The following is a 133,731-nucleotide window of genomic DNA, read 5'->3' on the forward strand; positions in this document are numbered from 1 at the left end:
AAGAAATCTATGAAAGCATAATAAGCATAATAAGCAGACTCTGAAAGACAGAAAGTCCTGGATAGATGTTCTACAGATGCTACGAGACCACAGATACCAGCCCAGACTACTATAACCAGCAAAACTGTCAATCACAATAGATGGAGAAAGTAGGACATTGCACGATAAAACCAAAGGTAAGCAGTATCCAGTTCTTCAGAAGGTACTTCAAGGAAAACTCCAACCAAAAGAGGTAGCCACACCCGAGGAAACATAAGGAATAAATAATCCCATACCAGCAAATCAAAAGAGGAGAAATACACACACACACACCCACACACACACACACACACCACTACAACAACAAAATAACAGGAATCAGCAAACACAGTTCATGGGTATCTCCCAATATCAAAGGTCTCAATCCCCCCCCCCCAAAAAAAAGATACAGACTAACAGAATGAATACAAAACCAGGATCCATCCTTCTGCTGCATCCAAGAAACACACCTTAACATCAAGGCTAGACGGCACTCAGGGTAAAGGGTTGGGAAAAGATATTACAAGCAAATGAATGAAACAAGCTGGTGATGCCATTTTAATATCTGACAAAATAGACTTCAAACCAAAAGTGATCAGAAGAGAATGGGAAGGCCACTCCATACTCATCAAAGGAAAAATCTACCAAGGGGACATGGCAATTCTTTACATCTGTGCACCAGGCGCAAGGGAACTGAAGTTTGTAAAAGAAACACTTCAACAGCTTAGATCACATATTGACCCCCACACACTGGCCGTGGGAGACTTCACTACCCAGCTCTTGCCAATAGACAGGTCATCCAGACAAAAGCTAAACAGCAAAATGTTGGAGCTCATTGAGGTTATAAATCAAATGGCTCTAACATATTTAAAGATCATTTCACCTAAACACAAAAGAACATACCTTCTTCTCAGAACCTCATGGAACTTTCTCCAAAGCTGATCACACACTCGGACACAAAGGAAGTCTCAACAGATACAAGGAAATTGAAATATCCTGCATCCTAGCTGACCACCACATAGTAAAACTCAATATCAACAACAGAAACAATGGAAAACTTACAAACTCATGGAAACTAAAAAACTCTCTACTCAGCAACAACAAAAGAAAGGGGTCAAGACAGAAATTAAAGACTTTCTAGAACTGAATGAAAATGAATATGCAATGTACCTGCATTTATGGGACAAAATGAAGGCTGGTCTAAGATGCAAACTCACAGCACTAAGAACCTACATTTCAAAAATTGGAGAGATCTTACTTAACTAGCAACTTATACAGCACACCTGAATGCTCTAGAAGAAAAAGAAAAAGATCACACTTAAAAGTGTAGACAGCAAGAAATAATCAAATTCAAGACTAAAATCAATAAAATAGAAACAAAAATAAAAACAATAAAAATGACCAAAGAAACAAGAGTAGGTTTATAGCTGTTTTTTATTTGTTGGTTGGTTTTTTTGTTTGTTTGTTTGTTTTTTCTCTTTGCTCTTTAGATGGGTGCCACCACCCACCTCCCAAATAATCACATGGAAACTTATTCTTCCTTATGAATGGCTAGCCATAGCTTTTCTCACTTATAGCCAGCTTTTCTTAAATTATTCTTATGCCCCTAGGCTTTTACCTTTTTCTATTCTATATACTTTTCTTTACTTCTTCCTCTGTGGCTTGCTGTGTAGCTGGGTGACTGACCCCTGATGTCCTCTCTCCTTTCTTTCCCATTTCTCAACACTCTCTTCCAACAATTCTTCTTTTATTTATTCTCTCTGCCTGCCTGCCCAGCCTGCCCTTTCTCCTGCCTAGTTATTGGCCCTTCAGCTCTTTATTTAACCAATCAGGTGTTTTAGGTAGGTAAATTAACTCAGCTTCACAGAGTTAGCCAAATGCAACACAAAAGAATACAGCACATCTTTGCATCATTAAACTCATTAATTGCCTGTGGAAGTGTGAACTGCTACAAACTCTGTGGAACTCTGGTTCCTCAGGAAGATGGGAATCCATCTACAGCAAGATCCAGCTCTACTTCTCTTGGGCTTTATTTGTAACAGCCAGAAACTGGAAACAACCTAGATGTCCCTCAACAGAAGAAGAGATAAAAAAAAAATGTGGTACATGTATACAATGGTGTATACTCAGCTGTTAGAAAACAAAATGAGGGACTGGAGAGACAGTTTGGCAATTAAAAGCACTGACTGCCCAATTCCCAGCACCTACATGGGAGCTTATAACTGTAACTCCAGACCTGATGCCCTCACACAGGCATGTATGCAGGCAAAACACCAATGTACATGAAATAAAACTGAAACAAATTATATAAAAAAGAAAACAAAATGAAATCATAAAAATTGCAGGTAAATGGGTGGAACAAAAAAAAAAATCATCCCGAGTGAGGTAATCCAGACACAGAAAGGTAAATATGGTATGTATTTGCTTATATATGGATATTAAGTCAATGATAACCAAACTATAATCCATATAAACACAAAGGTTATGTATAGAGTATGGAACTAAGTGGAATAGATAGACCTAGGAATGGGAAATAGATATGGATAGATGGAGAGATAGAACTGAGAGGATCAAGAGGGAAAGGAAAAGGAAGAGGGGAAACAAGGTAGGGAATATGGGGAGATACAGCTAAAATTAAGGGACATTTAAGGGGTAATATGGAAACCTAATACAGTAGACACTTCCTAATGTGTGTGTGTGTGTGTGTGTGTGTGTGTGTGTGTTAAGGTTATTTATATAAAATCATGAAATAATGAGGGAGACAGAGCCCCAACTGGACATCTCCTGTCACCAAATGAAGGTTCCAGTACCAACACTGGGTTACATCTAATTGAATTGATGGCCAAAAGGGTCCCATTGGAGCCCCCAAACAACCCAGGCTGTTGTCAAGACCATAGGTTGCTTACCACAACTGATGGTAAAGTCCTATTGCTGAAGACAATACCTATACAACTCATTGAACATGGTGAAGTCGAGCTGGTGCTTATGTAAAACTTTCACCCCTACATACTAGTGTCTTTGGCACAGGAAGGTTCTCTGCATGCTACCAGAGGAAAAACGTAAACACCAACCTGCTGTGGGACAATGCTCTTGCACACTGTAAAGGTTTGTCACTTGTATTGGTTTAATAAAATGCTGATTGGTCAGTAGTCAGGCAAGAAGTATAGGCAAGGAACCAAACTAGGAGAATTCTGGGAAGAGGAAAGGCAGAGACCCAGTCACCAGCCAGATGCAGAGGAAGCAAGATAAAAATGCCTTACTGTTGCTAAACATAAATAAGAATTATGGGTTAATTTAAGTTGTAAGAGCTAGTTAGTAATAAACCTGAGCAATTGGCCAAACAGTTTATAATTAACATAAGCCTCTGTGTGTTTACTTGGGACCGAAGGGCTGTGGGACGAAGCGTGACTAAAACTTCTGTCTATACCAACCCAGTCATAAACCCTTTGATCTACAATGGTGTCTTGCTTGTGAGCTATGCTAACACAAAAGTGACATAAAGCTTATGGGAATAACCAATCAATACCTGATTTAACTTAAGACACACTTCATGAGATGAAATCCACACCCAACATTGCTTGGGTGACCAAGAACCTGAGACTATTTAGCTCAGGGATCTAGGATAAAACCAAATGCTACTGTTCTGAACAAATAAAACAAAATAAACACAAAACAACAAAAACTAAAGCCATAGCCAGACATACAGAGAGTGAAAGACATCAGAACAGGGATTTCTCCATCAAACTTCTTTCCTCAGGGAAGGACTCAGGAAACCCGTGGAAGAGAAGGTAGAAAGAGTTCAAAAGCCAGAAGGCAGGAAGGACACCAAAAAAAAAAAAAAAGGCCCTCTAAACCAACATGATTGAGGTACGTATAAACTCACAGACAAAAGTATTTGTTACTCTAACACAAGCTTAGAGGGCTGTTTTCACATGTATTATTCTGAGACCCTTTCCAAATGGCCCTCTTTTAAAACATACAGGGTTTTCTGGAGCCTGGCAGGTCCTGCGCTGGACAACAAAGGCAAATATGACCCTCAGCAACCATGGAGGACCATGAGGAGCACCTCTAGGTGCCAACCAAGTAAATTCTCTGTTGTTTTTAAATCAATAACTCAAGTAAAATTTTATCCTTCTCCAAGATCTCTGGTACAGTTTGACAGCTGAGAGGTTTTGTTGTTTAAAAGGACACCCTTACCAAACAAAGTTCAGTAAAATGCAAATGCAAGTTATTAAAAATGTATAACTGCAAGTTCTAAAGGTGTGAGGACAAATACAAGTTCTCAAATTTCTCTCTCACGCCACCTTTCGTAGTCTTAAAGATACTTTTCATTATGCGAAAATACCTGTCACCGTCATTCTGATATAAATACGCTGCTGTTTAAAAACTTAGGTCTTCACAAACCCAAATAATTCTTGTGAGTTCCAGGGAGCTGAATTAAAAGATCCATCAGGAATCGCCAGTGACAAAGCCGCGTCCAGTTCCCCGCTCTAGAAGAGCTGACACAGCTGGTCACCCAAGAGAGTGACTCCGGCTGTACTCAACGAACTATTTTTTAACAAGTGAGTCTGGGGGAGAGTTGGGAGGCCGGAGGAAGTAGCCATGTTTTACGACAGTGGCTCTCAGTCCATGGTCCTCGGACCAGGAGTAGCAATATCCTGTGTGATGAAAGTCTCAGGCTCTGCCCTGCCCTGTACCAGAAAAGCTGGGGGTGGGGCAGCACCCTGGTGTTCAGTAGGTGTGGCTGGTGAATTGCAGGAAAAGTACGCAGTCCAGCAGTGCTGGCCACAAGACTCATGACCCTTCCCAAGTCACGTAGACACACACGCTTTTCCTAAGAATGCTGTTTGTCATAGGTAGCCCCAGGTAAGGAAGAGCTTCCAGTCTTTCTCTGTCAACTGGCTTCTCCCTGCCCCTACCCCCCAGGCCACATTATCTTGCATATGAGCCATTATCTTTTTTCAAAGATTACATATTTCAATAAATATGCTACATCGTGTTAATCCACAGTGACTTCATACACAATTACAAAAAAATCTTTTTCTAAAATAAAATTATTTTCTGGGGGAAAAAAATTGTCATCCTTAAGGAACTTGGCACATATTTAGACGGAGCGCAAACAGAACGGGGTCCCTGGCTACAGTGTAAGGGAGAGAGGGCTGAGAGGGGAGGAGGAGTGGGAAGAGAGGGAGATGATGCTAATGTACCATCTAGAAAAGATTGCTCCTTTTCTTGCTTAATTTTATATAGCAACCCTGTTTTGCAGTGTGCGATCTAGGGTAAGGGTGAGTTAACTGACCCTAGATCACTTCCGTGGGTGGCAGATAAATACTTATCAATTCAGAATTCAAAGGCTCTAGATGGGTCTAGGGTACCAGGGGGCAGAAAAGAGCCTCCAAGAGGCAAGACTAAAGGAGATCCTCCTTTAGAGGATCCAACAGCAGGGTGGCACACCTCAAACATCAACCATCCCCATCTAGATTGATGTAGGAGCCACACTTCCAGTGATAAAGAAGAGATGGATGCTCCCACAGAGTCCAGAGAAGCAGGGACCAAACGCACATGGTAAGGGTCTTTGGGCAGTGGCCATGTACCAAGACCACATAGAGATTTCCATTCATCCAGCCAGGGTAGCACTTTCGGTGTGCACCCGAACAACATTGGTTTAACCTGCTGTGGATACAGAGCAGAAGGTTTTTGTGGTTTAGGAGGCTTAAATGTTTTTAAAAAGCTCGTTGGCACCTTTCTTAACCCATCATTAACGAAGTTCCAGAAGCCTCTACCAGACCATAGGTACAAGCTCATCCAACGAAGACACAGCTTCCCTCTCCTCCACCAGAGCCCATCTGGGGCCCTGGGTGGAGACTGGGCAAACCAGCCCTTCCCGGAAGGAAGCTGAGGGGGTACAGTGGTGCTGGTGGGGAGAAATTCCTAAAGCAACACCCAAATTTATCTCTAATTGCCCTTATATGGAAAAACTGAGCCAAAATCTAACCGACAGGAGTAAGTAAGTGCCAGGCAAGAAAGTCTTGTTTTCCATAGCTTCAGGGCAAAGGCCACCAAGTGGGGAGGGAGGGAAGGAGGGAGGGAGGGAGACAGGGAGGGAGGGGGGAAGGAGGGGGAAGGGATGCTCACAGGAAGGCAAGCGGACGGGACTGACAGGGAAGGCACAAAAACACAGTAAAAGCATGTCTCATTTATCTGCCACTTCCAAGGCCTAAATCAAGAAATTGTACAAAGACTGATGGTGGTGGTGCAGGCATGGAATCCCAGCACTTCAGAGGCAGAAGCAGAAAGACCTTAAGTTCAGGGCCAGCCTGGGCTACCAAGCAAATCTGAAGCCAGCTTGAGCTACATGGCAAGCGTCAATATCCAAAAAGAAGGAAAAAACCTGAAGTTACAAGGAAATATATGGACGCATATAAATATAGTGAATATATATAGATACACACACACACATGCAATATATGGTAATAATTTGTCACAGATTTAGAGAAATCAGAGTAAAGGGGAAGGGTAGATTGCAGTGAAGCATCTGTATCAGGCAAAAGGATAAGGGACCCCGGTTGGAATTTTAAGCCAAGTACCTCACATCTGTCCCCCATTATGGGGTAACAGTGAAAACTCAGCCATGTGGATGTTAAATTTACCTAGAAGCAAAGACGCTAATTATCGGCAAAGCACTTAGAGTAATGACAGCCCACACTGGCCAGTTCTCCAGAATCCTTGTGAAGCAACCACACCACATTCCTGCAGTACACACTACAGAGAGAAACCAGGGGATACGATCCCACCCAAGGCCCTGGTCCACATGGACAGATCCCATAAGACAGAAACGCTTCCCTTTCCTTGAAAGCACAGTGTGTTTGTAATTTCTGAACATGAGAGTCAAGTCTCGCATCCGTTTCTCCCTTCTTCCCTCCCTCCCTTTAATTTTTTTTTTTTTCGGGCGTTTCTCTGTGTAATAGCTCTGGCTGTCCTGGAACTTGCTTTGTAGACCAGCCTGGCCTCAAACTCACTGAGATCCACCTGCTTCTGCCTCCCAAGTGCTGGGATTAAAGGCGAGTACCAACATCGCCAGGCTCTCCTCCATTTCATCTTTAAAAAACTGTTTGGAGGGGTTGGGAAGATGGCTCAGTAGTAAGGATATTTGCTGCCAAAACTGATGACCTGAGTCCTGAGTTCAATCCCTATGACCCAGATGATGGAAGCAAAGAACCAGCTCCTGAATGTCATTCCCTAACCCCTACATTCTATCCCCGCCACTCCAACACACACACACACGTACACTCACATATACAGATAGATACAAACTCACACACATACACACAGACATAGAGACACACACTCACACACAGACAAATACACACACATACTCATATACAGACACTAAATTTTTTTAATGTAATTTTAAGACTTAAACTGTTAGGAGTCTTGAAATCAAAATTGGAATTTAAATACAGTATACGTCTTTATACTCTTATCAGGGATCTGCAAACTTAATAAAAATCATTTCTTCATTTTAAAAACAATCCCCTAGTGACATACAATGATTTATTGGTTTATTTATTGCTTGTATCTATGTTTCTCAATTATCACTTGTTTTAAAGTGTAACACCCACAGAGACCAAGATTCTGCCTCAACACATAAGGGTACAGTTTCCAAAGTATCTCCTAGTCATTTTTCATATCTACATTTAGACAGTATTAGATTATCATATTTATCTCATAATTTTGTTGTTTTATTTGGTATTTTTTGCTGGCACTCTTTGGTTTTTTTGGTTTTTGTTTTTTTTTATTCAGTGCTATAGATCCAACCAAGGACTTCACTAACAAGTGTCAGGCAAGCAGGCCAGCACTGAGCCACAAAATAGACCTTTACTTACCGAGACTACAGCCAAAAGTTAACAGTTACTTTATCAAAATAAACACGAAGGCTGGGGAAAACCATGAGTCGGAAGGTCCAGGTAGAGGTATAGACATAGGTACAGAGTCCCTCTGAGTAGGATTGGCTTAATATTATGATAAGCAAACGCAGCAACCTTTTGGCAAGAATGTCACTCAGCTGCGACCTTCCTTTCCTGAGGGTATGGATTGAAGGATTGGAGCCAGGGGTTCCTGTAACTGGACCCACAGGGAACGGGAGATGCCTTAAAAGCAGGCTGAGCAGCTGGGTGCCTTGCAGCTCTCCATGCTATAGAGCACATGTGCTGTGTGCCTGGGGCCCTGTAGCTTCTACAAGCATGTGGGCCTGCAGCAAGAGCCATGTGACTAAGTATGACAACAGGCTATCTCTGCTCAGGTAAACATGACTGAAGGTTTCATATAAATGCTTGTGTTTTTCTCATACACCTCATTTCTTGCTGAACACACCGCTCTGGGATTCAGCTCCCGGTACCTGGGTCTGTGTGCTTCTCTTCCTGAATCTTCTGACTCATGGCTCCCCCCCCCCCCCACCTCGCGTTTATTTTGCTGACTACTAATCATAAGCTTTTGGCTGAGGAAAGCCCAGGATGAAAGTGCAAGTTCCTACCTGCTGCAAACAGGGCCCGCGGAGCTAAGCAGGGCATCTTTCTCCAGCCGTCTTCTGATGTTAGCCAATCACTAACTTAGTAATCTGGGGACTTAGCCGTCCTTCCAGGCACCACGTTGCTCAACATTTAAAGATCACATCCAGAAGAATAAGTGTGAGCCAGCCCTGGGCATTAATCAAAAACAAAATACTTTGACTTTAACAAGACATTAGGCATCTACTAAATCAGGGTTAGTCTTGGTGACTCGCGACAGTGACTTCACATCGTGAAGAGATGAGATGTGGAGGAAGGGCCTCTGGCCTTAGTCTGGGAGCTCAAAGAAATTACCTGGGACAGAAGCATCTTTCAAGCCACTCCTAGGATGCGTGTGACCTTCAGCCTCATGACCTCACACCAGACCACTATCCCACAGGCGTGGTCCTGCTCCACAACTGGATAGACGGAAAACCCAGATACTTAAACTACACAAGGAGTGGTCACTGCCGACTCAGCTTCTGCAACTGAGTTTTTTGGCCAAGGAGTGGATCCCAAATCAGAAACGTGTCAGTAGAATCTAAGTCTAACCAATTCTGAGTGTGTGTGTGGGCGTGTGTGAGTGTGTGTGTGTGTGCGTGAGTGTGTGTGAGTGTGTGTGAGAGTGTGTGTGAGTGTGTGTGAGTGTGTGTGAGTGTGTGAGTGTGTGTGAGTGTGTGTGAGTGTGTGTGAGTATGTGTGTGAGAGAGTGTGTGAGTGTGTGTGTGAGTGTGTGTGTGAGTGTGTGTGTGAGTGTGTGAGTGTGTGTGTGAGTGTGTGTGAGTGTGTGTGAGAGTGTGTGAGTGTGTGTGAGAGTGTGTGTGTGAGAGTGTGTGTGAGAGTGTGTGAGTGTGTGTGTGTGAGTGTGTGTGTGGTGTGTGTGAGAGTGTGAGTGTGTGTGAGAGTGTGTGTGTGGTGTGTGAGTGTGTGTGAGTGTGTGTGTGAGTGTGTGTGTGTGAGTGTGTGTGAGTGTGTGTGAGAGTGTGTGTGAGTGTGTGAGTGTGTGTGAGAGTGTGTGTGTGAGTGTGTGTGAGAGTGTGAGTGTGTGTGAGTGTGTGTGAGAGTGTGTGAGTGTGTGTGAGTGTGTGTGAGTGTGTGTGAGAGTGTGTGAGTGTGTGTGAGAGTGTGTGTGAGTGTGTGAGTGTGAGTGTGGGTGTGTGTGTGTGAGTGAGAGTGTGTGAGTGTGTGAGTGTGTGTGAGTGTGTGTGTGTCACACACACAGTATCTGTTCATATGTGTTCATGTGGGGTTCACACGAATTCATGTGCACGTGGAGGCTGGAGACTGAGGCCAGGTGTCTCCTTCAGCTGCTCAGCATCTCATCAATATTTTTAAATGTATTGCAGTTATTAATTCATTTTGAGGGGAGATCTTCCAGTTAGCATCTCTACTGCTATAATAAGCACTGACCAAGAGCAACCTGGGGTGGGGCTATTTTATTTCACCTCACAGTCCATCACAAAGGGAAGCCACTGCAGGAATTCAAGCGGGAACCTGGAGGCAGGAACTGAAGCACAGACCCTGGATGGAGGTGCTTGCTAGCTTCCTTTTCCTGACTTAATCAGTTCCCTCTCTTAGACAATCCTGGCCTACTTGCCTAGGAAGAGCACCACCCCTTGGGCTGGGTTCCCACACATCAACTAGCCATCAAGAAAATGCCCCACAGACATGGCCACAGGTCAATGCGAGCTGGGCGATCCTTGGGTCGAGGTTCTTCCCAGGTGGACTCTATTTGAGTCAAGTTGACAAAACTAACCAGTACAGCTGTTCCAGTGCGGGATGCATGTCACCACATGCGTGTGGAGGTCTGGGGGTTTGTGAGAGTCAGTAATCTCCTACCATCATGTGGGGTCCATGGGTGGAACTGAGGTAGGCAGGCATAGCAGTAAGTGCTGGGCATCTGGTCAACCCTCTACTTTACTTTCTGAGATAGAGTCTCTCATGGGCCTGGAGACAGCCAGTTCACCTGGCCAGCAAACTCCAGGAATCCTCCTGCTTCCGCCGCTCCCAGCCCTGGGATTACAAGTGTATAGCCCAGCATTTATTTTGTACATAGGTGCTGGGGACTAAATTCAGGTCTTGTCAACTGAGTCACTTCCCCAGCTCTGGATGTTTTGTTTGTTTTTTGTTTTTTGTTTATTTGCTTGCTTGCTTCATTGTTGTTGTCGCTTTTAATACATTCAAAGGCCCGTTGTTTCTCATCACCTTTAGGGTACTTACAATAAGAATTATCTTAGGGGGCTGGAGAGATGGCTCAGTGGTTAAGAGCACTGGCTGCTCTTCCAGAGGTCCTGAGTTCAATTCCCAGCAACCACGTGGTGGCTCACAACCATCTGTAATGAGATCTGGCGCCCTCTTCTGGCATGTGGGCATACATGGAGGCAGAATGTTGTATACATAAGAAATAAATAAATCTTTAAAAAAAAAAAGAATTATCTTAGGAAAACATTCTATGTTACAGGAGCCACGTATTTAGACATAATTCTCTAATGGAAACACGCTGTGGCTTTCTGTAATAAATACACCAGGTTTTGCAATCCTGAATCCCTCTTCAAATGCTTGTGGGAAATTAGTTATTTACTGAATCCCATGGTGAATTTGGGGCGGGGGAAGACTTCCATCTTATAATTCGAATGATCACACTCTACACATCTGGATCAGAATCTAAAATGCTAGCTTATCAAATTTTAATAGAACCTCTCAAACAAACCCAAAACGCAAATCTCACAGTGGGTGTTACCTCTTCTGTCATCTCATCTCAGGCACTACAGAAAGTCCACTGCAGGTGTGGTCAATGGGTTCTGTGGCTTCCCCATAAAGCTGACCTCTGCAGCTGGAGATGTTGCAGGCAGCTGCTGAATGACAAGCTTCTTCCTTCGTTTGCTGAACCTGAGTCAGAGAAGTGTGCAATGACACACACTTCGTATCATTCCGATGCCAAATGTCCAAAGTATAAAAATATTGCAACAGGCCACTCACAAGCCAGGCAGCGGTCCAGTCATTAGCTCACGCTGCGTCAGTGACCTTGTGCTTTGGTTAGGGCTGTGCAGCTTGAAAGGTTCCCTGTGGAGCTTAAAATAAGCAGCCTCTCCTCTCCCAGCCTCATGCCCCTAGAGGGCTTGCTAGCTCAAGCTGACAGAGAAGAGAATTTGCTAGCTCCAGCTGACAGAGTAGAGAATTCGCTAGCTCCAGCTGTTGGAGTAGAGAACTTGCTAGCTCAAGCTGACAGGGAGGTTCAGGAACCTGGACCATTCCACCAGGCTGAAGAGTAAAACAAGTTGGAGAGAAGGCTGCTCTCATCTGTGTAGGTGATGGGGTAGAGGAACCGGGACAGCAAAGGAAGGGTCTTCAGAAAGCCCACGCCATGCAAACACACTCGCCCACCATGGCATCACTACCTCCAAGCCGTAAGGACGGAGGAAGCTTTTCTCCATTTTATATTTTTTCCCCTCTGAATTTTAAGGGAAGAAATTATAAAACGGAGAGCCCTCGTGTCCCAGGAGACATGTACGCGTAAGCTGGACGGAGCATTACCCCCCGAATCCCAGGCAACAATTTCACCCTGGCAGGGAAATGGACTAAGTGACTTAATGGATATTTTCCATCTCTAATTTCCATGATTAAAAGAAAGAGGTTGAGAGGGGTACATGTGGAGCCTATTGTGAGTTTGCCAATGAATCCTAATTTAGATCAAAGAGAGTCCATGAGACACCGAACCATAAACACCCTAGTGTGTGTTACTTCAAGGAAGTTGTTAGCGTGTTCCCGATGGCTATTATGTGATACAGTTGCGCTCCGTGGCCTGGACCCTTTAATTACTAATACAGGAGAAAATCCCATACAAGAGCGAGGAATGTAAATGAGACCTCTGCTCTTTTGAACCTTTTATGCATTTGCCAAATTAGAGTTTGCCGTGGACTTTGGTTTTCCCTGATCGCCGTTGGTAGTGATCATTTGGCTCATGGGATTAAACCTGACTTTCTAAAAAAACTATTTCCGATCAGTGTGCGGATTTCAGACCTTTATGTGTGCTTTGCGCTGAGACAGGGATCATCAGAACCAGATTGGGAAGAACTTTGAAGTTTTCAAAGGTAGGGAAGAAATCGTCTCCCATTCTCGTCTTCCCTTCACCGCTCAAGTACAGGTTGCTGGAGGCGGGCGCCAGAGAGAGCCGCCTGCAGAGTCCAGGGGCACGCTATGGTACCGTGCTCGTTCGAGCTCCTGGCTTCCGGGAGGAGTCTGGATCGGTAGGTGTGACCGCACTGTTGTTCACACTGGGTCCTCAAGCAGCATTTCAAAGCGAGAACAAGCACGCATGTCAACTCGAACAGCATGAGCGTAACGACGCTGCCTTAGGGTTCCGCTGCCCGCCACCTTTGGGAAGAAAAAAGAAATGTCAACAGATTTGCACACGCATTGAGCGATGAATGTAGGACCAAGCTCTGCATCGATGCAAAGATGCTTATAAGCTGCGTGAGTCCTGAGGATGTTCGCCATTAAGTGAGCCAGGCTATGCCCAATCCTGCATCTTGCTCAATAATGCAAAGGTCTTTGCCAGCTGTCTCCTGCTACAGAGAGATTATAATAATAAAATCATTGCTAATGAGTAAACGAAGTAAAGGCTAATTCCCTGGTAGGTCATACTGGTGCTCTTCTCCTGAGGATGTCACTGTTCTCAATGAGGCAGAGAACACAGGGGAGGGCACTGGATTGTGCACAAACAGGGATGCCTAAAATCAAACACCAACACAGCATATGTCGGCATTTAAAGTCCCATCAAAGAAACATCCAACTTTTCAGCTGTAACCCAAATGTAAATTTTCCTTACCCTGTCAATTAGCAGATTACAAAGCTTCTGTAGCAGAGAGGCCATTCCGCTGGCAGAGCCCAAGTATTTGGAATGGGTCCAGGTCAGACAGATGGTGTGGAAAAGGGGGTGCCATGAAACACTCCCTGTCTGCAGAGTTGACGGCTCCTCCAGGCAGCAAGTGCAACCTCCGAGGGGCTGAACCACAAGGTGAGACCTGCGCCAGCCTGCACAGCAGAAGAAGCTCGTGGGTGTCTCCATGCACAAACCAGATGTAGGAGGCACAATAGTCTGGCATTGGGGAAGCATTTAAAGAAGGAATTGGGCAAGACAACTGATTGGAAGTCATGCACCTAGAGTCTCCTCGGTGAGAGCAAAAAGCAGGGTCACTGTCTCCCCCAGGTTTAACGTGATTGTTTAAATTAGGAGAATAGAGAACGTGGGCTGTGTCTGGGACGCCGACTCTACCGCGCACAGTAAACTGATGTGGTCATGGGAAGCACCGAGGATGTTTGCTATACTACCTCTACATGACATCTCTCCATGGTTCACTCCCACCTGACACCAACCCAGCTACCCAAAGAGATTTAATTCAGGAATTGATGGTTAGTAAAGTTTTTATACATCTTAATAGCCCCCTGCTGACTTAGAACATTCATCTTATAATGGAAACACTAATGGACACATCTTTGATTAAAAACAAAACAACAACAGAAACCCTTAAATTCCCTTTCACTGAGACCCGAAAGGCAAAACAAAGTTGTATTAATTTTAGAATATTTTTACATAAATAAAAGTGTCTCGATTTTGCCTCACACCGTTAGACAGTTTAGTCCACAAGGGCAGGGGAATCAAGGTGGAGCCTGTAGCATGGCTGGTCACAGCAAAGGAGATCGGGAATGAGAAGGCAAAGCCAGAGCCAAAGGAATACATAACTGTCCCATAGAACCCTAGTGGCTAACTCTATCTAGGGAGCTCTGTCTCCTGAGTCCTAACCATCCCAAAACAGCATCCCAGCTGGGAAAAGGCATTCAAAAACTAATGTGTGGGGGGGACGTTTCCAATCCAAACCGTAACATCTCTGAACTGGTAACAACTCCGTTTGTGAGTGCCAACAAGGCGCCAGGCACTTGACCTGTGCCTGCTCACTTAATCATTCGAAGACCCCCAAAGATGGGATGATTCTCATTATTTTAAAGGCAAGGCATTAAAGACGTAAGAAAGGAGCCGAACCACATTCTGACAATCACTCCATTGGTCTTCCCTTTCTAGGGCTCTGACTTACCAGCCTGCTTCATTTAAATTCCACTTCAATATCCCCAAGGAGAAAGGTAGCTATTGGTTCCAAGTTCTAAGTCAAACTCTGTCTTCAGATAAAAATGTGCCACTCAGGGGTGGGCAGAGCCCCTGGCCCGGTGCTAAGACTCAGTGGTGTTCCTTCGTTACTCCTGCCACAGCTTCGGGCCCTGGCTAGTGGAACATGACTGACTATGGAGGGGACTGTGTCCATACAGCAGAAGCTCAGGCTATAGGAAGTACTTCTGGGGCACTTCTACAGGACAGGAAACGGGGTTCCACCAGCTAAGTAACCATGTGAGAGACAGGCAGACAAAAAGGGTGGTCCTGGGGCTTTGGATTTTCCTGGTGTCCTTCCCTCACTCAACTCGGTTTCTTTTCTTCTGTGCTTTCCTTTCCTGGCCCACCCAGCCACCTCTCCAGCAGCCTGCAACTATCCTGAGCTAGCCTAGAGACTCCGAGACCATTATCCTAGCCGGAAGTTAAGAACTTTCTTCAGTTACTTGCAGCAGCCATGGGCTGTGACATCACACAGAGCCTGCTGCTAGTTTGTTTGGCATGGAACCTCGATGTCCTGCTGTGGACAACAGCACCAATTAGACACTGGAGACCTGGCATAGCACTTGATGCTATAGGGTTTTCAAACCCAGACAAGGGTGACCTGTCACACCTGGGGAGGAATTTTAGAACTAGAACCACTGCTCTCAGTTCTGATTGACCAATAAAAAAGGCTAATCAGGAAATTAAAACAAAATTAACTTGATCATCGGGGGCGTGGTGGCCCTTACTGACTGACACAGCACGCAGGAGGCAGGGGCAGGTAGAGCTCTATGACTTCCAGGCTAGCCAAAGCTACATAGTAAGATCCTGTCTTTGAGACAGAAAAACAAAAAAAAAAAAAAAAAAAAAACTACTTCTGATACACAGTTCCCAGTAGAGAAACAAAAGTAACACAAGACAATCAAGGTCTCCCAAAAAAATATATCAATAGATAGATAGCCAGACAGACAGACACAATGACGAACATACCAAGAAAGAAATCTGAGAAATGATCTCATTCACAATACCATTAAAATTTTATAGATAAACGATCTTGAAATAAATCTGTGTTACTTGGGCTCTCTAAAGAAACAGAACTGATAGAATGAGTAGTCAAAAGGATTTATTAGGTTGACTTACCGGATGTGGTCCTGGTAGCCCAATAGTGACTGTCTCCCACGGGAAAGGCCAAGCATCCAGTAATTATTCAATCCAGGTTGGATGTCTCAGCAGTGCCAATGGCCTGAAGACCACCTTGAGAGCTTCTGGTCTTCGGTTGGCATGGGAATTCTGAAGAACTTGGTTCTGATGCTGGATAGGTTCTAACAGGATATGTGACTTTGCCAGCAAGACTGGGGTAAACTGGCAAAGTCATTTCCTTCTTCTGTTTCTTCTGGTCTGGGCAGCCACCGGAAGGCGCCGCCCGCAGTGAGGGTAGGTCTTCCTGCTTCACATAATCGGATGAAGGAAACGACTTGTCCATGCGAGCACCCAGTAGCTGTGTTTTACTTGATTCCAGATGTATCCAAATTGACAAGCAAGATTAACCATCGCAAAAATCTAAGCAAAGAAGAGAAAGACTTCTATAATGAAAATTTTTAAGGCACTGAAGAAAAACACTAAATAAGATATCAGATGAAAAGAACTCCCATATTCATGGATTGATATGATTGATATGATTGGTATGATTGTGAAAATGACCAAAAGTAATCTTTAGATTCAACACAATCTTCATCAAAAGATCCAGGATAGCCAAAACAGTCCTGAATCATAAACAATAAAAGAAACACTGCTAGAGGTTTTACATTCCAGATTTCAAATTATACTAGAGAAATACAGTAATAAAAACAAACATACTGGCCGGACAGTGGTGGCGCACGCCTTTCATCCCAGCACTTAGGAGGCAGAGGCAAATGGATCTCTGTGAGTTTGAGGCTTCTCAAAAGAAGCAATGCAAACGGACAAGAAATATTTCTTTTACTATTCAATATCTTTAGTCACTAGGAAAATGCAAATTAAAGCTACTTTTGAGATTGCGATTTCATCTTACCCTGTCAGAATAACTAATACAAAAAAAAAAAAAAAAGGTTGGGGATTTAGCAACTGGTAGAACACTTGCCTAGCAAACCACAAGGCTCTGGGTTCCATCCTCAGCTCCGGGGGGAGGGGAGACAACAAATGTTGAAAAAGGGGGTACATTTTTGATGGAAGTGAAAATATTATAGAAATCAATGTGGAAGTAACTCAAAAGGTTAAAAATAGATCTACCGTATGATACAGCGATACCGCTTCTTGGACATATTCCCAAAGGAGTCTACATCCTACTGCAGACATATTTGCTCATCCATGTTCACTGATGCTTTGTTTGTAATACCCAGGACATGGAAACGCTAGATGTCTATCACTGGATGAATGGGCAATGAAAATACAGTACAGAATATTAGTCAATGTTGAGGAAAATAAAATTATTAAATTTGTGAGTAATTGGATGGAGCTAGCAAAAATCGTTCTGAGTGAGCTAAGACAGACCTGGAAAGACACACATCTCTTTCTCTCTTATATGTGGATGCCGTCTTCATATCTTTAGATATGGGTGTTTACATTGGAGTACTAATCAATGTCAGCTGCCTCCAGAGAATACTGCACACTCTCGGTCAAGAAGAAAGCTCAGCATTGAAGCAGCACTCACTCCTTTGCAGGATGCAGGTGCTAAAGGCAGAGGGATTTTTAATTTAAAGCGTCCCAAAATGTCTGCTTTGGGTTAAGGTGTCTCCCAATGGCCCAATGCCGGCATGCTTCCTTGGAAGGACAACACATTAGCAGCCTGTCTTGGCCAATATTCTACTAATGTGAAGAGTCACCATGACCAAGGCCACTCTTATAAAGAGAAGGTTTAATTGGGAGCTTGCTTACAATTTCAGAGGGTTAGAGCATCATCATCATCATGGTGGAAAGCAGACAGGCATGGTGCTGGGGCAATAGTGGAGAATTTTATATCCTGATCCAAAGGCAGAAAGCAGAGAAACACTGGGCCTGACTGGGGTTTTAAAACCTCATAGCCCACTTCCAACAAGGCCACACCTCCTACTCCTTCTAATCCTTCTCAAACAGTTCCACTGCCTGGTGACTAAGCATTCAAATACACTACTCCATGGGGACCATTCCCATTCAAACCACCACAATGCTTTTCCTCAATCATACGACAAATATTTATTGAAAGCTTTTTGTACCAAAACAGGCTGAGGAGGCAGTGCTAAGCAAAATAGACATGCTAGCTTCCCTAGTATGGGATTACCTCTATCCAACAAACTTTTTTCCTCACAGGGTCCCTCTAATATCCCAGAATGATCTTGTACTCTGTCACACCATGTTGGCCTTGAACTTAGTCTCAGCTCCCAGAGTGGGTCACCTAGCTCTTTATCGTCAGTAACTTCCCCCACTTCTTCGGGAAGTACCTGTGGACCCCCGTCTGGTTTCACTGGACACTGTTCTATTTCCTGCAACGTTCTGTCTGCCCCTAACACTTTTCACTGAAAAGGAATTCCTGGTTCCCAGGATTTCAGTGGTGCACTGTTATTTTACACATCTCAAAATTGGTGTCATTCTCATGTGAGATGTAAGGGACTATATAAAATAATCCTCACAGCATTTTCATTCTTTTTTTTTAAATACTTATTTATTTATTATGTATACAATATTCTGCCTGTGTGTATGCCTGCAGGCCAGAAGAGGGCACCAGACCTCATTACAGATGGTTGTGAGCCAATATGTGGTTGCCGGGAATTGAACTCAGGACCTTTGGAAGAGCAGGCAATGCTCTTAACCACTGAGCCATCTCTCCAGCCCAGCATTTTCATTCTTAAACACTACTGAAAGCAAGGAAAGATGGGATTCGGTGGACAAAATCAGGGGGAAAAATATAAGTTTGGTATGATGGTGCACTCTTATAATCTCAGTACTGGGGAGAGGGATTGCAGCAGGTTGAAGCCAGCTCGGGGTAGAGATGGGGAGAGGAAAGAGATTATTGAGAGGGGTGGGAGAGAGGCAGAGAGAGGCAGAGAGAGAGAGAGAGAGAGAGAGAGAGAGAGAAAGAGAGAGAGAGAACACAAGTTATGTCTCTATCATTCATGAATTTGGTCTATGTCACTATAATCCACTAAAATAGCCCTGCTTTGTTAATGAAACACTTCTCAGGAACTTCCCATAAGAAGCTTTAGAAGGGATCAAGATAGCAGATAATGAGAAAAGCTACTGGCTACTTTTGGTCATTTTCACAATCATACCAATCATATCAATCATATCAATCCATGAATATGGGAGTTCTTTTCATCTGATATCTTATTTAGTGTTTTTCTTCAGTGCCTTAAAAATTTTCATTATAGAAGTCTTTCTCTTCTTTGCTTAGATTTTTGCGATGGTTAATCTTGCTTGTCAAGACTCCGCCTTGGCTTCACTGTGGAGATCTCTAAGATGCTCATCTTCATCAGCTATCCAGTCTTCTGTCAAAGACCCAGTCTCTCCCTGCCACCAGACCAACCAACAGTCCCGATTCTAGCCTCATGGCTCACCATGTACCTTCCTGTGTCTTCCTGAACGTTGCTGGATGACTAGGTAGGAATGATTTTGGTAAGTGGATCCCATGAATTAAGACCAGTGACGGACTAAGCCCCATGTTTAAACTTTGAAACGAAAACCAGGCCTGTAAATCATAGTGAAAGATACAAAACCATAGTGAAACCAGAGGGAGAAAAACCAACCAACCTGCCCAAGAAAACCTTCAGACGCCTCGTTTCTCTCAGAAGTATGGAGGTTTGGATGAAATCGCAGCATTTTTTAATTCAGAAACTTTTCTACATCCCCGACATAGTCCTGTCCTCAGGTTTCCATCCCCACTAGCCTTCTGTGGTGTCCTGATGTTTATTATCTCGAGCCGCACACAAAGGAAACAATGTTTCCAGGGCAGAGAATCAGCTGCTATGGAGTGACTAACCACAAAGGCCGTTTGTGTGTCTCCAAAGAGACTCGGATTCCACAAGACACAGGAAAAGTTACTGAGTACAGACGTTTCATACCCTCCCGTTTCACAAAACAATTCAAAAGAAGGTAGGGAAGTCACCAATTCCTAATGAGCAGAAACATACAGAGACGTATCACTGGGGGCTGAAGTTAGTGGCTCCTTCAGAGAAACTGCTTCCTCTCTATTTCTTCCTCAACAGTCAGTACTTTTAATACCTGTTGATAGTATCTTTTAATACCTGAGAACTACTTACATTATTTTGAAGCATTAAAAAAAAGAATTAGTAGGTATTTATAACAAAAAGTGTAGATATTGATGTTGTAATTACATCATCATAAGGAGTATTGTAAAAGACAGCTTGCCTAAAAACATGGAGGAAATGGTTTGGGGAAATTGTCAGGGACTTACTTAGCAATTTGGTAGTTGGAAAATAATTTGGGCAGCAAGCAATGTGGTCTTACCCAAACCATAGCGAAAATGTAATTAAAAGGGGAATGGAAACTATTGTGGGCTTCACAAGGGAAAGAAAATGTGGGTAAGGGCCTCTCCTAACTGTAACCTTCTCCTGTTACAAATGTCAGCAGAGAGGAGCATGGATACAAAGAGCGGGACAGGAAGACAGATCTGTCCAGACTCCTCCGACAACCTGAGATGTGACCCTGAAGATGGGATGAGTCTAGAACAGGGCTGATAAGTAGAGACACCTTATCCCATTTGATAAAAGCTGAATATGCAAGTATCAAAGAAAAGAAACCCGCCACTAACATAAAGAGACAGACTACTGTTCAAACAAACTATGGGTCCGTCACTGGAGATCTAGACAACATGCTGGTGAAATCTAATTCATTATCACTTATTCTACTCAGAATTTTTTACTTCATAAAGCTCAAATTTTACTTAAGACTTGGTCTTGAAAAAAATTAAGATTAAGTGTAACTTGGCTGTATTTAATTAACAGCATCAGTGTTATTATCAAGACAAGTTTTTGTTTCACCTCTAAGGTCAAACTCACCACGGGAAATTAGCCGAGGCAACATGAACACGTGAGAATCACAAGGGTCATAGCTGCCTTCATGCAAGCCAAGAGCCAGAGACATGGATGGGCATCACCCCTCCCAGTCCAGCTGAGCAAGTCAAGGAGCGAACTGCCTAGGTAGATACACAGGAATGGTCTTTGCTGTATGCTCAGCCTGGCACTTGTAATCAACTCCTGGTGTTCCCCGGGATGAGAACTGAGACTGGATCCATTCTCTAGCCAATCAGCAGATCTCTGCTCTACGAGGCACAGCTGATCTTTCCAAAAGACATCCTGCTAGCTGGAGCTACCATTCTCCTGATGGAAAGAGAAGTGGTTCACACAGGAAGAATCCAACGCAGGCACAAGCAGGTGCAGGGCCAAAACGCACATCTAGGAATCCAGAAAAATATTTTTTTCTTTTCAAATCAAGGGCACAGCAGATCCAGCAATTCTACTCCTAAGTATATATGCAAGAGCTTGAAACAGGAATCCAAGTAAATACTTGTACACAAATATACGTAGCAGCCACACTCACGAGGACAAAAAGGTGGAGCCAACCTGAATGTCTATCAATTAGTGAATCGATAAACAAGATTTGTTATCATTTGAATACCAAACACCTCCGCAGGCTCAGGTTTTGGATGCTCAGTCTTCAGTTGGTAGCACTGCTCTGGAGGCTGTGGCGATCTTAGGAATAGCAGCTTAGCTAGCAGTAAGTCACTGGGGTAGTGCCACAGCAGAGCACCTGAGCCGGACACCCTTCACGTGGTTTGTGGTTTAGTGAAGAGGCCACTGCTGACATCAGCGTTTTCAATGGACTATGGAGCAGAAACCAAAACGTAGAGGGGATTGTGAAGGCTGAGAGAAGTGGAGAGTGCAGGTAATTCCTCCAAAAGTGGGTTGTGAAGCCAAACCTCACCTAGCTGCCTGCTGGTAGGGCAACAGGAACCTGAGACAGCAGAAAGGGTCTTAAAAAAAAAAAAAATAAAAAGCACCTTGCTGCTGCTGCTGCTTTATAAGAGTTCAGTGATGGGCTTCACAGCGGCTCTTCCGCAGCCTCGCTCTACCACAGCCTGGCTCTACCACCTTAGGGAAACCATGATCCTGTCCATTTCTGCCTGCTCTTCATGACAAATCAAGTGAGGAATTTTAAATTGCAGACTGCGTTGCTAAGCTCTCAGAGTTGTGGGGAAAGCCTCAAGAACAAGAATGATCACAATGGGTCAGAAACCAAAAGGCCAGCTTCAAGTCATGTAGTCATGTTAAGACCTCCCGACAGCAGCAAGGCGCCTCCTGTGGCAACTCTTCACATCTAGGTTGTCAAGAGATCTAGCAGTAACAGGATTTGAGATTCAGGCTACCCAGCAGTCAGTCCACACAGCACATTCTACACCACTGGCCTTCTCCGTGCCAGTGTGGTGACTCTTCTATCTCTGCCCACCACACCCCCATCCTAAGCTTCAATTCCAGAACACACAAAATGTCTCAGAAACCCTTACCTTTGTCTTCTTTCAGAAAAGAACTCACCCCACATCTGCTGTATCTCCACAGGCTGGTTCTCCTTCCCCCTGTGATTTGTGGCTCCGTTGCAGCTTTGCAGTTTATAACTTCCCTCTCAGGGTTGACTCACTGACATCCAAGGAAGAGTAGTTTAGATTCTGGTAAACTCCAGAAGCAATTTTTTTGGCACTGTTTTTCTTTCTGAATTTGGCCTATCAAGTAACCCTCAAGTTCAACACGAGAGTGTAAACAAGGAAGGCTCTCTGTTCTGTGTGGATGTCATAAAGGCTGTCCTCGTGACCTGTGGCAAGCTTAGGCTCTCCCGTGTTTGGGGGTAGACCTTCCAGATGCCACATCTGTAGGCAGTTAGCAGGGTTATGCTGTAACTCTTAAAAATTAGCCTTCTCTTAATTTTTTAAATAAAGAGACTGTACTGTTATAATGAAACAAGCACATGACACAAGAGAAACCAAACAGAACTTGTTTAAAGCCAGAAAGGTAATTGTAGTCATGTCATTAGCCTCTACCCAGAACACGCAGAAATCATGTAAGTTATCATTTCATCCTAAGTGTATGTGTATGTGTATGAATGTATGCTATGTATGTATTATGTATGTATATAATATGCTCTCAAATGTCAGTTGAAGGACAGATGTGATCAGCCCTACAAATTTTATGACTATGTATGGTACGGGAGCTACTTGTTTAGAACTAAGCCAGAAAACATTGTTCGTAATTCCCTATTTCGCCTAAGCCAAGTCCACCCCATAGCAGTGTAATCCATCCCAGAGGATCAGTAAGGTCACATAGAGGAACTAAGCAGATGGTAGCCTACCAAGGAACCCCTGATGCAGACCTGTTTATTACATGCTTACTTTTTAAGATGGCAATCCTGTTACCCTTTCTATGGATGAGAATGCTTTAATGTCTGTAGAGTAGCATGGACTTGAGGAGACTGAAAGTGGGAAGTTGGGAGGAGACACACATTTCCTTCAGCACCCATTTTTAAAAGTTGTGTGTATTTTGCCTACATTTATGTAGGTTCACCATATGTGGCAATGCAGCAAGAAGGCTGTAACAATAATGTGGGAGGTCCTTCCGTGTATGTGTTGCTTAGTGGTTAATGAATAAAGCTGCTTTGGCCTATGGCAAGGCAAAATATAGCCAGGCTGAAACAGATAGAGTAGGCAGAGTCAAAGAGATGCCATGTAGCTGCCTAAGGAACCTTGCCAGTAGGCCACAGCCTCGTGGTGATATAGATAGAAATGGGTTAATTTAAGATGTAAGAGCTAGCTAGGAATACGCTAGTCATTAGCCAAACAGTGTGGTAATTAATAGAGTTTCTGTGTGATAACTCAGGTCTGGGCGGCCAGTCTCTGCCTACAAAACAGGGTGCCAATCCCCTTGATCCTGCCAATTACATTGTTGTGAGCAGTTATGTGAAATCTGGGAATCAGTCCTCTGCAAGAACAGCAGTGCTCTTAACATATCTTTCCCCTAGCACATTCACACACACGGGGGTGGGGGGAGGTGGGGAGGGTGTTTACATCAAATAGACAGTTAACAAACATTTTATTTGAAAGTAAGTCACCCAGCTTTAGTATTTTTAAGGGCTAAAGATGTAGCTCAGTGGTAAAATACTTGTATAGTACACTCAAGGTTCTAAGTTTGATAATTTAAATGCCACAAAATATGAAAATTTTGTTTTAAAACAGGGTCTCATTGTCTAGCCCTTGTCCTTGAACTCAGATCTGCCTGCCTCTTGGGGGCTGGGGTTAAAGGCATGTCACAATCAGCCTGAAATACTTTTAAAATACATATACTGTGGTTTGTTTTATAAACTCAAAAATGTCTTTTAAAAAAACTCATGAAAAAAATAAAAAAACTCATGAATGAGCCGGGTGGTGGTGGAGCACACCTTTAATCCCAGCACTCGGGAGGCAGAGGCAGGCGGATCTTTGTGAGTTCGAGTCCTGCCTGGTCTACAAGAGCTAGTTCCAGGACAGGATCCAAAGCTACAGAGAAACCCTGTGTTGAAAAACCAAATAAAATAAAATAAAAAACCTCATGAATGTTAAAAGGAAATTGCTTTATGGGTGATAGAATAATTTCACCTTATTTTTTTCTATTTGTTCAGTACAAGTGTTTCCCCAATAGCAAAGCTCACCAATCAGCTCCTAACCGCTAAAACTTTTCTGTTCTTGTCTCCACTCTTCCCACACTCTCAAATGGCCAGTCTTTTTACCCACTCAACTACTCAGCAAGTAGGCGGTTCTGCAGCCTAAGGCCAGCAGTGTGTGATGTTCAGCCTCTCTCTAGTGTCTGTCTCCTTGGCAGGTCTCCCAGCCTTAAGCTCCTTTTCCCGGGTTTAGTCCTCAGCTTATCAGTGCCTGAAAACTCTGGACCTGGATGAAGTTTATTTTTTCCTGAGGACTCATGCATTTTTCCCCAAACACTTTACAAATGCAACAAATACATATGTAAATGATTTTACATATAAGTAAGAACAAGGCAAGAGACCAATCAATCTTTTCAACCTTAATAAAGGTGAACCACTAACATCAAATTCTGTTTCCAGGATGTCAACTGGTTTCCTGCTGTCACACAAGACTACTTATTTATAGCTCACTAGTCTATTTACACTAAAAATATTTACTAACCTCATAAAATTAAACTGTAGTTTATAGAATGCCAATCTTTAAAACCAAAATTTCAAAATTCTAATCCAAATATTAAATGCAATGAAACAAAAACTTACGAAATTTGACAGTTCTAGGATCTAATCTATAACAAGAATCTGAAAGAAATGCCTATTGCAGTTATTTTTCCCACAAAATACCATTTATTAATTTTTACATTATTTTTGTTTTTTTTTATTTATTTATTTTTGGTTTTTTGAGACAGAGTTTCTCTGTGGTTTTGGAGCCTGTCCTGGAACTAGCTCTTGTAGACCAGGCTGGTCTCGAACTCACAGAGATCCGCCTGCCTCTGCCTCCCGAGTGCTGGGATTAAAGGCGTGCACCACCACCGCCCGGCCCCATTATTTTTGTTTTAAAGTGGGTTGCTTGGTTTGGGGGGAGGGCTTATAAAAGCATACGCTCTTCCCAAGCAAAATTAAATACGTAATACAAGGATAGCTGCTACTATTTTCTTCTTATATAAAACGTCTATGTTTTTGCTGTTGAGTTTTTTTTTTTTTTTTTTGGTTTTTCGAGACAGGGTTTCCCTGTGGTTTTGGAGCCTGTCCTGGAACTAGCTCTTGTAGACCAGGCTGGTCTCGAACTCACAGAGATCCGCCTGCCTCTGCCTCCCGAGTGCTGGGATTAAAGGCGTGCGCCACCACCGCCCGGCTGCTGTTGAGTTTTAAATGATCATAATAAAGGTTAGGTAACAACCTAAGATGCTGCCAAAACACACACACAAACACACACTAGTCACAGATGAAGCAAGTCAAATGGACTAGGAGGCTAGAGGTGGTTCAGCACTTAAGAGCACTGGCTGCTTTCCCAGAGGACCCAGGTTTGATGAGCAGCACCCACACCTTGGCCAACAACCAACCCAGGGGATCCAACACCCTCTTCTGGCCTCCTTGAGCACCAGGTACATGCGATACAGAAATAACATGCAGACAAAATTCCCACACACATAAAACAAAAATAGTATTAAAAAAGAAAAAACCGTTTTTCCAGAACCTATAAAATGGCTCAGCAGGCAAAGTGCTTTCCACAAAATCCTAACAGCCTGATCTTGACCTCTTCATCTCTAGATAGACAACCATTATGATTTTTTAAAAATTCTGCAAGATCCCCGGCAACAAAATGTTGCCGGGGCAGAAATGTTGTAGAAATGTTGTAGAAATGCAGCAGAAATATTGTAGTTCCCCAAATGGTGGTAGCGGGCCTGTGGCAGCAGGCAGCGGGCTCTAGGAGCAGCCATTCCCAGGCAGAGAGACAGATGGCAGATGGGCAGGAGACAGGGACATGAACAAGACACATTGTACAGAATAGAATTGGATATTTGTTAGTTGAATTATGGAATGGGAAGGAAAGAGGGGAGAAGGGGAAGAGTGGAGGGGGGGATAAAGAAGAGGACAGAGCAAGAGAGTGAAGGGGGGGGACAGAGAAGTGGGGAGAGAGGCAGAAGCGGAGCTGCCTCTCCAAGAGGAAGACAGAAAAGAGATCAAGCTCAGGCCAGAAGCTGAAGATCAGCCTGCCTCAGCAGATGGGGGAGTGGGCACGGCTTGTTTCCCAAAGTGACAAACAATCATAACACCAACTCCACAGTGCTGTCCTCTGAGCTCTACTGTAGCACAAACCAAGTATGGTGGAAGTGATGTGTAATCCCAGCACATGGGAGGCAGAGGGAAGAGCAGCTCACCTCCAGCTACAACCTCAAGGGAAGCCTGAGCTAAATGAGGCTGTCTCAAAAAATAAAAACGCTTACTAGGATTTCCTGATGGACAATACTGGTTAAGAACTATCTATTCCTTTTTATTATTGCATGCACACAATTGTGGCAGCATGTATGTGGTAGGCAGGGAACGGTTTGTGGAGTTGGTTCTCCCTCAACCTCTACAAGGCTTCCAAGCCGAGAATTGAACTCAGATTGCCCCACTTGTGTGACAAGCACCTTTTATGTACAGAGTCATCTCTGGTCCCAAGAATTATTTTCTATAAAACGTCTCATCTAACATGCTTCCAGCTTACCTAACAAGTGACTTTAATTAAAGCACTTTCACTATTCTGAGGCCAAAGTTATAAGGTAGCTGACGTTGTGGTGTGTATACCTCCATTTGAAGCATTGAGTGGTATCTTCGAGGTACAGTAGACATCCAGCTCAGTAGATGTACAATAGTAATTACTTGTATATCAATACAATGTGCAGTAACTCTAGTTATTAAAAAAACTGGACAAACTATTAAAACATCTACAGAGAAATATTCTTGTCCAGTGATAGATTTTTTTTAACTACAGAACTTGGCTTCAGAGCAATGCCTCAAATACTGTTTTTAAAACATCTAATATTCAAATATAAAAACAATAATACAATCACTACATTGGAAGTCAAATATTTTCACCTGTTAAATAAAATATTTAAAGTCCACAAAGACTTTAAGACCATTAACACCTTTCTTCAGTGCATTTAGTCTAAATATGCTTGGGAATTTCTACATTAAAATGTTTTGAAACTGTCAATCTTCAATTACTTAAAAACGTCTTGGTGCTAGGGTAATTAAGTCTACATAAGCATGAGGACTCAAGTCTGAGCCCATAAAACCCACAAGAAAAATCCCAGGTGTGGTGGTCCCCAACCAGGGAGGTAGGAAAATCCCTGCCCCACAAGGTTAACTGACCAGTCAGCCTAACCTAACTGGGAGCCCTGAGGCGTAACCTCCCTACACCCCCAATCCTCCCCTCCACACACACACAACCCACCTTTTGATTCAGTGTATGTTTGGTTCTGCAAGCAACCTCTACTTATAATCTTAATGAAAACTATTCTAAAAAATTATTTCAAATTCTTATCCTCAATCTCAAAGTATTGATTTCCAATAAATTCAAAGTAACAGTTCCCTTTTAACATCCTAGGTTTAAGCTTTATTTAGAAAAACTGCCCACGATTACTGTGTGCGCCTAGAGTTGACCAACACACGCACTAAAAATTACAAGTAACAATGTTAGGTTGGGCCTGGATAACAGCTGATGGAAACCTCATCAATAATGTCCACACACAGAAAGAAACAGCCCGCTGTCTTCTCGCACTCCTACCTCCCTTCCTGTATAGCCATCCCAGGCACAATACTCAAAACCTTTAGAATAGCTCTTGCCTGCCATGAATACCACAGCTTGTCTATGTTACCATTTGCAGGAATACCTAAGTAAATTCACAACTCTCATAAATCAAAATACTTTGCAGTGCTTTGTAAAGGGAAGTAGTTTGCAAAATGGCGTTGATAAGTGATAAAAATCAATATGAGCTAAGAAGTTACTTTTTCCAGTTATATTTAATAAATTCATTTTAAGTGAAAAATTAAATTGCCAGCACCTCTTTTTAAGTAAATATATTTGTGTACAATCCCAGCGTCTGAAATCAAGAATCTTAAAATAAGAGGCCAAAATTAAAGATAAGTCAGACTTTCTTATCCATACCACTGCAGTATTTTAAATCCATCGGACTACAACAAACTCAAAAGAAAAAAAATAGTGTTTTATTAACTACCACACTGTTATAATACACTTTAAACGTACAATAAGGTAGCCTTTCAGTCTGAGGTGGTCTTAAGATAACAAATGAACAGAATCCAACTTCTTGAAATAGGTGAACTGCTGCAGCTATAGGTACATTTAGGAAAATTGTAGCGCTCTTACAAGACCAGCAATGTAATTTTATTTTGTACATTTTTAATTGAAAATATAAACAATAATTAAAAAATAAAAAGAAAATACAGCATAATAAAAAACATACATTTCTCAATTAAATGTATTGGATACATATAAATTTTATGGAAAGAAGCAAAAAAAGGAAAATGGTTGATATTTAAGTGCAGACTATCTAGACAAAAAAAATTAAAAAAATATCATAAAGCTTCTAGTTTCTATGACTAATATCCATATGGTTGGAGTATCGTCACTGTGGAAGTGATTTTGTTATGTTTGCATATGTTATACTTTATTGGTAATTTACACAATGGCTTTTAAGGCCCTGGCAGACATGTTTTTTTGGAAACAAGATTGGATTTAAAAAAGAAAGAAAACAATCACTGCTAAGACGCAATACACCTTATTATTATTGTTTTTGTTCTTTTTTTGGTCCTCCAAACTTCAGGAAAAGGGGTAATTCACTAGAACATTTTCTTACCACCCAAATGCTTCAACCTACACATTTTAAACTTTTTAAAAACATCGGTTATATTGCCCAACTTCATTATTGAAAGAATATTAACAAGACATTATTTTGGCAAATTAAATCTTAAACATGGCTTTTCAACAGGATTTAAAAGGTGACTATCCCTAAAGGTCCATGTTAAAATGTAGTTTTCAAAATCTTACAAGAGTAATGCTTAAAATATTGTACAGTTAACCTAATTAAAATAATTAGCTTCAAAATGACAAATTGATAAGCTAAGTAAAGCCTACACTATGTAACATTTGCTTGGAAACTTGATTTGTCAGTTATGCATAATAAAAATTCCAGTCATCAAGAAAATTACAAAAATTTATCATAACATGATTTCTTTCACCCATCAACTTTTTTTTATCTTACAATAGATAAATACCAACAGTTTCTCATTTTTACACTAAACCACACAGGATTGATGCATTTGGTTAGACTACCATTCGCATTGTTAAATTCAATTTTCTCTTTATATAACTTGGTAAAATTTCATTTCTTCTAGATTCCAAAAGTACCTACAAAACCCATGCAATTTTACCATTTTAATATACTATGGAATATCATACAAAGTAAGGCATTTCAGTGTCATGTATAACCAAGTTACTGTCAATCCAAAAATTTTTGCACATCAATAAAAAGATATCTAAGAACTTAAGAACAATATTCTTCTCACTACTGTATAAAAATAACCACAATGAATAAGTATTTGTGTAATATTTACTCCATTGTCTCATTTCCAGAAACTGTGACAAGCTGCAAAGGTATTTCAGTGTTGGTAAGGATGTCCTGATTGCTGGTGGCAGAAGTGTTGACAGTTCCTATCCCTGAAACAGCCCCCTGTTGAATATTTGCAAGGATAAGTGTTGTTCCTCCTGCAGTAATCAAGGCATCATCCCTCCCAGCTTCCACAGATGCTAGCACTGTACTGCTAGAATGAATAACTTTTTTATTTTGATGTGTTTTAATATGTTTGGCAAGGTGGTCACTTCTCATAAAACGTTTTGAACATTCTGGACAAACAAACTTCTTTTCACCTGTGAAGAAAAATGAAACTGCTTATTTTTAAATTCACTTTTACAATTAACGATGGTCTCTCCTGAAACAGAAGATCTAGAAGAGCTGTATTAGTCTCATCAGCTGCCCCCCGGTAAGACTTCCCCTATGGTGATAACTCTGCCCAAATATTTGGCATCCTTTCCCCTCTGAAACAGGGTTTCTCTGTGTAGCCCTGACTGTCCTGAAACTCACGATGTAGATCAGGCTGTCTTCAACTTGGAGATCTGCCTGCCACTGAGTGCTGGAATAAACACATGCACCAAGACTACCCAACACTATTCAAAGCTCAAGGTACTACCTTATGAATTCATGTTCCCTCTTTAATCCATGCCCTTGGGTGAACAAATAACCCACATGTATTTGATCATATTTTTTCTTCTCCATATACATTATTCGTTTTCACAACCTACTGAGGATAAATTCCACCGGGGAAAATTCTATTGGGGGCCATCTTAGGATCTACATTCCGATCACTCAATGTTATTATATCTACAACTTTCTCTCTTAACTGTAATAGAAAGTCCTGCCACTCATGTTAGTTTCAAAAAGGTTAATCACATTTTTTATCTTTGTAATAACAAGGAACAGAACTAAAAGCAGAGAATCTTATGTGCATATATACTGCCTCATACTCCAATGTTATCTTCTGACATTCAAAGCCAAATTAAGAGTTGTGAAGCAGAGACAACTTATTTGCTTAACCTAATAGAAAAACTGCAAGTAGTCCTAGTGTATCAGACTTCAAAACTCATGTTGTTCATTTGACCACGCTTCCTTCTACACATCACCTTAGAGTATCAGTTCTCAATTCTTCAACACTACACACAGAATGATGAACACTTTGATTATTTAATTTTGGCAGAAAATTACATTACGTTAGACTTCAGTCTGAGTCTGACCTATACCCATCTCATACAATCACCATATATTATGTAAAAAAAAGAAAAAATTAACAAATACCTCAATAAAATGCCTTTCCCTCACCTCAGATACTCAAACAGAAAAGATAAAATATCAGAATTTCAAAATGATATTGCTAGCATAACAATAAGAGAAACAGCAGCTAATTTTAAATATGTGACCAGAATAAACAGTAAAATGTGGTTTAAGACATTCAACAGTCAATGAAAGCTAACTCAGTATATACAACATAAAAGCCATTCCTCAAGAAAATCTATACTGGCTAGTTCTTTAGACTTGAAATTAGTATTACTGAGGGCTGATTTTTGATCTAATTAATCAATTTAAAGATCTGATAAGTAAGTCATGCTGAAAAAATGTCTAGCAGCTATAGACTACAATTCATTTTGTCTGTTAAAACCAACTATATAGATTAGGGAGACAGCTCAATGTATTTTGAGTATACACATGGGCTCAATCCCTAACAGAAAGGGAGGGAGGAAGGCAAGGGGAAAAACATAAAGGTATTAGTAACCTGTGTGTGTTCTTCTGTGCCTTTGTAATTCATCACTTCGTGTAAATCTTTTGCCACAGAACATCCAGTTACAAATAAAAGGACGCTCTCCAGAATGCCAACGTAGATGCGCTCTCAAATGTGAGGTTTTCCCATAGACTTTACCACATCCTGGTATATGACAAATGTGTTGTTTCTTCTTCCCAAGGTTGGTACCTCTAAAAAACACACAGAATAATGTACATTTATATCAAAACATTGAAAACCACTTATATCATCATATAGCTTCTTGAGTTTCAAAGAGAAGATATTATCACCAAGAGAACAATCAGAAACCAAAACCATTTTAAATCTATTTAAATAGAAATTTATGTATTTTAAACAACAAATTTAATGTATTAATTTTATTCAATAATTGTCTGAATATAACTATATTCAATAATGATGTAACTAAAAGAACACTTCATACACAAAGAATGCACAATAATCTAAACTATCCCATCAGAATCATTCGCAAATACAGAACCAATTCAATTAACAGTACAGGAAACTAGTTTTATTCAAAGTCATAATGTAAGATAATTTTTGTAATTTCTTATCCAAAGAATACTGTACAGAAATTCATCACATACAATTAGAAGGCAGATAGAGAGCTGAAGCAGTTTTAGATTAACATGATTTAAGTGCTCCAATGGTCACACCTAACATACACTGACTTGAAATCCAGTTTTAAGAAAATCTAGCTAAAGCTATGTTCTTAACTCTCCTGGTATCTCACACAAAAACTACAAATCAAAAAAATTATCTTTACTGTTAAAATTCTCCCCCCATAAACCAATGCAGCCACCCCAAATTATTCACAGAAATATAACAAATTACCATTTTTTCCACGGTTCAGAATTTTACAATAGAATTAAGTATTTGATACAAAGGACAGTTGGGGAGTCGTGCTTAGATGAGTGAACAGAGGCATCTTAGTCTAAGCAAGAAGAAACCTTTTTGAATCCAGAAACGGTATCTCAATAGCATTAAGCATAAACATTTCTTGACAAAAACTAATTAGGATTGTTACTGAATATATTTTTAAAGCATGACTTTTTGGACATAATTATCAAAACACTGTATAAACTTTACAATGTTTCTCTAAGATTTAAAAAAAAAAGGCACCTTTAACCCCTTCCCAACTCCCCTCCTCCCTCAAACTCAATCTAAGTGTAGCCTGTAAACCTCCACAACTACTAAATCCTCCTGTATACAATCTACCTATCGTTTCTCAAATTTCCCCCACATTTATATTTTAATGTACTCACACTCAGTAGCATGTGAAATTGCCATAGGACAAACAGTGCTAAACGGTGCAGTGCTGGCTGTTAGATGCCATAGGTGTTCTGAACAGGGAGACATCAATGTGGGCTCCAGTAGTTAGAGAAGGCTTCGTGGAGGAGGTGGGTAGGATTTAGATAGAAAGGAGGGAAGGCATTCCAGGCAGAGGAATAGCATAAGTAAAGACAAGGAGGAATCATGCTGTTGTCTCAAGGGCAAGGATGTCATAATCTAACACATTCTAGTTCCTGCTCCAGTCCACCCCCAATTTCTAAATCTCTTTAAAGAGCTGAGTTGAGAAAAAAACAGGTTTTTCCTGGCTTATTTTCAATGTCCAAGTCTTGTTTCCATTTAATTTAGCTTTTTAAAATTTCTTTATTCTTAAATAGATCTAAGAGAAAGAAACAGTGTCTTCACTGGTATTAATGTTGCGTTCACCATAGCAATTTCACAGGAAACCCAACTCAGTTCACTCATGACTTCACACTCCTTTGTTAAGGCTGCCACTTTGGTGAACTACTGTGATTTTATAAACTCAACAGTGTGATTTGACAAATTTAGCAAAACTCAGCCTGTGAGTACCAACAAAATACAAGACTAAACAAATGAACAGCAACAAACACAGGTTCTCAGAAGACTGAGAAAAAATGGTAGGGAAAGGTTTTTTTTTTTCCTGTTGAATTATAAAGCAAATGAAAAAAATAGTCATTAAATATGGGATATGCATCTAAGAAAAAATATCTAGTTGCATCAACTGTATTATAATTTAAGTTAAATGTTTAGCTTGCTGAGGTTCAAATTAGTACTTAAGGAAATTCAACTCAAGGAAAGATCTAGATAGACCAGAGGTATTCATGGCCTATCCTCTGAGGGAAAAGAACTCTTCAAGTGTTTCCATCTTGAACATAATAATGTCCATTATATAGCCCCACGTAACTAGCAATTTTAAATTTCTACTCGTGAGTGTCTAAACTTGCGCCCAATAATTCAATGACAAGACAGCAACACAGAATAAATCTAAATTCTGGACAAAGTTAAGGAAAGATAAATAATCACAGCCGCTTTTGCTTATGGTGGCAGAAACGCAAGCTGAAATGCTGACAACTTTGTAAAATAATTTAATGGATTGATGCTTAAATCACACAAAACCCATGTAACAATAATGCCTTTGGATCACTTTGTATTGTTACAATTATTTCTTCTAATAGTGTCTAAAGACTGGTTCTGCTATATAAAAACTGGCTAATTGAACCATTTTAATTTAAATCTATTACTTTATAATGTGAGTGATTTTCCTGCACGTGTATCTATGCACCACAAGCAGTGCTCACAGAGAACAGAAGGTGCTAGATCCCCTGGGACTCCGGTTACTGATGTTTGTGAGCTGCCCTATCAGTGCTGGGGACCGAAGCTGGGTCCTCTGGAAGAACAGCCAATGCTATTAACTACCGAGACATCTCTCCAGCCCCTGAAATAATTTCTTTTATAGCTTGCTCAAAAAAGTAAACAAAACAGTTTTCTGCAGCTAAATGAAATTAGATTTCTAAAAATGCTATTTTGCCCATTTGTATATGTATTTAGAAAATGGTTAAGAAAAAAAGCCAATACTCTACTCTTTTAAAACAATTTAAGTTGCAGAATGTTCTTAGACTATTTATGTTAATGCTTCTAATAATTAGCTATTTATACAAGCTAAGGATAGAAACCTGTTGAATTCTGTTCAAATCAAGTCTATGAAACTACTACTATCCTAAGAACCTTGATTTGTTTAGAATAAGTTATAAAAAGAATGAAGGAAAAAATTCTATGAAAAAAAAAACATTACCTGCTATCATTTCTGGCATACTTTTAGCATCTAAAAGACTAACTTAATTTTTTGTTAATTGTAAGTGAACTCCGTTACTTATATAGTGCACTGTGCAGACCACTGACAGTTAAGAGTAATGTAGAAAGAACTGAGAAAACATACTTGTACATGTAAAAGTTCACATAAACTAACAGTTCCACAAGACAGACAATTCACAAAATAAATTTTATAAACCTAATTACCAAATATGTTCAACTTCACCAAGCAATAAACAAAACATAAACTAAAATAAATGAGATAATTCTTGCCTATCAAACTTTAAAAGGTTTAAAAGAAAGCAGAAGGAATTGGTCAGCACATGAGAACATAGACATCCGAGACAAGGCTGCTCTAAGTATAGAGGGATATGGCTTTTTAGTAGACAACTCCATTGACCCAGCAATTCTATTTCTGCCAACACACACTAATGAGACAATCAGACAGATGTACAAGGACGTATATGTGAGGATTTTGATGAATCCCAAACAAAGGAGAAAATTAAATTATATATCCACATACAATACTATACATAGATCAAAAGATGACACAGCTCAGACATGGAAATAAGGCCACAAAAACTTACAAAACAAGAGACATAAACAGATGTTTCTGCTTTAAAGTATATGCAGTATTACACAAAAATGTTACAGTGGCTAGATCCTGAGATAGGATTTTGACTTGTGGGGCTTTTATGTGTTGTTCTGAAATATTCTACTTCCTCTGCATTTCTGGAACATGTTTAACTGTCTAAGTAAAGGCTAAGCACTGACCACCATATAGATCTGATGAGTAACTTATTTTGAAAGTGCCTTTTAAATAAAGTACATTTCAGGAAAGTTACTGCCTATCCAGAATTCCACTAACTTATCTAAGGTCATGTTCAGAAGCAGATCCATTGAGCTGGCAATACAATGTAAGGGTTAAAACTCGGGAGTATATAAATGGGTTCGAAACCCAGTTGGTCCAGTTTTGGTTTGTTTTCCTGGAAAACATGGTCTCACATTATAGCTCAGGTTGGCCTTAAACTCTCACTGAGTGCTGGCAATTCTACTTGAATGCATGTGTGCATTTAAGTAATTTTACCTATGTGTGACACGTATGTGTCACTTATAAGAATACAGTAGCTTTCGCATGTTAGCAGCTATGAGTCGCCTCCCCTTTTTGTGGTTTTCAGGACTCACTGAAAGATATCTCTGCCCTAGTCATTATTGTTGCAAATGAATTGATCAAAGTAGAAATCAACTAATAGGACCAACCAGAGAACTGAAAGATAATCAAGTTTATAACCATGTGCATTTATACAGTTATACTGTTCAGCGTATTTTGCATACTTAAAGTAGGTCATAGGCGAAAAGGTATTGAAGCCTCTTACGATGAGTGGAGATTTGCTAGCACAACTTTAGCATTCTGTTTTTGCTTTATATATTTCAAACTGAGCAAACAGATACTGTGATTACTGAATCTAGACAGAAATGTCATTATGAAATATAATCCTGCCTGTCTTGTATTTTCCAATTTAACTGCAACTTGCTTGATATCAAAACTGCTATCCAAATTTTCATTTTGCTAAAATCTGACATTTTTCATTCCATCTTGTATAATATTGTACCAATTATTTAAAATGTTTCTTATACTAACATCAGGATGGATTTTGTTGGTTTTTTTATTACCTAAATCTCTTAATAAGTTTACTCTGGCTACATTTAAAGTAATTACCAACCATTTGAACTCATTCTTATAACATTTTTGTCTTAGTATATCTTTAAAAAAAAAAAAAAGAGGTAAATCCTACCATGCTACTTTTGAAAAAAGTAATTCCCCATCATTAAGACCTTTCATTCTCATTTCTGTTGAAAATGGAAGTATTCACACTTATCAACTATTTTTGAACTTATTTTTATATAGCATTCTCTGCATTATATAGCATTTTTCTCTGTATTTAGGTCAAACTCAATACCAGTTTGCAAACAGGCTAATAAACTGAGGTCTATAAAATTCTATCTGTTATAATCTTTTAAAGACTACGCAATTTTAGTTTAAAAGGCATTTAGATATGAGAATCTATATTTAGTTGTCTAACTTCTGTCACTCATACAGTCACACACCCAAAATGATCATGTGATGAATAATTTACCATAATTAAGTGATATGGCATGCAGTATTTTAAACATTAGGATGATATTAGCACTCCTTCAAACAACACATGGTTGATGTGTGCATACCTCCCACCGCCTTCTTTACAGTTGGGACAGGTGCAAGCTACCCTCCGAAGTCTTTTTCCTTCTTGATGCTGTTGGTCCCCTTCTTCATCTACCACTTGTACTCGTAAGTGTGTTAGGTCATTGGTATTTAATGTAGAGTCACCACTGAGCTGCCACTCTTCAGGGTCAGGTTCTTCTTCCTTGATCCTAATATCTAAAGATAGGGGTGGGGGCAGCACACATATACATGAGATACAGCTTACTGGTTTAAAAAGACAAACATTAGTTTCAAACTTTTCTCAGTTAAAGTGAGTATAAGAAAAAACTTCAATTGTTTATAAGGCATATTCACTTTCCTTTGTAGCTTTATCCCTTCAAAACTGTCAATTTTATTTTTAAGACTTCACAGAAGAGGGAACAGGGCAAGCAGCAAAGTTTACTTTTTTTTAAAGATCCAGTAAGAAATGTAAACTTCAAATATGCTGTTCATTAGTTAACTGAGGTACTACAGGGCCAAACCTAGGGCCTCACAGGCCCCCTCTTTTTTCTTGTAATATTTAATTTTGAGATATGTTATGATTAAGTTTTCCAGGCTAGTCATGAACTTCCTGCTTCAGCATAACAGTTGAAACTTGAGGCCTGCAACAGCAGGTCCAATCAATAAATTTAATGACCAATTTAGCCTGGAACATACATCTTTAATATCTTACAACTTGTAGCCATTCTACTTATAGATACCATATGAATGTAAAGGAATAATACATATTCACAAGGCCAGGGATACATCTCAGTCAGTTTAGTGCCCTGCCTCAGGAGCATGAGGATCTAAGTCCCCAATACCCACATTAAAGTTGGGCACTGCAGTACATATATGTCATGGGGGCGGGGACAGCGCAGCACACCAGGAAACACATACAAGTTGAGTGGACTCCTAGAGCCTACTGGCTTGCTAGCATAGCCAAATCAGCTCCAGGTTCAGAAAGAGTTTCTGTCTCAAAGAGGAGGATAATCGAGACAGACACCCAAGGTCAGGTCAATTGTTGGTCTCCATTCTCTCTCTCTCTCTCTCTCTCTCTCTCTCTCTCTCCTTCTCTTCTTCCTTCCCTCCCTCCCTCCCACACACAGGAGGAGGGGGCCAGCACAGACAGAGAGCATACACCTGCATTCATTTGTATAGTAACATGCAAACTCAAGCTTCAAAGTCAACAGTTACTGAAGTACTTATAATGGCGATGCCAAGTATGAGGTTTCTGGTTTATTATAAACCAGACTGGGAAGCAAAATGAGTATAGAATGATAAAAAGTGAATATAGCAAGAAATCGTGTTATTTTCTTGGCCAAGACAAGGAAGGATCTCTACATTATCAATAATGCATGATTTTCTAGGTGAACCTATGACAACTAGTTTTCTCAACTCAGAAAACTGATTCTAAAAGATAAAATGATGATAAAAGTATCATATACATAGAATCCTTTACGGCAACAAAAACACCCCCAAATTCCTGAAAAGCATATATACAAACCTCAGAATCCTATTTTTGATCTTTATTAATCACTAATACTTTGAACAAAAATAACCTTGAAAATAAAGTATGTAGGGCTTTGGGTGCAGCTTGGTGGTAGTGCCCAAAATTTGGTCCCTAGCATCAGGAAACATAAAAACAAAATGCATATAATTTTACAGTAATGCAAACTTAACTACATAAAAAATATAGGGGAAAAAGAAGAGAAGGAATTCAGGCCTGAGCATTAGGGTGGATATTAGCGTCCACGACATAAGAACATCTGAATCAATGCCAATCAGTGACTGACAGGGCTGAGAACCAGCTCAGTGGCTAACAGACTGTGTTGCTTTTCCAGAGGAACCAGGTTTGGTTCCTGCTCCAACATGGTGGCTCCAACTGCCTAGAATCCCAATGGCACAGGAGCCAACAGCCTCTTTTGGCCTTCAAGAATAGCTGCACTCACATGTACACACAAATGCACACATAGTTTTTAACACTTTTTTTTATTTTTAATTATGTGTGTGTACATGTGAATGCAGGTGCCCATGAATGTCAAAGGCATTACAGCCCCACAGAGCTACAGGCAGTTACAAGCACCTGACATGGGTACTGAGAATCTAGCCTGGGTCCTCTGCAAATCAGCACATGCTCTCTTAACCACTGAGCAATCTCCAACCACCAATACATGTGCATAATTAAAAATAAATAGTGAGCAAGAAAGTACTACTAATAACAAGCATAACTGGGTACATATTGTTGCACACATATGTAGTCTCAGATCTCTTCGGAAGCTAAGCAAAGGTTCATGAATCTGAAGTTAACCTAGTCTACATAGCAAGAATATCAAAACAAAACCAAGGGCTGAAGAAATGGCTCAGGGGTTAAGAACACATACAACTCTTGCAGAGGACCTGCGTTCAGCTTATAGCATCCACACCAGGTAGCTTACAACTCCTTATGAATGGAAGCCTTTGGCCTCTGCGGGTACCTGCAGTCACAGCCCCATGCACGTACAAAAACAAAATAACTTTAGTAAAAAAAATATATATATTTTTTAAAGAAATCAACTTTTTAAATATGTTCAAGAGACATGAAGAAACATAGCAGAAGGTTGGAAGTTAAAAACAACAAGGACTGTTTTATTCTAAGAAACAAGAAAGAGGACTGTGTTTAGCTGCTTATGAGAAATATTCACTTATGTGTTTTTTTTTGGGGGGGGGGGGGTGTCAAAATGCCAGGAAGAGATGATAATCCCAGAGAGTACCTAAAGATTTAGCTGACAGAGCAATCAACTCTTCCTGTCAGATGAGGGACAAAAAGAACACATTCCCTCATCCAGGTATTCCAACAATTATGAGTCTATGTGCAGTGTGAGTTTCATCTGGTGGCTAAAAATTTAAAAAGTGGTATTCTATCTGTTGTTTTTCTATTCTTTTTTTGTGTGTGTGTGGGGGGATTTTTAGAGACAGGGTTTCTCTGTAGCTTTTTTGGTTCCTGTCCTGGAACTAGCTCTTGTAGACCAGGCTGGCCTCGAACTCACAGAGATCCGCCTGCCTCTGCCTCCCGAGTGCTGGGATTAAAGGTGTGCACCACCACCGCCCGGCTTGTTTTTCTATTCTTAATAGAGAATCAGATATTACAGACCTCTCCACATATTAGAGATCATAGACCCTACCCTTTCATATTAGGTGCCCGTCTGTCACTTGACAGACACCACATGAGCACTGCGGTTGGTTGTACAATGTTAGCTCTAACAAGCTTAATAAGGCTACTTTACAGATAGCATATACACAAAAATAAAAGGAGAATTTTACTAGATGTTTTAAAAACTGATCATGACATTTAAGTCTCAATTTTCTATGTGTTTACTCAACACCATCTGTGATACTGGGACAGAGGAAAAAGCAGGGGCAAGACATTTTAAGAATATATCTTAAAAATACAGGCTCAGACAGGAGGACTGCTCCAAAATACTGGTTGGAGACCAGTATGAGCTGCACAATGAATTCCAGACCAGTTTAAGTTTCAGTGTGAGAATCTATATTAAAAAATATTTTTAAAAAGAAAGAAATATAATAAACCAAGTGCTGTATCCCAACAACCAGGCGGCAGATGGAGGAGGCCTGCTTCAAGTCTGGGGTTAGTCTGGCCTACATAGAGACTTCTAGGCCAGCTAGGACTACTAGAAGAAGTAAAGAAAGAGACAGAAAGAATATCTACCTATCTGAATATGGACTACTAACACTTAAAGACCATCAAAAATAACAAGCACACAAAAATAAGGGGATAGATAGAGAGATGGCTCACTGGTGAAAAACACTGGACCCAGGGTCAATTCCCAGCACCCCATGACTCACCAATGTCTGTAACTTTAGTTCCAGGAGTTCTGCCACCCTCACACAAACATACATACATACATACATACATACGTAAAACACCAATACACATAAAATTTAGGGAGAGAGGGAGGGAAGGGAAGAAGGGAGGGAAGAAAGGAAGGAAGGAAGGAAAAGAATGGAAAACCCGACTGAGGGAATAGATATTTTAGAACAGTGGTTCTCAACCTTCCTAATGCTGAGACCCTTTAATACAGTTCCTTATGTTGTGACCTACAACCATAAATTATTACTTCCATTGCTACTTTATAAACTCTTTGTTACTGCTATGAATTGTAATGTAAGTATCTGATATAGAGGATATCTGATACACAACCCCTAGGAAAGCTCTCTCACCCCGTTGAGAGCCACTGTTTTAGAACATTCCTACTCTAATCTATTGCTCATTCTCTTCCTGAACCTTCAAAATATACTTACAGCCAGAAAAAGAGCTGCTACACAATTTAGTTTTCTTTCTTACTGTGCAGATGTATACAACTTAGCCAAGTCCAAACTGAACACATCTTGTCCAATAAAAAAAACAAACCTTCTCCTTGTATCCCCTTGGCATTAGTAACCTAAATACTTAAACTATCAACTTCAGCGAAGTCTGCTAGTGCATGCAAGGCTCTCTCTCATCTTTCTCCAAGTCATCTTGTACTCAACCTAACAAAATCTTGCTAAATAAAAATATAATCACATCTCTTTATTGAAACAATGTAATACACTAATTTTCTTTTCCCTTTCTTCTTTTTGTTTGGAGACAAGAGCTTCTCTGTAGCTTTGAAGCCTATCCTGGAACTCGCTCTTGTAGACCAGGCTGACCTCGAACTCACAGAGCTCAGCCTGCCTCTGCCTCCCAAATGCTGGGATAAAAGGCGTGCGCCACCACCACCCAGCTTGTACTAATTTTCTATTTTTCCCCAGGATTTAATTTCAAAAAATCAGGAAAGAAGAATTCTAGAGGAATAAAAATACTCTATCGGTTCAATGGGATAATATGATTTATGTATTAATTTAAACTCACAGAATGTATACCACCAAAAGAAACCTAAAATACGTGTACTGTTATAATTTCTTAGGGTGGAGTCATCAAATATAACAAATGTGCCACTCAATGGGACACTTCTGACATGGATAATAACTAGATATGGAAAGAGTTCTGCATTGCTGAAAAAGCCAATTCCTTTTTATCTTCTAAAATATAGTTAATGTTCATGACTCATATATTACCTGAAAATTATACCTCAATTTCTCTTACTATGGTTGCATCTTTAGTTTCCAATTCTTCCCTCCACTTAACTGAGTTGAAACCCAAGAAACTTAGGGTATCTTCTAAAAATTAAGTTCATTAGAATATAATTTTATTTGTTCAACAAAGACATAAACAGCTGCAACGTGTTAAGTTACTCTTCTAGGTTCTAAGGCGAAATTGTTACCAAGAGTTAAATACACGTCTTTATACGGTTTACCTTTTAATTAGGAGAGGACAAGAAAGCAGGCAGCACTTGGTGGCAATTAAGTATATGGAAGAAGAAACAGGCTAAGGAGGAATAGAAAGGGGAGAGAAGGGAGTAATTACTATTTTTAACAGAGTGGACAGAGACAGCTTCTGCCAATGTGGTGACACCTGACATAAGGAGATAACTGAGCAGGTGTAGTCAAAGCAGAAAGAAAAACAAGTTGGATGTATGCCTGATGAGTTCAAAGAAAAGAAGGCAGCCTGTATGGTAAGAGTTTAAGAATCAATGTGAAGAACTGTATTAAGATCAAAGAGGTAAAAATTGGGGTAGACAAGGGAAGAGAACCATATATGACATACATTATTATGCAGGCTATTATACAACCTTACATGTTATTCTGATAGAATTACGGAAAGAAATATCTGAATTGGATTTTATTAAAATAAACTCAGGGTTACCCTGGATGCTGTATAAAGTCTGTAGAAGACAAGGATAAACATAGGGACACTAATTATAAACTATTATAAATTACTCAGCCACTTACCAAATATAGTGACATAGACCTTTAATCCCAGCACTTTGGAAGCAGAAACAGGCAGACCTCTGTGAGCTCAGGCCAGCCTGGGCTATATAACAAGTTCTTGGGCAGTCAGAGCTACACAGTGATTCTTTAAAGATGACAGTGTCCACTGGCCTTAATGCACGCCTGCACTAGGGAGGCTGTCACATAAGAAACCAAGATCAAAGCTTGCCTGGGCTATAAAATAAGTTTCAAGCCAATCTGATCCACACTATGAGAGGGCAGTGGTGGTTTTCCTAGGGTAGTCAAGGATCTGGGCTCGATCTCCATCGTCAAACAAGCAAAGCAATAGTAGCCAATGAGGGGCTGGAGAGATGGCTCAGAGGTTAAGAGCACTGGCTGCTCTTCCAGAGGACCTGAGTTCAATTCCCAGCAACCACATGGTGGCTCACAACCATCTGTAATGAGATCTGGCGCCCTCCTCTGGCGTGCAGGCATACATGAATGTTGTATACATAATAAATAAAAAAATAAAAAAAAGAGTAGCCAATGAAGGAAGAAACAAGTCAAAAGAAGTCAGTTTTTTTAGAAATATAATCAACCATGTTAAATAGTAAGTAAGCAGGGTACTAGTGGCACACACCTTTAATCCTAGCACTGGGAGGCAGAGGTAGGTAGATCTCCAAGTTGAGGCCAGCCTGGTCTACAGAGTTCCAGGACAGCCATGGCTGCATAGAAAAACCCTGTCCCAAAAAAAAGCATTACATACATACATACATTACATGCATGCATACATATATAACATACATACATTACATGCATACATACACGCATTACATACACACATTACATACATACATACATACATACAATCAAGAAAAAGTGTAGTAAGCACTACCTAACTTGACAAGAGCTTTTTCCATGAAACGGTTCAAAACCACTCAGAGCTGACTCAACTCTTTCCAAGAGTTCTGCTGTGAACATAATCACTATAGTTTAGATCTAAAATGTGCCTCAAAGGTCCATGTGACAAAGCATGCTCCCCATGGTGGCACAACTGGGAGATGGAGAAACCTTCAAGTAGCCGAAGGTCTTTATGACCAGCTGAGTATGTTCATCATAAACTCCCGTAATCCCAGCACTTGTGCAATTAAAGCCAAGAGAAATGGGGGTTCAAGGCTAGTCTGGGATCGAAAACAAACACAAAGTCTTTAGGTCACCCTGTGCCCCCTTGTAGGGGACAGTGGAACTGGAAGGATAAGAAGCTTTGCCTGACAGACACTCCTTACAAGGATGTGCTCACACCCAAGAAAACAAAGCCAACTGTTCAAAGGACTGAAGCCACCACAACTGTAAACCAAACAAAAAATCTTTTCAAACTTGATTGTGCTAGGTATGTTGTTACACAGGACTAGAAATTGACTAACACAAAGATTTAGAAAATGTCAGGCTGGAGAAATAGCTCAGTAGTATGAGCACATATTGTTTCTTGCAAGAGGACCGGAGTTCAATTCCCAGCATCCATATCAGGCAGCTCACAACTGTTTGGAGCTCCAGCTTCAAGAAGCCAACACCTCTCTCAGGTCCTTGGACACATACACAGACACACATAACTAAGTAATAAAAAAAAAATTGTTTTAAAAAGAAAAGGTCGGGACATTCCCTAGGTTAACCCACAAGTAGATTTAACATGTAAGACTATCTGAAATACTTACGGTATTTTAGCTTATACCAAGTACAATGCCTGTACAACATAATATATCAGTAATATAAATAGCAAAAGTGCTTATTTAAATGACTTAGAATTTGAAGAAAAAGTTAAATTAGAAAACTATGTGACAGAAATAGAAATCTGAGGTTATTTTGCATAACATATTTAAGAACTTTACAAAGTACCAGCACTGTTTTTAATTACATCCATCATCTTCCTCAAAAATGTTTACATTTCCCTCTGGACTATGTTTGTCCTATGACTTCTGTTGTGTTTTGTTTTTAAGACAAAACTGTAAAATAAACTAATAAATGGGAGGAGAAAATGTATGTGAAAAGTTCCTTCACATTTAAGAGTTCACTAACATTATGGACATCGGACAGAGCGGGAGAAGAATGGGATGCAGGGGAGGGGCCGAAAACATCTAAGAGTTCACATTTCAAAAGGGGGAAATAAAAACTTAGATGATGAGACGTATAGAAGACACATACGCACAGCGGCATACAATATGATTACAAAGATAAAACTAATTTTCAACATCAATTAAGTACTAACTCAGGACATAGATTTCTATCAAAAATATTACCAGGAAAACAAAACAAAACAACCTCTTCCTAAAACCTGGCACTAACTATCAATAGAGCAAACAGAATGTCAATTCTTAACTGTTTTAAGTCTGGAATGCGCATATTTAATATAGTTAACACTGCATAAATATGAATTGTGGTAGTGTTGAGAAAATGAGACCTCCTCCTCCTTTATCAATAGTGTATGGTTTCGATCCAAGTCTTTCATTTTCTGCCTTTAATTTTTTTAAAGCTAATGAAATACTAATGCAAATACTTCTTTGATTTTTAAAGTTTTATTTACCTCTTTCCTTTAATCATTCTCATCTGCACACAAACCACAAACAGAATTACAGGATATGCCCTACAAAATCGCATACACTGTTTATTTAGGTTTTCCTAAACATTCTTATGGACATATTCCAGAGCTATCAAAAAAATTTTACCTAACTTTTCTTTTAAGGGAACAGTTTTATAGACATGGGTTCCTAGAAACTTAACATCCCTGGGCTAATCAAAACAATACAAGATAGATTCATTTGTTTTTATTTGTTTTTAAGATAGGGTCTCATTCAATAGTCCAGGCTAACCTGAAACTTGCTGTGTAGTCCAGGCTGGCCTTGAACTTGTGGAACCCTCCTGTTTCAGGAATGAGTCACCGCACCTGACTCTAAGGCTTCAAAACTAAATTTTATTTTGGTACTTCCAAATATTACAAAAGATAGAATATATGTTGCATTACCTCAGTTTTTAAGTAACCATCCCCTAAACTTCACTCCTTAAGATTTGGATCACTCCTCTTCTATGACTGCTTTATCCCAACTAAAAATCCCTTATTAAACAGTTTCTTTTTTTAAACTGTAGTTTTTCAGATTACCATCAAAGCTTTTCTGCCCACTTAAAGAAACTATTCTGGCGCAGTTATTCTTCCTAATAAATTTAGACAATACAACCTATTTAAACACATACAAGCAAGGCATACACTTATAAATTAAGACTTTCTGAATGCCTCACAAAAGATCCCACTTTGTCGCTTTACCACAACTGAGAAAAAGATCATATGACCTGCTATTAATACAGCATAAACAATAAAATACTAGCTTCACTTTTTTAACTTGTTATGTGTTTTAATCTTTTAGACAATGATAGCTAATACATTTTAATACTTACTATGGACCACGGTAAACATTAAATATAATGACACCACATGCCTCCAATTACCCTTGATTTTTTCTATATGACACCATAGAGATGCTGCCTAGTTACCTAAGTCACAGTTAAAATGGACAAAGTTGGTACAAAGAACAAAAAAATAGGTATATTTACATAAATCTATTTAGAGATCTTACTGAGAATTAACTTCTGGGGCTGAGATGGCTTGATGGGTAAAGTGTTTGCCATGCAACCATGAAAAAGCAGAGCTCAAATCCACAGCCTCCATGTAAAGAGACAGGTTTGATGGTATATGCCTGTAATCCCAGTCCTGGGGATCCAAGTGGGGAGTTTTCTGGCCATTGTGTATGGATCGGTGAACTCCAGGTTCATAAAGAAACACTATCTCATGAATGAGCCAGCCCTGAAGTTGTGAGCATGGAAGAGTTGCCCTATACCCATCTGTCATGTGATGGCATGGGTCAGGGAGAGATGACCTCCCCAATGCCCGTCAAGCCTCAGGCAGGTGGGAGAGCTGGCCCCTACACTAGGCCTGGGCAACACAGGTCAGCACCTTGAGAGTATTAGGTGACCTGACCCTGAGGACATGAAAGCAAGAGAACTGGCCCTGCCCTTTGCTAACTGCAGCAAGGAGTAAATTTGCCAGGACAATGCAGGAGAGCTCACCCTGGTGGTGAGGACAAGAAAGAGCTGGCGGGATGACTAATTAACTATCCTATCCAGGCCCAGAACCAGAATTACGTGTTGGCCCACCCCAGCATTCACATCTTGTGAAGGGACTGGTCCTTCAGACCCAAAGCTGCAGGATTTCCACAACAAAGGGCAACAACAAGATAACCAAGGAGTTCCAGTGATGGCCCAGCCTCAACAGTGTAGCAGAAAACAGAGACAGGAGCCAGACCTGAGCCAGAGGAATGACTCTTTGCAATGAACACTTGCAAGTAAAGATACAGGGATACAAAGAGATTACTGTGTGACTGTGTTACACTGTTACAGCTTCCATGACAAGATTGATTGTTCTTCCTTCTCTTTTTTTTTCTTTTTTCCCTTAAATTTTATTTTGGACAGGGAGGTTACAAGAGCAAAGGGTAGATAGGAAGGGACCGTGAATAAACAGGATGGAGATGCTTGATGTGAAAGACACAAAGAAAATTAAAAAAAAAAAAGGTTTGAACTAAAAAACAAAAAACAAAGAAACACTACCTCAAAAATAAGGAGAAGGTCAGATTTGGTGATCCACATCTTTAATCCCAGCACTTTAAAGGCAGAGATAGGTAGAGCTCTGTGAATTTAAGGTCAGTCTGTTCTAAATAGCCAGGTAGGTCCAGGGCAGTCAGGGTTACATAGTTAGATCCTGTCTTTCAAAAACAAGGGGGGGGGGGGGCATGCAACTAAGGAAGAGAGTCAACACTGAACTCTGGTCTCTGACCTCCACAAGCACACTATTATGTGTGAGAGAATGTGCAAACACATACATTAGTTCTTTGCATAAGAAACAGTTCGCAGAGTATTATTAGCTTCCCATATGTGTAATATACATTAACTGCAGTTTGATAAAATTAATGACTTTAAAACCTGAGAATTTCAGTATGTACCTACTACTACGTAGTCTTATGGAATCCTTACATACTACCAAGTAGAAATAACTCAAGGACATTATGGCAATTGAAATAAGCAATTAGCAAAACTCAAATTCCATAAACATCAAGTATCTTAAAAGTAGCCAGATCACTAAAACAGAAAGTAGAAAGAAAGTTACAGTCTAGGGAAAAGAACAAAGGGAATTTGCATTGAGTACATAAAGAACTGTGGTTTTGTAATATCACCAAGTTTAAGAGCTATGTTGTACAATATGAACATATTTAAGTGAACAATTAAAAACAAATTAGTAAGTACTGAAGTGAGGGTTCAATGGGTAAAAGTGCTTGCTGCCAAACCTTACAACCTGAGCTCTAGGACCCTCCTAGTGGGAAGAGACCCAGCTCTCAAAAGCTGTTCTGACTCCATTCAAGTACTATGGTGCAATTAAGATGATAAATTTAAATGTTTTCTTTTTAAACTTCAATTAAAGAAAAACCCTAGGAATGGCTCCCACTTACAAAGGACTTGTTTTAGGGATCTCAAAGATAAAAATCAATGCCAAAAAGTTTAGAATAATGAAAAATGTACAGCAATATTAAAAATTACTGAAGATACATGATTTCCTAAGGGTCTACCCTCTTCCATGAGATAGTTTTCCCCGCTTTTTCTCCAAATTTTAAAAAATAGTTTTTGAAGCTACTCTAAAGTTGTTAAGATGTTCTCCCTAGGCTTAAAAAAAAAAAAAACTGAAAGATAGTCACAATAATAACTGCTATCCAAGGGACTGGACAGATGGCTCAGAGGTTAAGAGCACTGGCTGCTCTTCCAGAGGTCCTGAGTTCAATTCCCAGCAACCACATGGTGGCTCACAACCATCTGTACTGAGGTCTGGCGCCCTCCTCTGGCATGCGGGCATACATCAAGGCATATGTTGTATACATAAAAAATAAATAAATCTTAAAAAAAAAAGAAACAAAGATTCGTTAAAAAAAAATAACTGCTATCCAAGAAACCAAGTGATTTATCTGAAACACAATCATAACTCACACTATTCAAATTCTAACAGTACCAAACATTCATATTAAAAACAAATCCAGCCGGGCAGTGCAGTAGTGGCACATGCCACCAACATCACTTGGGAGGCAGAGGCAGGATCCCCCTAAGTTTGAGGCCAGCCTGGTCTATGGAGAAAGTTCCAGGACAGATAGGGCTACACAGAGAAACTGGGGGGGTAGGAGTGGAGGGGAGTTCAATTTTTAGAAACTAATGATCTGAAAGTGATTATGAAAATGATTAGGTAGTCAAACTAAAGATTTAAGATATAAAACTGATCTTGATTCAGAACTGCAAAAGAAATGGAATTCTAATTTACTTTGCTTTTCTTCCCATCCCCCAAACATCCACTTGTCAAATCATTACACCACAGAAACTGCTTTCTTAGTCTAAGGAATTGAGGACTGCACTCTTTAAAAGTCACACCCATTGATAACACAAGTAGTTTATATAAAACAGCCATAAATTGTTTTTTTTTAATTTTCACTTCTCAAATTATGATCAATTTTTTGTAGTTTCTATCCAAAAGACATCTATCTTCTTCTAGACCCCCAGCCATGAGTTTCTGCTAGTCACCAAGAATACAAAAATGGAGCAATGGGCATGCAGGTGCACATCTGTACTCCTTGCACAACTGCAAACCCAGCACTCAGAAGGCAAAAGGAAGAGGATTTCAAGTTTGAGAAAGACTGCCTCAAAAAATAGAAAGTTTTATTATTAATCTATATTAACCTATTTTAATTTCGCTGTAAGAACATTCTTCCAAACTTGGTGTAATAAGCTATTAAAATGTCCTTAGAAATAATAGCTTAGTCTGGCATCAATTGGCACATGTCTACTGTAAATCCAGCATTAAACTAGAGGAAGACTGTCAAGACTAAGGCTAGCTTGAACTGAGATCTTGTCTCAAACCACCAGACAGATCCAGTAGTGTTCTTTAGGCATTACGTATTGTTCTTTTAATTTGAAATACAACGGAAAAGATACATTTTTCAGAAACTAAAGTAACAGATTTTTAGTAAACTGAATTATAAATTTTTAAAATTAAACACTGGAAGAGCATTACTTACTACTTTATGATTTAACTTATCTCAAGTACTTTTAAAATTTAAAACCCTCAGGTCATGAGTTACTTGGGAAACTGAGTAATAACTTAGTTTGAACAGAATGCTCCCCCCCACCCAAAAATCAATTTGACATTATCTATCTTCTATATGAAAAAGCACAGGATATTAAATTTATGTAATAATCTTCCTTTATTAATAAAGTAACTTACAGCTATTACACGGGACTTAGGTTCTGTTGTTGCTGGGTTTTTCCCTCATTATTTACATATATATATATGCATATTTTGCCTGCATATATTCTGTACACCCATGGAGGCCAGAAGATGGTGACACAGACAGCTGTGAGCCGCCACATGGGTGAGTGCTGAAAACCCAAACCTGGCCCTGTCCTCAAGAACAAGAGTTCCTCAAAATTATATTCTATCACATCAAGTTGGGACTAGTAAGACTGTACTATATAATAAACAACCCTAAGCCAGGCAATAGTAGCACAGGCCTTAAAAGCCAGCACTCAGGAGGCAGAGGCAGGAGGATCTCTGTGAATTTGAAGACAACCTGGTTTACAAGAGGACAGACTCCAAAGCTACAGAGAAACCCTGTCTTGAAAAAATAATAAACAACCCTAACATCTTGATGGTTTGACACAGCAAAGAAATCCAAGAGGATTGAGAAATGCTCTAACTCTTAAGAGAAGTTTCTCACTCCACTACTTTTCCAGCCTCTTCTGTAAGATTTTTCTTTATCTGTAATCCTCAAACAACACAAGTTAAAACAACATCGGAGTATGTCCCCTAAATGAAAGGAATCCTCAGCACACAAGTGGACTAGAGTGGTCTAAGCCAGGCTAGATCAAATCCTGGAGTTAAACCATTTTCAGATTTTTGTTCAGGTCTGTGGTTTCTTTGGCTACACAACTGAGAAGCTGACCCGGTTTCATCTACTGAGTGTTCCGAATATGCCAGTGTCTAAACCATACCTCCTCCCCCCAATACTGACGTAAGTCTACCAGGTTTCTCTGCTCCCTCTACCAGCTGAGCGTACTTGAGTTTCTTCAAACATAGCCATCCATCAACACCTTTGGTCTCCTTTCCTCCTAACCCAAATGAAAAGCACTAAGCCCTTTAACAAACCACTGAGTCACCTTAACCTTTTCCTAAGTTTTAACAATGGGAGTGAGAGATAGCCACCAGTAACCTTGAGTGGATCCTCTCTAAAGGATTGACATTCTTTTCCAGTGCACCTCACTCCTCAGAGTTTGGGGGTGGGGGAGGGTTGATAATGGCAGCTAAAATACTGTTTGCTTTCCAAGGTCATCCCCCAAAACAATACAAGTCCTTGCTGTTTCTGCAGCTAAGTTTTAGCAAATGTTTCTCCTTTACACATTACCGTCCCCACGGGCAGTTTACTCTGCCTGATTGAGCCAATGCTACAGGTAAGGTTTTCTGTTAAGAACATACATTCCTTCTATCAGTTTTTAATTAAAACAGGTTATTAACTGTATAATCCAACAATTTACTACTGTCAAGTAGGTAAAAAGCAGCAAATTTTAATACTATTTCATTTAAGAGCAATATAAAAATTACTCATTTGAGCCAGGCAATGTGGTTTATGCCTGTAATCCCAGCACGTTCAAAGTAAAACAGGACAAAGACTTCAAGGGACCGTTACCTAGGTTACATGAGACTATCAAAAAAAAATTGAGATTTGTATACTCTTCAATACTAAATCTTCAAATTTTAATTTGTATATTTTCATACCTCAATCAGTCTAGACATATTTCAAGCACTTAAAAGCAGATTGTATAATCCCTAAAATTACACTATCTTAAAGGTTTTTTACTCATATCCACCATATGACAGCTAATGTTGTACTTCAAGCTTTTCTCACAGATCAATCATGATGGAACAGACACTGGCATTCACAATAACCAAAGCAATTATACACAATTTGGGTATGCTGTGGGAAGGGTGTGCTAAGCAGACTTCTTTATTATTTTGGTTTGGTTTGGGGACAGGGCGTCTTTGTGTAATCCTGGCTGTCCTGAACTCCTGTTGACCAGGCTCAGACCCACCTGCCTCCCAAGCGCTGGGATTAAAACTGTGCTAGACTCATTTTTAAAAAAAAAATCACGACTTGAAACTTTCAAACTATGTTTTCAATGGATTTTATCCCAACGTTTCCTCCTTCTCCCTCAATACACACCCTTGCATTTCTAGGGTAGAAGGTTTGCTCAAGGAGATCAGAGAAAAAGGAGGGAGGGAGAGACAAAGTTCTTGAAAGGGGGGGGAAGGGCAAGAGGAAAGGGGCTCAATAAAAGGTGAGATCATAATCTAGACTAAATAGACTCTGAAACCAACTAAGTAACAGTGATTATGACAAGCAAAATTCTTTACCAACTAACATATTTCTCCTTTAACAAAGTTTGCGAAGATTTGGAAAAGCAACAAGAAAAGTATCAACACTGCCCAAACTCTACTCAAACAAGACTTCAAATTCCTTTCACAACTTCATACCAAGACTCTGAAAATTAGATGGAAATGTCACATTCATTCCTTACAAGTGGGGCAAAGGAAAACAAAGCACTGTGGCGCACGTCTGACACGGCACTTGAGGAGGACGGCTGCAGAACTATATAGAGCAAACCCTGTCTCAGAAAGAAGTAGGGGGACGGGATAATATTAACAAATACGAAAAACAATTTTTACAAAGGTTCTTCTATTTCCTTCATAATTTCCTAACATTTAACACTAAAAATCAATTGTCTACTCACTCACCCAAATATAAAGATCAGTATCAGATTTTCAAGGTTAAAAAGCTGACGCTGTGGTCTCACAGGTGAGGCTGAACTAACTCCCCCTTTCCTCGGAGTAAATGCTTACTCTGTTCCATTTACAGTCGAGCATTCGCAAAAGCATTTGGGATATTTGAAGATCCATGTAATGGCTGAATTACAAGAAATATTTGGAATTAAAAATTTGTCAGGGAAGCAATAAAAAGCATCCTAACAAGAGGACATACATATTTAGAGAAAACTGCACTGTTTCAGATGTGTGTTCACTCCAAACAGCCATTAATTTTTCCTTATAAACTTAAAGTTTAAAGGTTTGTTTATGTACATGAGTGTTTTGCTTGCATGTATGTTTGTGCCTGGTACGTGCACAGGCCAGAAGACAGTGTTCTGGATTCCCTAAGACTAGATCTACAGACAGTTGTGAGCTGTCATGTGAGTGCTAGGAACTGCACTCAGGTCCTCTGAGAAAGCAGTCAGTGTTCTTCACTGCTAAGCCATCTATCTTTCCAGACTTTACAGTCTTCTAACTTACTAAGATACTTAGATGATAATATCTAGTCAATCATGCAGTTGCTTTTCTGAGGAAAAAATGATAAAAATCAAAACGCTGTGGTTTGAATAAGATGCCCCTATGATCCTGGGCATTTGAGTACTTGGTTACCAGTTGGTGATCCTGTCTGGAGACTTAAGAGGTGTAGACTTGCAAGAGGAAGTCACTGAGGTTTCAAATTCCCAGTCCTCTGCTTTCTAGTTGAGCTCTCAGCTGTTCCAATACCATGCCGGCCTGCTATCACCACACTGTGATGGACGTTTATCAGTCTGGAACGCTAAGCCTAAATAAAACCTTCCTTCTATAAGTTGCCACAGTCATAGTGATGATGTTTTATCACAGTACTAGAAAATACACCAATCCAAAACAAAATTATCTACCTATTCTAAACTTCCCAATGCCAGATATCAGAGAAAGAGAAATCTTCCTACAACAAAATGCTACCCAGTAAAACTTCTCATAAGTTACAGAAAACGTACACACTTACCTACGTTTTACTAATAGTAGTAGTAAACTTAAAATACCCAATCTACCCTCAAAACTTTTCTAACCAAGCCAGGCATGGTGACACATCCCTTTAACCATTGCATCTGGGAAGCAGCGGTGAGACAGTTAAGTCTTCAAGTCTGACACCAGCCTGGTCTAAATAGTGAGTTTATAAGGATAGACAGGACTACACAGAGAGACAATGTCTCAAATGGAAACTGTCTTAAACATCTTTAACTCTTTTTAAGATTATAAAAAACTGTGTGTGTACATCTGTGTTGAGTGTATGTACTACACGTATGGAGGTATATGCAGAGACCAGAGGGTATTGAATCCACAGCAAGTGGATTTCACAGGCAACAATAAACCACATGAGGCGGGTGCTGAGAACTGAACTCTGTGCAAAGGCATTAAGTACTCTTAACCACTGAGCTATCTTACCAACACCAACGCCACCCACACACACTCCTTTATTAGCTCCGTTGTCAATTATCTTCTGATTTCAATATCTATAACTTCTACTTAATTTGGTTTACATTCTAAGCTCACTCTCTACATTTCTATTGCTATAGTCATTTCAAGTCATCAAATTACTTGTCATACCCAAATTAAGGAGAATTTTAAACTGTCAAGGATATAACCTAACAATGGATCCACAAATCCTCTAAATACAGTCTCAACACTTGATACTCTTCCTTTCATCACTTTATCTTGTATAACTAAAACAGCCTTTTACCTTTAGGTCTAGTTTCTCCTCGGTCCAATTTATCCCCAAGTGTTTCCCAGCATTCATTTATTCATGTTATTCCTCTTCAAAGTGTTGTAACCCTAAATTAAAAAATTATATATTTCTAGCTGGGCATGGTAGTGCACACCTTTAATCCCAGAACTGAGAAGCAGAAGCAGAACAGGCAACCTGTGAGTTTGCAACCAGACTGCTCTACAGAATAAGTTCCGGGGCAGCCAGGGCTGATACACAGAGAAACCTTATCTTGAAAAAAAAAAAAAAATCTTAAAAAAATACTTAATAAGAATAGTGGTGCACATCTTTAATTGCAGCACTGGTCTACTGTTTCAGGACAGGGCTACCTAGAGATACCCCGACTCCAAAATATATATAAACATACATATATATGTGTGTGTGTGTCGTAGACATATATGTGTATATATGCATATATGTGTATATATGCATACATATATAGTTCCTACCACTAAAATTCAATGTTCTACTCCTATCCAATTTTACTGTGGGGGTCTATATGTTCATGCCATCATGCCTAACTACCTGAGTTCCAACCCTGTACCCCACATGTTATAAAGAACTGATTCCCACAAACTGTCCTGATCACCATATGCATGGCATGAAGTCCATGTACACAGAGAATAGTGTTTTTATAAAGGGCGCTCTCCAAGCTACTAACCAAACAACACATATGGCACTCATACTAACATTTCCTAATGAAGCTCCTCAGTGTCATACGACTTACTAGTTTCTATAGCTACATAATCTAAAAGAAAAGAAATTTGCTTCCTTTCCTTCAACAGATTTGTTTTGCACCAGATTTCTCACAGAAACCTTAATATGCAAGTAAGTGGCGGACAGGGAGAAATGCTGAGTTATTTGAGTTATTATAACTGTCTTCTGGGCTGGGCATACCTGTTCTATCAGCATTCAGAAAGCCGACATAGTATGCTTCAAAGTTCAAGGCAAACCTGGGCTATGCAATGAGACTTTATCTCAAAACCCCAACCACTCAAAGCAAAAAAACATTAATAAAGCCCTGTCTCCTGAAAAGGACCCTCTTTGCACTCACTAGCAAGCATCTTGCCCTCAAGCCTTTACCTGAGAAAATCTAGACAACCTCATTCAAATTCTACCTTCTCTAAAAGATTTTCCCAACACTAGAAACCCTCTCACTTGAATCATAGAAATTAGTAACTTAGTCAATTACAAAGCTTTATATAGTATAATTTTATACTATATGACTCAACAAATCAGCAAACTAAGAGAATATGAAGGTGTACTTAGTCCTCTTAAAGATCACCCAATATAACAAAGGGACTATTCGATCAAACATTACTCTTTAAAAACAAACCTACTGCAGGGCAGTGATGGGGCACACCTTTAATCCCAACACTTAGGAGGCAGAAGCAGGTGGATCTCTGTGAGTTTGAGGCCAGCCTGATCTACAGAGCAAGTTCCAGGACAGGCTCCAAAGCTACACAGAAACCCTATGTCAAAAAAACAAAAACAACAACAACAAAAAACTATCTACCCTCCTTTCATATTTTTGAGCCTTTTCTCTGTATTTATCCAAATAAGGCAAAATGTAAGAATTAAAAGTATTATAAAATGAGCTCTCGTTCAGATTTGAGAACCAACACTACTTTTTCATTATGAACGTCTGTCTACCTCTACCCCAAACTTATCAACTATTTTCTTCAGAAGACAGGAAAGAAACCAGTAAGAGTATCCAGAGGCACAATCCATCTTCAAGATTTTCATGGATCATGAAACACTCCTCCCACCTTTAAGTCAAGTTCATAGTCATATACGGGCCAGCGTTATTACTAGGAACACGAGTCACTAATCCAAGCATTACAGATTTCTACCAACAGAAGTCAAATCTCATCTTTTAACAACTTTTGAGTAGTCCACAATTTCCACTCATGAATGATGTGAAAATATGAAGCTGAAGAAACGGCTCAGTAGTAAAGATCATTCTGCTTTTCTTAGAGGACTGAGGTTTAGTTTCCAGCACCCACACGTGGCTCACAACCATCTACCACTCCACTTCCAGAGGATCCGAGGGCCCCCTTTGACTTCTACAGGCACCACGCACGCACATGGTGTCCATATACACATACATAAAAGCAAAACACTCATACACATAAATATATACTAGCCAGGCGATGGTGTGCACGCCTTTAATCCCTGCACTCAGGCAGAAGCAAGTGGATCTGAGTTTGAGGCCAGCCTGGTCTGCAAAGTGAATTCCAGGACAGCCAGGACTACAGAGAAACGGTCTCGAAAAACAAACAGAAATGGAACAATTATAGCTAGAAATATCAAGAGACACAGTATAGAAATGTTTAACTCAGAAGGAAGGTACAGATGTCCAGAACTGTTAAGAGAACATGAAGACATGGGTATAAAACTGGTTACAAGGTCACATACTATGAAGGGATTTTACTTTACAAAGAAAACACTCTTTAAATTTTTTGATCTTTTTATTGCTGCTGTTGAGATTTTTTTTTTACTTTCTAAGCTTTATTATTTAAAAAGTGTAAATAAAAACACACACCAAAATTTATATCAATGAATTTATCTACAATTAGAATTGGCATTAGAAATGGAAGCTATGAATGAAGCTTAACATTAAATTTTACACTTTCAGCAGTGAATATATTTTATCCACTTAACTATCACCACCAAGAACAATAAAAAAATCCACAACATAACTAGAATCTGACAATTAGCTTCACATCCTTTTATAACTCATGTTGGTTACTTGCATTCTCCTTCCTCATCCTGATTATCCAGCTCTTTTTTTTTTCCTTCACATTATACTATACCCACAGGTACACTTGTGACATATATGTATGGCACTGGCTAGGTTGCATATGAGAGAACATGCAGCTTATTGCTGAGATTGTATAACCTCACATAAATATTCACCAACAAAAGGGATAATGAAAATCTGGTGTGTCTAAAACTCAGTTCTAAAGAAAAATAAAAAAAAATTGCAGAAAGGTATTTTGAAACTACCTGTTTGTAGCTTGTAAATTGTGTTTAATGTGAGCATTGACTATTTGAAATGTGAAATGTCAGCCAGATGTAATGGCACAAGCCTTTATTTAATCCTAGAATTCAAATTCAGGAGGATCTCTGTTGAGTTCAAGGCCAGCGTGGTCTACTAGTGAATTCTAGGATAGCTAGGGCTACATAGTGAGACCATGCCTCAAAAAACAAAACAAAACACACACAGAGCACAAAGAGTATGTACTGGAAAGGGGAAAGGTCAGAGGTATGTGTTCTACCTTACCAACTGCACAGCAGACTCTAAGAGGCAGACTAACGAGGTGAGAAAAGAAGCATAGTTTAGAACAGAGACTATCTCCACCTCAGCAGTATGGATGACTGGAGAAAACACTACTATTCAAGAGAGCATCTAGTACTGATACTATTCATTTCACATTCTAATTTCTAATGTTTTCAAGTGACCTCCCTCTCAAACTTGTAGCATTTGCCCTCCTCCCCACCTGGTTTCTATTATAAAACAAGAACACATTTTCTGACACATTGCTTCTCGTCCCCATATCTGCCCCCAGTCACAGTAGCCAACTCTATCCTGTGTCCTCCATTCCTCCTGCTTGTCTACTTAACGTCTTTGCTCCACTCTGCCTGCTTTGTCTCCACCATCAGCTTCTGTTTGAGTGACCTTCCTCCTCTGCAATTACCACAACTACTTCCTTAGCATCTATTTATTTAGTATTTAGGCTATGCTGTGTTAGGATCCTTGATTTCTAAAACTGAGATTTGAGTTACTGGTCTGAGTTTCACTTAAAAATAAATAAATAAATAAATAATAAAAAGATTCAGGGCTAGAGAGAGGGCTCAGCACTAAGCACTGGCTGCTCTTGTTGAGGACCCAGGGTCAATTCCTAGCATCCACAAAGTACCTCAGATCCAGGGGACCCGATATCCTCTTCTCTACAGGCACCTGGCATATACCTGATGCACAGGCAAACATGTAGACAGAATACTCATAGACATAAAAATTAGTAAACTGTTTTATGAAAATCATGACCTGTTTACTGAAATTAGGACAGAATTTCCAACTAGACCTGAATTGTTTCATCTCGTCATAGCTATTCAACATTTCATTTCTAATCCAGCAGATTCTGATATCCAACTAACAGTATACTAAAGCCATTCACTTGAACATCAAAATAAAATCCCAATGTAACCAGGTTCCAACAGTTATGAATTTCCTCTTACCCCATTCTTCCTCAGTTCCCTTCCTACTGGCTTAGCCAAACCTCTCCCCTCTTTGCCTTGTGCTTACTCTCTGCACCAAGAGTCAGTTCCTAAAGGAGAGGCAATGAAAGGATTTTAAAAAGGTCAAGAAGTTTGGTCAAATTCACTGCTTTAAAATAGGAGCTGGAAAGATGGCTCAGTGGTTGGAAGAACTGTCTGTTCTTCCAAAGGACCTGGATTCAATTCCCAGCACCCATATGATAGTGGCACCTTCACATGGACATACATGCAGGCAAAACATCAATGCACATAAAAATAAATCATACAAAAAGAGGCTAGAATAAAGGCTTTTTTAAAGTAATAAATTATAGAGCACTGGTTAGGGGTCCTCCTCCAATAGTTTGGAAAACTGGAATTAAATTCCTATCTACCAAAACTAAAATATGTCAAACAAGGACATACTTTTAAGCATTTTCATCTAGGTATCTATGCCTAATTACAGATAAAAATTTTTTACTCTGTTACTTTTTTCTCCCTCCCCCCTTTTAATGCTGTGGATCAGGGCTATATATATCACTAAGCCCAGCCTTCTTTTCCCCACCTTGACAATTAAAAGGACAGTAAACAAAGTTTTCCTAATAACCTAATGTTTCCTGGGGCTTGGGAAATGACTCAGCTAGTAAAAGGTCTGCAGCACAAACTGTTAGACCAGACCTGAGTTCAGATCCCCCAGTAAAAAAAGAAAAGAGGGTAACAGGAAGATCAATGGGCACCAGATCTAACAGAAAGAATGTCAAGAGAAAAAAATGGGTAAGGTAGGCCTTACCATCCACACCTACAACATATTCAACTATTCACACAAAGTAAAGACTTATTCCCAAAATGAAAGTGTCCTATCTTTTATTATTAGTGCTAGAGTACCCATGCAAAAAAAAAAAAAGTCACTGCCTTAAAACTCCTACCTTCTATTTAAGTCAGTACTTCTATCTGCTGACACCTGAAGGTAACTTCATGTATCCCAACTTAGTCTCACAATCAACACGAATCTAAAGTATGTCCTGCACTGTGAATGTCTGCAGCCCCAGCACCTGAGAGGCCAAGGAAGAAAGACTGATGCAGGTCTGAAGTCTGTCTACCTTAGAGTGAGATTTGTCTCAAAACAAAATCGCAAAATTCCCAGTAATGTTTTCCTAACATATTTAGCACTGTATAACACTAACCTTATAAAATCTTCAAAAACTGGAAAAAAGAATTTCTAAATTTTTTTAGAACATTTCAGAATTTTCGAATATTATCAGCTTATATCTTCAGATGTCTCCTTCACAAGTAATTTTCAAGCATAAAAGGATTAAATCCAAAACTTGTTGTGTATTAAGCACTGAGCACCAACCCCAGCCCTCTCGTTTTAACCTCTCTAAAGTTCAAAAACATTTTATTCATAATAGGATATCCATGATCTCTCTGATAAACATACATACACAGACACACACAGAGAGAGGAATACACAAAACTTAAAAATAAATCCTAAGAGTACTTGCCTAAGCATGTGTCAGGCCCCCAGGCTTAATCCCCAGCATCAAGTAAATAAACAGCTAAATAAACACATCACATTAACACAAATGAACACTTTATGAAAAGCTACTTGCCAAACAAAAGTTTTTTTAAAGAGAAAACAAGCCTGGCATAGTGGTACATGTCTGTAATCCCACACTTAGAAGGCAGAGGCAGAAGGATCAATACTGTAAATTTTAAAGACCAGTGTGTACTGGCCAGGTGGTAGTGGCCACACCTTTAATCCCAGCACCTGGAAGCAGAGGCAGGAGGATCTCTGTGAGATCAAGGCCAGTCTGGTCTACAAGAGTGAGTTCTAGGACAGCTAGGGCTAAATAGAGAAACTCTGTCTCAAAACAAAACAAGCCCAGCCTGTTCTACACAGCAAGAACCATTAACAGCCAGGAGTACACAACACAAAGGGGGAAATGTGCTTTACATTTTTGCAAATCCTTGACTGCTTGAGGAAAGAAGACAGAATCTCAGATCAGATTCTATATTCAACTGCTAGTGCTATGAGGTCTGGGAAAAAAAGGAATAATTTAAGAGCCTTTCAGCTTACTGTAGGTATTCTTTGATACTACCCTACCCCAAACTTGTTCTTTTTTTTTTTTTTGATTCTTCAAGATAAGGACTCTCTATGTAGCTTTGCCTGTTCTGAAATTTGCTCTATAGACCACACTGGCCTCAAACTCAGATCCACCTACTGCTGCCTCCCAAGTGCCGGGATTAAAGGCATGTACCACCAGTCTCTTAAAGGTCAGTTTTAATGTAGACTCTTAAACACTATCAGTAAGCTTTCCATGCTCTATTGACCTATCCTGCCATTTAAATGGTTTGTGCCACTGTAAACTGCTCATTTAAGAACTGTGGGTTCAGCCGGGTGATGGTGGCGCACGCCTTTAATCCCAACACTCAGGAGGCAGAGGCAGGCGGATCTCTGTGAGTTCAAGACCAGCCTGGTCTACAGAGCTAGTTCCAGGACAGGCTCCAAAGCCACAGAGAAACCCTGTCTTGAAAAACCAAAAAAAAAAAAAAAAAAAAAAAAAGAACCATGGGTTCACTCAGCTCTTCTAAAGACTTCCAAGTGTCAGGCATCCAATTCTATTTTTAAAATCTTTATCACACAAAAAATCTTTATCACTACCACCCATAGCAGCCGAAAAAATATAAACTTGCATAGTAAATCTGAGCCAAAGAAAAACTTCCAACTTCTCCCGGAAATCCTCAATTTACACTGACAAGTTATTTGCCAGTCAGATAGCTCACTTTTATTCTTACGAAAACACATCACTTCATTTCTGAGGTATCAAAAACTAGTTTTGAGGATGAAGAAATGGCTCAGTGGTTAAGAACACTTGACTACTCTTCCAGAGGACCCACGTTCAATTTCAGTAGCCACCTCGTAGCTCACAATCATCTGCAATTCCAGCTCCAAGGAATCCAATATTCTTTTCTAGCCTCTGTGGCACCATACATGCTACACAAATATACATGTAGGAAAAACACCTAAACACACTGAGTTATCATTTTCACCCAACTACGATGTCAAAAGTGAAAAAAGTAGTCAATTTTTAAGTACTGATGGAGGTGCAGAGAAACTGGAACCCTCGTGCATAAAACAAAAAACAGTATGTTTGTACACGTTCTCTCTCTCTCACACACACACACAGGCAGGCAGGCAAACACACACACACGTACACACTTATAATAGCATGATTCACAATAACAAAAAAAACAGAAAACCAATGACTACCAACAAACAAGTTTTAATATATCCCTCCATGGAATATTGGTCATAAAATGAAGTAACATACACATCTACAACATGAATGAACCTTGAAAATACTATCAGATGAAAGTGAGGCACAATAGGTCATTAATATGAACTGAAAAGCAAATTAAGAGATAGAAAGTTGGTAAGGTAAGTATGAGAAGTGGCTCACTAAGTATGGGTTGCTTGAGGTGATGAAAATGCTCCAAAAATAGGCAGATTATAGTTGCACAAGTCTGTGACCATATTGAAAACTATTGAACTGTACTCTTTACAAGTTTTGTATGTGGATTATACTTCAATAAAGCTATTATTTTTAAGCACTTAAGATGAATTTTAAGCACCTGAATTTGATCCCAGTTCCCACAAGCAGAAAGAGAACCAGCCCCTTCTGAATCAACCACATATACATAAATGACCAGCATTCACACACATGGAATTTCTATAAAAGGCTGCTACTTTTAAGTTATGCAACATGGCGAGTCAAAATTTTGTAAACGTGACTGACTTATCAAGCAGGTTTTCAGTGAGATTGTAATTTTACTCAACTAGAAGTATATAATCATGAAGAATACAAATACTTGTACAGTTTCAAGGTTTTTTTTCCTTTCTTTTAATATATGTGTGTGTGTTTACATTCACAGGGGTATATGCAGGTGCTTGCAGAGGCCAGGATAAGGTGTCAGATGAAGGTTTAGGAAATGGAGTTACACACGTTGTGAGCCACCCAACAAGCTAGGATCAGAACTGGTCCTCATATTGAGCTGCAAATGTTTTTAACCACTGAGTCATCTCTCCAGCCTTGAGTTTAAAAATCTGATCAGTCACTGTGAACATAGTTTAAAAAAAAAAAAGGCAAATAATGTCTTTGTATTATTAGAAAAAGGATTTCTCAAAGGATCCCCAGGCTCTCTAGAGGCCTACAGGTAAACTCTGAAAATCCTTACTCTAAGTCAGGTGGTGGTGCACACACCTTTAACCTCAGAACTCAGAAAGGAGTTTGAGGTCAGCCTGGTCTACAGATGGAGTTTCAGGACAGCCAGGACTACAGAGAGAAACTCTGTTTCAAAAGATCAAAATAAGGTAGGTAGGTGTGTGTGTGTGTAGCCTATTCTCAATCAGTTTCAGAAACCCCAGATACAATAAAGAATTTCCAAATGCAAATATGAGACTCAAGGACACATATCTAAATTTCTAAGAAAAGGAAAGAGAAAATGGAGGGAAAGAATAATTAAGAGTAATGGGGGGGGGGCTGGAGAGATGGCTCAGAGGTTAAGAGCATTGCCTGCTCTTCCAAAGGTCCTGAGTTCAATTCCCAGCAACCACATGGTGGCTCACAACCATCTGTAATGGGGTCTGGTGCCCTCTTCTGGCCTGCAGGTATACACACAGACAGAATATTGTATACTAAGTAAATAAATATTTTTTTTTTAAAAAAAGAGTGATACAGGGGGTGGGGCAGTTTTTAATCCCAGCACTTGGGATGCAGAGGCAGGTGGATCTCCTAAATTTCAGGCCATCTGATCTACATAGCTAGTTCTAGGACAGCCAGGGCTACACAGAGAAACTGTCTCCAAAAAAAAAAAAAAAACAAAAACAGTAAAAATTAGCACATTTAAAAAAAATTGTAGATGTTCCTTCAATCACTTCAATTCTGTAACCCAAATTAAGACTAAAGATCAGACAGACTGGAAAGTTTTAACAGTATAATCTCCTCAGAAATGTAAATGTAAACTAGAGGAATTAAAGTTATAAAAGTCAAGAATTAGTGTGAAACAAAAATATCCAATGTTATCTAGACAAATAACATTAATATTGTTAGCAATGCTACATTTTAAGCTTCATTATTTCATCATGCAAAGCATTCAACGAGTAGACTTAAAACCTCTACAATCTATACCTATCAATAGCTATTTCTAACTCAGCCAAATTTAAGAGCCTCTATCACAAAAATCAAAATGTAAGCTCTGGCCAGTATCCACCTAGTTTCCTAGTCTTAACATTTTATGCAATGAAGACATTGAATTTGCCAGAGAAAAACACCCAGAATCACATATCTAGTGGCTGAGACTGTTTAAGTACTCTTAACTTCTAGCACCATGTTTTATTATGCCAATCTAATACTCCATCTAAATATATACATAATGTTTAACTCAGCCAGGCTTGGTAGCACACATCTTGAATTGCAGCACTGGGGGATACAGAAGGAGGTCAATCTCTGAGTTCAAAGTCAGCTTGGTCTACATAGCAATTTCTAGGCCAGTCTTGGGCTAGCTACACTATCCCGCCCTGCTCCCAGAAGTCAAACTCATCCCATACCAAGAACAATGAAGACACTCTCCTGCTCCCCCCCACCCCCCAAAAAACATATGATGCCTGATAATATTAATCATAAGCCAAAACAAGTATGTACCTGTTGGAGGGGGGTGTTACTAGTACAACAGAAAATCTTTCACAACTATTACAAAGTTTCAAAAAGAACAATTCGGAAGATACTATGATGCCTCCTTTTATATACATACAAGGATGTCACCTTTAATGGTGCCAGGTGCTGATACACAACTAAAGCCAAGTTTCCCTGTACATTATCATTGTACTTCTTACGGCATATCATTAAGACTCACCTGCAGGACTGTCAGCATTCTCTCCTGGATGTAGCTGTATACCAGTAGAATCTATAGAATTTACTGTAACTGTCTGTAGATTTGGCAACTGACCAGTGCTTAGACTAACTGGAGTTGAAGTCAACGCTCCACCTGCTGCGACTTGACCAAGCGTGAGTGTCTGAACAGGCGTCAAAGTTATTTGCTGGGCAGCAGTATTCTGTATTTGCAAATTCTGCAAGTTCTGTACCCCTTGTACTTGAAATGTTTGCCAGGTTATCTGTCCAGAAGGGGTCACTGTCTGTGCCTGAATTAAAAAGGTTCCAGGATTCAGCTGCAACTGCAGGTTTTGTAAAGCCTGTTGTGATATATTTTGACCACTGGCTTGCACGCCATGGATTGTCTGTGGTGTAATACCTTGCACAATTTGGGCTTGACTGGTTGGTTGCTGAGAATCTTGAAGTTGTAGATGTTGTACAACAGGCTGTGCTGTAGAAACCTGAATATTCTGAGCCTGTGTCTCTTCAGAAACAGGCGACTGGATATAATTTCCCTGAAGATCTGAAGAATGGACTTGCCCACTAGAAGTAGTCAAGCTATTTGTGTTTTGTTGTAATATACCTGTGCTATCTATCGTAACAGGTAACTGTGATGAAGAGGATGTTGGCACAAATAAATCTGTATCAGTATTAGTTTCATTAACATCAGGAGAAACCCGCTCACCAGTCCTTTCTGAATTGTCTGAACTATCCATAGCTTGTCCTGTGTTTATCAAATGTCCATCGGCATTAATGCCTGCAGTCATTGTCTGAGAACTTCCCGAGAGTCCCAAAGAATCTAGATCAACACTATTGATTGGTACAAAGGTAATATTTCCTGGCAGACCAAGAGGCACATTAGCAACTACTTGAGTTTGGCCAGGAAATGATGAACCACCAATTGCAACTCCCTGAACCTGGACTTGACCAGTCTGTGGTATGAGATTCTGGATATTAGCAGGAGGTGTTCCAGAGGCAAGTAAGGTTTGATTAGAGCCAGGAATGATCTGAATTTGACTGTTTTCTTGATTTATACCCCCATTATCTGAGGAGCCTGTGAAGCCAATCTGAACCTGCTGGGCATCTGTTGACTGAATCTGTGGTATTACTTGATACTGAACATTGGACACTGTACCATTTGATGAATCTGATCCTGGTGCAACTGAAAATATTTGTTGATTCTGTAAATTCTGAAGGGGAAGGACATACTGCCCACTTGAAGTAGCAGCACCTGGAATCTGTACTAGATTACCAGCTTCATCTTTTATAGTTGTAGGTGTGGCTGACAAAACCTCCCATCGGTTTGGTGCTCCTCCTAACTGTGCAGAAGCCAAATCACCTGTCTGGATGAAAAAAACAAAAATGTTGTGATGTATTTGTTATAGTTTAACCCAATTCCAAAAAATCCTCATCTAGTATAAATCCCATTATGTAAATATGAAAGCCATCTTAATAAGAGTTCAAATACAGAAGCAGCGCTATACATACCATAGTGACTTTCACTTCTAATTGTAAATTATGATAACCATAGTACATCCTATTTACATGGAGAAGTACCTTAATCAGGATATTGTAGATTATTTTACAACCACAGGTTTTGTTGGTTTGTTTGTTTTAGGGGGAGATGGACAAGGTCTCACTATGTTGGCCAGACTTGTCTTGGAACTCACATATCCACATGATTTTTCAGACTCAGCCAAAGCAGCGGAGGAACTGGGGGTGTGGGTAGGTGAAGTATATATACATATACTTATATATATAGATAGGTAGATATAGATATAGCTTAGCAATACAAATTTATCTTTTAAGCACTCATCTATATCTTTAAGCTGTACAAATAAAGGGGTGTAGGCAAGATTATGAACAGAACAGAGTGCAAAGAGTATTCAACCCACTAAAAATACTTAAATAAGCCAGGTAATGGTGAGGCACACCTTTAATCCTGGCATTCGGGAAGCAGAGGCAAGTGGGATATGAGTTCAAGACCAGCCAGCCTGGTCTCCAGAGTGTTTCGGGAGACTGCAGGGAAACCCTGTTTTAAGGGAGGGAGACAGGATAGAACAACTGTGATGTTAACACTCAGGAGGCTGAAGCAGATGCCTGCCTCAAGTTTAAGTCTAGCTTGGGCACTGAGCGTTGATGGTGCACGCCTTCAATCCCAGCACTCGGAACCAATTTGGAAAAATAAAGAAAAATGAAAAAAAAAAAAAGGCTGCCTTGGTGCTACTGAAGCAAGCCTGGGCTATATAGCAAGACTTTAAAAAAAGAAAAACAAGCAAAAAAACAAACAACAACAAAAACCTTCATATCAGGTACCACTGGGGGAATGGGGGAAGTAGATATACACAAACTGCATAGTGTTTGTTACCAAGCTATCTGCATTAGAAGAGTAAATCTATGTATTATTGCTATGTTATAAATCTTAAAAAGCCACAATTTTATGATGTTTAAACCACCAAATTTTATTCATATATGTGTGTGTATACACATACATATTATCAGTAACCACTATATACTATATATACTATCTATATCTATATAGATATATAAACAACTACTAGGGGTGCAGGGAGATGAAACCTTCAAAAACAAAACAAAAAACACATAGCATCTGGGTAATGTTAATAAGATTCCTACCCATAATCCCAGCATAGGGGAAGCAGGAGGGTCATGTGGAATCCAAGGCCAGCCCAGGTGTGAGTAAGGCCTTGTCTCAAACAAACAAAAACAACACTTAATGAGGAAAAGTGATTGTCCTGTGACTACACAGAAGTCAAGTCCACAGAGTTTTAATACTAGCTAAATGCTGGATAATAAAGAATGTGGCTGCACCTAATATCCTAAAATTGCAACATGAAGCATATACGTTTTACATTCTGTAACACTCAAGAATCATCCCCATGGTTTATAGATTTAGCACTAGAAAAATGCTAATGTAAGCAAACAATGCAAAAAAAATCCTACATAACAAGGTTAAAGAGTAGATTTTTTTAAAGGGGGGGGAGGCAGAATCTGACATATGAAGTTTTCTTTCATATGCCAGGTACCATAGTTCCACATTCTTAAAGCAATCCTGTGGTACTGTTATTAGCATTTATACTTCATAGATAAGAAATTCAAGAGACAAGTAAACAGCCATCAAACAGCAGTGTATTTAATACTAAGGGGAAACACCTACCACTAGATCCCAACCCCTTCTCAAATACTGTTATACTAGCCCTCACTGAATGACTAGGAGTAAAGTATACTAAGTGTACTAAGACCAGTCATAAAAACATTGGGAAAAGGACCCTATATAACCTTCTTACCATCAAAATAAAGCCATTACTACCTCACTTATTCCAGATCCATTTTGATTTAATAACTCTGTATGTCACCGAACAATGAAAATATACAAATATAGCTTGCCCAGTAATGTCAAATATGACTGAGCATCAAGGAACAGCGTATCTACTTCCTATGAAGTACTGCTTGAGAGGCCAGCCTAGTTTGTAACTGACACTAGCTTCTGCACAAACTTTACAACGGTTACTTATTTTAATTTTTTTACAGTCACCAATTCTGAGATATAGTGAGACACTAAGAAATCCAATACTCAATTTTCATAGTTGAAAAGTCTATTCCAAAGAATGAACTACAGTTCATCTTTGATTTAATGCAAACATTTCAGCATATTTGTGAAGATGAAACAAGCATGTACAAGCAAAATAAAATTTGTCTACAAATGGTCACAACTCTATTCAAGCAAACATAGACACATATACTAATATAATGTGAAAAGTGGAATATACTAACCACTAATCAAAACACAATGTGAGAACACAGAAGATGGGGGGTAGGGGGTGGGGACTGTCCATACTAAAGATAATTAAGTCATTAACATAAAATTTTACTTTGGTCAGTTAGAGGCATTAATAAATAGAAGTATAGACAATAAAATCCACAAGACAGAAAGAAACCTTAGGAGTTCAAGAGAGGGTCCAGAAAAGGCTTATATTCATAGACAAAAGCAATGGGAAATACAAGCAGACACTTCTGTCAAGAATTGTAAATGGCTTTGTAGATCATGCTAAATCGTTTGGACTTTATCCTGTAGATAGTAAATGAGAACTATAAAAGGTTTATAAGCAAGTGATTGATGCAATCACATCTGTATTTTTTAGAGATAAACTAAAGGCCCAATGAAGGAGACTGAAATAAATGCAGAAGAAAATAAATGAAGAAACTGGACCCACTAGAAATCTCCAGGCCTGAACCAAAACACACTTAAAGCTAGTCTTCAACGTTTCTATCAAGGATCAGGCACTGAAGTCACTTTTAGTTCAATTTTGACTTGGAACTGAAATTATAACCATAAGTAATCTTTTCTAACATTACAATACAATGTTTTATTTCAGTCTCTCAGCATTTTAAGAAAACTGAAATTTAGTCTATTTTATCTGCATAAAATAAAATCCATTCATCATCATAAGTTATTGTTCAATTGAGAATTAACTGTCAAATTTTTAGCTTGTATGAAATTCACAAATATTTGTAGAGTTATAGAGAAATACAGTACTTTATACTAAATCCACAAATATTCTTAGTTATAGAGGAATACAGTACTTTACACTAAATCCACAAATATTCTTAGAGTTATAGAGAAATACAGTACTTTATACTATCATAAGCTAGTTTTACAAAGCTGTTACTTTGTCCATTTGTTTTCAAAATAAAATGACAAATGTATGACATACTGATTGATAATTTCTCACAAGAGTAATAAAGGAGATATTTAACCATTAGTGAACAGCTTTCTAGTCAACAAGTTCCTTGAAAATAAACACAGCTACTCAAGTGTCAAGTTCACCTAAATACTATCTATGTCACCTCATCAGAGCTAAGTCAACTACTGGACCAACTTCCCACAGTAAACTCAGTTAAATGAAGGGGTAGACTTACATCAAACATAAAATGATAAATTAAGACTTTTGTGAATAATCCTAAAGTGAAAAGCACTTTTAAGAAAGTATTAGGGCTAGGTCAGTGGCTTATACCTATAAACCAAACACTTGGCAGGAGGCCCACTGGGGCTATATATCAAAAATGTCTAAAAAGGGGACAAGGAAAACAAACTCTGTATGTGCACACACGTACACACACACATATGCAAAGCATTATGTAATTTCAAGTTATCATTAATTATTAAAACTATGTTATCAGACTTAAAAAAAATCCATTAGATACCTGGAACAAAGTATGATCAATTTACACTTTCTGAATAAATGTATTAGTTTCAAATCACTCAAAAGAAAATTATAGGAAGTGTGTATATAGAATGAAAAAAATCACTAGTAAAACTGACTTTGAGATATTAGTGGCCAAGAAACTATAAAACAATTTTAAACCTATTTATGCAATTCCACTATGAGCAAGTTCTAGATAGCTCAAAATCTACAAAGCCTTAAGTCTGAAGCCCTTTCCTTCATGCAAGTTCTATCAACATACCAAGGAAAAAGATCAAGTACACTAAATACCCAATGGAAAAGTAATAAATCCATCTAATACCAAAGACAGTGACCAGAAGCTCTGCAGAAACAAGGGGAAGCAGTAGGTGAAGACACAGTGGGGCTTGGGCTGCTTTAGGTGTCAGGTAAAGCTCCACGGAAGTTTCCTAGTAAAACTAAGCCAACATTTTTTCAGTCACTCTAAGATTCTTACTAGAAATTAAAAACAAAGAAAACATTATCTAATATCAAAGTTGGAATTTAAGAAATGTGTATTTTGCCGGGCGGTGGTGGCGCACACCTTTAATCCCAGCACTCGGGAGGCAGAGGCAGGCGGATCTCTGTGAGTTGGAGACCAGCCTGGTCTACAGAGCTAGTTCCAGGACAGGCTCCAAAGCTACAGAGAAACCCTGTCTCGAAAAACCAAAAAAAAAAAAAAAAAAAAAGAAGTGTGTATTTTCACACACAAGGTAAAAAGGACCATAGCCTACAGAAGCCCTGGGGGGTGATGGCACTCCCAATGATGTTGCTATAGCAATTCATGACAAGGGCACTCTCCAATGGAACTGGGCGTAAAAATGACAGAAAGATTGAAGGAAAACAAAACAAAACAAACAAGCCGGGCGGTGGTGGCGCACGCCTTTAATCCCAGCACTTGGGAGGCAGAGGCAGGTGGATCTCTGTGAGTTCGAGACCAGCCTGGTCTACAAGAGCTAGTTCCAGGACAGGCTCCAAAACCATAGAGAAACCCTGACTTGAAAAACCAAAAAAAAAAAAAAAAAAAAAATCAAAACAAACAAAAAGACAGGATCTGTCTTCTTAGATTGTAGCAGTGGAAAAGGAAAAGAAACTCTCAATGCCATTAATTTCTCAGACCCCGTAAGTGGCTTTATAAAAACCAGAACAAGTGTGGAATTAAGGTGTAGTGAAACATAACATTCTTGGGCAGATATTCAAGAAAAACTTCAATTAGAACTCCAACTTCAATGACACTGTAGGGTCTTCCCCAACCCCAATGCGGGTGGGGGAGGGGGGAGAGAGAAACGGAAGGCGAGGCTTTGCAAGTGCTAGGCAAGCCCTGTCCCTAAGCTAAATCCTAGCCCTGTAGGTCTTAAGGGCAAAAGAGCCTACTAGAAATGTGTCAGCATTTACCTGCAAAACTCATGAACACTAAATCTGTAACTTAAAGAGTGATTTTCATAAGGTTTGCTTGCATAGTTTATTTCACTAAGTACAAATGAAATAAGTTCAAGCATATAAATTGGACAAGTTAATTGAATATATGCAGAGATTTCATACTTCCTAAGTATTAGCAATGCAAACAAAGGAGCCTTGTTTCAGCGTCTTTGGATGTCCATGCTAGAGGACATTACAGCTGGAACTGCAACTGTCTCATCTTTAGCTGCACAAACACCCTTGGCAGGATCCTCTCTCATAACAAGTTCCAAACTCAAAATAGTATTTAAACAAGTCTTTAGTAGTCTTCATCTTGAAATACCAAGCTAAACTGGCATTAGGTTCAACATCTGCACTTGACACATTTGCTAGCCTTCTTCGATTAGAACCTAGATCAGAAAATGGACATTAAATGGAAAAACTGGCAGAACTCAAATAAGATCTGCACTCTCTCAGCAATACATCAGTGCTGTCTCATAGAGCAGAGAAATGTGCTGAAGTAATGGAAGCATGGGGGGAGCTGGGTGAAGAAGGGTTTAAGTTAACTCTGATTCAGCACTTCCAGTTTTGATATAAATCTGAAAATATTCCACAGCTTTTTAATGCAACTCTCAAGACACTATAGTCCTCCAGTGATCTCCAGTAATCTAAGAGTACTGAAGACATATTTATCACAATATAGCTTTAAATGTGGCAAATATCCCAATGAATTCATTTGAATTAGTTTATTCTCTAAAATGTTCCAAAAAATTTTAAATCACTTTTAAGCTGGAAATTAACTTTCATTTTCCATTAATGTTTAGACAAAAATACACAGAGAGCTCATGTTTTTCAGCTTATTCAACATTCAGCTCAGTTTTTTCCAACTTTGCTCAAAATGAGAAATTGAAAAAAACTCTGAGACTGATCAAGTACCAAACATGCACAAAAAAAAAAAGCCAAGTTTGGGGGTTCTCTAGCAAAACTAAATTTTCATAATATTATTACTGTTAATGAGCTCAGATTATTCATGCTCATCTGGCAGGAAATGTGTTCTTGGTAGTGACCTGATACTTCAGAGAATCTTAAAGCAAGGAAATATTGCTAAATCCTGAATGAGACTAAAATACATGTTTTTACCCCTAGTCTTCTTGCCACCATTCCCCTCCCCCGTCTGTAAAGCATTTCTAGACTTTGGTAGTTACAAGAAATGTCTTGCTGTATTTAAAATATTAAAGTCTGTTTTCCAATTTTACTTCTGTAGTGGCTTACAAAAGTAACCAATACACTTATTCTGACATTTTGGGACTGGGGGGGGTACTATAACTTACTTTAAAAGTTTGCTAATCTGCCTATGTTTGGTTAAAACTAATTTTCTGAAAAGCTTTCTACATTTTAATCTGCTATAAAAAGTACAAGACATTAAAAACACTCCCAATGTCCATAGTATAAGACTAAAATTATCTATTTACTAACATAGTGTAAAAATTAGCAATAGCAAACTTTTCCAGTGACAATCCAAACTGCCACTACATAAATCGATTCTTATAACCCACCTCTAAAAAAATCTAGTCTCGAGAAGTGTGTTCACCTTAGGCTTAAAAAAAAAAAGCAATGATCCACACAAATGTAAAACTCACGTTGCCTACAGCATCTATTCTAAACAGTCTTCACGTAAGACTTCCAGCTCCTCTCCATGCCCTAGATATTCTAAAATTTCCAAAAGAACCCCAACACATCCTAATCAGAGTAGTCATAAATTTCAATTTTGCCACTCTAAGAATGGAGTGCACTAACATGCATATAAACAAAATGACTCTCACGTGCTTTTTGTTTCTAAGACCTATATTCTAGCCAATTTTTAACTTTTAAATTTCCATAGCCTCCAACTGTTTCACTTAACCCTACTCAGGAAAAACTGGTGCTAAGTTGTAGCAGACTGAAAAAGCCACGAATTGTGAATGGTCAGGTTAAAAAAAAAAACTGATGGAAAGTGTTCGTCCCTCCGTATAAAACATGCTCTTTAAATGATCTACGGCCTACACTAGCCAAGATCAGGGAACTTCAGCAAACCATCCCAAGATTGAAAAACTCTGGAAACTCGAGCCCCAGCCTCTGGAGCTGATTCTACCCATGGCCGATAGGCTCCGAGCCTGCACAGGCAGTGCTGCGAGCGAGCGAGTTTGCGAGCCCCGAGCCCAATTCCTCCAACATCCATTTTGGAGTCCCGTGCCCACCCCCCACCGCCTCCCTCCCAGACTTCATTTTGTGAAGAATTTTGCGCGCGATGCCGCCGTGACAACCTCCGGGAAGCGCGGGCCGGCCTGGGCTCCCAGCCGGGACGCGAGCGGGCAGGAAAGCGCGGCGGGGCCGGGGAGGCCGCGCGTGGCGGGCTGGCAGGCGAGCGCGCGGCGGCGGGAGGCCTCTGGGCGGGAGGGCGGGCGGGCCCGGGATGGCGGGCGCGGGGCCTCGGCGGGGGCGGGCCGTGCGCGCGGGACTTACCGCTCCGGCGGCGGCAGCGGTAGCGGCGGCAGCGGGGGCCCCGGCGGCGGCGGCGGCTGCGGCCGCCTCCTCGTCGTCGTCGCCCGGCGATGGCGGCCCTATCTTGCTGCAGGTAGCGGCCAGCAGAGCGAGCGGTGACGGCTGGGTGTCCTACCCGCGATGGGCGGGTTCAGAGAGGGAGACAGGGAGGGGGTGGCGGTTAGGGCCGGGTCCGCTCGCACAGGAAGTGCGGCTCGCTCCGCGCCTCTCCGCTCCGCGCCGCGCCGGCCGGGCCCGCGCTCTCCTCCTCCTCCTCCTCCTCCGGGTCGGCGGCGCCTCTCCCCGCGCTCGGCCCGCTCGGCGGCCCCGCGGCGGACGGCAGCGCGCCGGGCCTCCCCCTCCGTCCCGATCCCACCCGGGAGGGCGCGCACGCTTGCACACTTAACACACGCACAAGAGAGAAAAAAAAAAGAAAAAAAAAGGCGGCGGGCGGGGGCGCGCGGGCGGGGTCGGAGCGTTGGCGCCTCGGGCGGGCAGCTCCCGGGGCGGGGGAGGGGCGGGCGCGCGCGGGAGGGAGGGAGGGAGGGAGAGAAGGAGGGAGGGCGAGGGGAGGAGAAAGCGGCGCGCGGGGAGCCGGGCCGCGCTCAGCCGCTCCTCACCTGGGCCGCCGCTGCCGCGCCGTTTCCGTGCTGCTGCTGTTGCTGCTGCTGTTGCTGCAGATACTCTGCATGGCCGCCGCCGCCGCTGTCCACGTCCAAGGCAGCCATTTCCTCTTGTTTCACAGGCTTTTCGGGAGCTGCAGGCACAGCGCGGGGGGGGATGGGGCGGGGAGGAAGGCGGGTGCGGGGAGGGAGGGAGGGGGGCCCGCGGGCCGCGGCCACATTAGCGCCAGCCGGGTCCCCGGCCCCTTTCCCCTCCCCTCCCCCCGGGTCCGGGCCCGCGGCCGCGGCGGCGCGCTCCCTCCTCCCCTCCTGCTGCCCCCGCCCGCCGCGGCTGTAACCCTCCTCCTCCTCGTTCCCTCCTCCTCCTCCCCGCGCTGCCCCTGCCCCCTCTCCTCTCCTCTCTCCTCTCCTCCCCTTTCCCTCCGCGGCGCTCGCCGCTCTCGCACCGTCAGTCACTCACACACACGCCCGCCCGCCGCCCGCGCCCGCACACAGGGGGATGCGCTCCCGGCGGGAGCGGGGCCGGCCCGGCCCGAAGCCGCCGGGGCGCTCGGCGCTGCTGGTGGGGGCTGGAGGGCTGGACGCTGGCTGGCGGGGAAGGGGAAGGAAGGGAGGCGACGGCGAGTGCGGCTTTGCGCCTCCACAGACACTCGGTCCGCACGCTCGGGGCCGGGAGCCGGCGGTGGCGGCTCCGGGCTGGCTGTGGGCGGCAGCGGCGGAGGCAGCGAGGGTTGCTCTCGCACGGCTCTTACGTACCGGTCATAGTGTGTTTAGGACACCTCAGGCGGGGCTCCCCGCCGCCTTACACATGGTGAGAAGCGAAGGCGGCGGCGGCGGGAGAGGATGCGGGAAGCGGCGGCGGACACGGCCCGAGCGGTCCGGGGATTTTTTTTTTCCTATTTTGATTGACTGTGCGGGAAACACAAAAGGTGGAGCCTCCAGCCCAAAAGGGGGGAAGAGGGTGACAGCCCGCCCGGAAGTTCCGCCCCTCTTCCCGGCGCTCATTTGCCGCCACGCTCGCCGTCGGCTGCGCTCATTGGTCCCGGAGCCCGTCCGTCGCTCGGCCAGGCGGCGGGCTTCCTGTTTGCCCCCGGGTGGAAGGGGAGAGACAATGAGCGGCCGTGGCGCTGTAGGTTCCTGAGAACGGCCCCGGCTCGCGCGTTTACCCCGCCGTGAACGCCACTGCCGCCAGGCCCGAGGCACAAGCCTCCTCTACTCGCCGGCCCTTGGAGCAGGCCTCGCCAAGCTGTCGGGGAGCTGAGCTGGGGAGGAAGTCCGTCCCCGGTGGCTCCGGCTCCGCTCGACGTTTCCTCCATCCTGGCAGCCGCCTGAGCTGGATCTCCCCAGGGCCTGGGCTCTCGGAGCTGCCTCTTGCCGGCGCTGCCAGGAGGCCACCGCCGCTCAGCCCCAAGGCTGCTGCTGCGGTCGCCGCTGCTACTGAGCAAACCGGACCCGCCCCATGAGCCCTGGGGGAGGGAGCTGGTATTGGGGGAGACACCCCCTCCGAGGCTGGAGGAGGACTTTTTCACACACATTCAATCCACTGTCGGATCCATCGCCTTCCCATCCCCCCTACAGACCCCCTTTAGCCCTTGGTTTCCAACCATCTTTTATGGACCCTAGAGGCAGGCGCTTATTGCTAAAAGGTATCTCAAGTCTCTTCTTAAGGGAAAAGAGTTTTAATTCTGGCCCGTGATAAAAAAACAGAAAAAAAACAGAAAAAAAAAAAAAAACAGGCTTAGCTATATTATACTTAATGAAGCACAATCACCTTTTCAAATTGTTTTGCTGCTTAATCCTCCTGAGAAAGCAAGTCAACAATTGCCAACATTTGTTGAAATAGTAAATCTCACTAAAGTGCCCTTCCCCCTTGGGAGCATTTAGGTACACTTTTTCACTTAGTGATTTAGGTTAACACGCCTTCCTTTGACATCCTTAATGACTTGCTGTCATTCAGGAGAAAAATGCTCAGGTTCTCTGTGTGCTCTGCCAACAAGAGACATAGCTGCCTATGTACCTTTGGATACATTTGCTAAAAGGTTAAATTCAAGAGGAGGAAACACTGTCCACAATACTTCATTTATTAGAAGTCTGTCTCAAGTTAGAATTAACCTTCCAATTATTGTAGTTATATTTTGTGATATTGTGAAGAGGAAACATCTAAACTAATGCACTAACTTAAAAAAACTTATTTCATTTGCAGAAAAAATGCATCTCAGTTCCAGAAGACTCATATTTGTTATCTATGCTCATAGAATAGCAAACCTGTGCTTATTATGCAAAATCTTACCAACAACTTGTCCTTAAAGCACACACATGTGCAGACATGCAAAAACAAAATTTGAAATTCTAAGTCCAAGAATAGGATTCATTTCTTTTAACAGTAGATTCCTGTGTTCCTATATTTCACTAGAAGTATTGCTTTTTAAATTGAATGGTATAAATAGTACACTTTTACACCTAATTTTTTGGAGAAAAAAATGGACTGATTGGAGGGATGGATGGATGGAAGAGCAAGGTATAGATGAAACCCAAGTTAATGGGAGTCACAGACTCATAACTTTATCCTGACCTGGATGCTCTAAAAAGAACATTTCAGACATTTTCTGATATTTTTAATGCTGACAATGACATATTCTCCATTGTGTTGTGAATGAACAATCTTTTTAGATCACAAAAATGATAACCCACACTGGCTATTTTGATACATATCTTCTAAAGAATGCACGTTAGCAAAAGCATCACTCAAGACTATGGTGAGCTTCAACAAACTCCAACCACATCGGAAAGAGTTACTGTTATAGGCTATCTTTTTTTTTTTCCGGGAGGAGGGGTTGATTTCTCCAGACAAGGTTTCTCTGCGTAGCCCTGGCTGTCCTTGAACTCAATCTGTAGTAGGCCAGGCTGGCCTCAAACTCAGAGATCCACCTGCCTCTGCATCCTGAGTGCTGGGATTAAAGGCGTGCGCCACCACACCCCACTATTATAAACTATGGTGTCTTGAAAGATTACTTTTTTCTTAACTAGTGCAGACACATTCAAACTGTATGCAAAACATATATGTATATATAAAACATGTAGTAACTAATATAGTATAATTCACAATGGAGTAATATGTTTTGGTATAGTCATTAAATAAAAATTTAAAAGTATAAATATCATGAATAAATCTCAAAACAGATCTGTTTTCCCCCATCCTCATGCCTTGGCCCAGTTTCTTATCATGTTTTCTCTCAAGATTTTCATGAGCTATTCCTGGCCAAGAAACAAAACCAGATCACCTTATTCCTCTGTAGACTAGGACAAAACTCAGTAATGACATCAGCTACAACTCCAAGAAAAGACGAGGAAACCAAGCTGGGACTGTAAGGCACTGCACTGAACAGTGAAATATGAAGTCATGATCAGCGGTTAGTCTTACCATATCTAGCTGAAAATGTCAGTGCTGTCTGGACAGCTGGGCATGTTTAACTGGCCTCTTGGTTTTCCTTTTTTCATCTATACCAGTGAGTTGGTTCAGAAGATGTAGAACTTGGAATCACTTTTAAAAAGCAGTGGGGGAGGGGCTAGTTACAGAAGCATAAGTTTCAAAACACACCAAGTTGTGACCATCCATGGATATAAATAATATGGTAGCTGTTGGTTTTAGTTGTCGCATTGACACAATCTATAATCACCTGAAAAGAGTCTCAGCGAGGACTGTCCAGGTCAGGTCGGCCTGTGTCTGTGAGGGGCTGTCTTAATTGATGTGTAAGATACAGCCCACCACAGGTGGCATCATCCCCTAGGTCTGAGTCCTGGATTGTGGAGACAGTAGACCAAGTTTTGTGAGCCTTCATTTCTCTCCGTGTATGCCATGCGATAGGCTGAATTCCTTGCTTGACCTCCCCCCTCTAGAAAGGACTGTAAGGTAGAATTCTAAACTGAAGGGAGCTTTCCTCCGCTAAGGTCAGGACATTGTGTCACAGCAACAGAAGTGACACCGAAACAGAAACTCACTGTAACATTCCTGGCGGGGATGACAGACGCTAATTCTTAAATGTTTGAAGAGGAAAATGAAGACCAGACAGAGATGACTTAGCAGATCAGAAGGGCTTGTGGCCAGTCCTGACAGCATACGGTTGGTCACAGGAACCCACGTGACAGAAGAAGTCTCCCCCACAAGTTGTCCCCTCACTATGACACGCATGCTGTAGCACTCAGGCCCTCCCAAAAACACCATAAATAAGTAAATATGAAAAGAAAATGTAAGAAAAATGAGATTTGAATGGATTTCCCAGATGCTGTCAAGTTTTACTTCAGTTAGACTGAGTGCAGCGCCATCGCTCTTCACACTGTGTTGTCTGAAATATTGTATCATCGTCTTCAACTTAAAGCAGATCTTTTAAATGAGTCCCTGTAAAGGCAGTGGAACAAGCATGCCTTGACTGACCAGTACGGGAGTGACTCATGACTCGAGGCTCCAGCCTTAGTCACCAGAGAACCGGACTAAAGCAAGGACCATAAAGACGGAGCATCTGGGAGATGGCTTCCGACGTGTGGGCAGGCTACCAGAGGACAGCCATGGCCCATAGGTAGGAGGGTTTGGAAGCAAAGCTAAAAGGAGGAGACCAGGGCACAGACTCAGGAGACTTTGCCATGCTCACAGTCCTATTGGCTGTTCCAGACATGAACAAGTTTCTTGCCTTTAAAACACTCCACGTAGGCCAGGCGTGCTAGTACATTCTTGAAATCCCAGCTGTTGGCATGCTGAGGCAGGAGAATCTCAAACTGGCTTGCTGGGCTACACAATGAAACTATCTCAAAATAAGAAGTGAAGAGGGCGGGCCGGTTATCTCAGTGGCCACGTGCTTGCCAAATATGTCAGAGACCCCATGTTCAGTCCCCGTCACCTATATATGACCCCTCCGTGGGGCGGCGGGATTGCCTCTGGAGTGGTCTGAGTTTTCCTTAAGCATGCTCTTGAGAGCTTGCCTTCCTGACACCAGTTTCAACATTCAGCACTAAACACTTCCTCCTGAGTACTCTCCTCCTCCAACCTCATCTGCTTTCTGGTTTTCTCTCAAATGAATATTTCTCCATTTTAGCCACACAGTCTAATTTAAACACACACGAACACGCGTGCGCGCATGCACAAACACAATCTAGGGCAGTGAAAATGCTTCCTATCTGTTCCTTACAGCAACCACTAACCACACGCAGCCATTAGTGCTTGTAATATGATCAGTGTGGCTGGGCAATTAAGTTATTTTATTTTAATGAATGCAAACTTAAATGGCTGCCCGTGGTCAAGGGCTAACATACAGGACAGAACTGCTTTGAGTATCGGCCCTCTTCCGGCCCTACACGTGAATACCACTCCAGACGCAGCTCTTGGGTCCTTGGGCTTTTCTCAGCAAGATCAGCACTCCTGCAACTCCAGCCACCACCTCTCAACTAAGGTCTGCCTCTTATCTTTAGTTTTCTGCTGTCGCCTGAGTTCCTGTTCCGTACCTTAGGCTCCATAAATTCCTCTTGAATGTCTCACTTAGCCTCAAACTGCAAATGTTCACAACTGAGCTCCTAACCTGTCTGCAAACACAGCTCTGCCTTCCCTTTGGACACTGTCTCCAACAATGGTGCCCTCATTTTTTTTCGCAGAATTCCAGGCAGGAGTCAGGTGTGACAGTCTTCCCCAGCTTTCCCGCTAGCAGAAGCCTTGTGTGGTACTGGCAAGTTTCCTTTATAATCTCTCTTAATTACTTGTTTGCTAAAAGCACAAAATTTATTGCCCCCTGTTCTGCAAAACCCTGCAAGGCTCTTACCCTCAGGAAATGGAGTCTGCAGAAGACACAAAATGTGTAATACTCAGTGGTGGACTGACGTTCACAGGGTCCTGCATTCAGTTTCCCACACCACAAAACAAATCAAAAGGAGTGGTGGCACATGCCTTTAATCCCAGCACTCGGGAGCAGAGACGGGTGGATCTCCACGTGTTCCAGACCAGCCTGGTCTACAAGATCTAGTTCCAGGACAGCAAGGACTGTTACACAGAGAAACCCTGTCTCAAAAAAATAAATAAATAAATAAAACAGACAACAAAAATAATCAGATAGACCAAATGCTTCGCCGAAGAACTCTCCCTTTCCTCTCAACCACTGAGCGTCAGCCAGCACTGCTGAAAGGCAGGAAGGCCAGCTTGGCCCTGGCAGGGTCTGCACTTCCCTGCCCTTTGTGTTCTACATCTGCCATTCTGCTCCTTTCCCTTTTCCTAGCTCCAGCTCCTTCGTGGGTCCTATCAAGGACAGCCCTCATAATCCCTCACTGTTCCACACTTGACTGTGGGTATCCTGCTCCCAGGTCCCTTGTGTTCCTGGCAACTGGGACAAGACTTTAAACTCCCTGCAAGTCTTCCTTAAAGCCTTCGCACGCACCTGGCGGCAAGCCCCTCCTCTTTAACCTTCCTTACTCTTATTGTGCACCCTCCACAGCTCTTTTAACTCGCGGCTTAGCAATGACTCTGCGCTGTCAGATACAGCCTAACCATAAGCATTGTGTTCACAAGCTCTTCTTACCTTCTGTTTTTGTTTTATTTATTTATTCATTAAATATAGAGTGTTCTATCTGCATGTTTGCCTGCTTGCCAGAAGAGAGCATCAGATCTCAGTACAGATGGTTGTGAGCCACCATGTGGGGGCTAGGAACTGAACTCAGGGCCTCTGGAAGAACAGCCAGTGCTCTCAGCCGCTGAGCCATCTCTCCAGCCCCCATTTTTGTTTTGTTTTCTTTTCAAGACAGGGTTTCTCTGTGTAACTGAGACTGTCCTGGAACTTGCTCTGTAGACCATGCTGGTCTCGAACTCAGAGATCGGCCTGCCTCTGCCTCCCAAATGCTGGAATTAAAGGCATGTGCCAACATTTTTTGAACAAGGCATTAATTTCAATAAGCTATAAGTTTGTAATTTTAGTATTAATGGTTCAAACTTCTTATTTTAATGAAAAGAACTATTTAATGATATGACCTACCATAAAATGATTGGGAAGGAGACAAACAAACAAAAAACAGTACTCACCAGTTGAACAAACAATCGTAATTGTAAAGAAGACGGTGATGGCCCTGTCTGAAATCCAGTCCGAGCCCTCAGAGGCTGAGGAAAGAAGCCTGTAAGTTCCAGACCAGGCTGGGCCGCCTGTCTCACTGACCTGTGGATTCTCTCGGGAGCCACCAGTCTCCAGCATAGTTTCATACCCTTGGTCACAAAGACAGCCTTTGTTAAACTGAGTGGGTCACAAAACAAGGTATGAACAAGAAGGGAAAAGGACCTGTGGGGAGGAGCAGGGGGGCTGTAGGGAGAGTGGAGGGACCGGCCAGAGGGAGAAGACAAGGGAGCCTATCCGGCGAGAGTAATTGGAATAGACACATTTATAAAATTGTCAAAGAACAAATTTAATTGATAAAACAAAAATTTTAGGATATATAAAAGGTTATTTTTCCAATTTAAGGTATGGAAATATTTCTTAACAGTATATAAAAAGATAACACTAATAAAGCCAAATAAACTGAATATAACCTACAAATCAATATTTATGTTATTATATACACCTAATATGTAAAATACATAATAAATACAAATTTTTAACACATAAGTAATTCTTATGCTCTGTCATCTAATTTTAAGAAATTTCTCTACTGTTTGACCACCCCTAACTCAAGAGTTCTGTCATCCGTCATGACAAGCATCCTTAATTATGCGTTTCATGAGTTGTTCTCTTAACCCAATCTAGTAAGGCATTTTTATCTAGCTCCTCTAGTCACCGTTTTTGCCTGCAAGCGTCTGGATTATTTTACTTGTCCCGTTCTCGCTTGCTGCTCTGCTCTACCTTCGCTCCACTCTGAATGCTCTGACTTCACACTCCTGTGAGGTGGTCTTTCTGCTCCATATTCCTCTGCCCCTAATGGAAAAAGCCACTTAACTGCTTATGTCCCTAGTCCACTCATTCCATCCCCTCTTTGTATTGACTGACCCTCCCTCTAGTTTTGTGTAACAAGCTTACTGCATGTTCCTTCTTCCAAACCATCGACATAATGAATAAAATTGGTCCCAATATTGATCGCTGGAGCTTTGTGGACCATCTATTCCAGCCCGTTCCACACTTTGATATCAAAATCAATGTTTAATCAACTTAAGTAGCTCATCCCTCTGCCGGACTTGGCTTTGTTTGTGTAGTATCATTCCGTGGTACTTCATCCCAAAGTCTAAGGACTTGGTTCTTGGCTTCCTCAGCGGTTATTCATTATTAGACTTAGCAATTATTTCATACCAGTGAGGCAGATAAGATAAATTCATTCTGACTCTCTCTAAATTAAATCATAACTTTCCGATGTTTTCAATTGTTGATTTCTAACAAAGCCTACCAATGCTTTCTCTATAGACATTAATCTGAGTAACTCTAGATCCTGTACTGGGGATGGGAGAGGGGGTGCATAGATAATGAACAGTATTTTAATGAGAGTTTTGCCTATTATAACTGTCAAGGTCATAAGATAAAACAATTCAAGACACTTTTGTCTTTATGGAAGACTTTGAACATCTATTAAGAATCAAGAAGGAAATATTTGAATTACAATAGTAAAAACTCAAGAGTCATAATCTGTAGAACCATACCTTTAAAAATGTTTTACTATATGTAAATTATACTTTGATTTTTAAAATTTATTTTAGTTTTATGTGTGTGGGTGTTTTGTCTGCTGTATGCTTGGTGCTCATGGAAGCAATGAGTCGCTTGGAAGAAGAGTTACAGATGGTTGTGAGCTGCCACATGGGTCCTGGGGATGGAAGCAGAATCCTCTGAAAGAGCAGCCAGGACTCTTCGCTTTGTAGAGCAGGCCAGCCTCAAACTCACAGAGATCCTTCTGCGTCGGCTTCCTGAGCACTGAGATTAAAGGCATGTGTCACCCCTGCTTTTTTTATAATGAGAGAAATGAGTCAATAGATTGCTCACTCTAAAAAGCCCAGTGGAAGGGCCGGAGATGGAGATGCGTCTCAGGAGTAGAACATCTTCCTGTCACCCAAGGCCCTAGGCACAATCCCTGGCGCTAAAACAGTGTAAACTGGGGTAAACTACTTCAGTCAACTCAACATTGACCTTGATATCAAAGTGTGAAGCCGTGTGGGATGGACGGACCATATAGTTCCAGTCAGCATGTTAGTTAAACTGTCCTGTTGAGTAGTGAAAGGAAGAAACCCTAGGAGACGGCCACAAGGACCTGGAGAAGGGACTAACACAGAGACACATGGTGGCAAAGGGCATGGGACAGGCCCCCGGAGAGTCTAACGGTGACTATTCTCTGTGGACACTTTTAAAAATTACATTTCCTTTTTTTTTTATTTCAATTCATTTCATGTGCATTGGTGAGAGGGTGTCAGATCCCCTGGAAGTGGCATTACAAACAGTTGTGCCTGCTATGTGGGTGCTGGGAATTGAACCCAGATCCTCAGGAAGAGCAACCAGTGCTCTTAACCATTGAGCCATCTCTCCAGCCCCTACATTTCCTTTTTTATTTCTTATAGCACATCCCATGTGGAGCCAGAGGACAGCTTGCAATGCTTGGCTCTTTTCTTCCTCACCGTGAGTCTTAGAGGCCAACTCAGGTGGTCAGATTTGATAACAAGCACTGGGAGCCACTCAGCCATCTCACGGGCCCTGTGGAAACTTTTTAAAGAAGATAAACACATAAGAACACAAACTTAGAAATGAATAGTTTGAAAGTAAGAAAAAAAACATTAATCAGCCAATGAAATGGAAAGAAGCAAAATCTCCTTAAGGCTTATTTAATATACGCTGAAGGATATTTAGGAGGCTGAAGGAATAAACAGAGCTCCCTGCAAAGGCTTAAACCTGCATTTCATGGGATGCAGCAGCAAGAGGGTAGGAAAGACATGTGTGAGCATCAGCTCCATCCTCCTGAAAGCAGAAACCCTTGCACACAGCAGGATCTCGGTGACTGTATTGGGAAGACTGATATTTAACTTCTGCAGCTCAGCTGTTCCTGGGTTGTTAAGGTTTTTAGTTTGACATTTTTTTTCCCTTCCTTCCTTTCCTTCTCTTTTTTTAAATAATTTTTTAAGATTTATTTATTGTGTATACAATGTTCTGCCTGCATATGTCCCTGCAGGCCAGAAGTTGGCACCAGATCTTATTACAGGTGGTTGTACACCACCATGTAGTTGCTGGGAATTGAACTCAGGACCTCTGGAAGAACAATCAGTGCTCTTATCCGCTGAGCCATCTCTCCAGCCCCTTCCTTTCCTTCTTTCTATTAAGATTTGTGTATTTCATTTTACAAGTGCCTGGTGCCCATGGAAGTCAGAAGGAGGGCACTGGATCCCATGGAACTGGAGTTACTGATGGCTTCAAACCACCATGTGGATGCTGGGAACCAAACCTGGATCCTCTGCAACAAATGCCCTGAACCGCTGTGCCATCTCTCCAGACCGCTAGAATTTATTTGTCTGGTTGGTTGGTTGGTTGGTTGGTTGGTTGGTTTTGTTTGGGTTTTTCCAGACTAGGTTTTTCTGAGTAGCCTTGGCTGCCCTGTAACTAGCTCTATAGACTAGGCTGGCCTCAAACTCAGAGATCCAAATGCTTCTACCTTCCAAGTGTTGCGATTAAAGGCATGCGCCACGAAGCCAGTCTAGAATTTTATTTACTTCTTTATATAGGTGCATAAAGTACAGGTGATGGAAGAGGGCATTAGATTCCCTGAAGCTAGATTTACAGGAGGTTGTGAGCTACCTGATGTGGGTGCTGAGAACTGAACCCAGGTCCTCTGCAAGAGCAGTAGATACTCTTAACCACAGAGCCATCTTTCGCCATAGTAAAGCATTTTTTGAGATGTCCCTAAATCTGAGTCATCTGATATTTTCATCATGCGGACTGTGTCATCAGTTTTGGGCCCTGACTTATTTTTATACTCAGCAAATGTCAGTACTTATTTTCATGGTTACATTAACCATTATGGACTTTAAGTCCACAGAGCATCATTTAAGTAAAAGGGATTAAATTAAATCAGTTGAGCAAGATCATATAATTAGAGCAAATTTTCTGATTCGCGATACAGTCCTCACATTACTGTCTCAAAAAGGGCAACATCAAAATTGCTTCATGTTTAAAAAAAAATTATTTAAACTTAGAAAATGACAGCACTCATTGCCCAAGTTCCTCCTGAAGCCGTGAGACATCAGCCTGCTTCCTGTCCATATACGTTTTCTTTTGTAAAAGCTGTATTATAGACAGATGCTAATTTTAATTAGCTGTTAAATGTGAGTATATCATTTATACCCTTTTATATAACAAGCATTCCTGGCATCATTCATAATCCTTGTGTAAAATTTCAGGGCATCGATATGTTATTTAATATACTTGTAGCTAAACCTCTGTACTGATCTGTGCGCACTTCCACAGGTCTAAGATTACATGCCTTTAAGTACCCTGCTAGGAGGGTTCTTTCATTCTTTTCTCTGCTTATTGCTTTGTTCTGTTGTTTGAAATGAGGTCTCCCGGTGTATGCCAGGCTCACGTTGAACTCACTGGATAGCTCTCGCCAAACTATACTCAAAATCCTCCTGCCTCAGCCTCCCTACTGGACCTGGTTACCAACTCTACTTTTATTTCTGGCCCATTTGATATCATCAGGAAATCAATGTATCTCTCCCCCTTGTTTTGTTTTCAATAGACTTTGTCTATTGAGTGAAGGAAGATGTTTTTACATAGTTATCACCTTTTGGGTGGATACCCTTTACTAAAGCTTACCTATTTTTATTTTATGCGTATGAGTGTATATATGTATATATGGTCACCATCTGTGTGCCTGGTGCCCGTGGAAATTAGAAGAGACCGTCAGAGCTCCTAGATTTGGAGATACAGTTGTGAGCTACAATGTAGCTTGTGTTTCACTATGGAGCTATCCCTCTGGCCCCATCATTTTCTTCTCAAAGTGACATCAATTTTATTAGTATTTTTATTAAATATAAATGTCTTCATATTTGGGGGTTTGGAGCTCGAGTCATTTGTTTTGGGTCTATGGGAGAGTTTTGGGGGGTTGTTGTTTGGATTTGAGGTTACTCTAATTTTTAAAAGATTTTTATTTTTTTAGATTTGTTTTGTTTTGTTGGGGGCAGGCCCATGCAGACTCCAAGGACAGTTTGTGGGACTTGGTTAAAAAATAAAAATGTCTAACATCAGAAGCTTTACATTAAACATAAGTAAAGAAAAAAACAAGTAAAAACAGAGATAGCTGGCTTTTTTATATAATTTGGTCAAGACAGGGGCCTGGGGAGATGGCCTAGTAGGTTAAGTGCTTACTGTATAAGCGTGAAGGCCTGAGTTCTGATCCCCAGCGCCCTCCTAAAAGCTGGTGCGGTCCTGTGCATGTGGTCGCAGCACTGCAGAAACAACTGAATTCCAGGACTCGCTGGCCAGCCAGCCTAGCCAAAGCCGGGGTCAGTGAGAGGCCCTGTCTCAAAAGCCAGCCTAGCCAAAGCCGGGGTCAGTGAGAGGCCCTGTCTCAAAAGCCAGCCTAGCCAAAGCCGGGGTCAGTGAGAGGTCCTGTCTCAAAAGCCAGCCTAGCCAAAGCCAGGGTCAGTGAGAGACCCTGTCTCAAAAAATGAGACGGAGAGTGATTGAAGAAGACACCCAGCCTCTGACCTCCTCATGCAAAGGGCACACAACTCCCCCACACCCGCACAATTTAAAAAGAAATGCAAATTGGCCGAAACCATATACACTGATGGTGTATAAAATGGTGTTTTGGAATATGTACATATCATGAAATGATTAATTGAGCAAATTAGCGTATGCATTACTTTACATACTTATCTTTTTCCTTTTTTGATTAACTAAGGACAGCTAAGATATTAGGACTTAGGACTGGCAAGATGGCTCAGTGGGCAAAGGCACCTGTTGCTAAGACTAATGAGCTAAGGACCCACGTGGAGGAAGGCATGAGCTGACACCACGCCCCCCCCCCACACACAATTAGTTTCTTAAATGTAATAGAGACGTTTAAATCTACTGTCTTAGACATTTTCAAGCATTCAGCCCGTTGTTATTAATTTCTGTCACCATGCTGTGCACTGAACCTGAACTGATCCCATGTAATCAAAATTGTGCATCCTTTGGCCAGCACCTCCCTACTTCCTGCCTCAGCACCTAGTAACTGCCATTCCACCCTTTCTATATGACCAGCGTCTCTAATTACATGTATGTGAGATCACATAGTAGTTATCTTTCTCTGCCTGGCTTGTTTCACTTAGCGTAATGCCCTAGAAGTGGGCCAAATTCTAAACCTACAAATTAGAAACAGTTCGCACCACTGATTACAGAAGGCTCCAGCCCAGATCTGGCTCCAGGATACTACATTATAGAACTATTTCCGTGAGCACTTACAAGCTGCCTGCATTTTAGAGTTCTCTTGTCAGCGACCTTACTCTGCAGCATGGAAGGGGAGTAGGAGGGATGCTCCAGCCCAAGCTGAAGCTGGGCTGCAGGCCAGGATCCGGAATGTGTCTGGGCATGCCTGAAGGGCTTGCCAGGATCTCTCTGCGGGAGGGATTGAAGAGGCTCACAGAAAATAACATCCTAAGGCAGTGGGTGTGGGGCTCCACCACAGTTTTCAGAGTCACCAGGGAAACTTTGAAAAACAAAGGCTTCCTGCACAAGTATATCCCTCCTTCCGGAAGGCTCTTTCTCTCTCTTGTTCCCTGACTCTCTCATTCCTAACCGTCCCACCCCATAGGCCTGCATTACCCCTTTAGCATCAGACTTGGCCCTTAGCTGTGTACCAATCAGGCATCATAGGCATATTAAAAGCTCCAGAAAAGACGAGGCTTCTGTCGCTAAAAACTCGCCAAGCTCTAATGGAGCAAGCCTGCTGAGAGAACATCTTTCAGTTCTACAGAGGCTGCCTCCATCAGGACTTAATTGTGACCACAGACCCTGTGCAGTTCAAGAGTAGGCACAGGAATCCATGAACCCCCAAACAGCTCGCTGTTTACGGAAGGTGTGTGTTTCCTTTCCTGTTTGTTCCGTCAGGTTATAAAGAGGGCGTGACCCTCCATTAACAAGTACTACCCTGGCAACTGCCAGAAAGCAGTAGTGAAGCCGGGCGGTGGTGGCCCACGCCTTTAATCCCAGCACTTAGGAGGCAGAGGCAGGCGGATCTCTGTGAGTTCGAGACCAGCCTGGTCTACAAGAGCTAGTTCCAGGACAGGCTCCAAAACCACAGAGAAACCCTGTCTCGAAAAACAAAAAAAAAGCAGTAGTGAACGGACTTTTCTAAGATCATAAAAAAGTCGCTGTGACAAGAATTAGCCAGCCAATGCTGCTGTTTCAGTTAATACGGTTTTTTACCTTGTATCGTAAGATACTAGGTACGTAGAAAATATGAAGTGCTACACACACACACACACACACACACACACACATACACACACGCCGCCCTCCCCACGTGCAGGTGCTTCAAGCTTGGTTTAAAAGCTTCGACCTAGCCCACGCCCATCGCTTCTTCTCCGCTCCGTACTCCCTGTGACTAACATCTAAGCTTTACCTAGTGTTTTAGATATGAATGCGCAGACACATCTCTCTTAAGTAGAGCCTCTGACAGTAGGAAGTGTGTCTTGTCCATCTTCTTTCCAGAGTAATCTATTTACTTCCTTATCAGAGGGAGCGAAATACATCGTAAATCTAGTAGCGTTGCCAGGCCTTTATGCTGTCTCTGTGAAAGGAACTAACCCTGTTCCCCTCACCCATAATGTTCTTAAAATATAGATAGTGTCTTGCTCTATTAATTTAGTTATCACCCACGTTTTGCCTGTCTTTTCTTTTTACTTGGATGTGAACCTCTCAGAGGTCCAGACTATGTAAACCTTCATGCTTTTTGTAAGGGACACGTGCCTTTTGGGAGAGCCAACCCTACTGTGTCCTGGTGTATTTGTGGCTCACAGCATGGAAACACCTCGGGGACGTGTTTCCTAAAACACAGATCTAGAAGGAACAGAGACTAGGATGGATGGGAGCAAGACTAAAACACAGCTGTTAAGACAGGGATTAAGCAGAAGCGTCAAATCATCATATCATGGAGTTCTTTTCAGAAAGGGAGAAAGCCAACGGGAGCGAGGCCTGAACCTGTTTGTGGGGAAGAGCAAACAGGAAGGCGGCCGGGAGATGGGTGTGGCTTGGTTGCAGTGCTAGTGCTTTGGAAATGGCTCCGTTGCAGACTTGGCAAGAGCTGCCAGGTAGTTTTAGGTTTTGTCATTCTTGTTTTGTTTTAACCCTGACGCCCTATTTGGTCTTTTCTAGATCTGTGTCAGGAATTTCTCACTGTGGTCATTATATGTAAGAGAAAAAAAATTGCACTAGTGAGATTTGGTTTTGGCAGACTGTTTTCAAAATCCATCAGGAGCAGATGAGGATGCTTTCCTGGTTTCCAGAGGCCCTCAGGGAGACTGGCAACCTTCTCCTTTCCTTTTCTTTTCAGTTTAATTCTGTGTTGGTTCATTTACTCATCCCCCCCCCCCCCAACATGTTAATGCACACTCAGCTCCTTAACGTGTCTTTGGTGGTTGTGTGATTTGTTGAGCAACTTCAGCATAGTGACTTCAGTGTGTTACAGGGTGACCTTGCTGGACAGAATTAACTGACCATGGACAGAGTCTCCACTGTCAGACCAGCTCTTCCATGGTCAAGGCTCGGACTAGGGAGAGCAAAGGTACAACAGTTGAAGTCAAGCTGTTTGGTAGCTACCCGTATCGATAGTAGATGCTTATAAGCCCACCCAGACAGCAACCTTGGAGCCCAGGTGTAAATTAAGGGTTAATGCAGCTGGGAAATTAATATTACATTACTCATTTATCTTATCACAAGTTTAAAGTATTCATTTATCATTTTAAAAGCTTTCACTGAGTTCCTATGTGTGGGATCCATCACTAAACCAAAGGAAGATCCCATCCTGGGAAGTTTGCACACTAACAGGAAAGAGTCCCAGATGCCGACTGTCATGGAATAGTTTTGTATCTTCTTTAAGGCTGAATCCTTGTGGTTAATTTCATTCTGGGCTCAAAAATAACTTTTGTCCCATCCCTTGAGTGTTAGGGAAATCTCTATCTCTGGCATTCAGGTCCAAGCAACCCCCTCTCCATGTAAAGGTGTGCACATGTTAACTATGTTTCTCCCAGTGCTCAGGAGGAAGAGGCAGGCAAATCTCTGTGAGTTCGAGGTCAGCCTGGTCTATAGAGTGAGTTCCAGAACAGCCAGGGCTACACAGAGAAACCCTATCTCAAACAAACAAACAAGAAGATGAAGAGGGAGAGGGAGAGGGAGAGGGAGAGGGAGAGGGAGGAGGAGGAGAAGGAGAAGGAGAAGGAGAAGGAGAAGGAGAAGAAGAAGAAGAAGAAGAAGAAGAAGAAGAAGAAGAAGAAAAGAAAATTTTCTGGGGCTGGAGAGATGGCTCAGAGGGTAAGAGCATTGCCTGCTTTTCCAAAGGTCCTGAGTTCAATTCCCAGCAACCACATGGTGGCTCACAACCATCTATAATGAGGTCTGGTGCCCTCTTCTGGCCTGCAGGCACACACACAGACAGAATATTGTATACATAATAAATAAATAAATATTAAAAAAAAAAGAAAATTTTCTTAAGTTCATTAAGTAACAATATGAACTTAAAATCCACTGCTTTGTTATACTTTACTAGCATATGGGTGTGTATGTGTGTGTGTTTTGCTTGTATGTATATATGTGCACCATGTCTGTGCCAAGTGTCCTTGGAGGTCAGAAGAGGGCATAGGATCCCCCGGAACTGCAGTTACAGACGGTTGCGAATCAAACCCAGGTCCTCTGCAGAAGTAGCAAGCGCTCTTAACCACCGAGTCATCTCTCCAGCCTACTAAAATCAGTCTTTCAAAGTTCAAGGAAACAAGATGAATTCCTGTAGTTATATCATGTAAGTGAAAATATTCTTGCTTGCCTCTGCTTGCTGACTAAAGGCACCACCGCCCGGCAGACATTACTCTCTTCTAAATATACAATTGATTTCCCTTACCACCCATCGAGGACATAAAGGAAACAAGTGTGATGCAGCGCTGTGTCCTTTCGCATACTCTGTGGAAGAGGTAAGATGTTCTCGCTCTGCTATGGAGTCCTGGAGCAGAACTCCAATCTAATTTCTCCTTGGTATCCCTCCCCCATACTTCAAAGGTCCCGCTCACACTGCAGATGAAGAAGACCAAATTCCTTCAGACCCTAGACTTTTATTTCCCTCCGTGGAAATTTTTGTCACTTGTATGAAAACCTTCTCTGCTAAGATAAGCAAAGCCTGGCTTTCAGTCACTTTCATCCACAATCAGTTCAACATATGTGGCTGCCTGAACAAGTTGACTGATGGGTAGATAGTTGTTAACATGCACAGGGCCCGAAGATAGCTACCCTGACAGTACACTAATTCTTAACCCACATCTGCCAAACCCCAGGGCATGATGAACATTGTTTTGCTTTATTTACAAAATTGCACCCTGTGCTCTACTGCCCTTGGATGTTGGTAAAAAAAAAAAAAACAAAACAATGAATGCATTATAACAAATATCACAGGACAACAACTAATAGCTTACACTAATTAAAAATGAAAACTCAAAAAATAGCCTTATTGCCAGACCACCGGGAAGGGACAAAGTCCTCCAACCAGACCGCTAAGACTAGGGTAAAATATAAAGAAGATCTTGTATCTTTTTCTTCCTTTCTTTCTCTCTCTCTCTCTTTTAAATTTTGTTTTTGTTTTTTGAGCTAGTGTGTCCCTATGTAGTCCTAGCTGTTCTGGAACTCACCATGTAGACCAGGCTGGCCTCAGACTCACAAAACACTACCTGCCTCTGCCTCCCAAGTGTTGAGTACTGGGACTAAGGGCACTCACCATCACACCTGGCTGTTGGATGTTTTTCTAAGTAGTTCAACAGACAGGCTTGGTGGAGGGTAAAGAGATCAGTGAACAGCAGGCTGTAGGAGGAGCAAGCGACTCCCCAGTCGGGCCCAGGAAAGATCCCTGGAAGAGGAACAAGCTGCTATTGCTGGTACCCTCAGCTGGGCAGGGTCATATTTGATTTTTGAGAGGTAGAGCCTAACCTTTATAGCCAGAGCTCTAAATAGAGCTTATTCCCAGGCAGGAAAGTTTTCCTCGTGCTTAAGAGTGCATACTGCTTTTGCAGAGGACCCAAATTCAATTCCTAGCTCCCTCTTTGGGTGGCTCACAACTGTAATGGATTGAGGCGCACAAGACCATGCCACAGGTCTCTGAAGGCAGCTGGACCTGGGCGGGGAACCACACAGCAGGCAAGAGACAGACGGATAGGCACGCCATGCAGAGTGAGGTTGGATATTTATTTAGTAGGTTATGGAAGTATGGAAGGGAAGGGGGAGAAGGAGAAGAGCAGAGAAGCAGAGGGGGAGAGTGGAAGAGAAAGAGAGAGAGAAAGAGAGGAGAGACAGAAGCTGCTTCTTCGTTCGAGAGGGAGATGGAAAAGAAAAGATGGAAAGACTCAGGCTACAAGCAGGAAGGAAGATCTGCCTGCCTCAGCGGAGGGGGGAGTGGGCGTGGCTTGTCTCTTAAAGGGACAGAGCAGATCATTACAACAACCATCTGTAAATATAGCTCCTTAGAATCCAACAACTCTCCTCAGATCTCCACACTCTCATGCACCTATCCATGCACAGAAACACACATAATTAAAGATGAATTTTTTTGGTAAATACATATAATTTAAAATATTTTTTTTGAAATCCTTCTCTGTTTAACTATTAGTCTTAGCTGATATGAACTCCCATAGTTTCTTTTTTTTTTTTTTTTGGTTTTTTTCGAGACAGGGTTTCTCTGTGGTTTTGCAGCCTGTCCTGGAGACCAGGCTGGTCTCGAACTCACAGAGATCCACCCGCCTCTGCCTCCCGAGTGCTGGGATTAAAGGCGTGCGCCACCACCGCCCGGCCCATAGTTTCTAAAATAGTGGAAGGTTGTGTGTGTGTATGTGTGTGTGTGTGTGTGTGTGCATTGTTTAGATATATGAATGGGTAGACAGATAAATATCTCCAGTCCTGGAAATCAAACCTGAGACCTTGAGCATGCTAGTAAAGCATCCCCCCACCCTCCCCAGCTATAACTCTAGTAGCATCCATGTGTTTTCTTTAGTCCTATATTATTTTAACACTTAAATAAAACATATTGTCTATCCCATACACAGAAACCATGACTCTAATCAAAAATTACAGACTGCAAACAAACGCACACACTCATATGAATGCACACACATGCAAGTGCAGTTCATGCACACACTCACGGGTACCAATGCTTCTGCCCGTCTGACAACATAGGAAGCAAAATTAACCTACAACCCAAACTACAGAGTCAGTCTACTTGGTGTCCACAACTGCGCATACCCTGATTTGTCTTCAAGCCTCTCCAAAGTTTTGCATGGCTATCAAAATATTTTTGGAAATACTGTAATGTTTCTTCTTTTCCCCTGGCTTCGTATTTCTGGTAAGGCCTCATCCCTAAAATACCCTTCCTCTGGGACGCTGAAATAACGGTCCCAGAGCAGCTGCCAGAGTTAAGAGCCACTCAGAGATTTGGGACACATTTCCAGGGAGGGCTACTTGTAATTGTAATGAATGCAGTCAAAAGCCCAACCCTCTGAAATGTTCAAAGAAACAGGTGGGAGGGGAGGAAAGAACCGTGCATCTTTCTGGATCCTCTCGTTTTCGTTCACAATGCTATCTGCAGTTTTACTTCCCTTTTTTCCCTTCTTTGGTCTCAGCGCCACCCCTCCCCTCCTCTGTGTTTTATTTTAGATGTGCGTGCAAAAACAAAGCAAAACGGCCAACCTCCTTCTCCCACTGCACCGACCTAGCCCTCCCCCCTGCCAGAGCGCTGAAGTCATATTTCTCTATGGCTGACTTCCTCCTATGTTGGTGCCTCAGAACTGGATTCTTGGTACCCAGAACCACCTCCCCTAAGTTCAAAGCCAGTTAGAGGGCACATCTGGAACACAAGAGAGCTGGGCTCCACCGGCTAGCGCAGGGAGAAGCTTCCTGCAGATAAACCACACTCGCTGGCTGTGTGCCACGCAGGGTCTTTGCCATGCTATACCTGAAGATACCCATCTTGAAATCAGTAGTTGTCATCTTAGAGTCACCTGGGAATTGTTTTTGAAAATACCTTTGATGGGGGGTGGGGGGTGGAAACTGTCTTCAAACAAAAACAAATAAATCTTTGTTCGGGCCTGTTGAACCAAATCCCTGGCCTGGGCTGGGAGGTGTAATTTTTCTTTCTTTTCTTTCTTTCTTTCTTTCTTTCTTCCTTCCTTTCTTTCTTCCTTTCTTTTTCTTTCTTTAAACAGCTCCCAGATGACTCTATTGTGCAGCGGGGCTAAGAACCACGCCGTAGATTTCGCTAGTGGAAGCTATCCAAGCCCGAGCTTACTCCCTTCCTTCCAAATGCTCCCCAGGAGATTCCTCTGCCTGTTCTCACACCAAAGAGTTCTGGAAGTCAGGAAATAAAGTCAGGCAGCCTAGGGGACGCAGTTAGGTAGAGAAAGGAAAGGGGTTGAAATCAGAGGAGGTGCCTAGTGGTGAGGATGGCCTGAAGCCTGACTCCCCCCGCTCCCACCCCACTGGCTACGTGGGCTGCACGCAGCTGGTGGACATAAAGCCATCTTCTAGACCTCCTAAGCCCGGGGAAGGGGGGTTGACAAAGCGTCGTGATGCTCAGAGCTCACGCTGGAGAGAGAGGGGGAAACTCTAAGTACTGCAGGACCCTGGAGCCCGGAACTGCAGAGTTGCAGAGACTTTGAGAAAAGAACACAGTCTCCAAACAACAGAGGACAATTTAAGAATTGAAGTCACATCTAGGCTGAAAAGAAAAAACTATGATTTGTGTGTGCGCGCGCAGAGGCAGCTGAGAGGCAAACTGATGTGCGTGATGCAATCCGCTTCTGGTCACAGGAAGGCCATGACTTCGCGGAGGTGGGGTAGGAAGGGAGGGAGACCGCTTAAGAGTCTCCAATCACCACGATCCCTTCAGTCCCTCTCACCGTGTGGTTGAAAAATAAGCAAAACCCCACTTGGAGCCCAAAGTTCAGAGGCGCTCTGCTCCACTACCGGACACCCCCGGGTTACTTAGGCAACTGGTGGACCCCCCTCCCACACTTGTAGGCCTGTGGCTGTGCAGGGGGAGGGGCCTGCCCCCACTGCCGAGTTCTTACTCAGTGCTTCTTGGCCATCTGCCTGCCTTCCTCTGGCACCGTTGTGCGGCTTTTGCGCTCTTGGCTTCTTCCATAAGAGAAGGTCTCCCTGCCTCCACCCTCCTTTCTCCCTCCCCAGAAGTCTCAAACTTTCTGTGGGAAAGAATGTTCTTACTGCTGAAGTGAGACTCGGGCAGTCAGGCCTTGCCCTGCAGGCTCTCCCCGGAGTCGGCCTGGCCTAGGTGGTGTGTGAGGGGCACTGACAGGAAGGTACCACTGCTCGGCGTTCTCTGGGCAGAGCGGCTGGATGCCTCAGGGTTTCCCCTGGCACTCATTGTTCTCTGATTCCTGAGCATCCAAATATTAGGTCTTTGTCCCAAGAACAACCCTGCGCAGCAGGGCTGATGCAGATGTGCAACCTGGATGCGGGCCAGCTCTGGAGGAGCAAGCAGTTTCTGGTTGGGGGTTTTGCTTTAAATGTTTTCTGGTGCAAAGAAAATTCTCTCCTACGCCTCCAACTTAGTGAACTTCTGTACCTAGACTGTTTTTCTTTCTCCTTCCTTCCTTCCTTCCTTCTTTCCTTCCTTCCTTCCTTCCTTCCTTTTTTTGCATACAGGGTCTTTCTATGTGCTGCTGGCTGCCCTGGGACTCACTATGTAGACTATACCGGCCTCTGGCTCACAGCGGCACTGTTAAAGGTGTGGACCACTGGACGCAGTTTTGTTACCTAGACTTTGGAATGTTTTTCTCTTTTTGCTTTTTTTCAAAAGAAACCCAGGCAAAGACCCGATAGGAGAGAGGGATGACAGCTAAGAAACAGTGGGAGAGTCAACCTGCCGTGCCCCAACACCAAACACACGCATGTCAAGGTCTGTGCTGGTCATCACCTCTCTCTCCAGCCCCCAAACCAACAGCACAGCTCCCAGGAGCGGATGGGGGTACCTCCCATCTCTAAGAATAAAAGCTCTATACAGCCAACAACTGTATTTGCAGTCTGATCTAATAGTCAGCCAGACACCCCTCCTGAAACGCTGTGTTAGGACTTTAAAACCTGTAGGAACTGTCACAGACTCTGGTTACCAGCAGAAATGCCCAAAAGGCAGATCCTCCCACTGGAGCCATTGACAAGAAACACCCTGCCTGGAACAAGTATTCCTGCTGCAGGGGTTTCTTGCCACTCTCTGTTTTGTTTTTTGTTTTGTTTTGTTTTGTTTTTCCTTTTTTAGAAACCAGAAAACATGAAGGATAAAAAGGGCTCCAGTTGTAAGTAGGCCTGGCACAGTGAAAACCGGAAAATGGGCCAGGAGGGAGAAGCTAAGCTTCCAGCTCCCACCCACCCTAGGGAAAGACAAGGGACCCTCTCCACAGCTCAGGGCAGACGGAAGCAGCTGGGGGATTGGGCACAGAGTGCACAGAGCAGCGTGGTAGAGAAGCCAAACCAGAGAGCCGGGTGTCAAGGATTCAGTCTCATAATCACCATGACAAAAATAAGGGCCACAGGTCTTGTAGCCCACCTCTGCTTTGTGGTCTTGAGCAAAGTCATTTCAAGTTTTTCTTCCTTCATGATAAAAAGATCACTCTGTTCCTTGCCCAGGACTTGTCATAAGAACCAGATGAGAGCATGTGAAAGCTTTAGAAATATAAGGTTGATTTACAAATGGCTCCAAATATTCATTATTAATACTACTTGAAATGAAATAGACCTTCCGAGACAGGTACTGTCTTAAATATCATTCCTCGTAGGAAGCACAGGGATTAGCTTTTGCTAATTGACTATGCAGGATTTGGTGACTGCATCTGCCATGTCATATTTTTCTTGTAATATTCCAAAGTGTTCTCGGAGATACGTAAACAGCCTCATTATGTAAAAAGCAGTTATCGTGGCTTGCGCGAAAGTGGGCTTCTACAGAGCAATGTGGTAGAGTTTCAAGGATCCCCTGGGGAGGCTCTGCACAAACCTGAGTGGGTGGTGCAAGTCTTTAATGAGAATACATAAAAATGATGTCTATTCTCCCTGAATGCAGCTATGGCTATGATTTGTGAGTGGGCTGCTCAATGAATTCAGAAAAACATCTCCCTCCAGCTCCAGCTGGCAAGATGTCAAGACTGAAAAACACATCTCTGGGTTCTTCTTCTTTCCCCAATTGGGATAGATGAGCCTAATTCTCACCACCCCATTTCCTTAAGCCATTAACAGTGATTGAATCTCTGCCCATCCCGGTGAGCGGCACACAGACCATTTCAGTGCACCGTAGCGCCCGTAATATGGAAAACTATGTTGTGAAACTTCAAATCTACTTTTAATTTCATCTTTGACAGAACAAATTGAAGTCATGGGTTCTGCTTCACCATGGCCGCTTAGCCGGTGGCTGAAAACTCAGGCACCCTTCAGTTTGGAAGCTTCTCTGTCCTCTCAGTGTCGGGTCAGACGCCAGCCTGATGGTTTCAGTCCACGGAAAGGGTTTGCATGGACTAGAGAGGGGATAAAAAGGAGAAGCAGACGCTAGTGTTCCTGAGGAATCGGGGATCAGAGGAAAGAGACAGCGAGGCAGCCTCAAGTCCAGTTATTGCGTGTGCACTCGATACGCAGAACCTACGTGTGGCTGAGGAAAGAAGCTTCACAAGACACAAGCCATTTCAAGCAGCAGTCAGAATTTTTAGAGGGGGTATGGGATGGGAGGTGGGGGGTTTCTCTCTGTATCCCTGGTTATCTTGGAACTCACTCTGTAGACCCTTGAACTCACGGGGAAATCCCCCTGCCTCTGCCTCCTGAGTGCTGTGATTAAAGGTGTGTGCCACCACCGCCTGGCCCTTAGTCACTGGTTCTTAAGTGACCACACACAGACGATTGCATGCATTCATTTCAAAAGTATTTGTTCGTGTTTTTCATCTACTCTGCTGTGCATTGTCAGAGGAAAGCAAAAGATGAAGAAACATCACGACTAATTATTATCTCTATCTTACAACAAACACATGAGGTCCTTACCCTTGTTCTGTAGATGAGAAGCTTAGCAACATTGTGTAACTTCCTCAATATTTCCTAAGTGCTTGTTGGCAGAGAACGAGTCCATCTTAGAACCATCTGATTCTTTGCAATTAACTGGTACATTCATCTGCCTCCCAGAGACAGGGATCTTTCGTTTGTTTTATTTTCTTTCAAGATAGAGATTCTCTGTATAACAGCCCTGCTGTCCTGGAGCTGACTCTGTTACACCGAGCTGGCCTTGAACTCATGGAGATCTACCTGCCTCTGCCTCCTATGTGCTGGGATTAAAGGTAGGCGCTACCACAGCCCAATGGGAATCATTTTAAAGGTGAATTTTGAATTGGTTTTTGAGGGTAACATAGGATTTGGATTGCAGAAGAAGGGGAAAGAGTGTACTACATATCTGAGTTCATTTCCTCAGGGCCCCAAACAGTACCTAAACCCAGTATGGATGGATGGATGGATGGATGGATGGATGATAGAAGGAAAACAGCTTAAACAAATCTATGGAGATAAATATCAGGATAAGAACCAGGGCTGAGCCGGGCGGTGGTGGCGCACGCCTTTAATCCCAGCACTCGGGAGGCAGAGGCAGGCGGATCTCTGAGAGTTCGAGGCCAGCCTGGTCTACAAGAGCTAGTTCCGGGACGGGCACCAAAGCTACAGAGAAACCCTGTCTCGAAAAACAAAAAACAAAAACAAACAAACAAACAAACAAAAAAAAGAACCAGGGCTGGGAAACATACAGGAGAAAGGACAAGGACAGAAGACTAGAGAAGGGTGTTCATTCTAGCCAGGGAGGAGACAGGGCCATGGAATCCATAGAGAAGCATTCGGTGGAGTTCTTAGAACTCTGGGGGGTGGAGTTTGAAGTTAGTTCTAGAACCTTTGAGAGGCTAACCCCTAAGGATGGGCCTGACAAGGCAAAGGCTGTGCTTGGAGATTCATCTGGCTCTAGGGGGCAAAGGAGACTAGAGATGAAGAGATCAGATCAGAGACCAAGGCAAAGTACGAGTCAGAGGAGCTAGGAGCACACTCGGATGGCCTGGGGGCTCTGATTTCCAAGAGTTATACCGGTTTTCGTTAAGAGGCAAGACTGCCAGGCACCCTGCCATGACTGGATCACTGACAGCAAGCACAGGACTGCAGGTTTGCTGCACAGATAAGCACATTTAAAAATAACATTTGGTTGGGGCGAACAAGATGTCTCAGCAGGTGAAGGCACTTACTCCCGAGCCTGAAAACCTGTTTTCAACCCTGGGAACCTCCATGATAGAAACAGAGAAACTCCTGCGAGTTGTTCTCTGACTCTCCAGGTGCGCCGTGGCACACTAACCGCCCCCCACACACACCAAGACATACAATAAATAGATAGAATTTAGCCGGTGGTGGTGGCACACACCTTTAATCCCAGGACTCAGGAGGCAGAGACTGGTGGATCTCCGAGTTTGAGGTCAGATTGCTCTACAGAACAAGTTCCACAACAGACAATCAGAGCTACACAGAGAAACTCTGTTTTGAAAAACCAAAATAAATACATAAATGTCATTTGAAAACATTTTAATAATAATAAAAACCTTTAAGCATCAGGCAAAAGGATTAGCTGTTTATAGGTATAAGTAGGTACAAGTGCTTTTTAAGCCATCTTAATTGGGTCTGAGAAGGGAAAAAGGCCCTCAAGTTAGAGCAGTCCCTTTGCCAAGGTTGCTGATAAAACAAGAGCCAAGAGGCAGCCATGACTGTGCAGACTCCCCTGGTGACATGGAAAACCTACTAAGAGCAATGGCAGAAACCTCTCCACCCGCGAAGCCTCCCAGAGAAATTAGCACCAGACACACAGAGAGGAACGCTTCACCGTCGACTTGACTTTTCCAGCAATGGTCCTGTGTGAAGATGCCATCAAGTGGCTTTTGAAGACTGCTTAAGGAGTAGGGCGTGGTGAAACACATTCTCGATCAGCACAGCACCAGGAGGCAGAGGGAAGAGGGTTGAGAGTTCAAGGATGAGGGAGGCCACGGGTGAGGCCCTGTACTGAAAACAAAAGCAACCCGATGGGAGGAACTGGCACCCCAAACATCTGCATTTCCTCTTTGATCACTTAGAGGAATCCAGCTTTGAGAACTGTACTCCTGCCCATGGTCCCAGGCACTCTGGAGGCTAAAGCTGGGGAGCTCTAATTCAAGGTCAATCTGGGTTGGGGAGAGAGAGCGAGGCCTTAGGATTCTTTGAGGTTAGGAGCAGCCTATGAACAGAAGGACTGGGAGGGATAGACACGCGAATGTTTGTTCGGTCGTTTAGCAAATGTTTATCATCTACTTACTACAAGCCAAACACAGTTTGGGGTATTAAAAATATATCAGAAGCAACACAAGTTATCTTGCTTCCATGGAAGTCTCCTTCTGGTAAAAGGAGATGGATAATAAAGAGTAAACATAATAAGTAAATTACTAGACCAGAAAGCGGCGCATGATATGGAAAAACATCAATAGACTATGGGGATGGGGAGGCACCATCACTGTATACATCAGCAGGCATCACTGAGATGGTGACATATACCAGAGAGCCGGGGGACAGACCGTCTTTGATGTCCCTTAGTTATAATACTTACATTTAACATCTTTTTTTAAAAGGTTTATTTATTTTTATTTTCCTTGTAGAGTGTTCCCCTGCATGTATGTCTGTGCACCACGAAGGAGCTTTCAGAACAGTGGGGACTTCCTCCCAGACCCTGGGTTAGGCACAAACCACACCCAAACACCTGTTTTCACAGAGAGATCCTTTATTAAGCAGGGAAGAAGAGTTTAAGTGGCTGCTTTCTGACTCAGGCAGGAAAGAGCAGCAAATGACCTTGCAGGTGTCACTCTTAAGAGGAGAAAAAGGGGAAGTCTGTGATAGAATGGGTTAGGATGGGGTGGTAAAGGAAATGGGGGGGGGGGTGAAGGGGAAGGGGAAGTGGACCAGGGAAAGAGGGCAGGGGTATTTATCCCGGAGGGACAAAGGGCTGCCTCTGGATAGGGAAGAGACAGAAGAGACAGATGTGGCCCATAAGCAAATGGTGGTTTATAAAGATAATGGGGGAAACCCCAGGTTAGGATGAGGTGTTTACTTTTAATTGAGCATGTTAATTAGGTGAACCAAAGGGGGTTTTTTGATTGCTGGACTTGGGTAGTCAGCCTCAGGAGGAGGAAATGGCCAAATAAAGAAATAGACCTTGGTAGCCAGCTTTAGGGAAGGTAATCTAACAGTTTTTAGCAAGGCAGAGGGTATGGGGGAGAAAGGGCAAGGCCTGTCAAAGCTGTGCTCGACATGCCCATGCCGCCAGCAAGCTAGTCAGAGTCCTTTCACACCATGGGCAGGTAGGTCTGGGACCTGCAGAGGCTGGTAAAGGGAGGGAGTCAGATTCCCTTAAACTGAAATTCCAGAAAACTGTGGGTGCTGAGAAAAACTCAGGGCCTCTGCAAGAGCACAAAGTAATCTTAACCACTGGGCCATCTCTCCAGCCCCTTAACATCTTTCTTAAAAAGTCATATTTAAGTAAAAATAAGAGATTTGTTTTTATCTAATGTAAGTAGAACCGGAGACTTGTTTTCTCAGGATGACACTAATCAAATACACATTTTATACTTGCATTTAACAATAGAAGCAATTAGGAAACTTTTTTTATCCTCCCTGGGGCAGAATGTATTCAAATACTACTCCCTAAATTCTTTTCGTATAACAAAGGTTGCTTTGTTAAAACTCTGGGTCCACTTGTCAGGTCCATTCCTCCCCACACCCAAGACTACAGGAACCAATGTGGTAAAGATGAAGAATAGGAGGGGTGGTATTTAGGGCACACTTTCAATCCCAGCACTCAGGAGGCAGAGACAGACAGATCTCTGTGAGTTTTCAGGTAGTCTGTTTTACAGAGTGAGTTTCAGGACAGCCAGGGCTACACAGAGAAACCATCTCACCTAAAATAAATAAATAGATAGATAGATAAACAAACAAACAAATAAATAAATGAAAATTAAAAAGAGAAATAGAAACCAAGTGTTTCTAGTGGACAGCTAATGGCCACAACCAAGTGTGAGCATTAATTCAATCGTACGTGCATGAAGGACTGTGTATCTTGACTCTTACTTTGATCCTCAGCACCCAACATAATTAAAGAACAAAGTAGGTTTACGAATGAGTTAGGAAAATACTCTTTGCCAGAAAAACCTTCAACTGACCCACTGCTCACCCCTCAGCCCCAATTTCCTGCTTGCTACAATATTTATGGATTTTAGGTGGGTATTATGAGCTGGAGACATTTGGTATCTGTTTCTCAAATCATAATAATTCTAATTTAAGTGCACATTGTGAAATTGTAAATCTCCACCCTGGGTTCCAAGCTTTATAGTACACTTACTTTGAAACTTTCAAATTCCAACTGTCTCTCCAATATAAGAAATTATCTTACTAGTCAGCCTGCCAGGGATTTGATCTCAAACAGAGCCGGTTCACAGAATGTTCCAGGGGAATCTTTCAAGGAGGAATGAGAATGCCCACAGCGCGCTTCTGCTCCATGGACTATCACTGGATTTGTGAGTGGAAGCCTTGCTCAGAGAGCCCGCTAAGCCTGCCCAGCCAGCTTCCATGAGTCTGCCTCCTTCCGGGTCTCTCCTGGCTCCTCCTGTGTCTTCTTTCTCGGCTCTCTCAGGACAACTCCTAACTTCTCAGCATTAGCTGCCAAAACCAGAGCCTATGGCTCAACCGTGAAAGAAAACTCATGGGAAAGCAACCCACCTCTTCCTTTTGATGGCCTGTGGCTTTATTCCCATTTTCTCTATTAAGCAATTCTGCCATCACAGAAAAACATAATCAGTAGCTGATATTTCAAAATCCAAATCATGGAAGCAGTGATAATAAAAGAAACTGTGTAACCCTTGATGTAACCACCCAGCCGCCAGCCACACCTGGCATGTAACCCCCCCCCACCCCCAGCTTGCCAACCACACCTGGCAGGGAGCTGTAAAACCTTTCTTACGAGGAAAAATAAAGAGCTTTAAAAAAATATGTCTTTCCAAAGGAAAATAAAAGCTGTGACTTGTGATATGAAGTTGTGAGAGACACTTCCCATTTCAAGAAAAAATATCTCAGACCCCTGGGCACTTGGGTGTTGCAATCTGTGCCGAGTGCTACAGACACCCATTTATTTCCCCATCTCTGCTCAGACGCTCAAGTCCAAGGCTCGGTCTAGAAACAATCTATCCTGTTAAAGCACAGCAAGAAATAGGAGCTTGCTTTCGTAGGAAGCCGCGAGGTGTCAACACTTGCGTGACTTGTCCGTGCGTTCATTCTTATCCGCACCGACTTGCACACGGCTTGGGGACAGGAGCTTGGACTGCACTGGGGACTCGGGGCCCCTGGCTCCAGCCTGGCATTCCTACCAAAACTCTTTCATCCAAAGTGACTAGAGCAATTGTCAAACAATCGCCAGTGTCTCAGCAACACCTCGTCTCTCCAGTGTCTCTGGCTGAAGGAGCGGAAGGAGCTCCCGCAACAGTTCCCCTCCACATAGGCAGCATGGGACTCTTGGGGGGGGGCGGGTCTTCTTGCTGTCACCTACACATGTGTCCAGTGTCTCTTTTCCATCATTGCTTGAGAGCTGTCTGCCTTCCATTGAGAGCTGATATTTAAGTTATCAAGTATGGCCACTGCCTAAGCCAAAGAGAGACTGGCTTATTGCTGGACCAACGACTAAACTCGTCCACCCCTGCAATATGCCCGGTTAGTGGAGATGGCAGGAGACTCTCAGGCCCTGCTGAGAATTAGCTTCTAGAGGAAGCCTCTCGTGGAGTAGGTACTCTGGAGAGGGACTGAGTGATGCTCAGACAGCAACAGGCAGCTATGAAAGCTTCTGGAAATTGGTTTTGCCATCACCCCCAGGTCCACTCTTCTATAATTTGTATCTACAATGTGCAGAGCATTATGGGAAATACAAAGTCAGTCAGACATTGCCTTCTGAACCATCTCCATTTCCTGGTAGAGCAGATACTAAAAATTCGCCCTGCTCCGTTGTTCCTGTTTGCAGATGTGTCTGGAGAAGCAGGCGTGGCAACTGGGAAGAGGGAGAGGTGGTCTTTAGAGGCTATGAATTTTAGACAGTTTCTTGGAGCTCATTTCAGCTGGTTTGGGAAGTGTGGGAGAGATTCTAACAGACCAAGCAGCAGGGGTGAGGTGGGGTGGGGTAGGGTAGGAGGAGTCCTGCATTGGTGGAGAAGAGCAGCCATCTAGTCTGGCTGGCCTGAGGGACACCTGAGGTCACCTGAAGTTCAAGCGTTGGCATCAGCATCCAGGGGATGTGACTGACAGGTAAGAGAGAGAGGTAGGCCACCCATGCTCCTAGCAGGGCTCCCTGAGTTCAGGAGCTGCTTCCTGGAGTCCTCACACTTCTCAGCCTGGCCAGGCACCTTCTTACCTGCATGCCTGGCTCCAGCCATCCCAAGACAGAAGCGGTCATTTACCAAGCAGGGGGGTTACATGCATTTTCTGGAGGTGCCCGAGAAGAACTGGCAGTTGAATGCTACCCCCTGGAAACAGCAGGCATTCTCGAAGGCTGCTTGGAGGCAGCCCAGCCCCAGCCTGGCCCTCGTCCAATCTGGCACCAGAGGCTGAATGGAGAACTTGTCTATGGGCGGTGGGTACTCACTGGTTCCTAGCACCGGCTCAGCGGAGCCTGGAGGTAGGCACGCAGGAGAAGAATGAGTGACATTGGGGCTGCTGTAGGCAAAAATGAGGAAGTGTTCAAAAGGTGGTTTTGCCGTTACCTTGAGTATATAACGGGTCCCTCACGATTTTAGTTCAAGGGCAAAAAGTAGCCAAGTGCTAATTGAAAAGGTGTGGGCTGTGGCATTTCACTGGTCTGGTCCAAGTCCCCTTGTAAGGGGAAAGCGCTGTTCTGTTTACCTAGAAACAGGATCTGTGAATTCAAAATATGAAGTCTAGGAAAAGGCCAAGGGAGAGAATCAGTCCGTGGTTCCCACGACGGAAAGGGTGCCGTCTGCCTGATGGAGAGGTTCTACGCGGAAGTCTTTGTGCCCCAGTGCACACAGGATAACTGGTTTCCTTTCCCTGACAACAGCTGTCTCAACCAGTCGGCCTCCTGCTCTGCACCCCTCTTTGCGAATGAGCCTGCTTCCAAACAGAGCCTCTCTCCCAGTCCAACCTGGAATCTCAATTCTATCCTCAGAGGCCCAGGAGTTCACTATGGAATCTTTACGGGTTTTTCGTTTGTTTGCACCTTAAGGACATTGAAAATATTTTCACTCGCAAACAGCGCTGCTACCCTTTCTGGGAGCCCTGGCAGATAACACCAATAACCACTCTGGATTTGTACTGGTGACTCTATCGATCAGGTGATCACCTCAAATCTGTGTTAGTTTCAATTTTTTTTTTTTTTTTGGTTTTTTTCGAGACAGGGTTTTTCTGTAGCTTTGGAGCCTGTCCTGGAACTCCCTTTGTAGACCAGGCTGGTCTCGAACTCACAGAGATCCGCCTGCCTCTGCCTCCCGAGTGCTGGGATTAAAGGCATGCGCCACCACCGCCCGGCTGTTAGTTTCAATTTAATGTTAAGCCGAAATTATCTGAGAGTATACATGATCCCGAGTGTGAGAAATAACTTTAAAAATTTTTACTCTGTCTCTGTGCATCATATGTAGGCTTGGTGACAGAAGAGGCCAAATGGGGTTGCTGGATCCCCTGGAGCTAGAGTTACAGCAGTTGTGAGCCACTATATGAGTACTGGCAATTGAACCCAGGTCCTCTGGAAGAGCAGCCAGTGCCCTTAGCCACTGAGCCATCTGCCCAGCCCCTGGGAAATACTTTCGATTATGAATGATCTCATGAGCTGTTTTTCAATTGATCTCTTACAAGCACAAAGCTGCTGGGTGGATCCTTTTCAGCTTAACTCTCTTCCGGGAGAGGGCCTAGAAGTTACTGGATCTGTAAAGCTAAGGACCAGAACTTTTATTGCTACCCATTTGTTGCCAACTGACGAAGCAGCCATCCACACGGGCCCCTCCTGAAAAGCTCCCACTTCTATGTGCAGGTGTATTGTTACCAGGTCATCACTCGGACTGATTTGAAGTAGGAGATTTTTCTGATCCTGGCCTAAGTCCCTTAGTCGTTGCCTTTGACTTCGTAGAACACAAGTAGCAAACAGCAGCCTATCCCATGAGACATTGTGCTGGCTGGGTCAGGCATTCCTCTAGGTAGGCGGGTCTGTCTCTACTCCTGACACAGTGCCCTAAGGAGTTTGCAACTCCCCAAGAGAATGACGAGATGAAGACTCCTACCGGGAATTCCAGGGAAGGGTGGGTGGGAAGTTGTCTCTGAGTTCTCAGATTAGCTCTGATGGGACCACAGATGGTTTCCTCAGATATACGTGGGACTGAGTATCTATCTGTGTGCAGAAAAGGAAAGCAATGCACCTAGACATACCACATAAGCTTCCTCCGAAGGACTCAACACAGCATGAATGCCTAACTGTAAGATGAGAAGCTATGAACTACTGGGAGCAGAACCTAAGAGGAAACCTGGATGGCCTCAGGCAGGGCGGTGTCTTTTAGATCTGACCCTAGAGGCGTTGGTGCTACTTAGTTTTTGTCAGTCTGACACAAAGTAGCCATCTGGAAAGAGAGAACCTCAGATAAGGAATTGCTTCCTTTAGATTGGCCTGTGGGCATGTTTGCAGAGCGATTTCTGTATTAATAATTGGTGAGGGAAGGCCCAGCCACTGTGGGAAAAAGCAGGTGGTACTCGGTTGTCTACGAAAGCAGGCTGAGCAAACTATGGAAGCAAGCCAATAAGCCCCATTCCTCCACAGCTTCTGCATAAGTTCCCGCCATCAGATCCCTGCCTGGACTCTCCTTGAGATGGTAGACTTTAATCAGGATGTGTAGGCCAAATAAACCCGCCTGAGAGGGCTCCCGGCCACCTGCTAGCTCTACCCAAAATAATTACACTGAAACTGTATTCTTTTAAACACTGCTTGGCCCATTAGCTCTAGCCTCTTACTGGCTAACTCTCACAACTTGATTAATCCATTTCTATTAATGAGTGTAGCACCACGGGGTGGTGACTTACCAGGAAGGATCTTAACTTGCATCCATCTTGGAGAGGAGAGCTATAGCGTCTGCCTCACTTCCCTTCTTCCCAGCATTCTGTTCGGTCTACTCCGCCTATCTAAATTCTGCCCTGTCAGGCCAAGCAGTTTTCTTTATTAACCAATGAGAGTAACACATAGACAGATGACCCTCCTCCATCACCCCCAGTTGCTGTTTGGTCATGGGGCTTATCACAGCACTAGAAACCAAACTAGACTAGCATCTCCTATAAAAGAAAAAACTGGCTCAGCATGGTGGTGGTGTATGTCTTTAAACCCTTTAAACCCAGGGAGGCAGAGACAGGCAGATCTCTATGAGATGGAGGCCAACTGGTCTATTAAGTGAGTTCCAGGATGGAAGAAGAAAAAGGAGGAGGAGGAGGAGGAGGAGGAGGAAGAGGAGGAGGAGGAATTGAAAGAACTGCCAGGTGTAGCAGCACTTACCTTTAATCCAAGCACCCGGGAGTTTGAGTCAGGTGGACCTATTTTGAAGGCCCTCCACGTCTCTACAGCAAGTTTCAGGCCAGAACTACATAAAGAGACCCTGTCTCCAAACAATGGCAGCAACAACAACAAACAAACAAACCCCAGAAGAAAACAAAGTCTGATAGATTGCATACTTCAAAAGGTGTGTTCCTTCAAAGACAGCATCGAGACAGTGAGAAAACAAAGCACAGTCTAGGAGAAATATTTGCAAAGGACATATCTGATGAATGACGATTGTCCTCAACAATAATAATAAGAAAAATCCTCAATCTAATAATGCATCAAAATCTCAACTAGCCTTTGCTAAAGAAAATAGACAAATAACCATAAGAAAAGCTCTTCCAAAAATGTCATCAGCAAAATGCAAACGAAAACAAATGACAGCCAAGTGGAGTAGCACATGCCTTTGCTTTAAGTATTCAGGAGGCAGAGGCAGGAGAATCTCTGTGAGTTTGAGTCCAGCCTGGTCTACAGAGCAAGTTCAGGACAGCCAGGGCTACAGAGAGAAAGCCTGTCTCAGAAAAAAACAAAACCAAAAACAAAACCTGAGGGATAGTAAATAATCTCAACATATCAGAAGAGTTTCTTGGATTTTGGGGTGAGCTGCATGGAGGATGGAAGTGGGGTTTAAATCAATATCTGATAAATGTTTTTCCAGTACTGACTAAGAAACAAAATAGAGATTGCCAATAATTTTGTCACTAGAGAGAGTCATAAGATCATTTGTCAAGCTCTGCATGGAAACAGTCCTCAAAACAATCCATATTAGTTTGCTAGGGCTGCTGTAACAAAATGCCGTAGCCTAGACGACCTGGACAATTTGCTGTGCTATGCTGCTATAGGGCTGGAAAACTGTCCATACCATTAGCTCCCGAGGGCTGTGAGGAAGAACCTGTTCCCCGTCTCTTCCCAGGTTCTGAGGTTTCGCTGCAGCATTGGCTCACAGACACATCACCCCTCTGCTTCACCTTTACGTGACAACTATGAATGTGCCTATGTCCAAATTGTTCTTTCCATGAGGAAATATTTACCAGCCGTATCAGAACAAGGCCCACTGGCTTGGCTCCACTGGACTTAAGTAGTAGTCCCGCTCCCCCGGCTCTGCTGCCTGCAACACCTGTAGCTTCTTTTTGATGCTAACTCCATTCCACGCCTGAAGCTTTCCAGAGTAGATGTCCCATGGTCCTGGTGTCTCCAGTGCCCTGGGTTTTAGACTTCCCCTTCACAAATTCATACAGTGTTGTCAGGGCCTCTTTGAAGGGCCTGTGACCCTGCCACACATTGTTTGACCTCTTTGAAACTGCAACAAGATTCCATAATATCTCAACCTTTCGTGCCTTCGAAGTTATTAGCATCTCTATCACAATTTCACTCGCTTTCTCAGTATGTGAGCAGGATGGAACTGGATTCTGGGCTCTCTGGGTGTCTCACAACAGGCAGGTCTTCCCACTTCAGTTAATCATGATGAATACCACAGAGGCAGAGTCGGAGGCCCACCTCCCAGGTGGCTCTGGATCCCTCAAAGTTGACTACTGAGATTTACCATCACAGAAAGAAAATAGACAGGAAAGGCCCTGTTTGGAGGACTGATCGGTTTCTCTCTGTGGCATTACTGGTCCCTCTGTATAACTGCAAAAGGAAACTCCATCTTAGAAAATTAAGGAAAAGAGAGAAGTCAGGAGCTATGCCACAGTGTGCGTCTCACTAGCCCTGTGTCTCAGAAATCTCCACAATGGATCTGTCTCTAGGCCTTTCCACCCAATACCCTAAAAAATGAAAACTATCGCAGTAAGTACTCTCAATTCAAAGTGATAGAGAAACCCGAGTCATAGGCAGAGATCCTCAACCTTTTTTGTTTGTTTGTTTTTGTTTGTTTTATTTATTTTTTTGTTTGTTTGTTTTTTTGAGATAGGGTTTCTCTGTAGCTTTGTCTGTCCTGGAACTCACTCTGTAGACCAGGCTGGCCTCAAACCAAGAGATCTGCCTGCCTCTGCCTTCCAAGTGCTGGGATTAAAGGCATGGGATACCACCATCTGTAAAAGACCCTCAACTTTTAAAAAGATTTCTTAATTGTGTGCGTGTGTGTACAGACATGTGTGTAGGTGTCCACAGAAGACATGAAAAGGCATGGAATCCCATTGGTGCTGGAGTTACGGGCAGTTGTGAGCCATCCAATGTGAGCATTAAGAACCGGACTCTTCTCTGCCAGAGCAGCAAACACTCCTAGCTGCTGAGCCATCTCCCCAGCCCTAGTTCACAGTCTACAGCAGATAATCCATCCTTTCACCCGTCCCACCATCCCCAAACAATAGGATTTATGAGAAGGGATAAACTTCTGAGAGTTCAGCCTACAGACCGGGATAAAGCAAGCTTCCCCCCAACACACACACACCTGGCTTCACTCTGCTTGCTATTCTGCAGGATATCTGCCCCCCACCCTGACCCCCTGCCATGCTGTTCCTGTCTGGACTCCCTAGTGAGGTAAAGAGAGGTTTCAGTTTCAACCCTAAGATTCTTTCTTGTCTTATCCTTTTTATGACTCCACCAAGTATCTTTCGAGTTCTGTGTGGTGGAGAAAACACAGAGCCACAGACTTAAGAGGAGGTGCTTAGAGTCTTCAAACGCTGTCCTGAGCTAGGAAAAATATGTTCTTAGATTAGCTTAGACACACTCTCAATCTATCTCCTTACTTTATCCATGGAGAAGGATATGCTCAAATGCCCTTAAATTGGCTCAGTGATGGCTGATTAAATGCGTAACATGAACTTTGTGGGCCATTGGCACCAAGTGTAAGGCTGAGAGTTTTAGACCCAGGCCAGGCATCTTTAACACTCAAACCATAACCGCCAAAGCCTAAGTGTCATGAGATCTCCAAACCCTACTGGCAGACCCAGAAATTCAATCCAACAATATTTTACTAGAGTAGAAGCTCCCTTCACAGGGCGCTGCTTAGCCAGCTCTCTGGGTGAACTGGCCTCCTGGATCTCTCCCAACACCCTGTGGTCAGGGCACCCAGAGCCGGGAAGCTGCTTTTTAACACAGCCATTTCCAAATTCCAGGTCTCTACCAATTTGCTTACTGGCATTGAAATACACTCGCTGGGTCAGGACTAGTGCTTAACAATGAATACAGAACACCCGAGTTATGTGTGTAGAGTCATTTGCTTCTTGTAAAACATGCTTAAGTTATTACTTTACACTGCAAAATACAAACACAAAGAAACCCTCGACAACAACAGAACAACTTCAAATTATGAAAATGAAGTTAAATGCTTTGAGAGGTCCCCACGAAAGCAGGTCAGCAAAAACTGAAGAATAAAAACTGTCGTCAAATCGCCTGTAGTCTACAAATCTATAAAAGGTTAGGAAAATCAATTAAAAAAAACTAAATTAACTCACAACTGATATTGTCTTTCTCTTGCTATAAGGGAGCAAAGCAAGGTGGCTCAGTGGTTAAGGGCACTGAGTGCTCTTCCGGGGGACCCGGGTTTGATTCCCAGCACCCACTGGGTACTTGCCCCTGTCCATAGCTCTAGTCCCAGAGGATTCAATGCCATTTTCTGGGCTCCATGGGCACCAGACACAGACATCAAAATAATTAGTTTTAATGAAAAGAAAGAAAACGACTAGAGATCATAAACCAGTGTATGAAAGGTGGGGCTAACCCAGTGAAAACGTGGGATTTCAGAGGACCGAGACACTAAGCCAGGTGTCTGCTGACTTGGAATGAGTGTGATGGTACAGCTGACAAAATAAATGTTAAGGGATATGAGTATACTAACTTCAACCAGATCTGATAAAAGCTAAACATATTTTTTTAAATATGGCCAATTGGAAAATACAGTGGAATAGGATGAATTATAAAATCCAGTAATCTGAATGCCATAAACTCATTGCATTCATTAATAAAGGAAGATATCACAAAGCAAGTCCTTAATGTGTCAAAGAATACAATCAGGATGGCAAGTACTCTGGCGCTATGGGGGGAAAGTATAAAAATGAGTCTCATGTTACTTAAACGGTGACGATTCACCATCAGCCGGGAGAACTAGTCATCAGTGAAGCTTTTCCAGCCTCCATGTCTGTAGCTGTCCCTCTGCCTCACTGCAGCCGCCTGGCTGTTCTCTCGTCCCACTGGCTTCTCTGCCTCAGTAAACTCCCCAGACAATTCCTTATATGTCTCTGTATACAAGTCTGTCAGCTGGACCCTGAGCCCCGGGCCTTTCGTGGTGTCTCCTGCATCAGCACAGGGCCTGAGAGTCAGCTGATTCTTAGCAAATTTCTGTTGAGGAAATGGCCCTGGGTACAGACTGTTACAAGCTTTCTTGTTGGACTGTCTTTGGACCGCCAGCCCGCAAATAACGAGCCAGAGACGCTTAATAATTATGAAAGCTTAGCCTTAGCTTAGGCTTTTCCCCAATGAGCTCTTATAATTTATTTAACCTATATTTTCTTTAACCCTACATTCTGCCACGTGGCTCAGTTACCTCTTCTTAGTAAGGCACATCTTAGTAGGCTCCGAGTTTGCTGGCAAAGTTCATGGGCCTAGATTCTTCTTCCCTCTCCCTTCCTCTCTTTCCCCCAGAGTCCTGCCTATTCTCTCCTGCCGAACTACTGACCATTTAGCTCTTTATTCAACCAATCAGAAGGCATCTTAGGCAGAGACACGTCTTCACAGTGTACACACATATTCCACGACACCAGACAAAGGCACACATGCTGTCCTAATTTTCAATACAAATGGAAGGTAATTCCCAAAGAAACTGGATATTTGGGTTTTCTTTTTCTGGTTTCAGGGATCAGACCTAGGATTTTTATACATGGCAGGCAGCACTCTATCCACCACTGAGCTCCAAACCCACCCAAGAAACTTAGAAAGGAATAGGGCAATTTAAGCAGGGGAGAGTGGGTGTGTCTCCGAGTCTGAAATGCAAGGGATCACGGGAGGGGTAAAGGGCCACAAAGTCCACTCCTCTCCCTTCACCTGGAATTTAACTGGGGCCCCTCCCTTCACCTGGAATTTATCTGCGGCCTTCTAGGATTTATTCTCGAGCCTTGGATATTTTTTAAAGACTATTTTAACTTTGTTCTTCGACAATTCCATGCACGTATACAATGTATGTGGATCATAAACACCCCTGTTCTCACTCCTCTTCCTAAGTGATATCTTGACACTTTGAAGTTCCCTTAAAGAGGTTTACCTCCCCACTGAAAACAGCTGTCTCTGTCCTTGGAACTGAGAGACTGGCTTTCTAGGGCAATAGGGAAGGACTGGCTAATCTCAAAAACAGTGAAGGGAAAGCTCTTAGGATATTTTCCCCTCACATCTCTAACTTTTTTTTTAAAATATTTATTTATTTACTTATTTATTAAAGTATACAATATTCTGTCTGTGTGTATGCCTGCAGGCCAGAAGAGGGCACTAGACCCAATTACAGATGGTTGTGAGCCACCATGTGGTTGCTGGGAATTGAACTCAGGACCTTTGGAAGAGCAGACAATGCTCTTAACCTCTGAACCATCTCTCCAGCCCCTCACATCTCTAACTTTTGAAAATAAGATATCACTCACACACACACACCTCTCTCTCACACACACACGCACGCACTCACAGAGAGAGAGAGAGAGAGAGAGAGAGAGAGAGAGAGAGAATGCAGTTTTCCAAAGCAACATTTGAAGTAAGTTGGATGAAGGCAAATCAGTCACATTCTTACTACAATGAGGAAGAAACTATAATAGTTGATCTGTTCTCTTCAAATTTTATTTTTTGATTTTTTGAGACAGGGTTTCCCTGGGTAGCCCTGGTCATCCTAGAACTCGCTCTGTAGACCAGGCTGACCTCAAACTCAGAGATTCACTTTCCTCTGCCACCCCCCCCCCCCACCCGCCCGCCCTGAGTGCTGGTATTAAAGAAGCACAATACCACTGCCCAGCTCCAATTTTATTCTTTGGACTTTACTACCTGAGATTTCTACATATGGAACATTGGGCACTGTAAAAATGCCTTTTAGACATGTTGAAATAGTCTTGTCTGAAAACCCACTATACCTGAAAATTTTCTGCACCCCAATAAGCCTGTCCACCAAATGCTATAACCCAAATCAGACCAAATCAAACCGAATTAAAAAAAAAACCCTCAGGTTAAATGGATATCAACGCTCCCAGATGGCTTTCCAACCCCTAGAGATGATCCAGGAAAGGAAGACCCACAAATCAAGTGTTTGTTCTCTGGGGGGGCAATTTAAATACCCTGTGGGAGTGGTCTTGAGCATCTCTGGGGAGGGGTCGTTAGACAGGTTGTCTCAGGGGCGGAGTCTGGACTGAGGCAACTCCCAGGGGAGGGGGCTTGGGGTGGAACTTCCACCCAAACATTCCAGACTCTTTGTATATATGGATGCCAGGGGCTGGGATGTAGCTTCCGTCCAAACAATACCCAGAACCCAGTGGTGTCACTCAAGATAACCAGACACAATCCTAGAACCCCCATGACGCGCACTGGGCAGTACATAAGCAGAGACCAGGAGCAAGGCTCTGCTCTGCACACCTGGAGAGACAGTGCCTTGATCTGCCCTGCGGCTGGAGAGTCTCCCCACCCAGATCCTCAAATCAAATCGGAGACTTCCGGCAGAGGCTGAACTTGACCTTCAACTGTGGGAGGGCGCACAGGTGATCAGCCTCAGGGAGAGAAGCTTAGGACAGTAGTTAGGAATTCCGAGTGGGAACCCTGTGTGGTGACACCCAGCATAATAAAACTTTGGTTATGCCAACTATGTGGATCTACTTGGACACATTAGATAAATGCATTTCCATGCCTCTAAATCGACAAGCCACTTTATATATTTTTTCAATCCATTCTGGCCCATAAGGAATTTTCTATAACTCTGAAATTCCTACTTAAAAAAAAAAACACAAACCCTTCCTCTAGGTAGCTTTTCTTATTTTTTCAGCTTTGAAGGTGAAACCAAATATAGGGTTAGGTCAGGAGCAGTCTGCCCTTCTGAACGGATTAACGTCCTTATCTCTAGAGAAGGGTTGTCGTGAGACGAGTTTTGTAATAAAAGTGAGTCTGACCCTTTTGCCCCTTCATTTTTACCCGTTTTGTCCGCCCTTCTGCTATGGGGTGACACAGCTCTCAATCCCTTTTACCACATGCCTGTCTGTGGGATTCATAACTTTGAGCAAATTGAGCCCCGGTTCTCTTATAAATCACCGGGTCAGACAGTTATGGCATTGCAAAATAGTCTAAAACCCGAAGTAAATTCCACTTAGAATCATTTTGCTTAACCTTCCAGTCGAGCTCGTGAGGTAGACAGGCGCTATTTTTATTCTCCACCCCCTCCCCGCCCCCCACTTAACTGCAGGGGAATCTGCTGTGGGGAGGGCGTTAAGTAACTTCCAGGAAGTCTGAGAACTAGTTTGAGCCGGAGCTCAGATTAGACTCTGAAAGTTTTTCTCCAGAGTAGGGCTGTTAACCCCAACTTCTAGGTGAAGTCGGAAGGTTGGGCGAGGCCTCCGATCCTGCGTCAGCAGAGACAAACTTCCGGGTCTACAATCTGAGCTCCGAAGCTGTGAGTAAAGGAGAGGTAAGAGAGACCACACGCCGCAGCGAATCTCAGAATCGCCCCGGGCAGAGCAGGAACAGAAGGCGAGTGTCTCTCTGGAGCGTTCTCACGAGCTCAGCACTTCAGTCCCGGTGCAAGACAGGACTTGGTCGTGGATCACCGGCCGCCTGGACCTCTGCAGGTAGCCCAGACTTCACACCCTAACATGGAAGTTTGGGAAGAGAGGTGTCTGAGCCAGAGACCCTCATCCTTCACTGGTGTTCACTCCAGCTCACATTCCGGGGCACACATATTCCCACCCTCCCCCTCCTCTGATTGCGCAGTGAGGCCCATTTTCAAAAGAAGGTACTCCTTGGAGTTGTTGAAGGAAGAATCTGACAGTCCAGACCTTTCATTTCAAAACCCTAGAACCAAGACGTACTCTTGACCTTCGCTTTCCAGGCGGGGCCTGACCCGGCAGGCTCCTTCCGCCCCCTCCCCCCGCTGTGAGCACAGGACAGTGCTGGTTCTGGCTGCCCTGTCCTAGGCGCAGTCCTCTCTGGGTCTTGCCGCACCGCACCTCGGGCACCCAACAGGGAGGACAGCGGGGTCCGGTCTGCGCCTTTCCGGAGCTGTCGTGTGTGTCCAGACCACGCTCTGGGAGTAGGCCCTGTGCGGGAGAGAGCCCTGTACACCAGGGGCTCCTCCCAGCCCACTGGGATAGTACAGCTCCCCCGAGACACAGCTGGACTGGTGTGGAAAGAGCCAAAGACCCGGGCAGGACGAGAAGGACTCAGACCCCACTGCCTGGTGCTCAAAGATTTCTCGGTACTTTTGTGGTACCAAGTGCTGCTGCTGGTCCACAATGATTGAGAACCTTGGGCGGGCGACACTGTTCCTGGGTGGGGATGGGGAGTGTGGGGGGAGGTCCTCCAGGCTTCCTCAGACAGTAGCAGGGTCTGATTGCAAATTTGGGGGATGTAGAATACAATTCCAGGTCTAAGAATTTACAGCCAACATCCTGACTTAACAACAAAGAAAAACCTAGATGACTTGATCAAAGAAACACACACGGCACACAAGAAACATACAACACACAAACAGGCACACATGGTGTGAGTCCCCAGGAGAATACGATGCGTTAATTCTGCCTAGCTTTGGGCTGAAAGCAAGTAACTGACTCTTTCCCAGTACATCTCTTCATCTACAACATAGTAATTCTCACACTCAGAGTTGCTGACCGGGAAACTGAGATAGTGCAGTCCATAACGATTAATAGCAACAAAGGTAAGCTGTCGCATCTTCAGAGAAACACTGAATGTCAAAATAATGAGAAAGGAAATGATTGGGAAACATTCGGTTAAACAGGGTGAAACAGATTCTTTGTTTGCCACAGAGCCTTCCGAGCCTGGGGTTTGCACAATGTAAGTCTGAGCAGGCCTACTTCAGGCCGCTCACCACGCCCATCACTCACTTCCTCCCCAGCAGCTTGGACTAATCTCACACTTCGGGTTTCTCAGTTTTCAGGCCTGGCACAACACTGCGAGATCAACTTCCCCATCTGTGGAATACCTGTGAAGGATTGCACTTCAGAGTTCCCTGAAGAAAACCATATCCGATGTCTTTGTTCCAAGCACTGGAGCACGTGGACACAGGCCAACAAAGCCAGCAATACGCAGAGCAGGAGAGATGGCTCAAAGGTTAAAAACACTTGGGCTCTTGCAAAGAATTTTGGTTTCCTCCCCAACACCCATAATGCAACTATCTGCAATCCCAGGCCCAGGGGGTTCAACAGGCATGCCTTTGGTGCACATGTGTTAACACCGGCAAAATATTCAAACACATAAAAATGAAAATAAATAAATCTAAAAAACCTTTTTTTTAAAAAAAAAAAGGCAATACGTTAGTTCTGGAGGAACGCCCAGACTCTATGGAAACAGACACAAATAATGACGAAATGAAATCAGCACCACTTTGAGCAGCTGCTGAGTAGACTAGGGTGGGGCCTATTCTCCAGAGCTCTCAGTGGCCAGGTTGGGTACGTACGTTGGGTACGTACAGCACGGCAGGAGCTGCAGAGAACTGAGAAGGCAGGCCAGGTCAGGGTCGCAAAGGGTGTGCTGCAGGCACGCTCAGTTTGCTGCATTCAACAACGGTTTACGAAAAGCCAAAAACTGGAGGCTTTTTTTAAACAATGAGATTCTATCTCATGCCTTATTTTCATTTTATGTATTTTATTTATTTATTTTGGTTTTTCAAGACAGTGTTTCTCTGTGTCGCCCTGGATGTCCTGGAACTCGCTCTGTAGACCAGGCTGGCCCCAAACTCAGAGCTTCACCTGCCTCTGCCTCCTGAGTGCTGGGTCTAAAGGTGGGCACTACCACAGTGGCCTGATTTTTTTTTTTTGAATATTGTTTGCTAATCCAAGCATTTAGGAAAACAGTTGTGGAGCCATCGAAACTCATTTCTGTGCTGAGTGGTAGAGTGTTCATCTAGTGTGATAAAGTTCAGGGCTCAGTCTCATCCCGTGATACCACAAAACACTGTCTGGGCTTCCAGTTTGTGACTTCAGGACTATAACTACCTCTTTCACAAGAAGGTACTAAAAGCTATAACAAGAACCCAGAAAAATAAAGAAATACTATTTTATGGTAACTGTGACTCAAGGAAACATAAATGCCAAGAAAATAGTACTTAATATAACCAACCAAAAAGATTACGCCATTAGGCACCAGTGAGACAGTACAAGCACGAGGACCTGAGTTCAAATCCTAAGCACCCACGTAAGAATCTCAGTGTAATTGCTCGCGTACCTGTCGCCCCAGTGCTGGGCGTACAGAGACAGGAGGATTGTTTGGATCAACCTAGCTTCAGGTTCAGTGAAAGACCCTGTCTCAAGGAAATTAGGTATGTAGCGACAAGAGCAGAAAACAGGATGTGTGCCCCTCTGGCCTCCATGTGGCCCCTTGAACACACATACATATACCAGACACATATTCTACGCTACGACACACACACACAAACACACAAATATAACATTAGTATGTGTATGTTAACATCTCTAGGAATGGGTCTCACTTTTCCAGTAATAATTTCTGTGACTAAGTCATCAGATTACTGTATTTCAGTTTATCTATAAAACAAAAACAAAAAAATGTGGCTCTAGCAAGCAGAAAAACTTGAAGTTCTTCAAAAGTAAATGAATGTAGTTGGTTTGCTGAATAAAAAAAATAAATAATGTTTAATAAGCTGGCAGGATAGCTCAGTGGGTCAAGGTGCCTGCTAATAAGATTAGAACAACTGAGTTCAATCCCTGGGACCCATAAAATAGAGAGAGGGTGAGAACCAACTCCCACAAGATTTTCTCTGACCTCTACTCGGAGATTGTGGCAATGGTGCCTACACACATACAGGCACAGGGTAAATAAATAAATACTGTCTTATGACTCTGTAGTTTGAGTTTGGAAAAGGAATCATGTTTGGAAATCTTTGGGCCACCAGCTCCCAAATAATGACATGGAGACTTACTAATTATGAAAACCTAGCCTTAGCTTAAAAATTAAGCTTGTTTTTAACTAGCTCTTATGACTTAAATTAACCCATTTCTATTCGCCTACAGTCTGTCACATACCGCCCATCCTGCTTCCTCAGTCTCCTCACGCGCCTAGATTTGTCTCCCACTTTCTCTCTCTTTGCCCGGAAGTCCTACCTATGCCTCCTGTTCAGCTCCTTATTAAATGAATCACAGCATTTTCTTTCTTTTTTTTTTTTTAATTTATTTATTATGTATACAACTTTCTGCCTCCACACGCCAGAGGAGGGCTCAAGATCTCTTTACAGATGGTTTGGAGCCACCATGTGGTTGCTGGGAATTGAACTCAGGACCTCCGGAAGAACAGACAGTGCTCTTAACCTCTGAGCCATCTCTCCAGCCCAATCACAGCATTTTCTTATAATGTAAAATGCCCCACAACAGAATCTCATTGTACACGTCTACTGATATCATTGCTGATTCTGTTTGGAATTTGTTGCTCAATGCCGTTTGTGTTTGTTTGCCAGAGATGTGACCCAGTTACGTTTTGGTTTTGTAAGGGGACTGAAAGTAAAGATGCAGATTAGGAACCCACTTCTGTCCAGCTTTGCTGTCACAGCGGCTGAGGGTCCTTCAATAACACAAAACATAACAAAAGCAATTGATCTACCAGGTCAAGACTGAATTAGCTGGAATGCAGCCATCAGAGACGGATGAGCCTAGAGCAGTGGTTCTCAACCTTCCTCATGCCGCGACCCTTTAATACAGTTCCTCGTGTTGTGGGGACCCCCACCAGAAAATTAATTTGTTGTTATTTCATAATTGTAATTTTGCTACAGTTATAAATCGTAGTGCACATATCTGTGTTTTCTGCTGGTTTTGGATGACCCATGTGAAAGGGATCGCTACCCACAGGTTGGGAGCCTCTGTCCTAAAAAATGGGAACCAGCCAACAGAATGATTTCCAGGGGTCTCTGTAAAACATGAACACCAGGGACTGGCTTTCTACATACCAAAGCCTGCTGTATGTAAGTCTGCTCATTGTCAACCCTGGGCAACGAATGTGAACACGTTGTGCCTAGTAGTGAAAAGAAAACTTGTTTTTAGGGCTGGCTTGCTGTTAGGCCTAAACCAAAGAAAGGCTAGATATAAGACTGTGCGATTCCTTATCAAATATATATTATATATTATATATCATATTAATATTATATAATTAATATTATATATAATATAATATAATATAATAATATTATATCATAATTAATATATATTAATATATATTATATATTAATATATATTATATTATATATATAATATATTATATATAATATATATATTATATAATAGCCACTAGGGAGCCTAAAGCAAGAGGGTTGTAATTTGAGGCCAGCCTAGGCTACTAAAAGACACTTTGTCTTAAATAAACACATAAAGTTACTCCCTTGGAAACAACCAATTTGCCTATCAATTAATAGACAAATTATTGAGGCTTTCAGCTAAAAAAGGAATAAAATATAGAGTACAGCATGGTGAACCTTAAAAATAGTGTGCAAATATGACAAAAGGTCATATTATGAAGAATCCAGGATGGGCAAGGCCATGGAGACAGAGAGCTTAGTGTTAGCTAAAGCTGGTGGTGGCTCTGAGAAGTTTAATTGGCACATATTTCCTATTGGGATAATAAAAATATCCAGTCGTTAAGCAATGGCGATGGTTATACAGCCCTGGGACTAAACTAAACATCACCAAATTTTACTTTTTAAAATGGTCAGCAGGGAGTTCAAGGCCAGTCTAATCTACAAAGAGAGTTCCAGGACAGCCAGAGCTGTTCCACAGAGAAACCCTGTCTTAGAAAGGGAGAAAGGGAGGAAGGAAAGGAGGGAAGGAGGGAGGGAGGAAGGGAGGGAGGAAGGGAGGGAGGAAGGGAGGGAGGAAGGGGGGAGGAAAGAAGGGAGGGAGGAAGAAAGGAAGGAAGAAAATGTTTAGCAGGGTCACTTTCTTTTTTTCACTCAGTTCCTTTTTACCTTCCTCTTCCTCCTCCCCTCCTTCCTTTTCTTTCTTTCTTTCTCTCTCTCTCCCTCTCTTTCTCTCTTTCTTTCTTTCTTTTTGAGGCAAGTTCTCACTGTACAGCCTGGCTGGCCTCCAATATCCTCCTACGTCAGCCTCCCAGCTGCAGGGATTACAAACATCATCAGGCCCAGTCCATGGAACTTAACTTCGGTTAAAAAAACGCTTCTTGTTGGTTGAAAAAAAAAAAAAGTTAACCCTTGTTTTCATTCTCTTCTTCCTGGATGAGGTCATTCACACCCACAGCTTCTATTAGCATGTGGATTGGTGCTGTGTCCTGAACTCGGGGTCACTGTGTTCAAATGTTCCAAGTTTCCTGAGGCAGGGCCTAGTAGAGGACAGAGGGCAAACAACAGCTACAGACACAAGCACAGACAGAGGTCCCTCCCAGAGGCCGGGAGGAGACTTGAAGAGTGGCCACTTAGGAATGGAGTTTTTATATCCTGGGTCATGAGCCAATTTGGTCCCACCCACATGTAAATTAGTCATTGAGTTAGGACTAATGGAGATTGGCTAATTTGAATATATATGTGGGAAATTCTGATTGGTTGATGGGTCAGAGACCTGTTAACCTTGGCTTTCTGTTGTCCTTTGACCATTGGGCAGTACAACCGCAGTACAACCGCAAGAGAAGGGTATAAAGTCGACCAGAGTGTCCTGATGTACAGAGCAGAGTAGGCTGGTTATAAGACAGAGGAGACCAGAAACAAAACAGAAGTTACTTTCCTTGGAAAGCTTAACATAGAACAATTCCTTTGTCATGCTAGCTAACACAGGCTTGTGTAGGAATTAGACTATTATTTCTCGTCTCTCCTGATTTCTCTGAGGGCAACTGGGCAGTGAGAAACTCTGGCATACTGTCCGGTCCACTGTGCCTAGTGCAGATGGCCAGAATAAATGAGTGGACTAATATAGGCTTCATCTAAAAGAACCTTTAAGCAAAAAGGGCTCTGCCTTTCTTAGTGTGAAAACCACCCCAACCGAAGACCGTGGGAGGAGCCCCCAAACTTAGCGCAGGTCGCCAAGTCACTCGTCTGCACTCTACGGCACCTCCTTTGCTTCAGTGATTGTCCTCGCCGCGCCCTCGAGACTTCACTCATTGAAAACCCCACCATTGCTTCTCTCAGCCACGGCGTCTTTCACCCTCGGGACCCTCAGGAGCGCTAAATAGTCGTCAGTAGTAAGCAAATGAAAGCCCCTTCATGCTATACAGGCTTGCTCTATGGGTTCAGCAGTGTCCCCGCACCCTAATGATGACGTCACGCACTGTGCTGGTCCCACAAAATGGGTCCCTTCACTGGCTAATCACAGTTATCATTTCATAAATCGGATGGTGTAAACAAAGAGTTTCTTTAAAGCCATTTGGACCTCATGTATCAATGTGAGGCAAATGTGAACTGAGAAAGTCTCTCAGCCTTTGTCTAAACTCTGGAGGAGAAAAATGGCAGCAGCACAGGACCGGGACCAGAATAGTTCTGAATTTAAATTTTATATTCTTTCATCTAAAAATTGAAACCACGTGATGTTAACTAGCCAGCTATACCTTTGAACTTCACAGGGGTTTTACAAGATTTATTTATTTTTAGCTTATGCATATGAGTATCCTGCCTGCATGTATATTAAGTGTACCATCTGCATGGAGTACCTGCTGAGACCAGAAGAGGGTGTCAGGTCCCCTGGAGCTGGAGCTACAGAGGGTTGTGAGCCACCCAGTCAGTGCGTGGTAGGAAGCCAACCTGGGGCCTCTGCGAGAGTGGTAAGTGCTCTTACTGCCTCTTAAACTTCATGGCTTTTGATGGAAAGAAACTAGAGCGTAACATCAAAAGAGCCGGAGACTTTGGTCAGCCATAGTCGTAATAGTTACAGAAACAGTGATCAGTAACAGTGTCTTCTGTGCACTGGATGGTGCTGGGCACTTGATGCATACCGGCTCAGCCCTGGGTAGAGATGAGACTCAGAGGCACAGCTTCACTGAAGATACTCAGCAGCCAGCGTGCCCCAAGTCCATGTGACACCAGAGACAAAGGCGCCTTCATTACCATCACCTGGAGTTCTGGGGTATAATATGAAGGGGGCCTGGCCTGCTTGTTTGTGTTTTCTGTCTTGCCCAGTACCCCCAGCTGTTTAGCCCCAACGAAAATCACGCATAGGTCTCTATAAGTTATAAAGCTGATTGGCCCATTAGCTCTAGCCTCTCACTGGCTAACTGTCACATCTTGATTAAGCTATTTTTCGGATCTGTTAGCCACATGGCTCAGTACCCTTTTTCAGTGGGGCAGATCACATCCTGCTGTGTTAGTCGTCTGGGCAGGAGTGGGAGGAATCAACTTCCTCCTTCCCAGAATTCTCCTGTTCTCATTGTATCATTTCTACTTCCTGTCTGGTTTTCCCACCTATACTTCCTGCCTGGCCAATCAGCGTTTATTTATAACGTGATTGACAGAATACAGACAATTCTCCCGCACCACTGGGGCAAAGGAGACACAGCTCCCCTAAGTCATCCTTCACGTCTTGAGGAGTCTCTTTAGGATTTTAGGGACCTTTCTTTTTTTTTCTTTTTTTCTTTTTGGTTTTTCGAGACAGGGTTTCTCTGTGGTTTTGGAGCCTGTCCTGGAACTAGCTCTTGTAGACCAGGCTGGTCTCGAACTCACAGAGATCCGCCTGCCTCTGCCTCCCGAGTGCTGGGATTAAAGGCGTGCGCCACCACTGCCCGACCGGGACCTTTCTTTATGCCGAACCAGGATGTGTGGCTTGGACACTGAGGAGAATTTCAGGACCAGGCATTTTATGGAGCAGGGTTGGAACTTCATTAAAGATATTTTAATCTAGGCTTAGGCACGAGGATTAGGAGAAAGGGCAGCTTGGGGTGGAGCTGGGGATGTTAGACTCCTCTACGTGTGAATGGGACTCCTCAAAGGAGAAGCTGGGGAAGCTGGGCTCATCGTTATTACAAGGATCTTATAAGGGATTTGATGTTGCTATCTTATCAATGAGTGGTTTCTGAGAGGATCTGATAAAATTAAAATCAATAAAGTTAGCGGCCAGCCCAATGGGTTCTAAGGAAGCAGGTTATTTTACAGTAAATGGTTTGGGTAATAGCTATTTCTCATGAATGTCTGTGAAAGGAGGGGATATTAACCATATCAGCCTTTACAGCCGGTCCGCTGGGTTTTGTTTCCCAGCAGGTGAGAGGCTTCAGTCAGACTCTGAGGTGAGGGGCCCTTCTCCCTTCTTGTGTGCCCACAATTTCCCTGTATTTGTCCTCTCTCATTGTGACAAGCACAAGGCTTGTCTGCAGTCCCAGTTAATCCTCAAAGCCTCCCAGCAAAGAAGCTCAATGCTATTCCTCATTTTACACAGAGGACATGGGGCTTACACGCATAAGTTGCCCAGTGTTACGTAACTTGCATGCTCTGGGAACAGGGACAACTGGGCTCTACCTCTCCTAAGGAAGGTTTTGAGGTAGGGTTTAAACAACTCACTAGCCTAGCAGCCGGGGATTTCCTAATGCCCTGGGAGGGCCTCTGAGAAATGAGACATTCTAGGATTAGGGTGTGTGTGTGTGTGTGTGTGTGTGTGTGTGTGTGTGAAAATACACTGGCAAATTTCATTCTAAAAAGTAAAGTAGTGTTCAACACACACAGAACAAAACTTTTTAAAGAAATGGATGGATTAAGCTCTATCAAAGGTCGCGGGGAAAGCAGGGCTGAGGTGGCTCCCACTTGTATCCCTAACACTTGGAGGCTGAGGAAGCAGATTTGCTGTAGGTTCAAGGGCAGCATGGGATACATAAGACCAGTCTAGCCTGGGCTAATACGTCCTGTCTCAACCACCCAAAACAAAAGGTCAGAGGAGCAAACCTGAAAAAGCTTCCGAATGCCCAAAGCTAGATTAATGGGAGTAATAAAATGCCGATAGTAATGGATTATAACCCAAAGGATAAAGTAAATATCCACCAGTACATATTGATGGAAAAGAATGATTGCGTAAATAAATAAACAAGTAGAGAGACAGAATGCTCCTGCAGATTACAAATTAAAGTAAATATCCATCAGTACATATTGATGGAAACGAATGATTGCGTAAATAAATAAACGAGTAGAGAGACAGAATGCTCCTGCAGATTACAAATTAGGAGGGATGAGAAGATCACCACTTGGCTGCCACCGTAACAACCTCTGCGGGCAAAATTCTATTATTGATATCTGACATAATCGTGGGACATAGATTATAACTGTGAAGTAATAATGATACAGTATTAACTGAGGTCCGTATTAAATTCTGATTTTCTTGGTTTTTACCATTAGTTGGATCTGTCTACCCAACTCTCCCTTATCTACTCCCAGCTGCCTGCTTTCTCTAATTCGCTCCCAAGCTTTCAAAGACTAACAGAAAAAAAAATCCCATGATTGAGGGGTCTAAAAGGAAAGCAAATATATCCAACCATCAGACAGAAAGTAGTTGACAAACGGCAGGCATGACCAGTAGCTTCTGCCTGGCTGCTGTGGTTACGTATGTGGTATCCTCCCCAAGGACTTGAATGTCGGGGCCTGGACCACAGCTAGGAACACTATTTTGGGAAATTCTATAAACTTTAGAAGGTAGAACTTAGGTGGTGGAAACAGGCCTCTGGAAAGTTCTTGGTGTATCTTGTTCCTACATCCTTCTTGTCCCTTTTCTCCACTTGTCTGTGACAAAACTGAATATCTCTACATGCCTCCTATCTGCCCTGGCACTCACTCTGTAGCCTAGGCTGGCCTCAAACCCACAGAGATCCACCCGCCTCTGCCTCCCTGAGTGCTGGGATTAGAGGTGTGTGCCACTACCGCCCAGCTATTTTTAATATTTTAATGTTTAGACTTTTTTTTTATTTTATGTGCATGGGTTGGTTTGTTGCATTCTGAGCACATGTGAATTCCTGCTTGGTGCCTGAGCAAGTCAGATGAGGGCATCAAATCCCCCGGAACAGAGTTATAGACAATTGTGAGAAGACGTGGGTGCTGGGAATAGAGCTTGAATACCCTCTCTATCCTCTGCAAGAGCAACCAGTGCTCTTTACTGACTGGCTCTAATTTTTAAAATCTATCTATCTATCTATCTATCTATCTATCTATCTATCTATGTGTTTCTGTGTGTATGTATATATATATATATTGTCTTAGGGTTTATATATACATATAGATTATATGTATATAAACCCTAAGACAATATACATACACATATATATGTGTGTGTATATAAATATATATGCTATATAGAAACACACATATACATTGCTGTGAAGAGACACCATGACCATAGCAACAAAACTCTTATAAGAAAAATATTTAATTGGGGTGACTGGCTTACAGTTTCAGGGGTTCAGTCCTTTATCATCATGACGTGGAGCATGGCCATGGTGCAGGCAGATGTGGTGCTGGAGCTGAGAATGTTACAGCCTCCAGGCAACAGGAAGTTGACTGACACTCTGGGAGGTATCCTGAGTATAGGAAACCTCAAAGCCACACCCACAGTGACACACTTCCTCCAACAAGGCTATACCGGCTCTGACAAAGCCACACCTCCTAATAGTGCTGCTCCCTGTGAGATTATGGAGCCAATGACATTCAAACCACCACAGGTATACATAGCAGCTATGCTAAGAGTTCTGGTTCCTTCTGAGACCACGTCACCACTCTTAAGGCAATGGATCACCTCTAGAGCTCACTCTGACCCATTAAGGTTTAGACCCCTACTCAGGGCCAAGGCAGCAAAAGTAAACTGTCTGGTTCTGGCCGGCTCTCTTTTCTTTGGGAATTATGATGCTGGTGTTTCTGACTTCTCTCTGGACAGGTTGATTGGAGCATCTTCATCCTGCCTTTAAGCATTTCCATTTTAAAATGATCAAACAGTTCCCATGTGCTCACTAGGCCTTCAAAACTTGCAGCGGCTCAGACCTCTGGCTCCCAGCCAAGGGAGACTCCAGCTGCTGACTGACCCTGCCTGGAAAGTCAACTTGGAAGAGCCGCAAATGTCCTAATCCTCTTCCAAACGACGCTAAGTAGGTTTATCCAGTGACCTGTAAAACCGAATTAGTAAAAGGGACACTTTAATTCCAGCTCGTTAGAGAGTTTCTAAAATCTTCAAGAAAGCCAACACAGCAGATTCTGTGCTGGGATCGGAGGGGGTGTAGGAGGAGAGACACTCCTCCCATTTTCAGTCGCAAAATGTCCTTGCTTTTCAATGACTTTTCCATGGTCATTCTCCACACACACTTTTCTAGGGCTTGAACAGGATGGCAGTCCAACAAGGTCAAGTGATCCCCACTCCACCCGCACCACACACTGGGCCCTGTCCAGCGGCACTCTGGCCGAGCTGCAGGAATCTACTCGGGCTTTTCTCAGAACATCTCCCTGGAGCTGACCTATTGCACAACACCAGGAAACGGTCCATATGAAACCCTGGCTCTCAGAGTGTACATGTTCTGGTTTTTATTCTGCAGCTCTTTTATAAGACATGCTTTCCTTTCCCATAATGTCATCTGGAAGCAATTCCTCCCAACAGCTGGATCTGCTTTCACAATTGGTAAACACGTAAAATGGAAGACTGTGGAAGATGCAGAGATTCGCAGCGGAGCCGCTTCCCCGCCCTGCTTGGCTCGCGTTCTGAGGCTTATCTGGGGTCTCCATACAAGCCTCATCAAAACCCAGAGTGTCTTCAAACAGGCAAGCCTCATCGCATTCCCTTCTTCAGAGGGTCAACATGTTCTCTGGGGGAGAAATTTTCTGAATGCCTTGCAGATAAAATTGATCAGATGCAGGCCAGATCGCCAGCTGCCAAGATCTGCAGGCTCCATGTGGAGGCCAGCCCAGCAGAATCTTCCCAGCATTCCCACACCTCCCTGCGGCCAGCATCTCAGGGTCCCCTGGGAGATCTCCTCAAGAGCATGGCTTTCCGGTGCTGCAGCCACCAACGCCCATCCAGAGAGAACCACAGCCAAAGAAGACTAAGTGGGTCATTAAAGGAGACCACCCCCTAAATGCGATCCTCAGGAACAAGTTTGTGTGCAGACTCAAGCTGGAGACCTGCCCGGTTCTGGAAAGACAGGGCCCGAGAGCACAGCTGTCTGCACAGGGTTGACTCCCTCTCTCCTTTCTGCCCCCAGGGACCAGAGGTTCACTAGCATGGCTAATTCTGGTCCTGAGAATCTAGGGGCGCATGTCAACTGGAATACAGTATGGGGACAAAGTTTAGACTCTCTGCCTTCCATAAACTTCTGGTGGAAGTTTCTAGCGTGCGCGGGAGTGAGGGGGGGGGGGGGCGCAAACTGAACAAGTGGCCCACTTTCAGAGGGTGCTTGGAAGTGGGTCTGTGAACATCTGCTTAGCTACTGAGAAGGTCACAACCCCAACTGGTCCTCTTCTGGGCTGGTGGGAGAGCTTTCCTTCTAAATCCACTCCCCTTTTAGGCAACCATTCTCTGCTCTGCCCCTCCCCCCTCGTGTGATGGGTAACTTTATCAAATTGATGCAACTGCAATCACCTGGGAAGAGGGATTGCTCACGTTGGGTTGCCTCTGGGCATGTCTACGGGGGTGGGGGTGTTAAATGAGTTCATAGAAGTACGAAGATGTGCACTCTGAATGTGGGCAGCCATGTTTTATACTCTGGGTCCTAAACTGTCTCATAGTGAAAAAAGTTAATTTAGCGGTCTGGAAAGATGCCTTCGGTGGTTAAGACTATATACTACTCTTGCAGAAGACCAGAGTTCTGCTCCCAGCACCCAGCAGGAGGCTCACAACCAGCTGTAATTCCAGCTGCAAGGATTCAACTCCCTCTTCTATCTTCTGAGGGCACCTGTAAGCATATACTCAAACACATATATAAAATTAAAAATAGTATGACTTTGTAGACATATGTGATAGTACAGGCCTTTAATCTCAGCATGTGGTGAGCAGATGTGGGAAGAGTTCTGTGGACTAGAGGCCAGGCTTGTCTATGTAGCTAGGTCCCCGTTGGCCAGGGTTACATAGCAAGCAAGATCCTATCTCGCAAATAAATCATAAGAAAAATAAATCTTAAAAAAGCCAGCCAGCTAAGCAGATAAGCGTGAGTGTGTTGATTTCTCTCTGCTCTTCACTAATGTGACCCCTGTTTTCCATTCCTGCAAGCCTTGTCGGCTGTGCTGAACCATAGCCTGGAATTGTGAGCTAAAACTTGGTCAGGTTGTTTAGTCACAGCAAGAGAAATGGAGGTAGGACAGAAGGGCCATCCTTCCCATTGCCAAGGCTCCAGACTCACCAGAAAATCCCAAGGAAGGTGATGGCCCAGCTCCGCAGCCTAAACCACAAACATGCTTTCTCCTGAGAAGCCACAGGGTCTCCACCTACACAGTGCAGCGCGGTGCATTTGCTCAGCCCGTCCACTCCATTCTCCCTCCTCTGACTTGATGGAAGTCCAGGAACAGAATCTACCTTCCAAGTTCTTTACTCAGATCTGTTGGTCTCTTGCCTGGACCTTGGAAATACGGGAGTTTTGAGTTCTATGCCAATGCTTACTCCCTCAGGCCTGGATGTTCTGGTCTGGCTTTATGGGTTCCTGAGAGGGGCCTGGGAGGAATTTGGAGAGCATCACCAGAGCCCAGGATAGAGGGATGGGAGGGCAAGGGCAGACCCCTTGGTTGATTCTGCAAACTGATTGAGGATCAAGGAACCGAAGGCAAAACAGACAAATGCAGGGTGGAATCCTTTTTTGGATACTAATTTAAACCAACCAGGACAAGATATTTTGAGATGATCAGGAAATTTTAGTTGGAACTAAAAACATTTTGGCTGGGCAATGGTAGCATACACCTTTAATCAGGAGTTAGAGACAGGCAGACCTCTGTGAGTTCAAGGCCAGCCTGGACTTCAGAGTGAGTGCCAGGGTAGTCTCCAAAGCTACACAGAGAAATTCTGTATTGGAAAAAAAAAAAACTTTTTTGAAGCTAGGCATGGTGGCACAAGCCTTGAATCCCAGCATTCTAAAGGCAGAGGCAGGCGGATCTCTGAGTTCAAGTCCAGCCTGTTTTACAAAGTGTGTTCCAGGACAGCCAGAGTAATACAGAGAAACTCTGTTTCAAAAAGCAAGCAAACAGGGGCTGGAGAGATGGCTCAGTGGTTAAGAGCATTGCCTGCTCTTCCAAAGGTTCTGAGTTCAATTCCCAGCAACCACATGGTGGCTCACAACCATCCGTAATGAGGTCTGGTGCCCTCTTCTGGCCTGCAGACATACACACAGACAGAGTATTGTATACATAATAAATAAATAAAATGTTAAAAAAAAAGCAAACAAACAAGCAAAAAGAATTTGAGATTATTAAGTTTGGTTTCTGAAATAATAGTATTATGATTATATAAGAAAAAGTCTTTTGAAAGGCCGGAGAGGTAATTCAGTGGTTAAGAGCACTTGCTGTTCTCCCAAAGGACCAGATTTTGGTTCCCAACACCCATACTTAGTGCCCCATAAGCACTTGCAACAACGCCTGCTCCAGGGAACCTGACACCTTCTTTTGATTCTCACAGGTACCTGTACATATGTGGACAGACACACACACAGACACACATACATAGACACAGATTTAAAACAAAACATTTAAAAAAGAGTCTATGTGGAAATATTTAACGCTGAATTTCAGCGTCTGGGGTTTGTTTTTACATGCTTCAGGAAACAATAGCCAAGAATAAACAGCAATAAAGCAGGAAGGCTGTGGTGTTGGTGGCTGGATCTCAGAGTGCATCTAAGGGCTCCTTTGTAGGACTCTCTCCGTGTTTATGTACCATGAAAATGTTTTTGTAATAGAGTTTCGACCATAATCTCGCCATAAACCCTCAAAGGAAACCAATGGTACACCTGTCATTAAGCATCTGTGATAACTGAATTCTGCTCTTGGGTTTATGCCACTGGGTGACAACTGAGTTAAGTTTCCCCTATTACTGACACCCCCAGATCTCTGCACTGTCCCCTCCATGTGCTGACTGCCACCTCTGTTTACTCTGAGGACCATCTTCCAGGAGCAGCTGGATGTAAGCTGGAGACTTCTTCCAGGACCTCAGAGAAGGCGCTCGCTAGAAAAGTTAAGGCCAGGCACGGCACACTTCCTCCCACCCAGGCCTTGGCACCAACTCCCACATCCATTCTACTTTTCCATGGCCTCCTCCAAAGGATCAGCCTTTCTTCTATCTCCAGGCTTTTCTCTGAAGGCTTCCTTCTGTTAGCAGATGTGCTTGATGCTTGGTTTAGGGTGTTTGTTTGTTTGTTTGTTTGGTTGGTTTTTGGTTTTTTAGGACATGGTTTCTCTGTGTACTTTTTTGGAGCCTGTCCTGGAACTCCCTCTGTAAACCAGGCTGGCCTCGAACTCACAGAGATGTGCCTGTCTCTGCCTCCCAAGTGCTGGGTGTTTGTTAGGTATATGAACTAGTCATCAATGAACGAAGATTACAGATTCATATCTTCATGGACTGTTAGCGCACACTCAAGGGTCCAGACACAGTACACAGAAGGAGACTGGAGAAGATGAAGGAAGGAAGTTCAACAGTCCGAGATGTTCAAAAGCCAAATCCAGCAGCTTGGTGTGATAGTGAACTTGTAACTTCAACATTTGAAGGGCCGAGGCAGGAGGATCCAGGCCACACCAGGTTTCATTTCTATTTTTTCTTGAGCCAAGTTTGTAAATGTTGAAACTGTTGGCCAGGCCTAACTAGAATGCAAGTCCCTCGTAGGGACAAGTACACTTTGTCCATTGCTATAGCTCAGTGTCTGAGCTAGGGACCGGAAAGGGCATCTGCCCAGATTCTCTAGATGCACGTTCTGATGAACCTGAGAACGTTCCATTCCAGCCTGTAGATCGTTGTTGTGTTTCCCTTCAAGGCCACATTTGCTTTTTATGCAGAAATAAATTTCTTCTCTTAGGATACATACCTCCAGTAAATCACCTAATTTAGCTGATAAGTAAGCAGTTTGAAACCAAAATCCTAATTAGGTCATGAGAAACACCATGGCTCATATGATAGAAATATGCAATTGCTAGATCCCCAGCAGGCTGAAAGCACTGGATGGAAGGGAGGTAAATTTTCTGCCCCAGAAATCTAGCCAAAGAACTCATTTGAGGACTGAAGCCTCAGGAAAAAGACCCAAGGAAGGAGGCAGAGAAGGAGAGATCGTTTCTGGGGCCCAGAAATTAGGAGTATTTAGATCTCACTTTAGAAGTCCCAATGGTGGCTGGGTTTGTGCTTTGGTTTGACCGTGTTCCTGCGAACTTGCTGATGGGGAGGTCAGAAGGTGGTCTATTATTGAAGGGGATTCAGAGGCTCTGGGGCCTACTCCTGGTTGAAGAGAGAACGAGTCCAATTCTTTTTTTTCTTCTTCTTCTTGGTGTCAACTTCTAATAAAATGTGCTGTTGTCAAATCAGACAGGGGACGGAGTTGGAATTTTACAACTCTGATAAAAGTGAAATAAAATCTTACCATCTTAATCAAAGCATGTGCCACCTGAGCTCGCTCCCCGGCTCATCCCGCGACGTTGGTGCCTCCAAGTGCGGGTTAAGGGTTTGTAAGTGAAGATGGGTTTTGATTAAGTGCCACATTTAGTGTGAAGTGACATACTCTTCATCATTGCACGGGAAGATGGGGACCACAGCAGTTTTACAGTTAGTTCCCAATGTACATCAGGAGTCTAGGAGAGCGGGCATTTTTCAGTTGCCCCTGCCTTTTCAAGAACACAATGAAGGCGTGTAAGTGAGAGTGTGCCTATGTGTACACGTGTGTTTGGAGAGATGGTCAACAGGCAGCTCCCCGGCCTGTGCTAATGGGTGGGTTTCCCTGCTTGGGGTTTGATTTACCTTTGTCACCTAAGGCTGTAGTGCTAAATTCGTCCTCGTTTCTTGAAGTGCTAGGCAAAGGTTCGCATGCCTTTCTCTCCTTTGAAATGCCAGGGTTGCCACGGCTTAGATTTGAAGACAGAGAAGCAGAAGGGAACATTTCAGGTGTTCCATGCCGTTTCAGTCTCTGCTTTCAATGAGAGAAAGGAGACCGGATGGAGCCAGAGCCCCTCGCCTCTGAACCTGGAATGTGGAGCCTCTAGAACCGGAGTCTGATGAACTCAACAGTGGCCGCAGAGAGAAGGAAGTACAGAAACACCCAAGGCTGGTCCGGAATGTCCGTTTAAGAGGC

At 42.7% G+C, this 133,731-nt stretch overlaps 1 protein-coding gene across 2 annotated transcripts; it reads right to left on the reverse strand.

Annotated features, from left to right (window-relative positions):
- Window positions 1-28,431: 28,431 nt before the first annotated feature.
- On the reverse strand, window positions 28,432-75,445 carry LOC121439282 (transcription factor Sp3). Of its 2 annotated transcripts, XM_041639754.1 has the most exons (7): window positions 75,304-75,445; window positions 74,545-74,681; window positions 73,907-74,056; window positions 64,747-66,106; window positions 36,997-37,189; window positions 31,627-31,823; window positions 28,432-30,169 (listed from the first exon to the last, which is right to left on the reverse strand). In XM_041639754.1, exons 1-7 carry the CDS (start codon window positions 75,308-75,310, stop codon window positions 29,853-29,855), a joined length of 2,361 nt encoding a protein of 786 aa, XP_041495688.1. In that variant the 5' UTR covers window positions 75,311-75,445; the 3' UTR covers window positions 28,432-29,852. The 2 variants fall into 2 exon arrangements, with proteins under 2 accessions (XP_041495688.1, XP_041495690.1); XM_041639756.1 differs by lacking the exon at window positions 73,907-74,056 and having other exon boundaries at window positions 75,304-75,444.
- Between the last annotated feature and the right edge of the window lie 58,286 nt (window positions 75,446-133,731).

This window comes from Microtus oregoni, unplaced genomic scaffold, assembly GCF_018167655.1.
Source record: "Microtus oregoni isolate MIOR12 unplaced genomic scaffold, Mior012 000060F_ref0000265, whole genome shotgun sequence".
NCBI lineage: Eukaryota > Metazoa > Chordata > Mammalia > Rodentia > Cricetidae > Microtus > Microtus oregoni.

What these genes read in the sequence shown, in the direction of transcription:
- LOC121439282 (XM_041639754.1), bottom strand. An exon ending in GAATGCTGACAGTCCTGCAG is followed by an intron (nt 37,190 to 64,746) that starts GTGAGTCTTAAT and finishes CCCTATCTTTAG; the next exon opens with ATATTAGGATCAAGGAAGAA. An exon ending in GCACAGAAGAACACACACAG is followed by an intron (nt 30,170 to 31,626) that starts GTTACTAATACC and finishes TTTTCTTCACAG; the next exon opens with GTGAAAAGAAGTTTGTTTGT.